Raw genomic sequence first — 117898 nt, 5'->3', positions numbered from 1 at the left:
TCATCAAAGATGACTACCTCTACTCATCAAAGACGACTACCTCTACTCCTCAAAGACAACTACCTCTACTCCTCAAAGACTACTACCTCGAGTCCTCAAAGATGACTACCTCTAATTCTCAAAGATGACTACCTCTAGTAATCAAAGACCACTATCTCTACTCATCAAAGCCTACTACCTCTAGTCAAGGAGTTCAAGTACCTCTGGGTCTTGTTCATGAGTGAGGGGACAATGCAGCGTGAGATTGGCTGGAGAATTGGCGCAGCAGGGGCGGTGCTGCATTTGCTCTACTGTATTGTTATGACAAAAAGGAATCAGAGCCAAAGGTGAAGCTCTCGATTAACTGGTCAGTCTCATTCCTACTCTCACCTATGGTCATGAGTGTTGGGTCATGACCGAAGAACTAGATCGCGGGTACAAGCGGCCGAAATGAGCTTCTCAGGAGGGTGGCTGGTGTCTCCCTTAGAGATAACGTGAGAAGCTCAGTCATCCGTGGGGAGCTCGGAGTAGAAGCCGTTGCTCCTTCATGTTGAAGGAGCCAGCTGAGGTGGTTCGGGCATCTGGTAATGATGTCCCCTGGGGGCCTCCCTAGGGAGGTGTTCCAGGCATGTCCATCTGGGAGGAGACCCCGGGGAAGACCCAGGACTAGGTGGAGAGATTATATCTCCACACTGGCCTGGGAACGCCTCAGGATCCACCAGTCAGAGGCGGTCAATGTGGCCCGGGAAAGGGAAGTCTGGGGTCCCCTGCCCCACAACCTGAACCCGGATAAGCGGTTGAAGATGAGTGAGTGAGTGAGTATAATATTTAATAAAATATAATAAGTAATAGCAAAATCTGGTGTGTGTGTGTGTGTGTGTGTGTGTGTGCGCTGATAATTTAAATCTGTCATTGCTGTTTGGTTGTTGCTTAAATGTTTTTGGTTTCTTGAACATTCATTAATCTTTCTGTGGATTTTACTCAGAGTTGAGTATTTTTAACATTTTAATTTAATTTTAAATGTTTAATCACAATTCTGATGAAAGCGTTGTTGATATTTAAGTCGTGTATGTTGATTCTGAAACAGTCCCTTCAGATTTCTTTACTGTTTCTGAAATAATGTGCAGTATTTGTTTTTTAGTCATTATTATCACTGTGATAAACGTATAATGAATCATTTGGAGATAATTTTCGCTTCGGGCTGAGTGAACCTGTGTTCACCTGAAATTTATCAGCGGTGTTTTAACAGCAAGTTCAGGTGCTCGTGGCCGTTCCTTCTCATTAACCTTTGTCCTGCTGATAGTGTTGCAGTTTCAACACTGCAGAATCCTGATTTGTTGCCAAGTTTATGTTTAGCAACAACTTGTTCCTCTTCTCATTCTGCCGCCTGCAGATTCACCTGCAGCACATTTAATCTGCGCAGACGTGAACACGCCGCTCGTGAGGTCACGGGCTCGACACGGGGGCCAGCTAATGACACATTCTGTGCGTTTTTCCCTCTCAGCTTATTTTTACACTGTTTTGTCAAACAAAAACTCTTTGACATTAGACTGAAGTCAAACATCTGAGTTGTTCATTCAGGAGCAGCTGTATCTCTGACAGGAAGCTGCTGGTCCCCTTTTAGTGTCAACTCACAATCAATAAAAAACAAACATTTTGTTTAAAAATGTCCATTCAAACTTGTCTCTCTGCTACTTGCAGTTGCTGGCCTGAAATGCTACCTCCTCTACCGCAACACCAACAGTTGCTCTCTGTCTGACGTCTGGTGTAGGCTCTGCCCTGCTTTCTTCTGATGACAGGTTTGGAGATCAGCATACCCCTTCACCATCATGATGGGCTCGCTACAGCACAGCCCCCACCACCCTGAAGAGAGGCATCAGGAAAGCCAAGGAGGACTTCAGGAGGAGGATCCACAACTACCTGGACAGCAACAACAGCAGGCAGGCATGGACGGAGGTCCAGCACCTCACCAACTACAAACCTGCCATCAGAGCTGCTGAAGGTGACGCCGCGTTGGCAGAAGAGTTAAATCTTTTCTTTGCTCGCTTTGAGGCTTGTGACACCAGGAGCAGCCACGTCGCCTCCAGCGGCCGGGAGCAACCTCACAGTGGGGGAGCAACGAGGTGAGGTGGACACTGAGGGGCGTCACCCTGCGCAAAGGAACGGGCCCCGACGGCGTCTCTGGACGGGTGCTGACAGACTCTGAAGACCAGCTTGCTGGGATTTTCACCAAAATCTTCACCCTCCCCCTGGCACAGTCTGCTGTCATGTCTGAAGACCTCCACTGCCACTGAAATATCCACAGTTTGTGCATACTTTTCTCTTTATATATATATATATGTGTGTGTGTGTGTGTGTGTGTGTGTGTGTGTGTGTGTGTGTGTGTGTGTGTGTGTGTGTGTGTGTGTGTGTGTGGTGTGTGTGTGTGTGTGTGTGTGTATAAAATCTCTTTTTTGCTAATATGTACTCATAATTCTTTTCTTTCTTTTTTTTTTAATTTGTGCTCTGGACATACCTTTTTCATTTTGTTAAATTTATGTTTCTTTTCTTTTCTTCTCCAGACCTTTAAGCCCCCATCCGACATAGCAAGAATGTGCAGGAATCAGACCGAAACAGCAAATATTGTCATAATCAGATGCATTCTGGAGGAAAAGAGGCATGGTCAGCCGTGTCAGAATGCATCCAGATTCCCTCGTCCACACCTGCACGATGGCATCCAAAGTGTATGTAGACAACAGTTTAGAAGACAGACTGCTGTCAGATGGCCATAAAAGGCGCTGCAGACTGTCCGATGTCCAAATGTCTGGATGGCAAACACGGGACCGGAGTGGGAGGCAGCATTGTGTCCTTCCTTTGCACAGTCCCTGATGGTACTGGACACTGGAGTACAACCAACATATGGACCGGACTCACGCCATATATGTCAAAGCTGTGTCTGACGCACGGTGTGACTGCTTGCCCCACTGCCAGCAAACTTTCAGCAAAGGTGTCCAGCGGCACGCGCGCACGTGCTCATGCAGCTGTTATGAACACACACACATGCGCACACAGCTGAGTGACAATTCCAGCCCCACGCATGTACGCAAGGTGCACGTGCATGCGAGTGTGCAGCACGCATGTGTGCAGGGTGCAGGTACATGTGCCGTTGGACAACTTTGCTGAAAGTTTGCAGCAGTGTCACACCATGCACCAGACACAGCCTTTCCAGTGAATTTTCATTTCTTTTTTCTTTTGTTTGCTCACTTCAGGAGCACAATGCAAGTCTGTACATCGTGATGTCGGTTGGATTCTCACATGGGATTTAATTTTTGTTTGGGTATTTGCAGCACACAGCAGCCTGGTGACAGGTTTTACATCACACGCTGTGGTTTGGTTCCTGTGCACTCTGCACTGTCCTGGTTCCATGCTGGAGGTGAGTTTCATGTTTACTCATCTTGTCACAGCCTGGGATACATGTCACACCTCCTACAGAGTTTAGATGGTGATCAGGTAATAATATGTATATTACAGCGGTGAGATCTGTTCTGCTCTGTGCCTGATGTGCACAATGATGCATTACTGCACATGAGACCACAGAGAGGCGCAGCAGCACACGGTACTTTCAGTTTGATTTTGCACTGTTCACATTCATTGTACATGATGAATGTGTGCCACATACATGTTATTGCATATCAACATTTGCCCTCGCTGGCCAGGGTCCAGTGGAGGTGGACATCCCACAACATGCCAACAGGCTTTGCTGTGACTGATCGATCTCAGAGCGCGATCAACTGCGATCAGATCATTTCAGATACTGTTTTGATGCCGTCAGAATATGTGGACTGCGATCAGATGATGGAAAAACTGCATATAGACCGCCGTCAGATGTGCGTCCCATCTCAGTGGCACCAAGAGTGCTTTGAACTGTGCAACCCAATCGGGACAGCCAAGCGAATGGGACCAAATATGTCGATGCTCACAGACTGCTGTCTGTTGGTCTTCAGACCAAACGTCAATATTTCCCGATTGTGGCTGAATTGTGTCATTCTGACACAATTCGGCCTCATTTGGTGTATGTGTGACAGGTGTATTAAAGTCTGCGTGTGGTTTACTCAAGTTTATATTTGCACTGAAAGGCTGCACCTTACGTTTCGTTGTACTTGTTACAATGAGAATAAAGAATCTGTATATGCTAATAAATATAGTAATCGGCATGTGAATGACATACGTTCAAACATTTTGAAGCTGTATTTAGATTTTACGGTCCGTTCATAATTAGGAGCGCCTAGGGCGTTTCTTTGTTTGTTTATTTTTCTTCTCCCCTTTCTGTGACAACCAATCACAGCTCTTAGAGGACTGCATCATACCTACACAGTAAAGTTACCAGTGTAAAACCAGTGGTGGCACAGCTAACCAAAAAGTTAGCTTCAATAACCATTAATCCGATAACTGAAATGTTATACTGTATTTTATGATGATAAACCAATAAACTGCTAAAAAATGTATCTTTATTACAGATAACCGATAACTATTAGTACTGATTTGGACACGGCCACATCAGATTACACTGTCGGCTTCTGATAAACCAGTTTCACGTTAAGTGGCGCATGGGCTGCTGGGTAAATTCAAGGGTCACAAAAACAAAAAGAACGCATGAAAAATGAATGAATAAAAAATAAAACCCCAAACACTGTCAACATCTTTCAAAAGCAGTAAAACACAGTATTAGAAGTCACAGTTTATCTTGGTCATTTACGAACTAAAAGCTACTGCTTTTTTCATACACTTTCAACCCTGCGGCTTAAACAACTGAAATACGTCCATTAACGCATTGATTGGCAGAGTAAAAGACACATGTAAATATAAATTCTTACCTGTTAATTTCAGTGGGATTCATTAAGTTCTGAAGAAAATATTCCACATAAAGTGTCCTGATTATACAAAATGGAGTGTAAACGTGAAGAAAAGTCCCTCACGGCTGCGCCGTGAGAGCTCCTCTCTCCCACTGAGTCTTAATTATCCAGTCAGCCAGAAAGAAATATAATAAAATAATGTTAAAATTTGTCCGTTTTGTTTGTGTCAAGCAGATGACTAACAGTGTAAAGTCCAAAGTGAACCTGAACTACACTACCCACAATGCTCCCTGCATCGATTCCGGCCAATCACTTCTTGCACTTAATAATGATGTCATCAGCAAGTGACAGCCATAAACCACTGATCTCCACAAGGCAGGGATTAAAATGTTTGATTTTGGGGTTTAGAAATGTTTTTGACTATTAAACTTTGCTCACTTTACCAGCAAAAAATAAATAAAAAATAGGAAAATAACGGACTGAAAAAAGTTATCTGAAAAGCTAATCTGCTAACAAAAACATTAGCTTCAATAATTAGCGGTTATCAGATTATCTGAACTGTGCCCACCACTGTGTAAAACTGACACTGGTAGTGTTAAATTGACACTGCATATGGTCCCACTCTGGTCAGAGTGGGACCATGTGTTCACTGTCAGTGTTAATTTAACACTGGTGATTTTACTGTGTACCAATGGGGGTCAAACCCCGCTTCCTCACAAAGATAGAAGTTTCTGTCCCCTCCTTGCTTAGAGTTGCTCTCAGACACCTCTTGGATCACTCTCAGGATGATCCTTCCCAGAAATTTTTCTGCTAAGTTAGGAGCTCTTTGAGAGGGCTTTGAGTTGCTTCGTGGATACAAGGTCAGTATCACAGGGCTTATAAGATGGTTGTTAGGAAGGAGGCTGAGATCAAGTGTGATAAGATGGCTCATGAAGTGGCCAATAAGTCTGTGTCAAATTTGTACAAGCATGCTAGGTCTTTTAAAAGCAGAAAATCTTCATCCTAGTAAGAGTGAAGATGCAATAGGTGAGGAAAATATTGTAGATCTTTTTGCAAGTAAATTTAATACACTTTACAATAGTGTTCCTGAAAATGATGAGATGCACAAGTTAAAATCTGAAATTAATCAATTAATATGTGTTGAGAGTAAAACCAGCAATACATGTGTTCATATGGGTTCACAGCATTACGGAGTCAGATGTTGTTGTTGGGTTAAAAAAACTTAAATGTACTAAGATGGATGGTACCTCAGATCTTGTAACAGATGATGTTATATATATGGTAGTCACAAATTGTATGTTCTGGTCTCCATTTTATATACTGCTATGATTAAGTTCATTTTTATACCTGATGGTATGTCAAATGGCACTATGGTGCCCATCCCAAGGGGTAAATGGTCCAATTTAACAGTGTCAGATAATTTTCGTGGCATCACCTTAGCCAGTGTTTGTAAATTGCTAGATATTGTCGTCCTCTTCAAAGAGAGCAGTAAATTATGTACAAGTAACTTGCAATTTGGGTACAAGGATGGTTTGTCAACTGGTATGTGTGCCGCTACGGTTGTTGATTGTCTCATACTGTTTTAATAACGGTTCACATGTGTACGGGCTCATGTTGGATGCCAGTAAAGCATTCGACCGGGTCGACTACTGTCGGTTATTTAGAATATTAATCGATAGAGGCGTATGTCCAACATATTGTAGATTTCTTTTAAATATGCACCTCAGTGAAAAACTAAGTGTTAGATGGGCGAATACATATTCTTTATACTTTTCAGTTACAAATGGTGTCAAGCAGGGTGGGGTCATATCCCCAGTTTTGTTTTGTGTTTACATTGATGGTTTAATGAACAATTTGCAAAGTCAGGGTTTCATATGGGTAATGTCTATGCTGGTGCATTTGGTTATGCGGATGATATCAAGTTTCTTGTGCCTAGTGTGAGTGCATTAGAACTTATGATTTCAGTTTGTGAAAATTATGCCATAGAGTTTGATATAATGTTTAATGATTAAAAAAAAGAAGTGAGCTTATTATTTACAAATGTACTAGGGTTAGACCATCAGATCCTTCTATAACTGTAAACAATGTCAAAGTACCAAGAAATGATGAAGTCACTTACTTAGGACATGAATTACATGAAGATATTTTTAGTGTAACTGCTGATTAATGTGTGGCAGAGTTCAATCGCCAATGTAATATGTTCTTTGCTGATTTTAAAAATGCTAATTCCAATATTAGGAATGAGTTGTTTCAAAAATATTGTACTTCTTTTTACAGTAGTCAGATCCTTCCTTTATACTCTAATGAAGCTGAAACTCTGTATTGTGCGTGGAGGAAGGCGTTACGTAAAGTCTGGCGTGACACTGCAATATTTTGCCATATCTTGCAAATTGTATTGATATTAAGCTTTTGTTAACAAAACATTGTATCAAGATTATTGATAAAATGCTTAAGAGTGATAACAATGTTGTTAGTACCATTAGTAATATGGGACTTTAAGGTTCTCTATAATTGGTGCTCATATGAGGCATCTCTCTTTTGAATTTGAATGTGATATTAATAATGTTTCTGCCTTTTAGCAAAAAATTTTGAAGAGGATGTTTTCAGACTCTGTCAACATATTAAAGAGCTAAGAGATGGCTGTTAGGACCATTTGCTCAGTGAGCAAGAATGTACTGCTATTATACTGCTGTTATTACCATCCATGTACAGGGTAAAGGCCTGGTGCTTTTATGTTATTTTATTATATTTTATTTTTGCTTTTTGTTTTAAAGGTTTGTGAATAAAGAAATACAGACAGACGGGGGGGGGGTTATACTGAATGAACCTGACAGACTGTTGCTGTGACAACCAATCCAGCATCTATTTTGAAAAGCAGAGAAATCTGGGATCATGAAGTTTGTCATCAGTTTAATCCAGGTAAGATGTTTATCCACATGCGGAGAACAAAACCCGTCATCTGGCAGCTGTCAGGGACGAAATTCAACAACACGCTCGTTAGCATCATCAAAGCAGCCCGCCCCTGTATGACCTCATATCTGATCGATGACACATCAAAGCTCCGCTGTGCTCGTCGGACTCCTGCGGGTCGGAATCTCTTCATCACTGTTTGCTTTGTAATATTCTCCTCATTTGACAGTTTGTATCTGAACGTCAGTGACAGTTTAACGGCGCACTGAACGATTTCTGACTCCGCGTTTGTACTGCCATGAAGCAAAAATGCCGAGGGGTCAAAGGTCATGACCTGTGCATGCACAGAGCAGCAGTCACACCTCTGCACTGCTGAATGCTAGAAATGTTAATTCAGGGGAAGCCAGCCGGCTCTTCCTGGATCCTGCTTTCCCGCCATTGTTTACCCAGACTGCACCTGTGAAGTGCGGCCGAGCAGCCGCCTCAGAGATGCGGCGTGATTTTTGACACCAGGCGAGGACGAGAGAGAGAGACAGAGAGCGGGGCGGAGAGAGAGAGAGACAGAGAGGGGCGAGAGAGAGGAGAGAGAGAGGAGAGAGAAAGAAATGACCATCCAACAGACCAGATTTTCACCCTCAGTACCCTGACTAACAACCAAATAAACAAAAACAAAGACAAACTATTCTCCTGTTTGTAGATTTCAAAAAGCATTCGATTGAATTTGTCTCAAAGGTCTGCTGTCCAAACTGATGGAAAGTGACATCGTCAAGTCAATGTACACAAACAAGCACACTGACGTCTTTCCCCAAAGCAGGGGGTCAGACGGGTACACAGTTTGAGTCCAACCCTCTCCAACATCTACATCAATGAACTGTCCAAATCATCGGAGCAGTCGGCAGCACCGGGCGTCACTCAAGTGGACACAGAAACCAAAGGCCTGTTTTTGGCAGATGACCTGGTGTTGCTGTCTCCAACCAAAGAAGGACAACAACAACAACTTGACCTTCAACACAGTTTCTCCCTCAACAGTGAATCAAACCAAGTCAAAATGATGATATTCCAAAAAGGATCCAGTCTCCAGTCACACAAATATCACTTCTTCCTCAGACGGTCCGAGAACACACAAAAAACTACACCTACCTAAAAACTACACCACAGACAGCTTCAACAAAGCTGCAAACGACCTGAGAGACGAGGCAAGAAGGCTTTTTATGGCATCAACAAGAACATCAAAGTAGACATCCAGTGGCACAGCAAATGTCTGATGGAGCCCCCACGCAAAGAAATCCGTGGGGGCCCTCTGACCATCATACAAACAGAATAAAAATAATACTGAGAAAAATGACAAATAGAAACTTTGTTTTATTCCAAAGTGCACATCAGCATTTTGTTTGTTTTACTGTTATTGCACGACTGGTTGACACTGACGGGTCACTGATTGTGGATGCACGTAGGGTCGCACTGTTTGAAGTACCAGGGATGAAAGGTAGTGCTGTTTGATTAGTATTTTTGGGGGGAGGGGGCAGTAACATCTTCAGTTGTTGGTGTCGGAAACCTTCTTAATGACCCAGAACAAAGACAATGAAGTTACAATGAATCTGACATATAAAGTATATAAAGAACAACACATTAATGATGCTGTTTGAAATTTGTTTCAACAGTTTCTAAACAGTGGAATATTATATGATGATAAACTGTTTTTTTAAGATTACATTTGCATATTGCATAATGCAAAATATGTTCTTTAAGTACTATAAAACTACAACACAGTAACTTAACAAATACAACAACATACCGTATATTATCACATATTACAACAAAAATCTGCCCTATAAACCAGAGATACAAGAAAAAACAGGGCTGATAAATCATAAACCAGCTGATTGTACAACTCCAATTCCAATGAAGTTGGGACGTTGTGTAAAATGCAAATAAAAACAGAATAGAATGATTTGCTCCCCCTCTAGCTGCCACCTTATCGTGGTGGGGGAGCTTGCGTACCCGGATGATCCTAGGAGCTATGTTGTCGGGGGCTTGGTGCCCCTTGTAGGGTCTCCTAAGGCAAACAGGTCCGAGGTGACGGGTCAGACTAAGGGCAGTTCAGAAGCTCCCATGACCAGTAAAAAATCAAGGACCGAGACGTCGCCCAGTATGGCGGAGCCGGGGACCCACCCTGGAGCCAGGCCTGGGATTGGGGCTCACGCGCGAGTGCCTGGTGGTCGGGCCTTAGCCCATGGGGCCCGGCCGGGCTCAGCCCGAAAGAGCAACGTGGGTCCGCCCTCCTGTGGGTTCGCCACCTGCAGAGGGGGCCGTGGGGGTCGGGTGCAGAGAGTCGAGGGCGAGTGGCCTGGCGGCCCGGTCCGCACTCACAGCCCCTGGCTGTTGGGATGTGGAATGTCACCTCACTGGGGGGGAAGGAGCCTGAGGGTGTGCGGGAGGTTGAGAGATACCAACTAGAGATAGTCGGGCTCACTTCCACGCAGAGCTTGGGCTCTGGTACCCAACTCCTGGAGAGGGGCTGGACGCTCCACTTTTCTGCCGTTGCCCACGGGGAGAGGCGGAGAGCTGGGGTCGCATTGCTTATTGCTCCCCAGCTCAGTCGCCATGTGTTGGAGTTCACTCCGGTGAACGAGAGAGTCGCGTCCCTACGCCTTCGGGTCGGGGACAGGTCTCTCACTGTTGTCTCGGCCTACGGGCCGAGCGGCAGTGCAGAGTAACCGACCTTCTTGGAGTCCCTGGGAGGGGTACTAGATAGTGCTCCGACTGGGGACTCCATTGTTCTCCTGGGGGATTTCAACACCCACGTAGGTGGCGACAGTGAGACCTGGAGGGGGTGATTGGGAAGAATGGCCTCCCTGATCTGAACCCGAGTGGTGTTCAGTTGTTGGACTTCTGTGCTAGTCACAGTTTGTCCATCACGAACACCATGTTCGAACACAAGTGTGTCCATAAGTGCACGTGGCACCAGGACACCCTGAGTCGGAGATCGATGATGAACTTTGTAGTCGTATCATCTGACCTTCGGCCACGTGTCTCGGACACTCGAGTGAAGAGAGGGGCTAGGCTGTTGACCGATCACCACCTGGTGGAGAGTTGGATCCGCTGGGAGGGGAGGAAGCCGGTAAGACCTGGCAGGCCCCAACGTATCGTGAGGGTCTGCTGGGAACGACTGATGGAACCCTCTGTCAGCGAGGTCTTCAACTCCCACCTCCGGGAGAGCTTCTCCCAGATCCCGGGGGAGGTTGGAGACATGGAGTCCGAGTGGACCATGTTCTTCACCTCCATTGTCGATGCGGCTGCTCGTAGCTGTGGTCACAAGGTCCCTGATGCCTGTCGAGGTGGCAATCCCCAAACGCCAGAAGTAAGGGATGCTGTCAAGCTGAAGAAGGAGTCCTACTTGTCTTTGTTGGTAGGTGGGACCCCGGAGGCAGCTGACAGGTACCGGCAGGCCAAGCGTGCCGCAGCCCGTGCGGTCGCAGAGGCAAAAACTTGGGTCTGGGATAGTCTGGGAGGACTATCGGTCGGCCTCGAAGAAATTCTGGCAAACCGCCCGACACCTCAGGAGGTGGAAGCAGCTCTCCACCAGCACTGTCTACAGTGTGGGTGTGGAGCTGTTGACCCTGACTGGGGATGTTGTCGGGTGGTGGAAGGAATACTTCGAGGATCTCCTCAATCCCATCGTCAAGTCTTCCGAAGAGGAAGCAGAGACTGGGGACTCAGAGGCAGACTCATCCACTACCCAGGCCGAAGTCACCAAGGTGGTTAGAAAGCTCCTTGGTGGCAAGGCTCCTGGGGTGAATGAAATCAGTCCTGAGTACCTTAAATCTCTGGATGTTGTGGGACTGTCTTGGCTGACACGCCTCTGCAATATTGCGTGGCAGTTGGGGACATTGCCTCTGGATTGGCAGACCGGGGTGGTGGTCCCTCTGTTTAAGAAGGGGGACCGGAGGGTGTGTTCCAACTACAGGGGGATCACACTCCTCAGCCTCCCTGGTAAGGTTCAGAGTACTGGAGAGGAGATTTCAACCGATAGTCGAACCTCGGATTCAGGAGGAGCAGTGTGGTTTTCATCCTGTTGCGGCAGACTGGACCAGCTCTACACTCTCCATCGGGTGCTCGGGGGTTCATGGGTGTTTGCCCAACCAGTCCACATGTGCTTTGTGGATCTGGAGAAGGCGTTTGACTGTGTCCCTCGGGGCACCCTGTGGGGGGTGCTCCGGGAGTACGGGGGTCCTTTGCTAAGGGCTATCCGGTCCCTGTACGACTGCAGCAGGAGCTTGGTTCACATTGCCAGTAGTAAGTCAAACCTGTTTCCAGTGCACATTGGCCTCCGCCAGGGCTGCCCTTTGTCACCGGTTCTGTTCATTATCTTTATGGACAGAATTTCTAGGTGCAGCCAGGGTGTAGAGGGGGTCTGGTTTGGGAACCACAGAATCTCGTCTCTGCTGTTTGTGGATGATGTGGTTCTGTTGGCTTCATCAAATCAGGACCTTCAACGTGCACTGGGGCGGTTTGCAGCCGAGTGTGAAGCATCTGGGATGAAAATCAGCATCCCCAAATCCGAGGCCATGGTTCTCGACCGGAAAAAGGTGCTTTGCCCTCTTCAGGTCGGTGGCGTGTCCTTGCCTCAAGTGGAGGAGTTTAAGTATCTCGGGGTCTTGTTCACGAGTGAGGGACGGATGGAGCGTGAGATCGACAGATGGATCGGTGCAGCATCTGCAGTGATGCTGTCACTGTATCGGACCGTCGTGGTGAAGAGAGAGATGAGTAGGGGTCAAAGCTCTCAATTTACCGATCGATCTACGTTCCGATCCTCACCTATGGTCATGAGATTTGGCTCATGACCGAAAGAACAAGATCACGAGTACACGCGGCCGAGATGAGTTTCCTCCGCAGGGTGGCTGGGCACTCCCTTAGAGATAGGATGAGGAGCTCAGTCACTTGGGAGGAGCTCGGAGTCGAGCCACTGCTCCTCCACATTCAAAGGAGCCAGTTGAGGTGGCTCGGGCATTTTTTCCGGATGCCCCCTGGGCACCTCGCTGGAGAGGTGTTCCAGGCATGTCCCATCGGGAGGAGGCCCTGGGGAAGACCCAGGACACGCTGGAGGGACTACGTCTCTCGGCTGGCTTGAGAATGCCTTGGGGTTCCCGCGGAGGAGCTGGGGGAGGTGTGTGTGGATCGGGAGGTCTGGGGGGCTTTGCCTGAGCTGCTGCCCCCGTGACCCGACTCCGGATAAAGCGGAAGAAAATGGATGGATGGATAGAATGATTTGCAAATCCTCTTCAACTTATATTCAGTTGAATACACCACAAAGACAAGATATTTAATGTTCAAACTGATAAACTTTATTGTTTTTGTGCAAATATTTGTTCATTTTGAAATGGATGCCTGCAAAAAGTTTCAAAAAAGCTGGGACAGTGGTATGTTTACCACTGTGTTACATCACCTTTCCTTCTAACAACACTCAATAAGCGTTTGGGAACTGAGGACACTAATTGTTGAAGCGCCACACATTTTCAATGGGTGACAGGTCTGGACTGCAGGCAGGCCAGTCTAGTACCTGCACTCTTTTACTACAAAGCCACGCTGTTGTAACACATGCAGAATGTGGCTTGGCATTGTCTTGCTTAAATAAGCAGGGACGTCCCTGAAAAAGGCGTTGTTTGGATGGCAGCATGTGTTGCTCCAAAACCTGTATGTACCTTTCAGCAATGATGGTGCCATCACAGGCCCGGATCCAGACCAGTTTGGACCGGTCAAATTTTTTTACGCATCGTTCATCGGTAAAAAAAAAAATCTTGAATAATCCCGAATCATTCTGAATGTGTCCCTGCAGTGAACATAGCTTTTCAGTGGTTTTCATGTCAGCCTATAGTCCGTAAATTATACAGATTTTTCTGAGTTTCAGAGTCATACGGACATACAAATAAAGTCGGATATTCAGGGTTTGGTCTGCAGCTCTGTAATCAACCATTTCTCCATTTTGAAGCCGTGAACCATTGATGCAATGCTTCGATCCACTAGCTCATTGGTTCTTTGATTCGCTGCTCTTCAGAAACGGCAAGTCCGCTTCTTAACCGCTCTCAAAGCCATTAAAATATCGTGAGTCACTTTTGTGTGGATTAAATAAAATGACACCTCTTACAAACATTGTAATACAGACAAGAAACTACAGTCGACTAAAATGTTTTTTTCCTCCCAAAATGAAACGTGCTGTATTTCTAAATTACATCCTGAAGTGCAGCACAGCAGCTGCAAAAGCTCAGCTCAGATATATGGAAAGACATTCATGCCAATAATGCCTGAAAGGAAATGCTTTTGACAAAAACTACAGATTTATTATGTCCAAAGTTTAAGGATCCAGTGACCAATTTCATATTTATTTACTTTAAGACTCAATAAAATGTTTAATTTCAATTCAATTCAATCGGCTTATAAAATTCCAAATCACTAAATATACTAAAACAGTCATATTTTTATTGATTTTATCAATTGAAAAAAAATCATATATAGATTCAGGTATAATTGAAAGATTTTGGCAATAAATTTGATCCTGTTTACAGTCAATTTTTGTTATAGTGTTTTTTTTAGGACATCATATTTATACAAATAAGAAGTGTTCACTATGGTCCATGAAGTATAATAAATATATTAAAAGACGTGTGACAGTGTATGTTGCACACGAATAAAAGAATAAAGATTATTGAATAACAAGATGTGTACAATTTTTATTTTATCATTGGGCAAAAATGAATCTGTCAGATTTTCACTCTGGATCCAGCCCTGCATCACAGATGTGTAAGTTGCCCATGTCATGGGAACTAACACACCCCCATGCTTTGCATGGTAGAGTTTTAACTTGCACTTGTAGATGTAGCGATGAACTGTGTTAACTGACAATGGTTTTCTGAAATGTTCCTGAGCCCACACGGTAAGATCCTTTACACAATGATGTCAGTTTTTAATGCAGTGCCGCCTGAGGGATCGAAGGTCAATGTTGGTTTTCGGCCTTGTCGCTTACGTGTAGAAAGTTCTCCAGATTCTCTAAATCTTCTGATTATATTATAGACTGTAGATGATGGAATCCCTAAATTCTTTGCACTTGAACATTGAGAAACATTGTTCTTAAACTGTTGGACTATTTTTTCATGCAGTTGTTCACAAAGTGGTGATCCTCACCCCATCTTTGCTTGTGAACGGCTGACACTTATTGGGGATACTCCTTTTATATCCAGTCATGACACTCACAATTAGTGTCCTCAGTTCCCAAACTCTTATTGAGTGTTGTCAGAAGGAAAGGTGATGTAACACAGTGGTAAACATACCACTGTACCAGCTTTTTTTCTTGTCTTTGTGGTGTATTCAATTGAATATAGGTTGAAGAGGATTTGAAAATCATTGTATTCTGTTTTTATTAACATTTCACACAACATCCCAACTTCATTGGAATTGTGGTTCTATATCTTCCTCTGTCACACCAACCACCTGCATGTCCTCCCTCAGCACATCCATAAACCTCCTCTTTGTCCTCCCTCTTCTCCTCCTGCCTGGTGGCTCCATCCTCAGCATCCTTCTTCCTATATACCCTGGGTCCCTCCTCTGCACATCCAAACCATCTCAGTCTCACCTCTCTGACTTTGTCTTCAAACCGCTCCACCTGAGCTGTCCCTCTGATATGTTCATTCCTAATCCTGTCCATTCTCGTCACTCCAAAAGAGAATCTCAACATCTTCAGCTCTGCCTCCTGTCTTTTTTTAGTGTCACCGTCTCTAAGCCGTACAACATAGCTGGTCTCACTACTGTCTTGTAAACTTTCCCCTTCACTTTTGCTGATATTCTTCGGTCACAAATCACTCCTGTCACCTTTCTCCACCCACTCCACCCTGCATGCACTCTCTTCCTCACCTCTCTACTACACTCTCCATTGCTTTGGACAGTTCACCCAAGTATTTAAACTCATCTACTTTCACCACTTCGACTCCTTGTATCTGCACTATTTCACTGGGCTCCCTCTCATTCACACACATGTACTCAGTTTTGCTTCTGCTGACTTTTATTCCCCTTCTCTCCAGAGCAGGGGTGAGCAACTTGTTCCAGAAAGGGCCAAGAGGGTGCAGGTTTTCTTTGCAGCCACTGACTCCACCAGGTGATTTCACTACTCCAGAGCATATCTCCACCTCTCCAGGCTAGAATCAACCTGCTCTCTACTCTCACTACAGATCACAATGTCATCTGCAAACATCATAGTCCATGGGGACTCCTGTCTGATCTCATCAGTCATCCTGTCCATCACTATTACAAACAAGAAAGGACTCAGAGCTGATCCTTGGTGTAATCCCACCTCCACCTTCAATGAGTCAGTCATTCCTACTGCACATCTCACCGCTGTCACACTATCCTTGTACATGCCCTGCACTACCCTCACATACGTCTCTCTTACTCCAGACTTCCTCATTCAATACCACAACTCTTCTCTGGGCACCCTGTCATAAGCTTTCTCTGTATCCATGAACACACAATATAACTCCTTCTGGCCTTCTGTATACTTCTCCATCAGTATTCTCTGTGAAAACATTGCATCTGTAGTGCTCTTTTTCGACATAAAACCACCTTGTTGCTCATAGATCTTCACCTGCTTTTTAAGCCTAGCTTCTACTACTCTTTCCCATAACTTCATGATGTGGCTCATCAGCTTTATGCCTCTGGAGTTACTGCAGCTCTGCACATCACCCTTGTTCTTAAAAATAGGAACCAGCACACTTTGCCTCCACTCCTCAGGCATCCTCTCACTTTACAAGATTTTATTAAACAATCAGGTTAGAAACTCCATTGCCATGTCTCCTAAGCATTTCCATACCTCCACTGAAATGTCATCTGGACCAACTGCCTTTCCACTCTCCTCTTCATACCTGCCCTCACTTCATCCTTACTAATCTCTTGGACTTCCTGATTTACTCTTACTACATCATCCAGCCTTTTCTCTTTCTCATTGTCTTCATTCATCAGCTCCTCAAAATATTCCATCCACCTTCTCAACACACTCCCCTCACTTGTCAGCACTATAACATCTGCATCTTTTACCACCCTAACCTGCTGCACATCCTTTCCAGCTCTGTCCCTTTGTCTGGCCAATCGGTACAAGTCCTTTTCTCCTTCCTTACTATTGAACTTCTTGTCCAGCTCGCTATATGCCTTTTCCTTTGCTTTTGCCACTTCTCTTTTCGCCTTACGCCACATCTCCTTGTACTCCTGTCTACTTTCTTCATCTCTCCGACTATCTCAATTCCTTTTTGCCAATTTCTTTCTCCTTATGCTTTCCTGGACATCTTCATTCTACTGCCAAGTCTCCCTTCCACTGTCCAGATGTCATACCAAGTACCTTCATGTCTGTCTCCCTCACCACATCTGCAGTACTTTTCCAGTTGTCCAAAAATGCTTCCCCTCCATCCAATGCCTCTCTCACCTGCTTACTGAATTTCACACAACAGTCTTCCTCCTTCCTTCTGTCTGATCCTTTGTTGAGCTCTCACTCTCTTCTTCTTCTTCACCTCTAAACTCGTCCTACAAACCACCATCCCATACCGTCTAGTTACACCGTCTCCTGCCGCCACCTTGCAGTCTCCAATTTCTTTTAGCTTGATATACTACAACAACAAAAATATCACAAAATAATTATGTCATATGATATTATTTTGAATGTGAGCCACTGGGCATAAATGTGGTGACTTTTTTACCCTTGCGCAGTCGGATTAGAGTGACGGGAAACAGTTTATTCCACACTTCAACATTAAATCTAAATATTACAAGAAATAGAAAGGATTGATGAAATGAGTGTGAGCTCCAAAGTCTTTGTTTCATTCAGCAGCTTCCTGCAGTGGAACTGAAAATCGCCACATATTCCGTCTGAACGCATTGTTTTCAGGAACAGCTGAAGAACATCTGTTTGAAGGATTTCATGTTTGAGTCACAAGTTTTATTCAGACTCACATGTTTAGTTTGATACTTTTTCTTCATCTGTGAATCAACAGCAAATCATTTATGACCGTGAGAGGTGAGCAAATATGGAGGAGGCCATAAAGGTTAATCATAAAGCGGCACACAGGCTGCACGCCTCTCACGGCTGTACATGTGAATACACCCGCTGCCATCAACATGCTCACCTATAAAGTGACATCGTCAGTTTGTTCGGCGGAAAACCAGCAGCGTTTAAATTTACAGTACGCCAACATCAGCAACAACAAGGGCAACCAGAGGTTAGAGGTCACAGGGCTGTAACCCCTGACAGCATGCATGGGAAAAATACAGAAAAATAAAGAAACTCTCATTTAAAAAAAAATTTGTAGAGAAACCAATGACAAAAAAGAGAGGAACACAGGAGGAGAACAAGAGAAGAACAGGAGAGCAAGAGGAGAACAGACTCCTGCTGCTTTCCTCTTGTTCTCCATCTCTTCTTCTCTTGTTCTCCTCATGCTTTCCTCCTGCTCCTCCTTCTTCTCGTTCTCTTCCTTCTTTTCTCTTAAACAAGCGGAGAACAGGAGGAGAACATAAGGAGAGCAAGAGGAGAACAGAAGGAGAACAAGAAAACAGAAGGAGAACAAGAGGAACAGAAGACGAACAAGAGAAGAACAGAAGTAGAACAAGGGAAAAGTAGGAAGAGAACAAGAGAAGAATGGGAGAAGAACAAGAGGACAGCAGTAGGTGAACAAGAGAAGAACAGAAGAAGAACAAGAGGAGAACAGAGGCAGAACAAGAAGGGACGAACAAGATGAAAGCAGCAGGAGAACAAGAGACCAGAAGAAGAACAAGAGGAGAATAGAAGGAGAAAAAGAGGAGAGCAGGAGGAGAACAAGAGAAGCACAGAAGGAGAAGAATGGAAAAGTATGAATACAACAAGAGAAGAACAGAAGAACAAGAGGAGAAGAACAAGATGAAAGCAGCAGGAGAACAAGAGACCAGAAGAAGAACAAGAGGAGAACAAGAGGAGAGCAGTAGGTGAACAAGAGAAAAACAGAAGAAGAACAAGAGGAGAACAGAAGCAGAACAAGAGGGGAAGAACAAGACAAAAGCAGCAGGAGAATATGAGACCAGAAGAAGAACAAGAGGAGAACAGAGGAGAAAAAGAGGAGAGCGGGAGGAGACCAAGAGAAGAACAGAAGGAGAACAAGGGAAAAGTATGACTACAACAAGAGAAGAACAGAAGAACAAGAGGAGAACAAGATGAAAGCAACAGGAGAACAAGAGACCAGAAGAACAAGAGGAGAACAAGAGGAGAGCAGTAGGTGAACAAGAGAAGAACAGAAGGAGAACAGGAGGATAACAAGAGGAAAGCAGGAGATGAACAAAAATGAAAAGTTGATCAGACTAATATTTTTGGAAAAATTAACAATTTCAAGTAACCAGTAAACAATGGATGTTGTGCTGTAATGCACCACAGGGGTTCAGGTTTTGGGGTTTTAAATGTTGTTGTGGTTCATGTTAAACAGTGTTGTTCGTGTTATCGATTTATTGTGTTTGTAGTTCAATTGTTCAATTGCAGTTCAATTTTTGTAGTCAGTTTAGTTAAGTGTCATGTTGCCATTACCATGAGTGAAAAGTGTATTGCGTTTGATGACTTCCGCCATCTCTGTTTCTGCCTGTCTAAAATTAGAAGCACCTGCTTGTAGCAGATGTGGAAAAGACAAAAAGCTCTCTGCGCTTGTGTGTGTGTGTGTGTGTGTGTGTGTGTGTGTGTGTGTGTGTGTGTGTGTGTGTGTGTGTGTGTGTGTGTGTGTGTAACTTCAATCACAAAGAAACTGAGGACAGCTGACATTTACCGTTTGTTATGCTTATGTATTTTGGGTCATGGATGAATGCCGCATGAGATTGGTTGGAGAGTCGGCGCAGCAGGGGCAGTGTTGCATTTGCTCTACCGCACTGTTGTGATGAAAAGGGAGCTGACCAAAAAGGCGAAGCTCTTGAGCTACTGGTCAATCTTCGTTCCTACTCTCACCTATGGTCATGAGTGTTGGGTCATGACCGAAAGAACTAGATCGTGGGTACAAGCAGCCAAAATGGGCTTCCTTAGAAGGGTGGCTGGTGTCTCCCTTAGAGATAGGGTGAGAAGTTCGGTCATCCGTGGGGAGCTCGGAGTAGAGTCGCTGCTCCTTCGCGTTGAAAAGAGCCAGCTGAGGTGGTTCGGGCATCTGGTAAGGATGCCTCCTGGGCACCTCCCAAGGGAGGTGTTCCAGGCACGTCCATCTGGGAGGAGACCCAGGGGAAGACCCAGGACTAGGTGGAGAGATTTTATCTCCACACTGGCCTGGGAACACCTTGGGATCCACCGGTCAGAGGTGGTCAATGTGGACCGGGAAAGAGACGTCTGGGGTCCCCTGCTGGAGCTGTTGCCCCTGCGACCCGAACCCGGATAAGCGGTTGAAGATGAGTGATGAGTGGAATGAATGCTGCCAAAACAGAACGTTGATAGAACTAATATTTTTGGAGAAGTTACGCATATTAGCTAACAACACTGAACAATGGATGTTCCAAACTACATTCTGGTATTCAAAGCGCCTTGAGGCAACTTTGTTGTGATTTGGCACTATATAAATTAAAATAAATTGAATCAAAATTGGAGTCACACACCATTCCAGCAGGGGGCAGTAAATTATCTTATGTTAAAAGCGTGAGGGAGCGGGTGCATCATTTTATTTCGTAGGTTCAATGTAAGTATTGTAAGTACATTAAAAATACATGGATGACACAAGAAAGTGAAAACACTTATTTCCATTGTGGTCCATTTAAAAATCAAATGACAGAATAGAAGTAATAATAAAATAAAATAATAATAATAATAACTGTGTCTTTTGTAAATGGTAAACTGGATCCTTGCAGTTTGCTTACCAGCCAAAGAAAGGTGTGGAGGATGCGAAAACTGTACAAGCACCTGGATAAACCACGATCTCATGCGAGACTTTTATTCGCTGATTTTTTGTCAGCTTTTAATAAGATGCAGCCTCACATTTTGATTGAGAGGCTGTCGTCTTATTTGAATCTTCCTGATCAGCTTCTCCTGCTGATTTTAAGCTTCGTCACTGAGAGGGTCCCCCGGGTGTTTGTAAATGGAAATGTGTCCTCTACAACTGTGTCAAACAGAGGTTCACCTCAGGGATGTGTGCTGTGCCCTCTGCTGTTTATCATGTACACTGATAGCGGCAGGACTTCTCAGGAGAACAGATTTCTGATGACACTGTCCTCCTGTCTCAACTATATGGCTCAGAGTCTGATCATGGTCCTGCACTACCTGAGTTTAAGTGGTGTGATGATAATTTCCTTGACCTGAATGTGTCCAAAACTCAAGAAATGTTCACTGATTTCAGGCAGACCAACACGGGACACAAAGCTAGTGTCATACATGGTGTAGAGGTCCAGTTGAGTCTCATAAAGACTGTGGAACAGTGTTTGGCTCTCAAGTTTGACATCAAACCTGGACAAAACTCAAGAAATGTTCACTTGATTTCAGGCAGACCAACACGGGACACAAAGCTAGTGTCATACATGGTGTAGAGGTCCAGTTGAGTCTCATAAAGACTGTGGAACAGTGTTTGGCTCTCAAGTTTGACATCAAACCTGGACAAAACTCAAGAAATGTTCACTGATTTCAGGCAGACCAACACGGGACACAAAGCTAGTGTCATACATGGTGTAGAGGTCCAGTTGAGTCTCATAAAGACTGTGGAACAGTGTTTGGCTCTCAAGTTTGACATCAAACTTGGACAAAACTCAAGAAATGTTCACTGATTTCAGGCAGACCAACACGGGACACAAAGCTAGTGTCATACATGGTGTAGAGGTCCAGTTGAGTCTCATAAAGACTGTGGAACAGTGTTTGGCTCTCAAGTTTGACATCAAACTTGGACAAAACTCAAGAAATGTTCACTGATTTCAGGCAGACCAACACGGGACACAAAGCTAGTGTCATACATGGTGTAGAGGTCCAGTTGAGTCTCATAAAGACTGTGGAACAGTGTTTGGCTCTCAAGTTTGACATCAAACTTGGACAAAACTCAAGAAATGTTCACTGATTTCAGGCAGACCAACACGGGACACAAAGCTAGTGTCATACATGGTGTAGAGGTCCAGTTGAGTCTCATAAAGACTGTGGAACAGTGTTTGGCTCTCAAGTTTGACATCAAACCTGGACAACAGATCCATCTGATGAGGACGCTGAACTCTTTCAAATGTTAGTATGAGGATTTTAAGTAACTTTTATTGCTCATTCATTGAAAGTCTTTTAACATTCTCTTGCATATGTTAGTTCAACGGATTGTCTATTAAGGACAAAAAACACCTGAATAGCTTTGTCAGTGTTTGCTCTAAAATAATTGGGGTCAAGCAAAGAGACTTGCGTTTGTTTTGAGAGAATATATAGACAACAAGAACCTAAAAAAATTATAAATACATTAAAACAGTAAATAACATTAAAAAGTACATAATTAACAGGAAATAAAAGGGTTGAGTTCCTTTTCTGAAAATTGTTGAGGTCTAAAAACATTCTGGACTCACACGCCGTTCCTACTCATTGCTTAATTTATTACCACCCTTGAAAAATGTCAGATACCTATTATATAAATACGACCCAATCTAGAGCCCGTGGATCCCCACGGGTAACACGCAGTTTACGTACATGGTTTTGTCAGAGTGTCGCCTCATTTTACTGCCACTAGGAGGCGGTAACGTACAACGACGACGACGAAGAAGAACCGCCGCTCGCCTGAAGAATAAAGATGTCGGTTCAGAAAACTCTCCCTAAAGATGCTCAGGTGAGGATGAAAACTTTCCTGCAGGTCACAGCTTTAATTCTTTCTGGTGTTCAGGAGCTCTCTTACTGGCTGCGGTTCGGTCGTGTCTCTGAATGTTATTTAGCTGTTAGCTAAAGCAGCGCGCTGTCTCAAATATAAACAGAACTGACGTCACCCGACTTTTAACTTTAAACATTCGACATTTGGGTCGCCGCAACTTCATAAATGCGGCTGAATTAAAGGAAAAGTGCAGTTTGATTGCTGTGTTCGGGGGCAGCAGCTTCCCGCAGTTTGCTATCAGCATCTCACCATGTCATTTAGATCCTTCAGACTTTTTTGAGTAAATGTTTCGGTGGAGCATGAGCATGGCTAAAACCTTTCAGCTTCCTTGTTGGAAAGATTAAAAAAAGAAAATAAGATTATAAAATCAAACCGTCACTGTGATAGTCACTACTGTGACCGGTCCAAGATGGCGGCCACATTTCTTTCGCCTCAGCAACCAATGTGGCATCTACTCCACTTTGTAATGTCTATGATCGTCTAAACGGACAGAGTTGTGACGTCATCACGCATGCGCGTAGATGCTGTCTTGCGGAAACTTGAAAATCCCCCATTCTTTAACAGCTTTCTTTTACAGAACTTGATAGAACTTGACCACGTTGATTAAAAATTCATCACTCAAAGAATCAACGTGATTGTTTTTTATTTTATTTATTTTTTGAGGACCACAGTGGACATAAGTGTCTTTGCTTTATTGTTGTCTTCAGCAGTTAATGATTTATGTGTTTTATTTACATTTGTTGTCGTTGCCAAATAAAACAAAATCAAGACTTGTGTTAAATGAGTAGCACCTGATTTCTTTGCTCTTTCAGAAAAGAAAAAAAATTCATACTCTCTGAGCTTTTTACGGTGTAAATAAATAACCTTATGCACTTGAATCCAGGTCACGTCTGACAGGAGTGCACGTGGCAGAGAGTCCACGTACTGTAGCCAGACACTTGTCAGGTTCTGGAGCAAATCCTTCACACCACAGAACCGCTTCAGCCTCCAAACTCGATTTTCACCTACATTTTTGATTTGATTTATTTGGCAATCAAATACATTTAAGTAAAAACAATACAGTGTAAAAAAAATTGCAGAGGATAGCACAGTGAAACATAAAATTAATGTGTTCTAGTCCTCAGAAAAAAACAAAGCAACAAATTAACAACTTGTTAAAAAAGCACAAAATACAAAAAGAGAAATACTGAACAAAATGACTAACAAATGAGAAATGAGCTGGGAACAAGTCACGGCAACAATTTGGTGGGTGATACTGTTTGAGAGACAACTTTAAATAATCGGGTCATTTTTGTGTAACTGATAATGTCAGTACACGTTTCAATGAGTCAAACATTAGGTTCTTCAGAATATTCTGACATTGGAACTAGAAGGTGGAAAAATATGAAAATATTGTAAATAAACAATAATTAAGATGAACTCTGGCCCTGTGAACAGACATTGTACAACCCCTGGCAAAAATTATGGAATCACCGGCCTTGGAGGATGTTCATTCAGTTGTTTAATTTTGTAGAAAAAAAGCAGGTCACAGACATGACACAAAACTAAAGTCATTTCAAATGGCAACTTTCTGGCTTTAACAAACACTATAAGAAATCAGGAAAAAAAATTGTGGCAGTCAGTAATGGTTACTTTTTTAGACCAAGCAGAGGGGAAAAAATATGGAATCACTCAATTCTGAGGAAAAAATTATGGAATCATGAAAAACAAAAGAACGCTCCAACACATCACTAGTATTTTGTTGCACCACCTCTGGCTTTTATAACAGCTTGCAGTCTCTGAGGCATGGACTTAATGAGTGACAAACAGTACTCTTCGTCAATCTGGCTCCAACTTTCTCTGATTGCTGTTGCCAGATCAGCTTTGCAGATTAGAGCCTTGTCATGGACCATTTTCTTCAACTTCCACTAAAGATTTTCAATTGGATTAAGATCCGGACTATTTGCAGGCCATGACATTGACCCTATGTGTCTTTTTGCAAGGAATGTTTTCAAAGTTTTTGCTCTATGGCAAGATGCATTATCATCTTGAAAAATGATTTCATCATCCCCAAACATCCTTTCAATTGATGGAATAAGAAAAGTGTCCAAAATATCAACGTAAACTTGTGCATTTATTGATGATGTAATGACAGCCATCTCCCCAGTGCCTTTACCTGACATGCAGCCCCATATCATCAATGACTGTGGAAATTTACATGTTCTCTTCAGGCAGTCATCTTTATAAATCTCATTGGAACGGCACCAAACAAAAGTTCCAGCATTATCACCTTGCCCAATGCAGATTCGATATTCATCACTGAATATGACTTTCATCCAGTCATCCACAGTCCACGATTGCTTTTCCTTAGCCCATTGTAACCTTGTTTTTTTCTAACTGAATGAACATCCTCCGAGGCCGGTGATTCCATAATTATTGCCAGGGGTTGTACTTGAATTTTAAAAAATGGGGGGGGGGGTGCATGAAACATTTGATATACCATCTTGTTAACGTTAGCGGGTTCGACTCATATCTTTGTGGTGATGGAGTTGTGGCAGCTTCTTTAAAATGAAGTTGATTTGGATGTATTCTTCTGAACTTTGTGGTTGAAATCATGCGGTTGTTTTTGAGTAACATGTTATGGTCACCTGCTTCACTGTCACTGTGTGTGTGTGTGTGTGTGTGTGTGTGTGTGTGTGTGTGTGTGTGTGTGTGTGTGTGTGTGTGTGTGTGTGTGTGTGTGTGTGTGTGTGTGTGTGTGTGTGTGTGTGTGTGTGTGTGTGGGGCTGCAGCGGTGTCTAAAAATAAACAAATAAGCCTGTCAAAATCCTTAGAGTGGTCGTGTCCGTATATTGTAGGACGTTACCATTGTAACTACGAGCCTACATATAAATCAGGCTAATTGTGATTTACAGGGTTTTTTTTCTGTCTCTTTCTGTGATTTACGATGGCGCCCACTCTTTTTATCAGAGTAAATATTTAATTGATTCCACTCAGCTGTGTGACTCCGGGTCGGCACTGAGCCCGTTTCACTCCTTTGGTGGCGTCATAACGTTGGATCGTGTCCGTGTTTGAAACACAAACCTGGAGGTCAAAAATGTGTCGGATCAGTTTTAGCTGCTGACGTTGGTGTCTGTGGTGACGCTTCATGATTATTTTCAGGTGATGATCCAGATCCTGAAGGACATGGGGATCACAGAGTACGAGCCCCGAGTCATCAACCAGATGCTGGAGTTCACCTACAGTAAGTGAACAACGCTGAACCTGACATGGATTCTGCTTCAGTTCTGTTCTTTACTGATCCACAGAACTGGTGGTTCTGGATTTTAGTATTTCAAACAGGGAGTCATCGGGGTGTGTTGTCGTCCCTGAACATACTGATGGCTTTCGTCTTCGGTTGTTCAGTGCAGACGGTGTCCAGGGTTGTGAGGGTTTAATTCCAAAAGTCAGCCTTGAGTGGTTTTGTGCACTCACCACCTAAATTACACCCAAAAGACAAATTAGTGTTTTATTTCATAGAAATTCATACTGACTAAAACTTCAGGAAAACAAGTTGGCATCAACTTCAGACATTCTCACGTTCAGCAGTGATTTTAAAAACACTAAAATATTTGACTGAACAAGAAAGACTGGTTGGGGCGGCGTCTGATGTTTTACAGATGTACCAGACCGTTGTGATGAACTGCTGGTAATCTCACACACATAAAGTCTTCAGAGGATCACTTTGTGTCAGTGAAAGCTGGATGTCAACTTCTTACTTTTAAACTCTGATAAGACTGAAATGATGGTTCTTGGTCCAGTGAGACATCGGCATCAATTTGACCAGTAAACACTTAGACTAGGCTCGTGTGTCATACATCACACTGACAAAGTGAGGAACCTTGGGGTAATTTTTGGTCCTACATTGTCCTTTGACCTACACATTAGAGATATTACGAGGACTGCTTTCTTCTGCCTGCAGAATACAGTGAAGATTCGTCCCATCCTGTCTATGGCTGATGCTGAGACCCTGATCCATGCGTTTATCTCTTCTAGATTGGACTACTGCAATATTCTATTTTCTGGTTTACCATAGTCCAGCATTAGGGCTCTCCAACTGGTTCAAAATGCTGCAGCCAGACTTTTGACACGAAGCAGAAAGTTTAACCACATTACACCCATTTTGGTGTCTCTTCACTGGCTTCCTGTCCCTGTGAGATCAGATTTTAAGGTTCTGATTAGGGCTGAAACAATTCTTTGAGTAATTCGAACAATTCGATTACTACGGAAGCGTACTGCATTCACTGGATAAAAAAAATTTGACCACTGATCTCGTAATTACGAGATAAGGATCTCATAATTATGAGAAAATATCTCATAATTACGAGAAAAAATCTCGTAATTATGACATCAGGATCTCATAATTATGAGATCAAGCTATTTTTTTAATTTATTTTCTCTGTGTGTGTGTGTGTGTGTGTGTGTGTGTGTGTGTGTGTGTGTGTGTGTGTGTGTGTGTGTGTGTGTGTGTGTGTGTGTGTGTGTGTGTGTGTGTGTGTGTGTGTGTGTGTGTGTGTGTGTGTGTGTGTGTGTAATCGCTTCCGAACTTCCAGTCCCTCGGTAAAGACTAGCGTGAGAATGCTTGAGTCATAATCGAAAATCGGCCAATTTTTAACCTCCGACTCTGCGCTGTGATCCACACCATGGCGCGCACAAAGTGTGGATTTCCCACTAAACTGTTGCTGGATGAATGAAACTCCTCCAGCGAGGCGGGGCACAGCTCGGGCACACAGACTGACATGTGCCCGGGTGGGAGTGAGCCGTGCTGTGTCCCTCAGCGGTCGTGGGTCTGTGTGAGTGAAAGCTGGAAGTCGCCCCGTGCTCCTCCCTGGACATTCATCCGGGAGCACTTCAGGGCAAAAATCCACACTTTGTGTTTGATTATAGTGTGTTATCATCGGCTGAGCTCAGGCTGCTTCTTTACTGAGGGACTGGAAGTATGGAGAGTATACATAAAACAATTTAGACATCTGATCTTTTCTCATAATTACGAGATCCTGATCTCGTAATTATGAGATCTTTTCTCGTAATTACGAGATCAGGGGTCAATTTTTTTTTATCCAGTGAATGCAATACGCTTCCGTAGATTACAAAAAATGTTCGAGGCAAATTCTTTGCATCAAGGCTTCGTTTAAAGCTGTAGTACATATGCCAGGCCTGTATGTGGCACTGTAACGCTCCCCAAAAAACACAGAAGAAAACCATAGTGCTAATCAATGTAGCAAGCGATGCTACAGGTTTACAAAGCCACACGTTGAGTAAAATAAAGCCTTTTAAGAGAAAAGGTCCGCGCGGATCGTCTGAAAGGGAGTTATTGCGCATTTAAAGTGAAGCGGTGTGTTTGTATATATTTTAAAAAATTAACACGGTTTGCTCCACTGGCCGTTCTCCACCTCCGCAGATGAAGCGAAAGGACGCGCACTTAAATGAGTCATGTTTAATGATTAAAAAAAAGCTTTCATTCGGATTTGGTAAGAGTTTTTATCAACGGGCAGCTTTTGTGGAAACGCAGCAATCCACAGCCATTTTTCAAAGGCTTTGTTATTCGCCAAGTATCCACAGAAAACAAAGAATTTGACTTTGGTTTGAGCTGCTCTGTACGGCATGTAGACATATACACTAAACACTGAATAAATCACAGTAACAAAATGTGCAAATGGAATATACAATAAGAAAGAAAAAAGAATGCACTGAAGATTTCACAGACTGCCTGGGCTTAGGGTTTGGCAAAGCTCTTAAAACTCTTAATATGAAAAAATTAAGCCGGCAAAACAGAGAGGAACACCCTAAATTTAAAAATCTGCATGATGGCACAGAAACATTTTGCCACTGCTTAGGGAGAGCTCTGCCACTACTGATATTGTTTAAAAACATAAAGGTACGTTTTATCCGATTGATTAATTGATGAAATAATCAGAATATTCTTTCCCAAAAATATTCGATAGTTGCAGCCCTAGTTCTGCTACTACTAGTCTATAAAATTGTTCACGGATTGGCACCTCCCTACCTGGTTGACCTACTTAAACCTTACGTACCGGCCCGGGCTTTGCATTCTCAGGGTGCAGGACGACTTAGTGTCCCTAGGGTGAATAAGAAGTCTGCAGGTCACAGAGCTTTCTCTTCTTGTGCCCCTGTTCTGTGGAATGATCTCCCTGCATCAATTAAACAGTAAGATTCTGTACAGACTTTAAAGTCCAGACTTAAGACTCACTTATTTTCCCTTTCATATGGCTAGCATACTGGTATAGTTTTGTTCTACGCTTTTTACTCTTTTAAATTCATTTTATTAGTAAACGGAGCGTGGTGTAGCCGTAACTTTATCTAAATTCTGGGTCTATTAGTGAAGCTTAGGGCTAGTGGCCGGCGATCACCTTAGTATTTCTTCTGTTTTTCTTGTTGCTTAATGCTGACAAATTATACTGTATTTGTTGTCTTTCTGATGCCTGATTCTGTTTTTTTCTCTCTGTTTAAGGTGCAGCTCCATCCAGAGATGGGTGTGGTATTTGTTTCTGAAACCCTCCTGTCCTGTGCGCCAACAGCATTTCCTGTGTATTTGTTTTGTGAATTGTTCTGTAATTTATGTCTGTATCATTGCCCAAGCAGAGGGTCACCCCTTTGAGTCTGGTCTGCTTGAGGGTTCTTCTTCAGGGGGAGTTTTTCCTTCCCACTGTCTCCTGTGTTCTTGCTCTGGGGGTTGGTAAGGTTAGGCCTTACTTGTGTGAAGTACCTTGAGGCAACTTTGTTGTGATTTGTGAAGACCCAGGACTACGTAGAGAGATTATATCTTCACACTGGCCCGGTAACGCCTCGGGTTCCCCCAGTCAGAGGTGGTCAGTGTGGCCCAGGAAAGGGAATTCCCGGGTCCCCTGCTGGAGCTGTTGCCCCTGTGACCCAATCCCAGATAAAAGGTTGAAGATGAGTGAGTGAAGAAGGAGCTGAGTCATAAGACAAGGCTCTCAATTTACCAGCCGATTTATCCTCCTATCCTCACTTATGGTCATGAACTTTGGGTAATGACTGAAAGAATAATATTGTGGATATAAGCGGTGGAAATGAGATGCGTCCGTCTGTTATGTGGGCTTACAGTCCTGGAAAGGGTGAGAAGCTCCACTTTCTGGGAGGGACTCAGAGTAGAACCGTTGCTTCTTCACATCAGAAGGAACCAGCTGATGTGTTTTAAGTATCTGGTGAGGATGCCCTTTGGTGACCTCCCTAGGGAGGTCTTCCAGGCATGTCCAACTGGGAGGAGAACCTGGGGAGGACTCAGGACATACCGGAGGGGTTGTATTGCCCAGCAGGTTTATGAACACCTCGGGATCCCCCAGGAAGGCTTAGAGGATGTGGACAAGGGTAGGGAAGTGTGGAATGAGCCGCTTGGTCTGTTGCCACAACAGAACAGAGGATTTTATTTCAGTGTTGAGTTTTCAGAATCCTGTCCAGGCTTTGATCATGAGGTTCAGCTTCTTCAGTTCAAAGATCGCTGCTGGAAGTTGAGATGTGCTGCCTGAGCTTCAGTCTGCAGACTTTTGATTGTTTCACCGGTAAAACCTTTACAAATGTCGCATGAATGTAAAATAGCGGTAATGTCCCAGTTTATCGGCCTCTCGCCTGTTAAATCCCATCGGTGACACGCTGCTCATTTCCTTCACAGGATACGTGACCACCATCATTGAAGACGCCAAAATTTATGCCACACACGCCAAGAAGTCCACCGTAGACGCAGACGACATCAAGCTGGCTATCCAGTGCCGGATGGACCAGTCGTTTACATCACCACCGCCGCGAGACGTAAGTGCTGACTTCTTTCTTCAGTTACACCCTGTATTGTGAATGTTTGGGATTTTTTTTTTTTTTTTTACCCTATGAATGAATTGTGTGTTTAGTTCCTGTTGGAGGTGGCGAGGCAAAAGAACCAGACGCCGCTGCCCCTCATTAAACCGTACAGCGGTCCTCGACTTCCTCCAGACCGCTACTGTCTGACCGCCCCCAACTACAGGCTCAAATCCATCCAGAAAAAGGTGAAAACGCCTCCCAACGTCTCACCCGCCACCAAATACGGAATGAAATGTGCAACGGAACAGGGAAGTAAATGGACTGCATTTATATGGCGCTTTTCCATCTGCATCAGAAGCTCAAAGCGCTTTACAATAATGCCTCACATTCACCCCGATGTCAGGGTACAGCCATTCAAGGTGCTCACTACACACCGGGAGCAACTCGGGGATTAAGGACCTTGCTCAAGGGCCCTTAGTGATTTTCTGGTCAGGCTGGGGTTTGAACTGAGGATCCTCTTGTCTCAAGCCCAACGCTTAACCACTAGACCATCACCTCCCCCAGTAAAACCAAAATTAAATAAAACTGGTCAATGTGATTTTTCTTGCATGGCTTTTCAAGGGATTTTGGGTAATTTGGTGGCACTGAATCTGAACCTGGTGTTAGTTTTTGCCTTTAACCCCGGGTCGCAGACCACAGCCCCCCCCCCCCATCGCCAAAATTGGTCCACTCTGCCTTCACTGTGCATGAGTCATTTGGGACCACAGCAGCACGTCTGAGTCTCTACACCCAAAGTGATCAAAGGGAATAATGTGATTATTAACCATCAGATGACAAAGTAAAACCTCTTAAATCATTCTAAAGTCAGTTTTAAGCAGAGACGAGGTGATAATCAATGAGTCGCTACTAGTGCTGTGAAATGACGGAGGCGCAGTGAACGCAGCAGCTCATGTAGCCGCGGCGCTCTGATCACTTCCTCCGTCTTTTATGATGAAATAATACTGAATTTATGTGGAAATGATTGTTGTACAAAAGCTTCAGATATCTGTCGCTGAGACAGATGATGACTGGAGGCAGTTTGAAGCAGAATCGAGGTGCTAATCAGTGAACCGCTGCTAATGATGCATGTGCAGTGAAGCCAGGGGGGCCGTTCGGGCGATGACATCAGCCTGAGTTCTCTTAGTACCATTTTAACATTCTAAAGCTTGAATGGTTTAAACCGATCTCTCTCTCCTACCCCCCCCCCCCCCCCCCCAAAAAAAAAACAAAACAAAACAGGTGTCATCATCTGGCGGCAGAGTGTCGGTGCCCCGCCTTAGTGTCGGCGCCAGCCGGCCGAACACACCAACCCTCGGTGAGTTCACATTGTATATCTTAGGGCTCCACGTTAACTTTTGGAGGTGCCTGTCGTGACCCCTGATGCCCCCCACCATCCAGTTTACTGCATAAAATATGACGTCTGGGGACAGAGGGGTCCGGCGGTTTGAGTCCCCCTGAGGTCTCAGTGTGTTCTAACTGTTCTGTATCCACAGGAACACCGTCTGTTACCTCCAAGGTCGGCGCTCCGGGGTGTCTGACGGGTCAGCGGTTCACTGTGCAGATTCCTCCTTCATCACAGACGGCCACCACCAAAACCAGTAAGAACCAGTTTGATCCTCGCGGCTGGAAATTGCCGCCATGTTTGAATCTGCAGTCAAACCTTTGATGCTTTTTAAATAATAATCTCCTCTTGGTCACACGACCTTCAGAGCAACAAGAAAAGTTTAATTCAAAAATAAGTGATGATGTGAATCTCGTGTCGTCCAAAAACTCCCAAAATTTAATCGTACCGAGTTTCAGCTCGGCATTAAAGGCTCGTGTTGTTCCTGCAGCCACACCCGCCATCTCCAACGTCCTGATCAACCCGTCGCTGATCAGCTCCAAGAACATCCTCATCACCACCAACATGGTGTCGCAGAACTCTGCCAGCGAGTCCCTCAAGAGGAAGCACGAGGACGACGACGACTACGACGCACTATGACCGCGTGCGAGCCCCGCCCCTACCAGCTGAGCCGGCCTGAGACAGCACCTCCTGCTGTGCCAAACTAAAATCACAAATACTGAAATTAGAAATCATCAGACTGACAGCTTCCAAAGCGCCGTCAGCAGTTTGTATTTATTTGTTATCGATCATTGAAGCGATCGGTAGATTTATCAGCTGTCCAATTAATTCCCCATTTCAGCAGCTTTTAATCTGAACTCAATAAAATGTTCATGTTCTGACCTTATGTGTCGATTGTCAGTGTTTCTTCTTTCCTGGAGTCGCCACAGATCAGAACATTGATTTGACACATTAACATCCAAGTATGGATCTGTGACCTGAGCTGAGGACTGGGTGTCTCTTTGGTCCCAGGTCTGTGGAGTTTCATTGAGTCCTGCTGAAATGACTTTGTGTCCAATGCACGGTTACTTAGTGAGACTCATATGAGGAGGGTGACTGACACTGTGAGGGAATATCAGACACCACATTTAGTCCATGTGGGGAGTTTCTGTGGATATGGTCAGGAACACAGGTGTCTCAGGACCCCAGAGAGTGAAGATGACCAAGGACACACCCTTTTGTGGACTGATGAGAGTAAAATTGTCTTTTTGGGTCCAAGGGCTGCAGACAGTTTGTGAGACGACCCCCAAACTCTGAATTCAAGCCACAGTTCACAGTGAAGACAGTGAAGCATGGTGGTGCAAGCATCATATGGGCATGTTTCTCCTACTATGGTGTTGGGCCGATATATCACATACCAGGTATCATGGATCAGTTTGGATATGTCAAAATACTTGAAGAGGTCATGTTGCCTTATGCTGAAGAGGACATGCCCTTGAAATGGGTGTTTCAACAAGACAATGACCCCAAGCACACTAGTAAACATGCAAAATCTCAGTTCCAAACCAACAAAATTAATGCCTCACAGATGTGAAGAAATCATGAAAATCTGTGGTTATACAACTAAATACTAGTTTAGTGATTCACAGGATTGCTAAAAAAGCAGTTTGAACATAATAGTTTTGAGTTTGTAGCGTCAACAGCAGATGCTATTATTGTGAACACCCCCTTTTCTACTTTTTTTTTTTTTTACTAATAGCCCAATTTCATAGCCTTAAGAGTGTGCATATCATGAATGCTTGGTCTTGTTGGATTTGTGAGAATCTATTGACTCTACTGGTACCTTGTTTCCCATGTAACAATAAGAAATATACTCAAAACCTGGATTAATCTTTTTACGATAGTCACATAGTACTATTATTGTGAACAGTACTGTAGGTAAGATGGTTACTTTGAAGATGTGGGGATGGAACATTTGAGAGGTTGCCACCCATCAAGTGCTGAGCCCCAAATGAAGAAACATTTTTATCTGCAGAATTAAATGGACTGTATTTATATAGAGCTTCTTTATCTGCAGCAGAAGCTCAAAGTGCTTTACAATGATACCTCACATTCACACAATGTGAGGCTGCTGCCATGCAAGGTGCGCACTACATTTTCCGGTCTGGCTGGAGTTTGAACAGAGGATCATCTGGTCTCAAGCCCAACACAGAACAAAATTGCACTGAAATGTTTCAAAACCAGACAAGACGAAGAAAAAGCTGAAATGCTGATTAACCTCATCAAATGATCTTATAAAAAGCTCAGCATTTCTCTCCCAAATCAGTTTTTGATAAAAGGACATTTCACTAAACTTTCCAAATGCAAAGTTCTCATGTTGTATTAATGTAATTATGCAGCATATGATGCCCTGAATCAGTCAGTGTTGAACTGTAAAGTCTAATCTTTGAAAAATCCTATACTTGCAGCTACAGATGTCACACTGATTTTCAGGCTCCTCAGCAGTTACTGGGCTGATTACTCAAAACCTGGCACATGGGCTCGGCTAGGGGGTGGAGCAGGGTGTACTTTATTATTGTAGTGATTTGTCTGCATCCCTAAGTTATTAGTGTGCCCCCCCCCAACGGGACCCAGCTGAGCCAAGTTTGTATGTGTGTTCACCTGGGTGTTGTCAGGTACATGCCTGAATTAGGTGCAGATCCGGACGGAACCCTGAAAGTTACTGAGGTCAGAAAATACACCTCCCAAGGTGAAAGTCGTCAACCGTGTTGATCTGTAAACCTGGAGTGATTATCCACAGTATCACAAGTGCCGGCCAACATTTCTATGTTTTTATTCATCATAAAATCTGAAATTTCACTCTAAACTGACACAAAAACTATTTCACAGTTTGTTTTCTTACTCCAAATAAAAATCCAGTACGAGGAACAAAGTGTGACTTAATTTTATCTTTAATAAAAAGAAAACTAAAATAAAAAATCTAAAAAAAAAAAAAATTCATGGAAAAACAATAGACTCTTAAATGATTATGAGCATAATCATGGTCTCAATGATGATACAGTCACAATAATAATAATAATAATAATAATCATCATCAGAAGCTGAATAATTCTTTTTGTCTGGTGTGCGCCAGCACAAATCACTGTATTATAGACATTATGGTAAAAGCATCGCACAGGCCGGGGCGTGGCACTTGTCAAAATATATTTTCACACAAAGTACCCCACATATGCACGACAAAATAAAGACAGAATCACGGCTCGTACGGTTCACAGCACTCCGTGTGGGAGGGGAACATGCTCCGAGAAACGATGTGTTGAGCTTTTATTTTGGCAGTTTTGCCTTTTCCCTTCAGTTTGCTGCTTTTTGAAACACACGTCTGTGGAAATGCAAAAATAAAAATAAATAAAAATGTCGACATTCTGTTTTCTGTGTGAAATGTGAAAACACCAAGTTTCAACCGTCACTCTGAAAAGCCATACATTCGCCGCTGCAGTTTCAGTTAGCGTCTTTTGAATTTTAAAGATTTCTGCCTCAAATACAACAAACTTGAATTTTGTTTTTTTAATTTCCTGGGAGGGTTAAGACAAATCATTGTTGTTCTTTTGCAACAAAAATTTTATCATGTAACATATTGGTTTGAGCAGCACTAATGCTAGCCTTTTCAGTAGTAATTCAACATTCATGTGCTAGCACCCCCCCCCCCCCCCAAAAAAAATACAAAGATTACAACCTGTTAGCATGTTAACGTGCCAGCTGTAAATGTACCAGCTAAACAACGCTGCCATGTGTAGCAGCATTCAATTCATGTTCTGATTATACTGGGTTTATCTTAAAAAGCACAACTTCACTGACGGTGCAACATGTTAGCATACTCATGCTAGCTTGTTATTCTCCTCACATTACTGTTCTAACTTTATGCATGCTGCTAACTGAGCTTTTATCTGATTTATGAATGTGCTGACAACTATTAATCAGCATGACAACAATCCCACAACCAAACATCAGACACTCAGCAGCTTCACAATTCTTTCTACTACACGCCACTATGCTAATGTTGGCCACAGTGTTAACTTTCCTAATGTACAAATGCTACTAAGCATATGAGCATAGATCAACTGTTAGTGTGGTCTTATTCAGCAGCAACTAAGGCAAAATCTTAAAATTTTGAATGTTTTTGTGAAGTGACATAACTGTGTGTCAATATGTAAACATTACAGCTGGTAAATAAACCACATGTTCATGCTAACAAAATGTACACAGCTGGCAAATTAACACAGTTTTGCTAGCAAACATGATTACAGTGTTGATGTTTACACGTTGCTCATACCAGCGCTTTGTTCACGGCTGTTATTAGCATTTCACGGCTACTATTAGCATTTCCATGTTAGCATATTTGCCAATATCTGGTTCCTCCAAAATTAATATTTAATGTTAGTTAATGTCTTTAGTTATTTGTTTGGCATCATGAAGTTTGTTCATATTTTGACCTGTTGGTGGCACTACATGGTGAAAACAAAACTGATGTGATAAAGGCAGAAATCTGACAGTGGCGGGTGTGGTTCTGAAACGCGGGTGAACTGGGCTTTTGAGACTGATGGCTACACAAAGAAACAACTGAGCGAACACAGGAAACTTTGACGGAGGAAGGCGCATCATTGGACTAAAATCCTTCACTTTAAATGAAAAATATGACGCATTGTCAAGTCTCAAACTGCGGCTCTCACGGGATATACCAATGCTGCTTGGACCGTTGTTTCTGGTTATCGCTAACGTGAACAGACATGAGAACGTCTGTAGCTTTTGTTCCTATTCATTAACAACTAACTGTCCGTGTTGTGATATCACTAAATCATGTGGAACCTTTACTGCCCCCTGCTGTCTGTACATAAAACATGACATTTACTTTGTCTCTCCTGTGGAACCAGCTCCCAATTCGGATCAGGGAGACAGACACCCTCTCTGCTTTTAAGATTAGGCGTAAAACTTTCCTTTTTGCTAAAGCTTATAGTTAGGGCTGGATCAGGTGACCCTGAACCATCCCTTAGTTATGCTGCTATAGACGTAGACTGCTGGGGGGTTCTCATGATGCACTGAGTGTTTCTTTCTCTTTTTGCTCTGTATGCACCACTCTGCATTTAATCATTAGTGACTGATCTCTGCTCCCCTCCACAGCATGTCTTTTTCCTGATTCTCTCCCCTCAGCCCCAACCAGTCCCAGCAGAAGACTGCCCCACCCTGAGCCTGGTTCTGCTGCAGGTTTCTTCCTGTTAAAAGGGAGATTTTTCCTTCCCACTATCGCCACATGCTTGCTCACAGGGGATTGTTTTGACCGTTGGGGTTTTTCTGTAGTTGTTGTATGGCTTTTGCCTTACAATATAAAGCGCCTTGGGGCAACTGTTTGTTGTGATTTGGCGCTATATAAATAAAATTGATTTGATTTGATTTTGATTTGACTGCAGTGTTTCCCAATCCTGGTCCCCGGGACCTGAAGTACCGCACATTCTCTGAGTCGCTGAACTAACGGGAGCAGATGAGCTCAGTCTGGTGTCGATGAGCTGAACACACCTGACTGAATGAAAACAGAGGACCCAGATTGGGAAACACGGCTCGCTGGGTATAAAAATATATTAGCGCATCGCGCTCAGAGACAGGAATTCAGTGATTAAGCTTAAGACTGTTGAATAAATGTGACCAATCCCTGCACACTTACAAAAAAACAAACTAAAAACCCGACCTGTGCCTGAGAAGATACTCAGAAATGAAGGTTTTTGGGCCAGTGGATGGACAAGTCAGGTTTTCTTGTTTTTTAAACGTGTGTTTGGCTGATCGGGATGTTGTTCTCGTTTGGGCGATAACCAAACAAACTAGTATTTCCTGTCACATGACTGCACCGCATTTTGGCGACTCGACGTCCATTACCATCGGAAGTGCCGACTGCAGTTTGAAGGGTGGTAAAAATGATTCCAGTGTGGGTGGAGCCTGAGTTAGTTTCTTTACGGCGACATTAACGCTACGCAAACATCACAAGGCGCCGTTTCAGATTAAATGTGAAGATTTCCTTCAAACAATTTCACTTTAAGGTTTGAAATCACGACAAAATGATTCTTTTGCTCCGTGAATGGCTGTTAGTATGAGGAGGCGGAGCTTCACCTCTGCACTTAAAATCAAAACCACTCCTCTGATAGTGGGACGGCATGTTTAGAGAATGACATTTAAATTCTGAGGAAAATGTATTTAGAGAAAAGATTTACAAAAAATATCAGAAATGATTGAACAAATAAAGACATTTAAAAATCAAAATTGAAATTCAACAAAATTCCAAGTCTTTTTCGTAAAACTTGTTTTTACATTTTCTTCAGATCTCATGTTTCACTCCAACCTCAAATTCCTCGTTAAACTTTATTCATCCTCACTACTTAACAAACCATTTAAAAGAAAACGAACTCCATCGATGCTGGAACAATTTTTTTTTAACTAACAAAAAATTGAGAAAAGTGAGGATGAGAAAAGCTCAGAAGTTTTTTAAAGACAGTTTTTAAAATGGGGTGCAAATGCTGGTGACATTACACTTCATTTAGATGGAGGTGTGTTCGTTTTGTTTTACAGCTGTTATGTTGAAAAGAAAAAGCGATCCAAAGGATTTATATTTAAATATATTCTGCTTGTAAAAGACACGTGTGACGGCCGGCAGAAAAAGAGCTTGAACGAGAAACGCCGCTTGATATATTTTTATTTTCATATATTAATATTCCTGTTTTGGTCAATTAGAGTGAATATTTTCTGTCACATTTATTTGCCTCCGTCAAACAGGATGAACGGATCCACAATCTGGATCTGACCCGGAACAAAGAAACTGTCACTCTGAATCTGAAAGAGTAACAGAATTTTTCTGATATTCCACTTCCACATTTTAATTTGGTAACATTCACAGGATATCACAGCCAACAGCTGCTTCCTCTGCTCTACTTTTCAAGACATCACTCAAAAACTACAAGGATTATTGTACAGATTCACTCAGAAACTGGATCAGACTGGATTAATGACAAATATTCATTAAATCAGACGTAGCTTCTTATTGTGCAAGTAAATTCTGAAATACATTGAGCTGAAAAGCTGCTAACATTAGCTTTCCAACTCTGAGGCAGCACATTTAACAAAAAACTTTGATTCTGGTAAGTCGTGAAAGTGTGATTGATTAAACGTTCAGAGGACGATGTCACATGAGCGGTCTGACTTTATTTTGGCGTGCTACACAGCGGTAACGTTAAGAGGAGGCACCGAGGTCAGAAGGTCGCTCAAGAAGTAGCTACATTTTTGTTGATCTCGGTTTCATGACTCAACCACTGAATTTTGTGACAGAATATCACTGCTTTATGACATCATAGGTGTTGACGCGCTTGCACGCACGCACACACACACTCCAAGTAACGTTTGAATCTAAATGTTAGCATTTGTAGAATTGTGATTTTTTTTGTCTGCAGCAGGTTTTTGTTTGACTTTGACAAACACTATATTTGCGTGTGTGTCTGTAAAATCAATTTTCAGTGACACCTCAAATTTTTGTTAAACAACAGGATTTCAGCCTGCGAGCGGCACAAAGTCTTTTATTGTGAAATCTGTTGGCAGCTCAGTTTTGTGTTCAAAACAGAAATGGAGCAGCTGCTGACTGTGACACGATGTAACGTAACAAATCAACATCATCCTAAAATTAATACTTCAGATCCATTGTCTTGCCTTTTTTTTTTTTTTAAAGTCAAGTTCAAAGTTTTGACAATTTACAGAATTTTTACTGAAATGACAAACTTCGGCATTTGAAAAGCTGCAGATTGTGTTTGCACTTCCTCTTTTGGAACCGTTTCAGCCGTCAGCAGAACTGAGACAGAAAACGCAAGGAGACGACGGCGTTGGGACGAAGCAGGAAGAACAGTGGTGAGGTCTCCGTCCAACGTGTCCTTACCGCCCCTCCCATCCTGGGAATGTCGAAAGTGTGTGTGTGTGTGTGTGTGTGTGTACGCGTGCGTGTGTCTAAGAGAGCGTCTGAAGGGTCGGTGAGTTCCTAGCAGTCCTCGTCCTTGTCGTCCACGACGCCTTTGAGCCGCAGGCGAGCGAAGTCCTCGAAGACGAAGTCGTCGTCCTGGGAGATGCTGCTGAGAGACGAGACGTTTCATTTATTCACCGTGAGGACGTGAGAAACACTTCAAACATTATTGATCAGACATTGATTATTGAGTCCAGATGTCCCCAAATCAAACTTTCAAAACCCGACAAGGCAAACCGTGGACCTCAGAGAGGCTTCTGCGTCTGTACTCACTTTGTGTCAAATTCTATCAAATTGGTGTCGATGGGCGGATCCATCTCCGGCACAGCTGCAATGAAAAAGTCCCGTCAGGACAGAAAAGATGGTCAACTGACGAGTATTATGTCCAAATATAAAGTCCTCATTATAGACGCTGTGCAGCCATGTGTTGAATACTGTTTGACGGTTATTTTTCTTGACTACATACATTCACTACTGAACCATGATGCTTGTTTTAGAAATGCAGATCTGGCAACGAAGCAGCGCTGACCTCAATGTCAGACTGAAGACATACAGGACATTATTTAAGTTAACATGTTTGACTCATTAAAGAGTCGAGACGATCAAACGTGGCTCTGAATTTTACGCGCTGTTTTGGAATTAGAAAATATATTCGCAGGTGTTAATGCTGATGTTTATTGAGAGCTATTTCTATTCTGCTAATTTCACCTAAATACACAAACCAAATAATAAAGCAAAAGCAAATAAACACAACCTGTCATCAATTCAACAAGTGTGGACAAAAAAAAAAAAAAAGAGAATATGAATGATAACACAGACACCTTTTTTCACTCATAGTTAGTGGTGAAACCATTTATTGTCAAACAACTGTGTTTACTCTTTTAAAATCATGATAACAAAAACTAACCAAATGACCCTGATCAAACGTTTACATACCCTGGCGATTTTGGCCTGATAACATGCACACAGGTTGACACAAATGGGTTTAAATGGCTACAAAAAGTAACCATCCTCACCTGTGATCTGTTTGCATGCAATCAAAGTGTGTGTGTGTATATATATATATATATATATATATATATATATATATATATATATATATATATATATATATATATATATATATATATATATATATATATATATATATATATATATATATATAAAAGATCAGTGAGTTTCTGGGCTCCTGACAGACCCTTGCATTTTTCATCCAGTGACATTTCTGGTTTCTGAGTCATAAGGAAAAGAAAAGAACTGTCAAATAAAAGGTAGTTAAAGTGTATGAAACACGAAAGGGATATAAAAAGATATCCAAGGGGCAGAGAATGTTCAAACTCTAATCAAGAAGTGGAAGATGAGGGATTCTGTTGGGACCAAACCACAGTCAGGAAGACCAACAAAAATTTCAGCAACAACTGCCAGGAAAATTGTTTGGGATGCAAAGAAAAACCCACAAATAATTTCAGCTGAAATACAGGACTCTCTGGAAAAAAGTGGTGTGGATGTTTCAAGATGCACATTAAGGAGTCACCTGAAAAAAAGGGGCTGCATAGTCAGTTCTCCAGAAGAAAGCCGTTACTACGCAAATGCCACAAAGTATCCCGCTTACAATACACCAAACAGCACAGAGAACAAAGTGATTTGAAGTGACGAGACCAAAAATGAACTTTATGGCCACAACTATAACCGTTACAATTGGAGAGGAGTCAAATGATGAAAGGTACACCTTTTCTACTGTGAAATAGAGGTGGATCGCTGATGATGTGGGGATGTGTGAACTACAAAGACACAGAAAAGTTGGTCAAAATTGGTAGCAGGATGAATGCAGCATGTTATCAGAAAATACTGGAGGAGCAATTGCACTCAGCCCGGAAGCTGCACATGGGATGTACAGTAGTGTTCGGAATAATAGTAGTGCTATGTGACTAAAATGATTAATCCAGGTTTTGAGTATATTTCTTATTGAACAAACAGGTGTGAATCAGGTGTCCCCTATTTAAGGATGAAGCCAGCACCTGTTGAACATGCTTTTCTCTTTGAAAGCCTGAGGAAAGAACAGCGTAGTTTGATTAAAAGGTTGATTGGAGAGGGGAGAACTTATACGCAGGTGCAAAAAATTATAGGTTGTTCATCTACTCGTACAATGATCTCCAATGCTTTAAAATGGACAAGACGTGTGGAAGAAAACAGAAAACCACCATCAAAATGGATAGAAGACTAACCAGAATGGCAAAGCCTCACCCATTGATCAGCTCCAGGATGATCAAAGACAGTCTGGAGTTACCTGTAAGTGCTGTGACAGTTAGAAGACGCCTGTGTGAAGCTAATTTATTTGCAAGAATCCCCCGCAAAGTCCCTCTGTTAAATAAAAGACGTGCAAAAGAGGTTACAATTTGCCAAAGAACACATCAACTGGCCTAAAGAGAAATGGAGGAATATTTTGTGGACTGATGAGAGTAAAATTGTTCTTTTTGGGTCCAAGGGCTGCAGACAGTTTGTGAGACGACCCCCAAACTCTGAATTCAAGCCACAGTGAAGACAGTGAAACATGGTGGTGCAAGCATCATGATATGGGCATGTTTCTCCTACTATGGTGTTGGGCCTATATATCGCATACCAGGTATCATGGATCAGTCTGGATATGTCAAAGTACTTGAAGAGGTCATGTTGCCTTATGCTGAAGAGAACATGCCCTTGAAACGGGTGTTTCAACAAGATAACGACCCCAAGCACACTAGTACAACCCCTGGCAAAAAATTATGGAATCACTGGTCTCGGAGGATGTTCATTCAGTTGTTTAATTTTGTAGAAAAAAAGCAGATCACAGACATGACACAAAACTAAAGTCATTTCAAATGGCAACTTTCTGGCTTTAAAAAACACTATAAGAAATCAGGGAAAAAAAATTGTGGCAGTCAGTAATGGTTACTTTTTTAAACAAAGCAGAGGGAAAAATATGGACTCCCTCAATTCTGAGGAAAAAATTATGTAATCATGAAAAACAAGAGAACGCTCCAACACATCACTAGTATTTTGTTGCACCACCTCTGGCTTTTATAACAGCTTGTAGTCTCTGAGGCATGGACTTAATGAGGGACAAACAGTACTCTTCATCAATCTGGCTCCAACTTTCTCTGATTGCTGTTGCCACATCAGCTTTGCAGGTTGGAGCCTTGTCATGGACCATTTTCTTCAACTTCCACCAAAGATTTTCAATTGGATTAAGATCCGGACTATTTGCAGGCTATGACATTGACCCTATGTGTCTGTTTGCAAGGAATGTTTTCACAGTTTTTGCTCTATGGCAAGATGCATTATCATCTTGAAAAATTATTTCATCATCCCCAAACATCCTTTCAATTGATGGGATAAGAAAAGTGTCCAAAATATCAACGTAAACTTGTGCATTTATTGATGATGTAATGACAGCCATCTCCCCAGTGCCTTTACTTGACATGCAGCCCCATATCATCAATGACTGTGGAAATTTACATGTTCTCTTCAGGCAGTCATCTTTATAAATCTCATTGGAACGGCACCAAACAAAAGTTCCAGCATCATTACCTTGCCCAATGCAGATTCGAGATTCATCACTGAATATGACTTTCATCCAGTCATCCGCAGTCCACGATTGCTTTTCCTTAGCCCATTGTAACCTTGTTTTTTTCTGTTTAGGTGTTAATGATAGCTTTCGTTTAGCTTTTCTGTATGTAAACCCCATTTCCTTTAGGCGGTTTCTTACACTTCGGTCACAGACGTTGACTCCAGTTTCCTCCCATTCGTTCCTCATTTGTTTTGTTGTACATTTTCAATTTTTGAGACATATTGCTTTAAGTTTTCTGTCTTGACGCTTTGATGTCTTCCTTGGTCTACCAGTATGTTTGTCTTTAACAACCTTCCCATGTTGTTTGTATTTGGTCCAGAGTTTAGACACAGCTGACTGTGAACCACCAACATCTTTTGCAACATTGCGTGATGATTTAACCTCTTTTAAGAGTTTGATAATCCTCTCCTCCTGCAACAGCTCTCCAAGGTGTGATCACTCCCTTTTAGATGCAGACTAACGAGCAGATCTCATTTGATGCAGGTGTTAGTTTTGGGGATGAAAATTTACAGGGTGATTCCATAATTTTTTCCTCAGAATTGAGTGAGTCCATATTTTTTTCCCTCTGCTTGGTCTAAAAAAGTAACCGTTACTGACTGCCACAATTTTTTTTCCTGATTTCTTATAGTGTTTCTTAAAGCCAGAAATTTGCCATTTGAAATTACTTTAGTTTTGTGTCATGTCTGTGATCTGCTTTTTTCTACAAAATTAAACAACTGAATGAACATCCGCCGAGGCTGGTGATTCCATAATTTTTGCCAGGGGTTGTAAACGAGCAAAATCTTGGTTCCAAACCAACAAAATTAATGCCTCGCAGATGTGAAGAAATCATGAAAAACTGTGGTTATACAACTAAATACTAGTTTAGTGATTCACAGGATTGCTAAAAAAGCAGTTTGAACATAATAGTTTTGAGTTTTTAGCGTCAATAGCAGATGCTACTATTATTGTGAACACCCCCTTTTCTACTTTTTTTACTAATAGCCCAATTTCATAGCCTTAAGAGTGTGCATATCATGAATGCTTGGTCTTGTTAGATTTGTGGGAATCTACTGGTACCTTGTTTCACATGTAACAATAAGAAATATACTCAAAACCTGGATTAATCTTTTTAGTCACATAGCACTACTATTATTCTGAACACTCCTGTACTTCGACGTTCCAACATGACAATGATCCAAAACACAAGGCCAAGTTGACCTGTCATTGGCTGCAGCAGAATAAAGTGAAGGTTCTGGAGTGGCCATCTCAATCTCTTGACCTAAATATCATTGAGCCACTCTGGGGAGATCTCAAACCTGCAGTTCATGCAAGACAGCCCAGGAATTTACAAGAACTGGAGGCTTTTTGCCAAGAAGAATGGGCAGCTTTATCATCAGAGAAAATAAAGAACCCTATCCATAACTACCACAAAAGACTCCAATAATCATTGATGTTAGATGGGCCAATAAAGGTATTAGGAACAGGGGTATATAAACTTTTGATCAGGGTCATTTGGGTAGTTTCTGTTGTCATTATGATTTAAAAAGAGTAAACACAGTTCTTTGACAATAAATGGCTTCAGACAACCACGAACCACAAGGAAAAAAAAAGCTGTTATTCATATTCTCTGAAAAATGGCCAAAAACAAAATCCAAAATTCTGTCAGGCCACACACTGCTCATATGCAAGGGTTACAACAACGGAAAATGGGAACCCACCAGCAACAATACAGCAATAAATCTGATTCTGATAGGATTGTCTTGAGGCACAAGTCTGGGGAAGGGAACAGAAACATTTCTGCTGCTTTGAAGGTCCCAATGAGCACAGTGGTCTCCATCATCTGTAAATGGAAGCAGTTCAGATCCACCAGGACTCTTCCTAGAGCTAGACGCCGTCTAAACTGAGCGATCAGGGGAGAAGGACTGTAGTCAGGGAGGTGACCAAGAACCCGATGGTCACTCTGTCAGAGCTCCAGTATTCCTCTGTGGAGAGAGAAGAAACTTCCAGAAGGACAACCATCTCTGCAGCAATCCACCAATCAGGCCTGTATGGTAGAGTGTCCAGACGGAAGCCACTCCTTAGTAAAAGGCACATGGCAGCCCATCTGGACTTTGAGAAAAGGCACCTGAAGGACTCTCAGACCAGGAGACACAAAATTCTCTGGTCTGATGAGACAAAGATTGAACTCTTCGGCATCATGTTTGGAGGAAACCAGGCACCATCCCTACAGTGAAGCATGGTGGTGGCAGCATCATGCTTTGGGGATGTTTTTTAGCAGCAGGAACTGGGAGACTAGTTAGGATTGAGGGAAAGATGAATGCAGCAATGTACAGAGACATCCTGGATGAAAACCTGCTCCAGAGCGCCCTTGACCTCAGAATGGGTCGACGGTTCATCTTTCAGCAGGACAATGACCCCAAACACACAGCCAAGATATCAAAGGAGTGGCTTCAGGACAACTCTGTGAATGTCCTTGAGTGGCCCAGCCAGAGCCCAGACCTGAATCCGATTGAACATCTCTGGAGAGATCTGAAAATGTCTGTGCACCGACACTCCCCATCCAACCTGATGGAGCTTGAGAGGTGCTGCAAAGAGGAATGGACCAAACTGTCCAAAGATAGGTGCAGCAAGCTTGTGGCATCATATTCAAGAAGACATGAGGCTGTAATTGCGTGAATGAGACAAGTGGTGGCACTGTAGCTTCAGAAATTGCTCAAATGAAATCTGACACAGTTGCTGATCTATTAATAGAAAAATGAGGAAAAACAGAGTTGGCCACATGGCCACATCCCCAGAGTTAAACCGTTTCCTCTGAATCTGACAGCTCCACTCAAACATCACGTTGCCATGTAACAGTCAACACACACACACACACACCCTCACCATGAAACCAACTTCCTGAACACTTCACATTGCCACTTCCTGTAGAATAAACAAACAAATGTTGTGCTGTTGCTTTGAGCACGTGCACATTTTGAACACTGTGCACACACAGTAACACTGGTGACCACAGCACTGCATGGGCTGGTGAGCGCAGCGTTATTTCTCGAATCAGAAAGCACGTCTGACGACGTCGGTCCCAATGATGTCACCTGATTGTGGACGGGACGCCGGCGGCTCTGCAGGTTTAGGATGCATCAGGATGAAAGGCAGCTCCACCGACACGTCTCTGGAAAAGAGTGAAAGACCAAAAGAGTGCACACGTCACCACTGCAGTCAGTTAGAAAAGAAATAATCTATAATCAATACTCCAAAAGACAAAATCAATTTACACAGACTACAGCATGCTGGACACAAGCTGCAGAGGATTTATATTAACTTTAAAAGACTTTTGGTTTTGGCAAAGGTTCGTTTTAAAAAAAAAAAAAAAAAAAAACCCTTCCCCCCAAATCTCACATTTTAACGTTTTCTGACGATTAAATTTATGTCTGATGTAATCTGTCACGAGGAGAAACATTAACTGTCAAATCTTATCAATAATATCAGAGACAAATGTGTAAAAAAAAAAAAGTTTTTGGTGGGTGTTGTGTGCATGCGAGATCATCAGTGAGTTTGTTTTTTTTGGGGGGGGTGGTCTTTCTGCACACTATGTTTTCAGCAGGTTATTTTCTCTCTGACTAGTTGTGGATTTTGGCGGTTTAGGGCTGTTGGTTGCTGCCACTTGTGTTCCTGCTTGTTGTCATGATGACTGAAACTGTAAGTGTTACTACACATAAACATAGCAGCGGTGCATATGGCGTACCCTCCGCGCGACACCACCAACTTGACCTTGACTCTGTAGGACACGAGGATGCCGAGAACCTCCTTGTTGGCCACGTCCTTCGCCCTGAAACCCAGAGAGCAACATTAGCACAGGAGCCGAAAGCGCGCGCGGACCTGCGCGTGTGTTAATTACATGGTGGAGGAAGCCAGGTTGGTGTCTTCGTGTTTCAGCTTGCCGTCCAGAGCCAGGCCTCTCTTCTCTCGGTTCTTGTCCAGCGTCGGGGTCAGGGTGTAGACCTTACAGAAGGTGGAGCTCGGCGAGACCTGGTCACTAACCACACAACACAAACCACCGTCCCGTAACACGCTCAGCGCTGCGAACAAATAACTCCAGGTTTGACCAAAAAATAGTGAAAAACAACTGAAGGTTCAAGTGTAAAATAAAAAGGTAAACTGATCAGAGTGGGACTCACTCTGCCTCCAGCTGGGCCACTGGACATTTATACTGAGCAGTACTGAAGAGACAGATGTCTGCATACTGACGCACTGTGGACAGACAGACAGATGGCGTGACAAAGACGCCAAGTTTACAACCAATAAAATGCTTCCCTGTCACTCCAAAGATATCTGAAGTTCTTATCACAGAGGAGGAAAGAAAGAGCAAAAAATATTCACATTTGTGAAGCTGATTTAATACGCAACAGTTAAATTGATTAACTTAGTTGCTGATTCATCATTGCAGCTGGATATCAGTGCTCTGGAGGCGGGAGCACTGGAACCCACTGGGAAAAAGGAAACGACGCATCTGATCTTGCTGGATTCATAATGTGTCTTATTTGACTATTTAGAAAAAAATACAAATACTCCAACTTGCTTCATCAATCCGTAGGGCGTCCAAATACTCCTATAAAAGTCATCAGTGGGCTAATGTACCCGGATTATTTATTATCTATACAGTGAGCTAACGATCTGCGCTACGCTATCCCGTGAGGTAGCTGGAAGTCTGGGAACCACAGAACAACAACTTTTAGGAAAAATTCAAAGAAGACAGTGATGTAGATGAAAAAAGGTAGCGGTGTCCGAGGGGCCTCAGCACTCCATCAATACACATCAGGAGCCATTTAGAAAAATAAAGAAATAAAACCCGTGACTGCAACATGCACATAATCACAGCATACGCATCATCTGTTAGCATCAGGGTCAAAGTGCATCTGAATGGTGTTCATACTGCTTACTCGCTTACTTCCTGTACATACTACAGTAACGCTTCCACAATCTCAAGATGGCGCTGTCGAGCTGCACAGGAAAAGAAGTCGACTGGTTCAATTTCCTGCTGCAGTCAGGTGACAGACTTCAGCAGAGGAGCCGCTCGGCTAAATGTTTCCGTTTGGGACAGTTATTGCTCTGGCAGAGATGAGATGCTAAGCTATGCTAACAAGCGTCTTCAACACAGATCTCACAACCGCCTGAGTACGGCGGTCAAGATTAGGGATGGGTATTGATAAGATTTCATCGATATCGATACCATTATCAATTCCGCTCATTGATCTGATTCCTTATCGATTCCCTTAGCGATACCTCTTGTGAATTTTGTACTAAAAGTAGGCTTTACAGATTTTCTATGTATTTCATTGAGTCTTAAAGTAAATAAATATGAAATTGGTCACTGTATCCTTGATCTCTGGACATAAATAAAAATAAACAAAACGGTGTTTCACTTTGAAATTATTAATTCCGACTGGACTCTATCGTTCTAAATTGACTCAGCAGAGAGCAGCGCAACGTTTGGAGTTGTATGAACAGAACAGAGGATGATTCTCGTTTCTTTCTCGCAACAAGACAGGAGTCCTAGTTAGTGACTTTAATCCGCACAAAAGTGACTCACGATTTCACATATTCAGGGATGAAAGTGGTGAAAAACAAAAAAAGCTGAAACCCAAAATTACCCCCCAACACCACCTACATGAAAATGTTTGAATTCTAGAAGCTCTGAAATGCAATCTGGGGCTATTCCAGACAATAAACTGGAGTGAGTGCAGCATCCATTCTGGTGAGGAAAAAAAAAAAAAAAAAAAAAAAAAAAAAAAAAAAAAAAAAAAAACACACACACACAACAACAACGTTTCTTATTCAAATTCATTCCAGTAGTATTCTGCTCTTATGAGGATGCAGCAGTTTTCTAGCTTGGCAGATAGTTCTGGAGGAAAATCACTGAAGAAATTAACAAACTGAAAATATGGTTTGACCGAAACAAACTGTCATTAAACTTAAATAAGGCAGGGATGAAATAGAGGTTTAAGAGTCACTAGGTGTTCACAGGAAACACTTATTTCTGTATGTATTTATTTATTTATGTATGTTCATTGTTACTTGGTTTTATATTTTCTGTTGTGTTTTTATTCAGGTTCTTTTTGTCTCTTTCTCTAAAATTCAGTGATGACATTGGCAAACTCGATTTTCAGAGGAAAATAAGCCAGGGTCCAGGGGCCACAGGCCCCTGGCGGGTCCAGGGCGGAGCCGTGGCTAGGGAGTCAGGGTAACGAAGTCCCCTTGAAGCCAAAGCATTTTTGCTGTTTTAAAACATGTAAACTGCACTAAAATGATATTAAAAACTGGGGTTGGGGCTAGGGCGCGAGCGCCTGGTGGTCAGGCCTTAGCCCATGGGGCCCGGCTGGGCTCAGCCAGAAAGAGCGATGTGGGCCCGCCCTCCTGTGGGTTCACCACCTGCAGAGGGGGCCATGGGGGTTGGGTGCAGAGAGGATTGGGTGGCGGTCGGGGGCGGGTGGCCCGGCGGCCCGGTCCATGCTCACAGCCCCTGGCTGTTGGGACGTGGAATGTCACCGCACTGGGGGGGAAGGAGCCTGAGCTTGTGCGGGAGGTTGAGAGATACCGACAAGAGATAGTCGGGCTCACCTCCACTCACAGCTTGGGCTCTGGTACCCAACTCCTGGAGAGGGGCTGGACGCTTCATTTTTCTGGCGTTGCCCACGGGGAGAGGCGGAGAGCTGGGGGTCGCATTGCTTATTGCTCCCCAGCTCAGTCGCCATGTGTTGGAGTTTACTCCAGTGAACGAGAGGGTCGCGTCCCTACGCCTTCGGGTCGGGGACAGGTCTCTCACCGTTGTCTCGGTGTACGGGCCAAGCAGCAGTGCAGAGTACCCGACCTTCTTGGAGTCCCTGGGAGGGGTATTAGATAGCGCTCCCACTGGGGACTCCATTGTTCTCCTGGGGGATTTCAATACCCACGTGGGTGGCGACAGTGAGACCTGGAGGGGGTGATCGGGAAGCACGGCCTCCCCGATCTGAACCCGAGTGGTGTTCAGTTGTTGGACTTCTGTGCTAGTCACAGTTTGTCCATCACGAACACCATGTTCAAGCACAAGGGTGTCCATAAGTGCACGTGGCACCAGGACACCCTGAGCCGGAGGTCGATGATCGACTTTGTAGTCGTATCATCTGACCTTCGGCCACGTGTCTCGGACACTCGAGTGAAGAGAGGGGCAGAGCTGTCGACCGATCACCACCTGGTGGTGAGTTGGATCCGCTGGGAGTGGAGGAAGCCGGTCAGACCTGGCAGGCCCAAATGTATCGTGAGGGTCTGCTGGGAATGACTGGCGGAACCTCTCTCTGGATGTTGTGGGACTGTCTTGGCTGACACGCCTCTGCAGCATCGCGTGGCAATCGGGGACAGTGTCTCTGGATTGGCAGACCGGGGTGGTGGTCCCTCTGTTTAAGAAGGGGGACCGGAGGGTGTGTTCCAACTATAGGGGATCACACTCCTCAGCCTCCCCGGTAAGGTCTATTCCAGAGTATTGGAGAGAAGAATTCGACCGATGGTCAAACCTCAGATTCAGGAGGAGCAGTGTGGTTTTCATCCTGGTCGCGGCACACTGGACCAGCTCTACACGCTCCATCGGGTGCTCGAGGGTTCATGGGAGTTCGCCCAACCAGTCCACATGTGTTTTGTGGATCTGGAGAAGGCATTCGACCGTGTCTCTCGGGGCACCCTGTGAGGGGTGCTCCAGGAGTACGGGGTCCTTTGCTAAGGGCTATCTGGTCCCTGTACGAACGCAGCAGGAGCTTGGTTCGCATTGCCGGTAGTAAGTCAAACCTGTTTCCAGTGCACGTTGGCCTCCGCCAGGGCTGCCCTTTGTCACCGGTTCTGTTCATTATTTTTATAGACAGAATTTCTAGGCGCAGCCAGGGTGTAGAGGGGGTCTGGTTTGGGAACCACAGAATCTCATCTCTGCTGTTTGCGGATGATGTGGTTCTGTTGGCTTCATCAAATCAGGACCTTCAGCATGCACTGCGGCGGTTTGCAGCCGAGTGTGAAGCGTCCGGGATGAAAATCAGCACCTCCAAATCCGAGGCCATGGTTCTCAATCGGAAAAAGGTGCTTTGCCCTCTTCAGGTCGGTGGAGTGTCCTTGCTTCAAGTGGAGGAGTTTAAGTATCTCGAGGTCTTGTTCACAAGTGAGGAACGGATGGAGCGTGAGATCGATAGATGGATTGGTGCAGCATCTGCAGTGATGCGGTCGCTGTATCGGACCGTCGTGGTGAAGAGAGAGCTGAGTAGGGGGGCAAAGCTCTCGATTTACCGATCGATCTACGTTCCGATCCTCACCTATGGTCATGAGATTTGGCTCATGACCGAAAGAACGAAATCGTGAGTAGGGTGGCTGAGCGCTCCCTTAGAGATAGGGTGAGGAGCTCGGTCACTCGGGAGGAGCTCGGACTCGAACCGCTGCTCCTCCACATCAAAAGGAGTCAGTTGAGGTGGCTCGGGCATCTTTTCCGGACGCCCCCTGGACGCCTCGCTGGAGAGGTGTTCCGGGCACGTCCCATTGGGAGGAGGCCCCGGGGAAAGACCCAGGACACGCTGGAGGGACTACATCTCTCGGCTGGCTTGGGAATGCCTTGGGGTTCCCCCGGAGGAGCTGGGGGAGGTGTGTGTGGATCGGGAGGTCCGGGCGGCTTTGCTTGAGCTGCTGCCCCCGCGACCCGACTCTGGATAAAGCGGAAGAAAATGGATGGATGGATGGATGATATTAAAAACTACTATAAATGCCAGGTGTTCATATCTATAATTCAAACTGTAAACCCTTACTAAGACCATCTACTGTACATGTGTATTTTTGTGACCAAAATATTTTTTCATAACTAGACTTACTTGATTTTCAGCATTCTCCACTTTCAGCATGGCACACTTGTCAACAAACATACATGTAAGGGTGGGAGAAACGTATATATAACCTTTGCGCTGATTGGTCATAAGCTTTGTAATAACCAATGAAAACGTGCGTAAGTAATAGCTTCGACTGCGCTTCGATACCGTCTCAGTTTTTATGATTTGTTGAAGGGAAAACTACCGAATATTGGAAGTTGAAAGACTACACAGTTACCTCCCTTACACTACATGCTCATTGTGCACCTACTTCATACTGGTCACTGATCAGCACAGCGTTACTTCCGCGTTCGGCTGACTGACGGACTGATCGAACTTGCTGTGTCGGCGATAAACAAAGACCATTCAGTGTTCTGAATAGACGACAATTTTATTAAACAAAAGGTACTCCTGGCATTAATTTTTTTGCATTCTTACCCCCCCTAAAATTTTCTCAACTGATTTGGACGTTTCACAAAATCGACCCCCGGGACTGTCAAATCCGCGGAAAAATCTCATCCCTGAAAATTGTACGTAATCATTAGATTTATTATTACTATTACTGTTGCGTTTGCTATTATTATTAATATATAAACAAAATAAATTTAAAAAATATTACAATTTGTAATACATTTGACTCTTTTACGACAACAAACGCTTGACAGCTGCAACTGCTTAATGCTAATTTTAACATTGAAAATGCCATAGACATGCTAACGTGTTAGCATCGGTCGCGTTTTGTTATACAATACATCTATCAACTGTTTCAGAAGACTATAACAGGTCGGTTTAACATAAAAAAGGTAAATAATACACACAGCCATATGTTCTTTAGGGTTTTAGCAGGGGAAAGCGAACAAAAAAAATTAATCCACGAAGCAATGATTGAAGCACTGCTTCGATCTGCGAATCACTGCTTCAATTGGTTCAAGGTTCAAAGCAAAGCCGCGCTGCAGAAAAGTTGATTACAGATCTGCTGCAGGGTTGTAATCAATGTAGAGAAATTACAATTTTCCTGACAAACACCCCCAAAAACAACGGCCACTCTGAAGGACCGATAAGGGAATCGTTAAGTAAAAGGTTATTGATGTCAGTGGATCGAATCATTTCTTAACGATACCCGAAAGGAACCAGTTCTCTATACCCATCCCTTGTCAAGATCACAGCAGTGCACGGCGCTGCTGGTGTTCACCCGGACCTTTAAATGAGATAGCCCCCCAAAATATAATAACTATGAAGATTGTACTCTTTAATGTGTGTTCGGATTACTTTGAAATTTAAATAGTTACTGAATACAAATTACAATTAGAATACTTTTGAAGTACTTCAAAGCCAGTTACTGAAAATGATGCATTCATATTCAAAATAAACATAAGTAATCCTTTTTTAAAAATATAATAAACTACGTTACAACAATGTATTTCAAAGTGTTTATCCTTCCATTTTCTAAATGCTTAGTTTTAATTCAGAATTAGTTCATAGTTTTAAACAAAAATAAGCTGAATATTTGCGGTTCTGAACATTTTAGTAGGAAGTGCATCATTTTCAGTAACTAATTTTGAAATAATTCAAAAGTAGTCTGATTGTATTTTGTCTTTATGCAGCTGATCAGATTTCAAGTGTAAACGTAATTTCATTGTTGCACTCGTGTAATGACAATGACAATAAATCTCATCTCATGATTCTAACCAAAGTGTCTACATGGTTCTCACCATGCCCAAAACGTCGTGGCCCCGCCCACACAATTCTTTGTGAACAACTTCTGTAAATAGATATAAAGATACAGACGGGGTACCTGAGATTTTGACTCTCTTGACGGTCTTGGTGGAGTTGTTGGTGACATGGACGTTGACGCTGATGGGCTCTGCGTGATAATACAGCTACACACAAAAAGCAAATAAAAAGGTCACAGCTTAATATATGTTTAATAAAGCATGTTCCACTGAGGAAAAAAAACAAAACAAAAAAAAACACATTTCTACATTCTAACTTTAATAAAGCTGCATTTCTAAGCGAAAATTTTAACATGAAAAATTTTATATTTCCTCTCTTATAATGTTCATTTCCATTTTAGTACATTGCTCTGTTATATTCTATTGTGTGACTATTCTATTGTTCTTACCAACATGCTTATTTTATGTTATTTCTTTCTTTTTTTCCTTCCACTTATATTTAGATATTTATACTTAGAGTTTTATTTATATATCAATCAATCAATTTTTTTTTTATATAGCGCCAAATCACAACAAACAGTTGCCCCAAGGCGCTTTATATTGTAAGGCAAGGCCATACAATAATGATGTAAAACCCCAACGGTCAAAACGACCCCCTGTGAGCAAGCACTTGGCTACAGTGGGAAGGAAAAACTCCCTTTTAACAGGAAGAAACCTCCAGCAGAACCAGGCTCAGGGAGGGGCAGTCTTCTGCTGGGACTGGTTGGGGCTGAGGGAGAGAACCAGGAAAAAGACATGCTGTGGAGGGGAGCAGATATCGATCACTAATGATTAAATGCAGAGTGGTGCATACAGAGCAAAAAGAGAAAGAAACAGTGCATCATGGGAACCCCCCAGCAGTCTACGTCTATAGCAGCATAACTAAGGGATGGTTCAGGGTCACCTGATCCAGCCCTAACTATAAGCTTTAGCAAAAAGGAAAGTTTTAAGCCTAATCTTAAAAGTAGAGAGGGTGTCTGTCTCCCTGATCTGAATTGGGAGCTGGTTCCACAGGAGAGGAGCCTGAAAGCTGAAGGCTCTGCCTCCCATTCTACTCTTCCAAACCCTAGGAACTACAAGTAAGCCTGCAGTCTGAGAGCGAAGCGCTCTATTGGGGTGATATGGTACTACGAGGTCCCTAAGATAAGATGGGACCTGATTATTCAAAACCTTATAAGTAAGAAGAAGAATTTTAAATTCTATTCTAGAATTAACAGGAAGCCAATGAAGAGAGGCCAATATGGGTGAGATATGCTCTCTCCTTCTAGTCCCCGTCAGCACTCTAGCTGCAGCATTTTGAATTAACTGAAGGCTTTTTAGGGAACTTTTAGGACAACCTGATAATAATGAATTACAATAGTCCAGCCTAGAGGAAATAAATGCATGAATTAGTTTTTCAGCATCACTCTGAGACAAGACCTTTCTGATTTTAGAGATATTGCGTAAATGCAAAAAAGCAGTCCTACATATTTGTTTAATATGCGCTTTGAATGACATATCCTGATCAAAAATGACTCCAAGATTTCTCACAGTATTACTAGAGGTCAGGGTAATGCCATCCAGAGTAAGGATCTGGTTAGACACCATGTTTCTAAGATTTGTGGGGCCAAGAACAATAACTTCAGTTTTATCTGAGTTTAAAAGCAGGAAATTAGAGGTCAACCATGTCTTTATGTCTGTAAGACAATCCTGCAGTTTAGCTAATTGGTGTGTGTCCTCTGGCTTCATGGATAGATAAAGCTGGGTATCATCTGCGTAACAATGAAAATTTAAGCAATACCGTCTAATAATACTGCCTAAGGGAAGCATATATAAAGTGAATAAAATTGGTCCTAGCACAGAACCTTGTGGAACTCCATAATTAACTTTAGTCTGTGAAGAAGATTCCCCATTTACATGAACAAATTGTAATCTATTAGACAAATATGATTCAAACCACCGCAGCGCAGTGCCTTTAATACCTATGGCATGCTCTAATCTCTGTAATAAAATTTTATGGTCAACAGTATCAAAAGCAGCACTGAGGTCTAACAGAACAAGCACAGAGATGAGTCCACTGTCCGAGGCCATAAGAAGATCATTTGTAACCTTCACTAATGCTGTTTCTGTACTATGATGAATTCTAAAACCTGACTGAAACTGTTCAAATAGACCATTCCTCTGCAGATGATCAGTTAGCTGTTTTACAACTACCCTTTCAAGAATTTTTGAGAGAAAAGGAAGGTTGGAGATTGGCCTATAATTAGCTAAGATAGCTGGGTCAAGTGATGGCTTTTTAAGTAATGGTTTAATTACTGCCACCTTAAAAGCCTGTGGTACATAGCCAACTAACAAAGATAGATTGATCATATTTAAGATCGAAGCATTAAATAATGGTAGGGCTTCCTTGAGCAGCCTGGTAGGAATGGGGTCTAATAAACACGTTGATGGTTTGGATGAAGTAACTAATGAAAATAACTCAGACAGAACAATCGGAGAGAAAGAGTCTAACCAAATACCGGCATCACTGAAAGCAGCCAAAGATAACGATACGTCTTTGGGATGGTTATGAGTAATTTTTTCTCTAATAGTTAAAATTTTGTTAGCAAAGAAAGTCATGAACTCATTACTAGTTAAAGATAATGGAATACTCAGCTCAATAGAGCTCTGACTCTTTGTCAGCCTGGCTACAGTGCTGAAAAGAAACCTGGGGTTGTTCTTATTTTCTTCAATTAGTGATGAGTAGAAAGATGTCCTAGCTTTACGGAGGGCTTTTTTATGGAGCAACAGACTCTTTTTCCAGGCTAAGTGAAGATCTTCTAAATTAGTGAGACGCCATTTCCTCTCCAACTTACGGGTTATCTGCTTTAAGCTACGAGTTTGAGAGTTATACCATGGAGTCAGACACTTCTGATTTAAAGCTCTCTTTTTCAGAGGAGCTACAGCATCCAAAGTTGTCTTCAATGAGGATGTAAAACTATTGACGAGATACTCTATCTCCCTTACAGAGTTTAGGTAGCTACTCTGCACTGTGTTGTTATATGGCATTAGAGAACATAAAGAAGGAATCATATCCTTAAACCTAGTTACAGCGCTTTCTGAAAGACTTCTAGTGTAATGAAACTTATTCCCTACTGCTGGGTAGTCCATCAGAGTAAATGTAAATGTTATTAAAAAATGATCAGACAGAAGGGAGTTTTCAGGGAATATTGTTAAGTCTTCTATTTCCATACCATAAGTCAGAACAAGATCTAAGATATGATTAAAGTGGTGGGTGGACTCATTTACTTTTTGAGCAAAGCCAATAGAGTCTAATAATAGATTAAATGCAGTGTTGAGGCTGTCATTCTCAGCATCTGTGTGGATGTTAAAATCGCCCACTATAATTATCTTATCTGAGCTAAGCACTAAGTCAGACAAAAGGTCTGAAAATTCACAGAGAAACTCACAGTAACGACCAGGTGGACGATAGATAATAACAAATAAAACTGGTTTTTGGGACTTCCAATTTGGATGGACAAGACTAAGAGACAAGCTTTCAAATGAATTAAAGCTCTGTCTGGGTTTTTGATTAATTAATAAGCTGGAATGGAAGATTGCTGCTAATCCACCGCCCCGGCCCGTGCTACGAGCATTCTGACAGTTAGTGTGACTCGGGGGTGTTGACTCATTTAAACTAACATATTCATCCTGCTGTAACCAGGTTTCTGTTAGGCAGAATAAATCAATATGTTGATCAATTATTATATCATTTACCAACAGGGACTTAGAAGAGAGAGACCTAATGTTTAATAGACCACATTTAACTGTTTTAGTCTGTGGTGCAGTAGAAGGTGCTATATTATTTTTTCTTTTTGAATTTTTATGCTTAAATAGATTTTTGCTGGTTATTGGTAGTCTGGGAGCAGGCACCGTCTCTACGGGGATGGGGTAATGAGGGGATGGCAGGGGGAGAGAAGCTGCAGAGAGGTGTGTAAGACTACAACTCTGCTTCCTGGTCCCAACCCTGGATAGTCACGGTTTGGAGGATTTAAGAAAATTAGCCAGATTTCTAGAAATGAGAGCTGCTCCATCCAAAGTGGGATGGATGCCGTCTCTCCTAACAAGACCAGGTTTTCCCCAGAAGCTTTGCCAATTATCAATGAAGCCCACCTCATTTTTTGGACACCACTCAGACAGCCAGCAATTCAAGGAGAACATGCGGCTAAACATGTCACTCCCGGTCTGATTGGGGAGGGGCCCAGAGAAAACTACAGAGTCCGACATTGTTTTTGCAAAGTTACACACCGATTTAATGTTAATTTTAGTGACCTCCGATTGGCGTAACCGGGTGTCATTACTGCCGACGTGAATTACAATCTTACCAAATTTACGCTTAGCCTTAACCAGCAGTTTCAAATTTCCTTCAATGTCGCCTGCTCTGGCCCCCGGAAGACAATTGACTATGGTTGCTGGTGTCGCTAACTTCACATTTCTCAAAACAGAGTCGCCAATAACCAGAGTTTGATCCTCGGCGGGTGTGTCGTCGAGTGGGGAAAAACGGTTAGAAATGTGAACGGGTTGGCGGTGTACACGGGGCTTCTGTTTAGGGCTACGCTTCCTCGTCACAGTCACCCAGTCAGCCTGCTTTCCCGGCTGCTCGGGATCTGCCAGAGGGGAACTAACGGCGGCTAAGCTACCTTGGTCCGCACCGACTACAGGGGCCTGGCTAGCTGTAGAATTTTCCACGGTGCGGAGCCGAGTCTCCAATTCGCCCAGCCTGGCCTCCAAAGCTACGAATAAGCTACACTAATTACAAGTACCATTACTGCTAAAGGAGGCCGAGGAATAACTAAACATTTCACACCCAGAGCAGAAAAGTGCGGGAGAGACAGGAGAAGCCGCCATGCTAAATCGGCTAAGAGCTAGTAGCTACGCTAAGCTAGCGGATTCCTAAAAACACGCAAAGTGAATAATGTGTAAATAATTTAGAGGTGATTCAGCAGAATGAGTGCTTTAGTTAAGGCACGTAAAGATTACACTGGGAAACAAATCGTAATCTAGATAACTAGATCAATCTAACTGCGCAGATTAAACAGCTAACAGATACAGAAAAACACCGCTGTGCTCCGGAACAGGAAGTGATACAATACCGCAGTGAGAGCCAACCACCAGTAGAGGCAAGCCTAGTAGTGTTCAGAATAATAGTAGTGCTATGTGACTGAAAAGAGTATATTTCTTATTGTTACATGGGAAACAAGGTACCAGTAGATTAGGTAGATTCTCACAAATCCAACAAGACCAAGCATTCATGATATGCACACTCTTAAGGCTATGAAATTGAGCTATTAGTAAAAAAAAAAAAGTAGAAAAGGGGGTGTTCACAATAATAGTAGTGTGGCATTCAGTCAGTGAGTTTGTCAATTTTGTGGAACAAACAGGTGTGAATCAGGTGTCCCCTATGTAAGGATGAAGCCAGCACCTGTTGAACAAACTTTTCTCTTTGAAAGCCTGAGGAAAATGGGACGTTCAAGACACTGTTCAGAAGAACAGCGTAGTTTGATTAAAAAGTTGATTAAAAAGTTGATTGGAGAGGGGAAAACCTATACACAGTTGCAAAACATTATAGGCTGTTTATCTACAATGATCTCCAATGCTTTAAAATGGACAAAAAACAAACAAACAAACAAAAAAAAAAAAAACAGAGACACGTGGAAGAAAACGGAAAACAACCATCAAAATGGATAGAAGAATAACCAGAATGCCAAAGGCTCAGCTCCAGGATGATCAAAGACAGTCTGGAGTTACCTGTAAGTGCTTTGACAGTTAGAAGACGCCTGTGTGAAGCTAATTTATTTGCAAGAATCCCCCGCAAAGTCCCTCTGTTAAATAAAAGACGTGCGCAGAAGAGGTTACAATTTGCCAAAGAACACATCAACTGGCCTAAAGAGAAATGAGGAATATTTTGTGGACTGATGAGAGTAAAATTGTTCTTTTTGGGTCCAAGGGCCGCAGACAGTTTGTGAGACGACCCCCAAACTCTGAATTCAAGCCACAGTTCACAGTGAAGACAGTGAAGCATGGTGGTGCAAGCATCATGATATGGGCATGTTTCTCCTACTATGGTGTTGGGCCTATATATCACATACCAGGTATCATGGATCAGTTTGGATATGTCAAAATACTTGAAGAGGTCATGTTGCCTTATGCTGAAGAGGACATGCCCTTGAAATGGGTGTTTCAACAAGACAATGACCCCAAGCACACTAGTAGACAAGCAAAATCTTGGTTCCAGAATCCAAACCAACAAAATTAATGCCTCGCAGATGTAAAGAAATCATGAAAAACTGTGGTTATACAACTAAATACTAGTTTAGTGATTCACAGGATTGCTAAAAAAGCAGTTTGAACATAATAGTTTTGAGTTTGTAGTGTCAACAGCAGATGCTACTATTCTTGTGAACACCCCCCTTTTCTACTTTTTTTTTTTTTTTTACTAATAGCCCAATTTCATAGCCTTAAGAGTGTGCATATCATAAATGCTTGATCTTGTTGGATTTGTGAGAATTTACTGAATCTACTGGTACCTTGTTTCCCATGTAACAATAAGAAATATACTCAAAACCTGGATTAATCTTGGGCATCCAGTGTGGGCAGCAAAGTAAGAATTTCATTGTACAGGGAAACGTGTTTCTTTACTGTGCATAAGACAATTAAAGCTTTGAATCTTGAATCTCTTGGTTTCAAACTGCTCGTTTTCAATTCAGATTCCTTCTTTAATTAATTGCTGTAATATTTTAACGTAACTTTTGATCTCTTCACTCCTGAAATAAACAAACAGCAAAAATAAAGAACTACAATAAACAAACCATGCTCTAAAGCTGAAAGCTTGATTATAGTAGTAGTCAATCAATCAATCAATTTTTTTATATAGCGCCAAATCACAACAAACAGTTGCCCCAAGGCGCTTTATATTGTAAGGCAAGGCCATACAATAATTATGTAAAACCCCAACGGTCAAAACGACCCCCTGTGAGCAAGCACTTGGCTACAGTGGGAAGGAAAAACTCCCTTTTAACAGGAAGAAACCTCCAGCAGAACCAGGCTCAGGGAGGGGCAGTCTTCTGCTGGGACTGGTTGGGGCTGAGGGAGAGAACCAGGAAAAAGACATGCTGTGGAGGGGAGCAGAGATCGATCACTAATGATTAAATGCAGAGTGGTGCATACAGAGCAAAAAGAGAAAGAAACAGTGCATCATGGGAACCCCCCAGCAGTCTACGTCTATAGCAGCATAACTAAGGGATGGTTCAGGGTCACCTGATCCAGCCCTAACTATAAGCTTTAGCAAAAAGGAAAGTTTTAAGCCTAATCTTAAAAGTAGAGAGGGTGTCTGTCTCCCTGATCTGAATTGGGAGCTGGTTCCACAGGAGAGGAGCCTGAAAGCTGAAGGCTCTGCCTCCCATTCTACTCTTACAAACCCTAGGAACTACAAGTAAGCCTGCAGTCTGAGAGCGAAGCGCTCTATTGGGGTGATATGGTACTACGAGGTCCCTAAGATAAGATGGGACCTGATTATTCAAAACCTTATAAGTAAGAAGAAGAATTTTAAATTCTATTCTAGAATTAACAGGAAGCCAATGAAGAGAGGCCAATATGGGTGAGATATGCTCTCTCCTTCTAGTCCCCGTCAGTACTCTAGCTGCAGCATTTTGAATTAACTGAAGGCTTTTTAGGGAACTTTTAGGACAACCTGATAATAATGAATTACAATAGTCCAGCCTAGAGGAAATAAATGCATGAATTAGTTTTTCAGCATCACTCTGAGACAAGACCTTTCTGATTTTAGAGATATTGCGTAAATGCAAAAAAGCAGTCCTACATATTTGTTTAATATGCGCTTTGAATGACATATCCTGATCAAAAATGACTCCAAGATTTCTCACAGTATTACTAGAGGTCAGGGTAATGCCATCCAGAGTAAGGATCTGGTTAGACACCATGTTTCTAAGATTTGTGGGGCCAAGTACAATAACTTCAGTTTTATCTGAGTTTAAAAGCAGGAAATTAGAGGTCATCCATGTCTTTATGTCTGTAAGACAATCCTGCAGTTTAGCTAATTGGTGTGTGTCCTCTGGCTTCATGGATAGATAAAGCTGGGTATCATCTGCGTAACAATGAAAATTTAAGCAATACCGTCTAATAATACTGCCTAAGGGAAGCATGTATAAAGTGAATAAAATTGGTCCTAGCACAGAACCTTGTGGAACTCCATAATTAACTTTAGTCTGTGAAGAAGATTCCCCATTTACATGAACAAATTGTAATCTATTAGACAAATATGATTCAAACCACCGCAGCGCAGTGCCTTTAATACCTATGGCATGCTCTAATCTCTGTAATAAAATTTTATGGTCAACAGTATCAAAAGCAGCACTGAGGTCTAACAGAACAAGCACAGAGATGAGTCCACTGTCCGAGGCCATAAGAAGATCATTTGTAACCTTCACTAATGCTGTTTCTGTACTATGATGAATTCTAAAACCTGACTGAAACTCTTCAAATAGACCATTCCTCTGCAGCTGATCAGTTAGCTGTTTTACAACTACCCTTTCAGTAGTCTCTCTAAATCACACACACGCTCCAACCAATGAGAACAAAACCACTCTGCATCAATTTACTCTTACAATAATCACCAGAAATCACAGAAACTCAGCCATCAAGAGTCTTATAACTGTCTATAAACCGTGTTACACATTTTCAATTTGTCCTCAAGTCATCCAAAAGTTCATTAGTTGTTGAAACACATTTACTTTTTCTATTAGTTCTTGCCAACTTTATGAATTAAAAAAAAATATATAAACAATAAAACAAGAGCCAATCCTTCAAATTCTTTATATTTATTTACACTCTCATTTAACAACCATGTTGAAGATATTATACCGTAAATGTTTGTTATGCATTATTTGGCCAATTTTATACTCTAAATTTGTTCAATTTCAGTGTTTGTTCTCTGTAATGCGATTTCGGGATGATCCTAATTACTCAAGTATTTCCAGGCACTAGGCGATATGCAGAACAATAATGATATAAGATATAAAGTATACAGTGCATGTTGATTTAACAGGTCTTTAGTCGTGTGTATCAACCCTATCAACTTTGATATTTTTGATTTCACATGATTAATGTGAGGTTTCCGTTAACATAGTAAGAACTTAAGACCCTTCGGCTGCTCCCTTGTTTTCACCCGGGGTCGCCACAGTAAATCCGAGGTGGATCTGCATGTTGATTTGGCACAAGTTTTACACTGGACGTCCTTCCTGACGCAACTCCACATTACATGGAGAAATGTGGCAGAGGTGGGGTTTGAACCAGGAACCTTCCACACTGAAACCAAGCTCACTAACCACTTGGTCACCACCCCTGCTTTCCCTTAACAGAGTAATAATAATTTGTGATCATGTAAAACACCAAGAAATTTTGTTTTATTTACTCTATTTGAACATCCTATCTGTGTAGCATTTCCAAAACTTATGACCTTTGTTTTGCTTGTATTTAAAAATAGCATACTTACAGCAAACCACTTTAACTTCTTGATGTGACACTGCCCCCCCGAGGGCCACAATTAGAATCAAAAAGTGCCGGACCTGCTCGACCTTATCTGAGGACATAGTGGGGCAGTTCTATGGTAACGGTTCTCTCAAAAATTCTTGAAAGGGTAGTTGTAAAACAGCTAACTGATTATCTGCAGAGGAATGGTCTATTTGAAGAGTTTCAGTCAGATTTCAGAATTCATCATAGTACAGAAACAGCATTAGTGAAGGTTACAAATGATCCTCTTATGGCCTCAGACAGTGGATGCATCTCTGTGCTCATCCTGTTAGACCTCAGTGCAGCTTTTGATACTGTTGACCATAAAATTTTATTACAGAGATTAGAGCATGCCATAGGTATTAAAGGCTCTGCGCTGCAGTGGTTTGAATCATATTTATCTAATAGATTACAATTTGTTCATGTAAATGGGGAGTCTTCTTCACGGACTAAGGTTAATTATGGAGTTCCACAAGGTTCTGTGCTAGGACAGATTTTATTCACTTTATACATGCTTCCCTTAGGCAGTATTAGAAAGCATTGCTTAAATTTTCATTGTTACGCAGATGATACCTAGCTTTATCGATCCATGAAGCCAGAGGACACACACCAATTAGTTAAACTGCAGGAATGTCTTTCAGACATAAAGACATGGATGACCTCTACTTTCCTGCTTTTAAATTCAGATAAAACTGAAGTTATTGTACTTGGCCCAACAAATCTTAGAAACATGGTGTCTAACCAGAGCCTTACTCTGGATGGCATTACCCTGACCTCCAATAATACTGTGAGAAATCTTGGAGTCATTTTTGATCAGGATATGTCCTTCAATGCGCATATTAAGCAAATATGTAGGACTGCTTTGTTGCATTTGCACAATATCTCTAAAATTAGAAAGGTCTTGTCTCAGAGTGATGCTGAAAAGCTAATTCATGCATTTATTTCTTCTAGGCTGGACTATTGTAATTCATTATCATCAGGTTGTCCTAAAAGTTCCCTGAAAAGCCTTCAGTTAATTCAAAATGCTGCAGCTAGAGTACTGACAGGGACTAGAAGGAGAGAGCATATTTCACCCATATTGGCCTCTCTTCATTGGCTCCCTGTTAATTCCAGAATAGAATTTAAAAATCTTCTTCTTAGTTATAAGGTTTTGAATAATCAGGTCCCATCTTATCTTAGGGACCTCATAGTACCATATCACCCCAATAGAGCGCTTCGCTCTCAGACTGCAGGCTTACTTGTAGTTCCTAGGGTTTGTAAGAGTAGAATGGGAGGCAGAGCCTTCAGCTTTCAGGCTCCTCTCCTGTGGAACCAGCTCCCAATTCGGATTAGGGAGACAGACACCCTCTCTACTTTTAAGATTAAACTTAAAACTTTCCTTTTTGAAAAAGCTTATAGTTAGGGTTGGATCAGGTGACCCTGAACCATCCCTTAGTTATGCTGCTATAGACTTAGACTGCTGGGGGGTTTCCCATGATGCACCCAGTGTTTCTTTTTATTCACCTCTTTTTCCTCTGTATGCACCACTCTGCTTTTAATCATTGGTGATTGATCTCTGCTCTCTTCCACAGCATGTCTTTTTCCTGGTTCTCTCCCTCAGCCCCAACCAGTCCCAGCAGAAGACTGCCCCTCCCTGAGCCTGGCTCTACTGGAGGTTTCTTCCTGTTAAAAGGGAGTTTTCCTTCCCACTGTCGCCAAGTGCTTGCTCACAGGGGGTCGTTTTGACCGTTGGGGTTTTTCTTTTGCCTTACAATATAAAGCACCTTGGGGCGACTGTTTGTTGTGATTTGGTGCTATACAACCCCTGGCAAAAATTATGGAATCACCGGCCTCGGAGGATGTTCATTCAGTTGTTTAATTTTGCAGAAAAAAGCAGATCACAGACATGACACAAAACTAAAGTCATCTCAAATGGCAACTTTCTGGCTTTAAGAAACACTATAAGAAATCAAGAAAAAAAAAATTGTGGCAGTCAGTAACGGTTACTTTTTTAGACGAAGCAGAGGGAAAAAAAAAAAATATGGACTCACTCAATTCTGAGGAATAAATTACGGAGTCACCCTGTAAATTTTCATCCCCAAAACTAACACCTGCATCAAATCGGTCTGCTCGTTAGTCTGCATCTAAAAAGGAGTGATCACACCTTGGAGAGCTGTTGCACCAAGTGGACTGACATGAATCACGGCTACAACACCAGAGATGTCAACTGAAACAAAGGAGAGGATTATCAAACTCTTAAAAGAGGGTAAATCATCACGCAATGTTGCAAAAGATGTTGGTTGTTCACAGTCAGCTGTGTCTAAACTCTGGACCAAATACAAACAACATGGGAAGGTTGTTAAAGGCAAACATACTGGTAGACCAAGGAATACAAAGCGTCAAGACAGAAAACTTAAAGCAATATGTCTCAAAAATCGAAAATGCACAACAAAACAAATGAGGAACGAATGGGAGGAAACTGGAGGAAACGTCTGTGACCGAACTGTAAGAAACCGCCTAAAGGAAATGGGATTTACATACAGAAAATCTAAACAAAAGCCATCATTAACACCTAAACAGAAAAAAAACAAGGTTACAATGGGCTAAGGAAAAGCAATCGTGGACTGTGGATGACTGAATGAAAGTCATATTCAGTGATGAACCTCGAATCTGCATTGGGCAAGGTGATGATGCTGGAACTTTTGTTTGGTGCCATTCCAATGAGATTTATAAAGATGACTGCCTGAAGAGAACATGTAAATTTCCACAGTCATTGATGATATGGGGCTGCATGTCAGGTAAAGGCACTGGGGAGATGGCCGTCATTACATCATCAATAAATGCACACGTTTACGTTGATATTTTGGACACTTTTCTTATCCCATCAATTGAAAGGATGTTTGGGGATGATGAAATCATTTTTCAAGATGATAATGCATCTTGCCATAGAGCAAAAACTGTGAAAACATTCTTTGCAAACAGACACATAGGGTCAATGTCATGGCCTGCAAATAGTCCGGATCTTAATCCAATTGAAAATCTTTGGTGGAAGTTGAAGAAAATGGTCCATGGCAAGGTTCCAATCTGCAAAGTTGATCTGGCAACAGCAATCAGAGAAAGTTGGAGCCAGATTGATGAAGAGTACTGTTTGTCACTCATTAAGTCCATGCCTCAGAGACTGCAAGCTGTTATAAAAGCCAGAGGTGGTGCAACAAAATACTAGTGATATGTTGGAGCGTTCTTTTGTTTTTCATGATTCCATAATTTTTTTCCTCAGAATTGAGTGATGGAGCCATGATTCATGTCAGTCCACTTGGTGCAGCAGCTCTCCAAGGTGTGATCACTCCTTTTTAGATGCAGACTAATGAGCAGATCTGATATGATGCAGGCGTTAGTTTTGGGAATGAAAATTTACAGGGTGATTCCATAATTTTTCCTCAGAATTGAGTGATTCCATATTTTTTCCTCTGCTTGGTCTAAAAAAGTAACCATTACTGACTGCCACAATTTTTTTTCCTGATTTCTTATAGTGTTTCTTAAAGCCAGAAAGTTGCCATTTGAAATCACTTTAGTTTTGTGTCATGTCTGTGATCTGCTTTTTTTCTACAAAATTAAACAACTAAATGAACATCCTCCGAGGCCGGTGATTCCATAATTTTTGCCAGGGGTTGTATAAATAAAATTGATTTAACTGAATTACAACAGCAGCAAAATCTGGACATATGGCATCTAACCATGACAGATTAGCTCAGATTGTAATTCCGTTACCGCAGAATTGCCCAGTGAGGTCATGGCCCCGCCCAAACAATTATTTCTAAGCAACATATATTTGGTCAAGTGGCTAAAGCAGTGGACTTGTGACCAGAAGATCATTGGTTCAAATCCCCCTCACACTGGGCTAAGAAAAGAAAAGAAAAAAAAAAAGTCACTCAGGGACCTTGGGCAAGGTCTTTAATCCTCAAGTTTGTCCTGGTGTGTCATGATGTCCTGCATGGCAGCACAGTGACATCGGTGTGTGAACAGGTGAATGTGAGGCATCACTGTAAAATGCTTTGACCATAAATGCACTATACATTCCTCAAAATTATTCCTACCCCATGGAAAACAACATTCTTTTTTGGATTCTTCATTTGTAAAAGCTATTATGTTGGTACTCCCGGTGCATCTTTTGTGTACTTGGTGCTATGCACAAATCCACATATGAGTTGGCTAAACGTCATTTGCATAATAGATATGGCCAAAAGTTCTTTTGTGCTCATGTTCATACACCTGACAATATCTCAACAAAAACATCTTTTTTGATAGTGCCCATTGGAAATACTTCCTGTGAATCTTTGTCCTATAGTTATTTCAAGATATTCCAATAAATGCCTTTTTGTTGACCACATGTTAAACAATAAATAAATGAATAAAAAGCATCTTTCAAGAAGAGTAAATAGAGGAAAAGTGTTTTGGTCATTCTCATCATGGCCAAGAAGGAGTTCAGTGAGGACCTACATCAGTCCCTCGTGGGTGCCCCTTGTGAAGGAAAGTTACAAGACCATTTCAAAGCAGTATGATGTCCCTGTGACAACCGTCCAGAGCACAATCAACAAGCACAAGAGGTTCAACACTCAAAACCTCAGTGGATGTGGCTGGAAGTATAAGGTGTCCCCCAAACCTGCCAGGAAAATCTGCCAAGAGGTCAACAACAACCCCCGGAGCACAACCAAGGCCCTAACTGAAACGCTTGAACAGGCAGGGATGAAGGTGCCACGGTCCACCATCGAGTAAGGCTTGCACAGAGGTCGTCTCCATGGACGTAGGCCTCGGAAGGCGCCCCTAATTAGGAAGTAACATCTGAAGGCTCACCAGGCCTTTGCTTGAGGTAATCTGAAGCAAGATCCCAGCTGTTGGTCAACCATCCTGGTCTGATGAAACAAAGTTGGAGTTATTTGGTCAAATGAATGCTGAATACATCTGGAGGAAGAAAGTAGAAGCATACAAGCCAAAGAACACTGTGCCCACCAGCAAGCATGGTGGTGTAAACATAATGAGAGGGGCACGCTTCTCTTCCAGTAACACAGGAAACCTTGTCAAGGTCCAAGGAATCACCAGAAAGGAGGATTACATCAGGATCTATGATGAAAACATGAAGGAACCCTAACCCTAACCACTGAGAAACCCTGGCATGGCCACACCTGGAAGTACCAGCAGGACAATGATCCAAAACATACCGACAAGGGAATGAAGAAATGGTTCAAGGACAATGTCCTAGAATGGCCAAGCCAGAGTGCTGGACTGAATCCAAATGAGAACTTGTGGTGAGAGTTCAAGACCAGAGTGATACTAGGAAACCAACCAACTTGACCCAGCTTGAGGCTTTTGCCAAGGAAGAATGGGCCAACATTCCACAGGAGACATGCAGGAAGGTTGTGGACATGTACAAGAACAGTCTTTTATAAGCAGCCATAAAAACCAAAGGCTATGCTACTGACTATCTAAGAAAGACATTGGACACAGTAAACCCGGGGTATGAATAATTTGGAACATGGCATTTTTTGAAAATCCCTAAAACAAAAGGTATGAATAATTGAGGATGTCTGCCAAGGCAGTCCGTTTAAGGAGACCTTCTACACACATCAACCACAGGGACACGCACAGTCGCGCAAGAAGACCTGTTCTGCTTCAACAACACAAAGTCACAGCAGCACAAAAAAAAAAAAATTAAAGAAAGAAAAGTAAATCCAGAATCTGTTCACAGCCATGAGAGAACCCACTCCGGGGTTAAATGTGGGCACCTCTTTGTCCAGCGAGGCCTCCAGGTGCAGGGATCTGTCTGACATCAGGAAGCTGCGAGTGGTCTCCACCATGGGCTGAGGACCCGGTTTCTCCGGGGCATACTGAACCTTCCGGATCACCAGACGCACAGAGTTCCTACACACAGAAATCGATCCAAGTCAAAGCTGATCGCAAATGAAGAAAAGCCAAAACACTTCTAAACTGTTGACATCGTTTACTGCATAAAAATAATTATAAAAATTACAGGTTCATTTTGATATCATTACTCAGATGTTCTCTTCATGGATGTTTGACTTTTGGGTTCTGCGCCTCTGTTGCTGTTTGTATGTTTTTATATAAATGTGTGACTTCAACTCACCTCTTGTGAATCTTCTCTTCTATGGACTTGGCACAGAACGCTCTGATCTCAAAGTCAACGCCACAAGCCTGCAAGAGACCAGAAATAAAGCAGCACATCTGGAACCAGCTAGAGTTTAGTTCTGATCCAAATCAACATTCCTGGTCAAAATTACCGGCACCCTGGGATTTCAACTAAATAACTGCAAAAGAACAGATTTAACATGACAGCAAATATTTAATAAAATGTCCAAAATGTTAGTGACAAAACTAATAAAACTCATCTGTACTTGATGGTTAGTGATCATGTGACCCAAAAGAATCAATGAATGACTGTCTTACCGCATTAAAATAGCGAAGTGTTTCCCGTTTTTTTCCCCACAATGGCCAAAACAAGAGATCATCAGAAATATTACTATTAAAACTTAATTCCAAAACCTATAAAAAACAATTGCCAAAATCCCGAATCCAACAGGTCCTGAAGTCATCATAAAACTGTTAAAGACACTTTGCCTCTACTGGTGGTTGGCTCTCACTGCGGTATTGTATCACTTCCTGTTCCGGAGCACAGCGGTGTTTTTCTGTATCTGTTAGCTGTTTAATCTGCGCAGTTAGATTGATCTAGTTATCTAGATTACGATTTGTTTCCCAGTGTAATCTTTACGTGCCTTAACTAAAGCACTCCTTCTGCTGAATCACCTTTAAATTATTTACACATTATTCACTTTGCGTGTTTTTAGGAATCCGCTAGCTTAGCGTAGCTACTAGCTCTTAGCCGATTTAGCATGGCGGCTTCTCCTGTCTCTCCCGCACTTTTCTGCTCTGGGTGTGAAATGTTTAGTTATTCCTCGGCCTCCTTTAGCAGTAACGGTACTTGTAATAAGTGTAGCTTATTCGTAGCTTTGGAGGCCAGGCTGGGCGAATTGGAGACTCGGCTCCGCACCGTGGAAAATTCTACAGCTAGCCAGGCCCCTGTAGTCGGTGCGGACCAAGGTAGCTTAGACGCCGTTAGCTACCCCCTGGCAGATCCCGAGCAGCTGGGAAAGCAGGCCGACTGGGTGACTGTGAGGAGGAAGCGTAGTTCTAAACAGAAGCCCCGTGTACACCGCCAACCCGTTCACATCTCTAACCGTTTTTCCCCACTCGGCGACACACCCGCCGAGGATCAAACTCTGGTTATTGGCGACTCTGTTTCGCGAAATGTGAAGTTAGCGACACCAGCAACCATAGTCAATTGTCTTCCGGGGGCCAGAGCAGGCGACATTGAAGGAAATTTGAAACTGCTGGCTAAGGCTAAGCGTAAATTTGGTAAGATTGTAATTCACGTCGGCAGTAATGACACCCGGTTACGCCAATCGGAGGTCACTAAAATTAACATTAAATCGGTGTGTAACTTTGCAAACCAATGTCGGACTCTGTAGTTTTCTCTGGGCCCCTCCCCAATCAGACCGGGAGTGACATGTTTAGCCGCATGTTCTCCTTGAATTGCTGGCTGTCTGAGTGGTGTCCAAAAAATGAGGTGGGCTTCATAGATAATTGGCAAAGCTTCTGCGGAAAACCTGGTCTTGTTAGGAGAGACGGCATCCATCCCACTTTGGATGGAGCAGCTCTCATTTCTAGAAATCTGGCCAATTTTCTTAAATCCTCCAAACCGTGACTATCCAGGGTTGGGACCAGGAAGCAGAGTTGTAGTCTTACACACCTCTCTGCAGCTTCTCTCCCCCTGCCATCCCCGTAGAGACGGTGCCTGCTCCCAGACTACCAATAACCAGCAAAAATCTATTTAAGCATAAAAATTCAAAAAGAAAAAATAATATAGCACCTTCAACTGCACCACAGACTAAAACAGTTAAATGTGGTCTATTAAACATTAGGTCTCTCTCTTCTAAGTCCCTGTTGGTAAATGATATAATAATTGATCAACATATTGATTTATTCTGCCTTACAGAAACCTGGTTACAGCAGGATGAATATGTTAGTTTAAATGAGTCAACACCCCCGAGTCACACTAACTGTCAGAATGCTCGTAGCACGGGCCGGGGCAGAGGATTAGCAGCAATCTTCCATTCCAGCTTATTAATTAATCAAAAACCCAGACAGAGCTTTAATTCATTTGAAAGCTTGACTCTTAGTCTTGTCCATCCAAATTGGAAGTCCCAAAAACCAGTTTTATTTGTTATTATCTATCGTCCACCTGGTCGTTACTGTGAGTTTCTCTGTGAATTTTCAGACCTTTTGTCTGACTTAGTGCTTAGCTCAGATAAGATAATTATAGTGGGCGATTTTAACATCCACACAGATGCTGAGAATGACAGCCTCAACACTGCATTTAATCTATTATTAGACTCTATTGGCTTTGCTCAAAAAGTAAATGAGTCCACCCACCACTTTAATCATATCTTACATCTTGTTCTGACTTATGGTATGGAAATAGAAGACTTAACAGTATTCCCTGAAAACTCCCTTCTGTCTGATCATTTCTTAATAACATTTACATTTACTCTGATGGACTACCCAGCAGTGGGGAATAAGTTTCATTACACTAGAAGTCTTTCAGAAAGCGCTGTAACTAGGTTTAAGGATATGATTCCTTCTTTATGTTCTCTAATGCCATATACCAACACAGTGCAGAGTAGCTACCTAAACTCTGTAAGTGAGATAGAGTATCTCATCAATAGTTTTACATCCTCATTGAAGACAACTTTGGATGCTGTAGCTCCTCTGAAAAAGAGAGCTTTAAATCAGAAGTGCCTGACTCCGTGGTATAACTCACAAACTCGTAGCTTAAAGCAGATAACCCGTAAGTTGGAGAGGAAATGGCGTCTCACTAATTTAGAAGATCTTCACTTAGCCTGGAAAAAGAGTCTGTTGCTCTATAAAAAAGCCCTCCGTAAAGCTAGGACATCTTTCTACTCATCACTAATTGAAGAAAATTAGAACAACCCCAGGTTTCTTTTCAGCACTGTAGCCAGGCTGACAAAGAGTCAGAGTCAGAGTTATTTTCATTAGTTACTTCATCCAAACCATCAACATGTTTATTAGACCCCATTCCTACCAGGCTGCTCAAGGAAGCCCTACCATTATTTAATGCTTCGATCTTAAATATGATCAATCTATCTTTGTTAGCTGGCTATGTACCACAGGCTTTTAAGGTGGCAGTAATTAAACCATTACTTAAAAAGCCATCACTTGACCCAGCTATCTTAGCTAATTATACGCCAATCTCCAACCTTCCTTTTCTCTCAAAAATTCTTGAAAGGGTAGTTGTAAAACAGCTAACTGATCATCTGCAGAGGAATGGTCTATTTGAAGAGTTTCAGTCAGGTTTTAGAATTCATCATAGTACAGAAACAGCATTAGTGAAGGTTACAAATGATCTTCTTATGGCCTCGGACAGTGGACTCATCTCTGTGCTTGTTCTGTTAGACCTCAGTGCTGCTTTTGATACTGTTGACCATAAAATTTTATTACAGAGATTAGAGCATGCCATAGGTATTAAAGGCACTGCGCTGCGGTGGTTTGAATCATATTTGTCTAATAGATTACAATTTGTTCATGTAAATGGGGAATCTTCTTCACAGACTAAAGTTAATTATGGAGTTCCACAAGGTTCTGTGCTAGGACCAATTTTATTCACTTTATACATGCTTCCCTTAGGCAGTATTATTAGACGGTATTGCTTAAATTTTCATTGTTACGCAGATGATACCCAGCTTTATCTATCCATGAAGCCAGAGGACACACACCAATTAGCTAAACTGCAGGATTGTCTTACAGACATAAAGACATGGATGACCTCTAATTTCCTGCTTTTAAACTCAGATAAAACTGAAGTTATTGTACTTGGCCCCACAAATCTTAGAAACATGGTGTCTAACCAGATCCTTACTCTGGATGGCATTACCCTGACCTCTAGTAATACTGTGAGAAATCTTGGAGTCATTTTTGATCAGGATATGTCATTCAAAGCGCATATTAAACAAATATGTAGGACTGCTTTTTTGCATTTACGCAATATCTCTAAAATCAGAAAGGTCTTGTCTCAGAGTGATGCTGAAAAACTAATTCATGCATTTATTTCCTCTAGGCTGGACTATTGTAATTCATTATTATCAGGTTGTCCTAAAAGTTCCCTAAAAAAGCCTTCAGTTAATTCAAAATGCTGCAGCTAGAGTACTGACGGGGACTAGAAGGAGAGAGCATATCTCACCCATATTGGCCTCTCTTCATTGGCTTCCTGTTAATTCTAGAATAGAATTTAAAATTCTTCTTCTTACTTATAAGGTTTTGAATAATCAGGTCCCATCTTATCTTAGGGACCTCGTAGTACCATATCACCCCAATAGAGCGCTTCGCTCTCAGACTGCAGGCTTACTTGTAGTTCCTAGGGTTTGTAAGAGTAGAATGGGAGGCAGAGCCTTCAGCTTTCAGGCTCCTCTCCTGTGGAACCAGCTCCCAATTCAGATCAGGGAGACAGACACCCTCTCTACTTTTAAGATTAGGCTTAAAACTTTCCTTTTTGCTAAAGCTTATAGTTAGGGCTGGATCAGGTGACCCTGAACCATCCCTTAGTTATGCTGCTATAGACGTAGACTGCTGGGGGGTTCCCATGATGCACTGTTTCTTTCTCTTTTTGCTCTGTATGCACCACTCTGCATTTAATCATTAGTGATCAATCTCTGCTCCCCTCCACAGCATGTCTTTTTCCTGGTTCTCTCCCTCAGCCCCAACCAGTCCCAGCAGAGGACTGCCCCTCCCTGAGCCTGGTTCTGCTGGAGGTTTCTTCCTGTTAAAAGGGAGTTTTTCCTTCCCACTGTAGCCAAGTGCTTGCTCACAGGGGGTCGTTTTGACCGTTGGGGTTTTACATAATTATTGTATGGCCTTGCCTTACAATATAAAGCGCCTTGGGGCAGCTGTTTGTTGTGATTTGGCGCTATATAAAAAAATTGATTGATTGACTTTCAGGAGGAATCTCTGAAGTCCAACAATCAGAACATCTAAAGAGCTCCAGGCTGACCTGGAACCATCTGGACAAGAGTCTGACCGATATGGATTTGTTGGGGCCAATACAGATATTAGGAAGTAAATAATTTATGACTCAGGTAAATCTGACAATACACACATTGTGATTCCTAACATTTTATTTTCAAACCCTTATGACAAAGAAATGTAACCGAGGTTTGATATTTTACAGTTTAAACATGGATTTTATTACAAATAACTATAAATCCAACCAAAAACCAACATATGTCATGCTGCTAATTAGCAGTTGCTGTGTTGCATCTCTCAGCGTTTGTGTTAAATAAACTTCTCTATTTTGGCTCCGCCTACCTGGAGGCATATTGATCTCTTATGGATGACTGTCCCTTGTTGCTAATGTGACCAAGGGGTGATGGGGTCCCAGTCACGCTTGACAGCATTGTAAACAATGCTGCCAACACCATTTCCCACAGCCAAAGTGTTTTGGCTGCTTTATTTATGCAGTAAAGTACGAGTTTTCATATAAGCAAAAATAAAAACATACGTTCGTAAAAGGCTCATACTAGCCAACCAGGCTCTAATCTGGACCACACTGAACGCCGGAGTCTCAAGTGGCAGAGGAGGCACTGAACATACCAAAGGCAACCTAGCCTAACCCAAGGACAGAACATCTTTGGTCTATCAGGAGGACAACAATCCAAAGTACATGTCAACACAAACAGTTTCAAAAGGAAATGGACTGTTTGAAACTAGCCAGCAATTAGTCAAATCCTAGAGCTCATTGCAAAAAGGACTAAGGCGATGGGAGATAAACACAAACCGAAGACGGCTACAAGAAACGTTAACAGGAAGTTGTTCCCAAAAGTTCTACACGTAAACATTAGTGAAAGCTGCCAATAAACCAGGTTAAAGAACACTGTTTGTTTATTTGTTTCTACTGATCTTTCTTTCCCTGTAATAAGCATATTGTTAAATATTAAGATTTTATGAAACTGTTTATTTTTCATTGATTTCTGGAGATATTCTGAATTATGCAAGTGAATTCAGGGGCACCAGTAATTTGACCTGGACTGTATATGGAAGTGAAATATCCAAACCTTTGTACAGTTAAACATTAAAACTGGTAAATAAATGAGCACTCAGAAGAATGTTTGGGTTTGTTACCTTCCCCGTGTCCTCGGGGCCGGGCTGTAAAGTGACTGAACAGGGAAGGTTCTGAGGAATCTGAAAACATACAAACTTCAACTCACACTGGTGACTCAAAACAAACCAAGTACTAAAACTGAAGGGGGCGACAAAAACAACTGAAGCCCATGGAGAGTGGACTCACAGTGAAATAGAATGGGTGTGCATGCTGACCAAGTTTCTTCAGGAGCCGCTCCTGCAGGCGGCTATTGGGTTTCCGTTCTTCAGGCACCGGAGGGAAGGCCTGGAAGCACAAAAACATTTAGAAACATAATCTTTGACTGAATGTTTGATTTCAGACATGAAAAACAAACAACAACAACAAAAAAGACAAAACAAAAGAAGAATGTCAACATAATGTGTCCGAAAGGAAGTAGGAAGAAGCATCTGCTTATTCAACCCTACCACTTGTCCTGTCCAAGTCCTTTTCTTAATAATCAGTTGATTTCAAAATACTGTTTTAAACAAATTTACATCTAGATGTATGTAAATATCTACTAGCATTTCATGATTATACACATTTACAGACAAAAAGAAAATAAGCAAGTAAATAAATGTAATAGATGGATATGTGAAACAACTGGTGACCATCAAAGTCCTTCATCCTCCCTGTACCCTGTGAAAACCATGTTTGTATACCGACAATCATTCATCTCGAAGCTTCACAAACACCATTTCCTGTCACTGCTCAGGACATTTTCAAAGTAAAGGCCAACCTGTGCCAAAGACATGAAATGATTTTATTTTGAAGTCAACTCAGAAAATGGTCATGAAGTATGGTAACAAACCGTTCATACACTGCCACATGTGCAGCTATATCCAGGTGTACTTCAAAGTATAACAGCTTACTTTGATTAACTTTTCAGGAATGTTGTTAAGTAGTTCATTAATTAATTAAGGAAGACTTAGCTTATTGTCCTGTGGGGATCCACGGGCTCCAGATTGGGTAGCGTTTATAAAATAGGGAGCTGACATTTTTCAAGGGTGGCAAAAAATTACACAAAATTTCTACAATGAGTGTGAGTCAAGAATATTTTTAGAACCTTAGGACTCAACAGTTTTTGGAAGAGGAACTCAACCCTTTATTTCCTGTTAATTGTGAATTTTTTTAAATGTTAGTTTACTGTCTTAATGCTTTTATAAATTGTTTACATTCTTGTTATCATATACACACTATTATTATTGTTATAATTTTATTTTTACTTCTCTTTTGTCATTTGATTTTTAAATGGGCCACAACGGAAACAAGTGTTTTCACTTTCTTGTGTCATCCATGTATTTTTAATGTATTTACAATTATATTCTGTACTTACAATGAACTTACTAAATAAAATCACTCACCACACTCGCGTATGACTTATTGCCTCCTGCTGGAACGGCATGTGAGTCCATAATGTAGTTAGCAACATCCATTGTTCAGTGTTGTTCGCTAATATCCATACTTTCTGCAAATATATTAGTCCTATCAATGCTCCATTTTTGCAGTGTTCATCCTAGACTCAAAATACATAAACATACCAAACGGCAAGTGTCAGCTCGCAGCGGTTTCTCTGTGATTGAAGTTACACGCACACACTCACCGTCTTTTGCACATTCTGACGCAAGTAGGTGTTTCTAATTTTAAACAGGCAGAAACAGAGGCGGTTGCGGTAGACATCAAACAGATTTCACTTATAATAACAGCAACATGAAACTTAACAAAACTGACTAAACCAATTAAAAAAAACACACAAAAAAAAAACAAATTAATAATGCTATCAACACTGTTAAACTAACATGAACCACAATAACACTTAAAACCTCAAACCACAAACTCCCATGGTGCACCGCAGCACGTCCACTGTTTACTGGGTAGCCATATTGCTAATTTCTCCAAAAATATTAGTCCTATCAACTTTCCATTTTCACAGTGGTCATCACTGACCCAAAATACATAAACATACCAAACAGCAAATATCAGCTCTCCCCAGTTTCAGCGTAATCTAAGCCACACACACACACACACACACACACACACACACACACACACACACACACACACACACACACACACACACACACACAACGTGGCTATTATAATATAGATTAAAAAGAAGTTTAACTCCATTTAATTGAATGGAAAAAAAAAAAAGCACTGCTATGATGTCACAGCATCTTTCTGAGAAGTTCAGGGATTTTTGGTTTAAAAGCACTCGGAGTTGCTGTACAAATAAACCAGCTAAGGTTACCTCACACAGACCTCAATCAAAGGCGAGGGCAATTCAAACCTAATTTGGGCCACCAGGGGGCAGATTCTCAGACACTGAGTGCACAGGAACTCCATGAGTTGTTCATGGATCACAATTAAACTTTCTGCTGTAGATTGTACACTGCTATGTACGTTGGGTTTGGTGATGAGCAGGTTGGTGACCCCTGACAAACTTCATAAAAGCTGAACAATAAAAATCAGCACCCTACAGGACTGAATGAAAGTGAAAATGAGACACTGGAAAGGGGGCAGAACATCACCTGGAAGGTAGAAATGTAGAGATCCTTCCGGAAAGACAGACCCAGGACATCAAGGTCCTCACGGCCGTATCGAAATGCACAGGTCAGCGTGACGAAGACTGCAGCCGAGCAAGAATCCAAACACAGAATGAGGATTATGACACATCAATGAACACAAAACAAGGACAAAATCCTGAACCTGATGGGACAGACTGCAATAATAACACTTTAAACCGTTCTCCAGCTTCTGCCCAACTTGTTTTCATAGTAAAGGAGGAAGTGGTCCTACCTTTCCGGTCTTTCAGATATTCAGGGTCAACAAGGATCACACCATCTGTCAGCAACAAGGAAGGAAGACAAAAAAAACAACTCATCACAAAACAGTTCAGAGTTTATTCATTAAATTATTTTAAAGTCCAAACCACAGAGTTAGTGAGTCCTGAAGTCCAAACTACAGAGTCAGTGAGTCCTGATCAACTTATTTATTGGAAGTTGTTCTTATATTATTGAGTTTATTTGTTTAGTGCTTTGATTACTGTCCAATACAAATATTCTGTATAATATTAGTTATTTTAACCATCAATGAATGTGTGATTTTTGGTATACAAGTCACAGGACCTCCCAAATTAGTACAAAAATAAATAAATCCCACCCCCGGATTAAATTTTGACAAAAATGGTGCAATTTGGTGCATTCTGACAGCACTTTGATCAGTTTTTTTGGTTTAAAACAAAGTGGTATTTGACTCTTATACTGGAACAAAATAGCCACCATTTTTGGTGCGTGTGGTCAGACAAGTGTCTAGTAAACACTTTGTTCCCACTGCTTGCATAAGCAGTAGCTTCACTGCACAGCAGACAGCACGCGGTGCCAGGCCTGTCCACTGTCCTCAGTCATACTTAAACGGAGTCCCCTGGCTGTCCATCTCCTCTGTCCACTCCCACCTCCATCTCTATCTTGGGCAGTCACAATTATTACAATATTCGCCAATCGCGATTATTTTTCATATTCGCGAATATTTTTCATAATCGCGATTACCGTGAATTATTTATTTTATCAACAAAGTTGCATAAACGACTCGGAATCTGACGTCATCGTGCAGACGTCAACGACTGAAATCATTAACAACTAATTTAGTAGTCGACGAGTCGTTTATTTTATTTAAGTCTTTGATTTTTCTCTCAATTCACAGTTTTAGGCAGCGAGCCATCCTGCCGTCATCTGGACGTTCAAATTTTGGATAAGACGGCCGATTAAAACACCGGCCCTCTTGTTCAAAGCCTTTTAAAATGCGCAGTTTACCGAAGGAGCTGTGTGTGTGTGTGTGTGTGTGTGTGTGTGTGTGTGTGTGTGTGTGTGTGTGTGTGTGTGTGTGTTGCAGACTGAGGGAGCGAACCACAAATCAGAAAAAGTTGGGACTATATGTAAAATGAAGATAAAAATAAAAATGTTGCACTATTCCCAGTTTCTCCACTCAGAGAAACCAAACGTTCTTCCAGAGTTGTGTAATCATACTACGATAGTAGAATATAAAGAAGGGAAAAAAAGAAAAAAATAGACAATATAATCGTCAATCGCAATTATTTGCCTGACAATTAATCTTCTCCAGAAATTCCTAATTGTGACAGCCCTATCTCTATCTCATCTGTGCCATCACCAGGCTGTACGTACTGCATAGCTGGAAGCAAAAGTGTGAAGCATGCTCTACATCTGACTACAGGGTGTTCCTTAAAAGTGCCACAAAGATCATCTGACTCTAATTTTGCAGCAGCTAATTTGAACTGTTTTTTTTTTCCCCCTGACATCAAAATATATGTGAGAAATTTCTTCTGCTGTAGTTTGAGACTGATCCAACGAGGATGCTGCTTACAGCAAAAGGGAAACTGGTGGAATTCTAATTTGGGACCAAGTCGGTGGTGCAAACCCAACGACAATATCAGTGTCACTTTGCAGTTAGAAAAGCTCCAGACAGAGACAGTATGAAGGATTGTAAAGAGGTTTCAAACTGATAGAACTGTTCACAGTGTTACCAAAGGGAGATCTGGCCAAACCAGAGGAGCAGTGCACATACCGAGCACATCTTGTGAATACCAAAACTCTTACAACCTGAGGTCAAATTACAACACCAGAGATAAAATTCCCTGAGATATGCTTCAAGATAACCAAAAGTCTATAGTTTTTCTATGGCTTTATCTTTGTGGCACTTTTTTGGGGACACCCTATGTATAAATACTATTTTTCCTAGTAAGTCCCTTGGGCTGCTCCCTTCTTTTCACTCAGGGGTGCCACAGCAGATTTAAAGTGGATCTGCATGTTTTTCCTCTAACAGTTAAAGCATGACTGAATGCTAATCACCCTACCACTCCAATATGAAAGAAAAAGAAAAAAAAAAACAATAAAAAAAAGACTATCACCAGATCAATACCACATATTGATGCCAAATACACCCACAAAGACCAACTGAATTCTAAAGTGTGACATGCCATCACCAGAATACAGCACTTTCAAATGCCACCACTTGTAATATAAATAATAAAAATCATAACCAGTAAATATACCTGTACAGCAGACCTGGGCAAACTGCGGCCCGGGGGCCACATGCGGCCCTTTGCATGTCTCTGTCCGGCCCTCATGAGGTCTGTGATTATTATTACATATATTAAAAATGTCAAGCTTGTGTGTTGCAAATCATTAGAGAGGTTTATTTTGGTATATTTAAATATTTACATATTATTACAATAATAAAAATGACCTATAACAGCTATTAAATAGGTAATTTTTTGTAAAATTTGTCATGGGAGACAGCTGAGTTATCGATGGTGTGGCCCTGGGACATAATTCAGGTTCCCTATGTGGCCCCTTGTAAAAATTAATTGCCCACCCCTGCTGTACAGTATTTAGCAGTGTTTTAATTTTACCTCAAAATATTTAATTTTACAAAATATATCTTGTCATTTTTGAACTGTGTATCTATTAAAGAGTAATAACTCAAGGAATTCAATTTTAATAAAGTACTGAAATTAATTATATGAATGGAAGCCCCTGATTATACATGAAGTCCTTTAAATTTTAAATGATCCTGAATGTTAGTCTATGTTTAAAAAGTCTAAAAATTAATAAATGTCCTTGAATTTCACTTCATATTATGTTTATCCATATATTTGTGTATGTTCATTCTAAAGGGGTTTTACTGTATTTAGATATGAAAAATAAATTCAACTGGGATATACAGATATACAGACGCAGCGGAGTAACCACAGCAACCTGAGAGTCCTGCTTTACTGCATGTCCATATATGGCAGTTATTAAACTAAATGAAAACAACGAAACAGGAGCACTATTCCTAACCAGTGCATCAAAAGACAGAGGCCAGGAAAATGAAGCAAACAACCCCATGAATCTCTTTAATAATGGCCTAATTGATGTGTTTTCTCCTGCAGGACGGGACGTAATTCTCTGAAATTCTGTGGAGCAGGCTACAGAAGCAAGGAGAAGAATATACAACCCCTGGCAAAAATTATGGAATCACCGGCCTCAGAGGATGTTCATTCAGTTGTTTAATTTTGTAGAAAAAAAGCAGATCACAGACATGACACAAAACTAAAGTCATTTCAAATGGCAACTTTCTGGCTTTAAGAAACACTATAAGAAATCAAGAAAAAAAAGATTGTGACAGTCAGTAACGGTTACTTTTTTAGACCAAGCAGAGGAAAAAAAAAAAAATGGAATCACTCAATTCTGAGGAATAAATTATGGAATCACCCTGTAAATTTCCATCCCCCAAACTAAAACCTGCATCAAATCAGATCTGCTCGTTGACACTGACCCTATGCCATTACATTGATCCTATGTGTCTTTTTGCAAGGAACGTTTTCACAGTTTTTGCTCTATGGCAAGATGCATTATCATCTTGAAAAATGATTTCATCATCCCCAAACATCCTTTCAATTGTTCAAAATATCAACATAAACTTGTGCATTTATTGATTATGTAATGACAGCCATCTTCCCAGTGCCTTTACCTGACATGCAGCCCCATATCATCAATGACTGTGGATATTTACATGTTCTCTTCAGGCAGTCATCTTTATAAATCTCATTGGAACGGCACCAAACAAAAGTTCCAGCATCATCACCTTGCCCAATGCAGATCTGAGATTCATCACTGAATATGACTTTCATCCAGTCATCCACAGTCCACGATTGCTTTTCCTTAGCCCATTGTAACCTTGTTTATTCTGTTTAGGCGTTAATGATGGCTTTCGTTTAGCTTTTCTGTATGTAAATCCCATTTCCTTTAGGCGGTTTCTTACAGTTCAGTCATAGACATTGACTCCAGTTTCCTCCCATTCGTTCCTCATTTGTTTTGTTGTACATTTTTGGATTTTTGAGACATATTGCTTTAAGTTTTCTGTCTTGACGCTTTGATGTCTTCCTTGGTCTACCAGTATGTTTGCCTTTAACAACCTTCCCATGTTTTTTGTATTTGGTCCAGAGTTTAGACACAGGTGACTGTGAACAACCAACATCTTTTGTAACATTGCGTGATGATTTACTCTCTTTTAAGAGTTTGATAATCCTCTCCTTTGTTTCAACTGACATCTCTCGTGTTGGAGCCATGATTCATGTCAGTCCACTTGGTGCAGCAGCTCTCCAAGGTGTGATCACTCCTTTTTAGATGCAGACTAATGAGCAGATCTGATATGATGCAGGCGTTAGTTTTGGGAATGAAAATTTACAGGGTGATTCCATAATTTTTCCTCAGAATTGAGTGATTCCATATTTTTTCCTCTGCTTGGTCTAAAAAAGTAACCGTTACTGACTGCCACAATCTTTTTTTCTTGATTTCTTATAGTGTTTCTTAAAGCCAGAAAGTTGCCATTTGAAATGACTTTAGTTTTGTGTCATATGTGTGATCTGCTTTTTTTCTACAAAATTAAACAACTGAATGAACATCCTCCGAGGCCGGTGATTCCATAATTTTTGCCAGGGGTTGTAGTCCCACCCAGGGCTCCAGTATGGATCATTTCAATTTAATTAATTATGATTCCAATTTAAAATTAATGTTACACAATGTGACTGGTTTGGTGAATTTTGTCACTTTTAGCAATTAAGAATACACTGGGCCCAAATCTACTGTCACAATTAACTGAAATCCTTCTCATTATATTAATTTTAATATCCTTACCTTTGATAGAAATAACGGAAATAATTGTAGAAACAGATAACTGTAGCTGAGTACAATGAAGAATTGAGCACAACAAAGACAGAGGTGCCTCGAGCGTCGCAAATCCAAATGAGCGCGGTGCCAGAGTCCTGACCAGAAATCTTTGTGCATAACTCGATTTCCGGCCTTTCTGGAACGTCTCGTGTCAAAATAAAGCCATAACTTTTCTTTTTTTAAGTTTGCGGTTTTATGACAAAATAAACAGAACATGAAGACACATTTTAACAAATCAATTTACAGACAGCGGTTTTTAAGCCCTGCAAGTTGTTTTTGTTTTTTTCCTGGCTTCCACATCTTATGTGTGAGGACGTCATCAGCGTACATTGGTCTTTCCGGAATTCTGCAAATGTCCCAAGTGACCCATAAGAACCTTTGCTTTCCTTGGGGATATATATAATTTTACACATGCACACATTTTTTTAAAATTCAGTAGTAGTCACATAATGTCAATTTGAGAGTTGCGCACAAGATTGAACAGTAATTTGTTTTTAAATCAGACATTTTACTGAAATATATGAAGGGGTGGGTGTTCCGAGAACGTAATATTGGTCACGCTTGTGCATCCGCCCACTCCACTTTCAGGCAGAATGTCACGCGGCGCACAGAGGGCGCTCCAACCCACACATACTGTAATATTTTTTGAGATTCAGAGAAGAGTATTAAACTTTAAGTCATGTTCATGTGTGAAGATGGTCTTCAAAGGGCTTGATGAACAGGTGAGTTGGGACTAACCTACAGGGTCAACATGGTCCAGATGATCCACAAAGTCTCTCTTTCCCAAGTAAACAGTGACCTGCAAACATCAAGGACACATATGGACAAGTTTATGTTTACAGCTCACACACGTTTTAAAACGTAATAATACTGTGTTTGTGGCTGCGATTGGTCAAAGTGATCACGTGACTGGTGGTTGTGTTACTTAAACCCTGAACATCCTGTGGTGAAAGACATTTGTTGACTCACCTTACAGTTGGGGCTCGACTTCTTGAAAACTCTGAAATGACAGAGACAGACAGAGAGGAAGAAGAGTCGTGTTTGAAGTTTATTGGATCACAATCGATGGTTCCAACAGGTCAAACTTTATTAATGTTCATCTTTCTGTGCAGTGACGAACAGAGCACCTGATGTCGTGACATCACGCTGATGTCAGCGAATAATTGACTGTAACAAATGTCACTTGATGTCCGTCATGGGACATGCCTGACTGACGAACTCCATCAACAACAGCACATTAATCATAAAAATGTATCATTTTACAGCCTGGTTTAAATGTGGAAAAACACCTTTAAACACACACACACACAAAAAAAACCAAGGTCCAAATTTTGATGGAAACAGAAACCAAAATGCTTCGTCCTCTCTGTAACATTGATTATTGTGCCAAATGTCACAGACATGAACTAAAAACAGCAGCATGACCTCCAGTGACCTCTGACTTAAAATATGCTGCACACGAACGCAGCAGGGAAACAGTTTTTTCCCTCTCCATCGTGCGTCGGACAAGAGAGCCTCAGCGCGTACGTGTGTGCGTTTGTGTCAGTCACTTCCTCCAAAGACGAGGCGCAACAACACACCAAACAGGAAGCAGCACCCACAGCGTTTTGGTTTGAGCCAGTTTAACGGCAGCTGAACTCGCATTTTGCACAAATCCAGCAAAATCTTCCTGAACCGTTTACAATCTCAGACAAACCTTAGAAAAAAAAAAAAAAACTCCTTCTGATGAACAGTTCTCATCTCATTGTCACTGTATTTTAAAATCCCCTGAACCTGCAGCGAGCATGCTAAACGTACGGCTGATGAACATCGAGCTCGTTTTCACACTTCCACTTTTTAAGAAGATTAATCAGTGAGTCTGTGTTTTTGAGCACATGTGAACCAAGATAACAGTCTCCATGACATCGCATTTCTAGTCAGGAACTCTAGACACAGCGTCTCACCACCAGTCAACAAGTTCTCCTCTGTCTGGTTATGTTCTGCATCTTTAAAGTGAATTAGTGGCCAAATGCCCCCCCCCCCCCCCCCCCCCCAAATCTGATCAATTATGTCTAAAATAAGCAAGATGAAGTAGGGTGTACCTCAGGGACATGTTTTGGGTCCAATTTTATTCTTGCAATAAATCAATAGTAGACAAACACAAGACCAAGACTGGAGTTGGGTATCATTTGGGTTTTTTGCAATACTGATACTTTTAAAACAGAATTCTCTGACACCCAAATGTGTTTTATCTGTCTGTGTCACTCTCATGAAAAACTCAAAAACCACACAGATTTCACCATGCCCCCGGCAACACGGAATTACCCAAAGATGTGCAGAAAGAATTTTATCAGGAAAATTCTAACTCCAAGTATGCTTTCTAAGAACATTAGAAATCCCACAGCTCACAATGGAGACAGTCAGCTCATGGTAACGTTGACTCATCACGCTAGCAAGTTTTCATGCAAACATTAGCCTGTTGCATTAGCAAAGCTTGTACATATACATGTATTTTTTTTTCAGCACATTATAAATCCTGTTGCTAACAATGGAGGTCAGCTTATGCTACTATTAGCACCAAGCCAGTTATACAACATATTCTATAAAGACTAATTTACTAAAATAAAGAACCAGTGCTGCAACATGAACAGCATTTACCAATTATGAACTGTAAGTGGATTAAATATATACATGTATAAAGACCTTGGAACATGTTTCTCAGCATTTTTTTTAACCAATAACTGCTCTGAGGAAAGACTAATAATTAAATAGATGTGATGAAAATAAAAGTTTATTTTATATATCAATTCATATTTCATAAATACCACATCTAAAGAAACCTGCTAAAATAGTTATAATTAATTAATTTCAATAATTTAATCAATTTAGTAACATAAGTATTTTTATTTGGGAGAATGTGGGCTAAATTAGAGTGGATTTATTAAATAGTGCCCTATTTATTACTGAGGCAAATTTTAATGTCAAATTAAAAACAATTAACTTGAATCTATATGAATATCCATAAAATTTGCAAAACTTGACATAAATACAACCGAATACATGTTGCTCTTGCTGAGATGAAAAAGAAAGAAATCAAATCTGCTACAAAGAGCCAGTTTTATATCTACGCGAGGTTGACCTTGTCACGGCGGGAATTCATTGCTGATTTGGGCGCACTTTGGCGTTCGGCTGGCTGCTACCTGAACTTCACAGCTGAGTGAACATGTTACGGCGGCGGCAGTGACTGTTCCACACAGAACAGAAATGTCCTCAGGGACAGAGACAAACACGCCTGTCCCCATGTGACACAGACACGCTTCATGTCTGGACATGAGCGTTGCTTTTCAGTCAGTCAGTCAGCCGTAATGTCTACGCCGTGATTAACAACAACGCAGGACTCTTCATACAACAGGAACAAAATCTATTTGTTTCCTCAAACACTGACAATGCTTCTGACTACTTTGAGTAACTTGGAGCTTTGGACAGAATTCACTGTCTGCTGACCTGCTCCATCATGTCAAAGGTCCGCACCATCAGAAAGACGTGACTGGACAGCTGTGTAACGCTACGGTCACATTAGCGACAGCGGCAAAGCAACGACTTGCTGTTCATTTTCAATCAGAGTGGGTGCGTTTTGGAGCGTTGTGCTCTGCCACCAGTTAGGCGTGGCCAAAACAGACCAGAAGTCTATTTTACGCAAATGGTGAACATGACAGGATGTTGATGATGTGACATCAGTGGGATGCTCACTCAAACAAAATAAACCAAAATGACGGAATGTGCTCTAAAACAGCTTATTTCTGTATAAATCTAATATGTCTATTGAAAAAGTTAGTGAGAAATACACACTTCTAAAACTGAAAATGCTGTTTTCTAACCAGATTACACCTCTGACGTGATTTACAAGACATCTTACAGAAGCTAGCATGCACGCCACAGGAAGACTCATCAACCGACATTAACTGCCTGTCACCGTCATTTGTAGCTAATGTGAGCGTAGAGTGATCTGGGTGCCAGGATTCATGTGCAGTTCTTGATGTTTGCTGTCTGATTGTGCCTGGGCGGCTGCCTCCTGCAGCCTGAGACTGTTCCACCGTGTGGTGGATGCGGCGACACACAGCACCAGCGTTATGCATTCCAGACCTGACCTTTGGCACAGTTCAAGCGTGTCACACAGTAGAAGTGACAAGTTGAAGGTGATGCGCATCAACGCTTCAAAAATCCGCCACACATTAACACGCTGAGCGCCAAAGAAGCCACGTGCACCAGAAAAAGGGACATCGCTAAGCTTCTTCACTCACGTAAAGTTCAGCTGTAAAAACCCCTCTGAATTTTCACAGCTGCACTTTTTGTTTGAGCCAAACTCAGGTCTGCGAGCAAAAAACGCTGCCAGCTTAAGTTCTCCTTCCTTTTTTTGTCACAACAAGTGTTACTTAGCTGGGTCGGGTGGTCAAATGCGGATCCTTGTGTTCACCTGAGTTTTCTGGTGTTGCCTGTTTTAAACAGTGGTTGGTTTATACTTTTTGGCTTTTGGTGTTTGGCTTTTATCTTGTTCTGATTTCAGTGTACTGTTATTCATGGAAATATTCTTTTAATTTGTAAAATCACTTTGAAATGTATAATTTGACATGCTGAGATGATACAGTTCTCTCCTGCACATCACAGTTTTCAGTCTGATGTGCACCGTTTCCCCAAGGTCTTTGCATTTCCTTATTAAATAATTATAATTAAAACACATTTTAAAGTAAACTGCGTGCCACACAATGTATCTTTAACCCCAGACTGTACTGAAAGTAGTAAAATAGTTTATTATGTTTATGCAGTGTCAGTTTAATTGGTGTATCAGAATGTCTGCTACAGTGCATCATCAAAACACTTTTAGCTTTGCTGGATTCATTTTTTCCACACACTTGACGTGAAAATTTGATGCCATGTTGCAATGCCGCTGCAGCGGGCCACTCAAGCCGAGAGACGCGCCAAGGCCCCTCAGCTCCCCACCTCAGCCCAAAACCCGCCGGGCTCTCAAATACAAGCACGTCTTAACATTTACATATGCAAATAAAGACTCGCTCCTATCCTTTGTTTTTGCATACTTTGGCTGCAACTCTTTCATCGCTTAATTTCAGCGCGGAAGGTTCTCGGTTCAAACCCCACTCCTGCCACACTTCTCCATGTAATATGGAGTTGCATCAGGAACAGCATAAAGTTTAAAATTTGTGCCAAATCAACATGCAGATCCACCTGTGGCGAGCCCAAGTGAAAAAAAAAAGGGGAGCAGCCAAAGGGACTTACTTTAAACTCAGTCACATGTGGTGTGCAGCCAGGACATTCTGAGTGTGCATCTCTCTTAAGCAAATCATCAATACTGAGATATCTCGGGAAATTTCTTGCACTGGCAGGCGGCCTATCCAGGATGTATCTTGACCCTCTGTCCAATGACCACCTGGACAGGCCCCATCACAAGCAAGCCTTTAATTTGCATGCAATTTATGAAGCCTTGCTGCCTAGCATGGGTCCTGATGGCCACTGTTGCCTGCTGTTAATACAGGGATGAGATTGGCAAATTCGATTTTCAGAGGAAAATAAGCCAGGGCCAAAGCATTTTTGCTGTTTTAAAACATGTAAATTGCACTAAAATGATATTAAAAACTACTATAAATGCCAGGTGTTCATATCTATAATTCAAACTGTAAACCCTTACTAAGACCATCTACTGTACATGTGTATTTTTGTGACCAAAATATTTTTTCATAACTAGACTTACTTGATTTTCAGCATTCTCCACTTTCAGCATGGCACACTTGTCAACAAACACACATGTAAGGGCGGGAGAAACGCATATATAACCTTTGCGCTGATTGATCATAAGCTTTGTAATAACCAATGAAAACGTGCGTAAGTAATAGCTTCGACTGCGCTTCGATACCGTCTCGGTTTTTATGATTTGTTGGAGGAAAAATTACCGAATATTGGAAGTTGAAAGACTATACAGTTACCTCCCTTACACTAGATGCTCATTGTGCACCTACTTCATACTGGTCACTGATCAGCACAGCGTTACTTCCGCGTTCGGCTGACTGACGGACTGATCGAACTTGCTGCGTCGACGATAACAAACAAAGACCACTCAGTGTTCTGAATAGACGACAATTTTATTAAACAAAGGTACTCCTGGCATTAATTTTTTTTGCATTCTTCCCCCCCCCCCCCCCCCCCGGGCCCAAATTTTCTCAACGGATTTGGACGTTTCACAAAATCACCCCCGGGACTGTCAAATCCGCGGAAATCCATGGATCCGCGGAAAAATCTTATCCCTGTTAATGGTAACTTGCCACATTGCCAAAGTTTCACAGTAATTAAAGTTTATTTGTATAGCACCTTTCAAAACAAAATCACAAACTGCTTTACAGGAATTTAAGGAGACAGAAATAAAAATACAGAAACTAAAAGCAGCAAGAACATAAAGCTAGTTAAAAGCGAGTCTGTACAAATAGGTCTTGTGCTTCTCCTTAAAAGTTCCAACAGAGTCCATGAAACGTAGGTGTCGTAGCAGTGCATTCCACAGTTTGGGTGCCACAACCTCAAATGTACTGTCTCCTTTGGTCTTCAGCCTTGACCTACGTACAACCAACAGGTTCTGGTCTGAGGACCTCAGAGACCTGCTTGTCACATAAGAGTGCAAGAGGTCACTGATGTAAAGTGGCATTTGACCGTGCAGAGCTCGAAAAGTCAGCACCAATATTTTAAATTGCAGTCTGAACTGAACTGGGAGCCAGTGCAAAGAGGACAGAATGGGTGTTACGTGAGACTACTTAGAAGACCTTGTAAGGAGACTTGCAGCCGCATTCTGGGCCATTTGTAGGCGGTCCAGAGAAGACTTACTGAGGCTAGGGAACAGCAAATTACAGTAATCAAGACATGAAGAAATAAAGGCATGAATGATCTGTTCCAGCTCAGCTTGAGACACAATGCACAATGTTTCTAAGGCGGGCAATGTTCCGGAAATGAAAGAAGCAAGATTGCACAAGACGGGTACGGTCACGTGTGGGTCAAATTTGAGAGCCTGATCAAATGAAGCACCCAAATTTCTGACTACTGAGTGAACAAAAGAAGACAGAGAGCCAAGGCTCTTAATCACTGAGGGAGCAAACTCCTTAAGGCACAAACAAGGACTTCAGTTTTTGTTGTATTAAGTGACAAATAGTTAGCAGCCATTCAGTTTTTTTTTTTTTTATAACAATACAGTTTTTAAGACAGATACCCTAGAAACATTTTGTGGAGAAAATGAGATGTACAGCTGTATGTCATCTGCATAACAATATGAGACATCATTGAGAGAGAGAGACTTTTTTGTCATTGTCATAAACAAGGAAACTTTATTGGCGACAACCAGTCAGTAGCAGCAATGATTAAATATAAAAATAAAATAAATAAAAATAAAATATAAGAGCAATAAGGTGCAAGATGAAAATAGACATTATTTACAATGTAAACAGATGCAAAAATTGCACTGCCCATGGCTGTTTAAAATCCAGTTGGAACAATAGTCTGTGGCTCAGACTGTAGCTAAGAGCCCTGTCCCACTGGGGAGAGGATCAATCGCGCATGAACTGAGTACACAAATTGCGGGCGTTCGTTGTCGACTGCAACAAAAATGGTCAAAAATGACAAATGTCCCATTATGAATTTCGGATATATTAATAATATATAGCGACTATATGATGAACAATCACGGTTATATAACGCATGTAGTGAAGAAACTGATCCGCCACATTAAGATTGTCACAGCAGTATTACAGCTGTATTATGAATGCATCACCCACGTGTTGCACGTGCACGGCATCTGCATTGCGGTCATAAAATAAGCTCACTCGGGCCGTCGGCATCACTATTCACACCAACAATACAGCCTCTGGAGCATTTGCTGGACCTTACAAGTTAATCACAGAGGGTTGTCAAACGAGGCTTAACTGTTCATGAGTTTGGGGAGCGGGAGGGGGAAGCCGCTCGGGGTGTGAGATGTTTTTTTGTTGTTTTTTTTTGTTTTGTTTTTTGAGAGTGTCACAGAAAACAGACTTCAGCGTGAGTTGTGGCTAAACAGCAATTCTTCCTTTTGTTGATGTTAAATAAAAGTCCTGGAGGAGACCAGATTGCAGCAGCTACGTCTTTGTGGATCTACACAGCCGGACCGGCACTGACTGGCAGGTATGTCACTTTCTGCCACATATAGTACTTTGGGTTTACGTGACGCGTTTGTTATGCATTCACAGATTAGCTGCAAAGCAGATGTAATAAAAATGCTTTATTCGTGGCCAATTTGTATGCATTCGCTACAACATATTTTAGTCTGTGATGTGGACATGATGGGCATGCAATATATCTGCTTTACACACTGTACCAGTCCTCTGCCAAGCCGCAAATCCCCGTCAGTTGCGGATATCAGCGGTTAATGGCAGATAACTCAGTGCATAGACTGAGTATGTATTGTGTATGAATTGAGTATATATGGAGCATGTAAGGCAGATGTCACTGGCCTCTACTGGTGGTTGGCTCTCACTGCAGTATTGTATCACTTCCTGTTTCGGAGCACAGCGATGTTTTGCTGTATCTGTTAGCTGTTTAATCTGCGTAGTTAGATTGATCTAGATAATTAGATAACGATTTGTTTCACAGTGTAATCTTCACGTGCCTTAATTAAAGCACTCTCTCTGCTGAATCACCTCTAAATTATTTACACATTATTCACTTTGTGTGTTTTTAGGAATCCGCTGGCTTAGCGCAGCTATTAGCTCTTAGCCAGTTTAGCATGGCGGCTTCTCCTGTCTCTCCCCCACTTTTCTACGCTGGGTGTGAAATGTTTAGTTATTCCTCGGCCTCCTTTAGCAGTAATGGTACTTGTAATAAGTGTAGCTTGTTCATAGCTTTGGAGACCAGGCTGGGCGAATTGGAGACTCGGCTCCACACCTTGGAAAATCCTACAGCTAGCCAGGCCCCTGTAGTTAGTACGGACCAAGGTAGCTTAGCCACCATTAGCTGTCCCCCAGCAGATCCCGAGCAGCCGGGAAAGCAGGCCGGCTGGGTGACTGTGAGGAGGAAGCATAGTTCTAAACAGAAGCCCCCTGTACACCACCAACCCGTTCACATTTCTAACCATTTTTCCCCACTCGGCGACACACCCGCCGAGGAACAAACTCTGGTTATTGGCGACTTTATTTTGAGAAATGTAAAGTTAGCGACACCAGCAACCATAGTCAAATGTCTTCCGGAGGCCAGAGCAGGCAACACTGAAGGAAATTTGAAACTGCTGGCTAAGGCTAAGCGTAAATTTGGTAAGATTGTAATTCACGTCGGCAGTAATGACACCAGGTTACGCCAATCTGAGGTCACTAAAATTAATATTGAATCGGTGTGTAACTTTGCAAAAACAATGTCAGACTCTGTAGTTTTCTCTGGGCCCCTCCCCAATCGGACCGGGAGTGACATGTTTAGCCACATGTTCTCCTTGAATTGCTGGATGTCTGAGTGGTGTCCAAAAAATGAGGTGGGCTTCATAGATAATTGGCAAAGTTTCTGGGGAAAACCTGGTCTTGTTAGGAGAGACGGAATCCATCCCACTTTGGATGGAGCAGATCTCATCTCTAGAAATCTGGCCAATTTTATTAAACCCTCCAAATCGTGACTATCCAGGGTTGGGACCAGGAAGCAGAGTTGTAGTCTTACACACCTCTCTGCAGCTTCTCTCCCCCTGCCATCCCCCCAATACCCCATCCCCGTAGAGACGGTGCCTGCTCCCAGAACACCAACAACCAGTAAAAATCTATTTAAGCATAAAAATTCAAAAAGAAAAAATAATATAGCAACTTCAATTTATTAACAATTTATTCTGCATTACAGAAACCTGGTTACAGCAGGATGATTATGTTAGTTTAAATGAGTCAACACCCCTGAGTCACACTAACTGTCAGAATGCTCGAAGCACGGGCCGAGGCGGAGGATTAGCAGCAATCTTCCACTCCAGCTTATTAATTAATCAAAGACCCAGACAGAGCTTTAATTCATTTGAAAGCTTGACTCTTAGTCTTGTCCATCCAAATGGAAAGTCTCAAAAACCAGTTTTATTTGTTATTATCTATCGTCCACCTGGTCGTTACTGTGAGTTTCTCTGTGAATTTTCAGACCATTTGTCTGACTTAGTGCTTAGCTCAGATAAGATAATTATAGTGGGTGATTTTAACATCCACATAGATGCTGAGAATGACAGCCTCAACACTGCATTTAATCTATTAGATTCAGTTGGCTTCGCTCAAAATGTAAATGAGCCCACTCACCATTTTAACCGCACTTTAGATCTTGTTCTGACATATGGCATAGAAATTGAAGACTTAACAGTATTCCCTGAAAACCCCCTTCTGTCTGATCATTTCTTAATAACATTTACATTTACTTTAATGGACTACCCAGCAGTGGGGAATACGTTTCATTACAGTAGAAGTCTTTCTGAAAGCGCTGTAACTAGGTTTAAGGATATGATTCCTTCTTTGTTATGTTCTTCAATGCCATATACCAACAGTGCAGAGTAGCTACCTAAACTCTGTGAGTGAGATAGATTATCTCGTCAATAGCTTTACATCCTCACTGAGCACAACTTTGGATGCTGTAGCTCCTCTGAAAAAGAGAGCCTTAAATCAGAAATGCTTGACTCCGTGGTATAACCCACAAACTCACATCTTAAAGCAGATAACCCATAAGCTGGAGAGGAAATGGCGTCTCACTAATTTAGAAGATCTTCATTTAGCCTGGAAAAAGAGTCTGTTGCTCTATAAAAAAAGCCCTCCGTAAAGCTAGGACATCTTACTATTTATCACTAATTGAAGAAAATAAGAACAATCCCTGGTTTCTTTTCAGCACTGTAGCCAGGCTGACAAAGAGTCAGAGCTCTATTGAGCTGAGTATTCCTTTAACTTTAACTAGTAATGACTTCATGACTTTCTTTGCAAATAAAATTTTAACTATTAGAGAAAAAGTTATTCATAACCATCCCAAAGACATATCTTTATGTTCGGCTGCCTTCAGTAATGCTGGTATTTGGCTAGACTCTTTCTCTCAGATTGTTCTGTCTGAGTTATTTTCATTAGTTACTTCCTTCAAACCATAACATGTCTATTAGACCCCATTCCTACCAGGCTGCTCAAGGATGCCCTACCATTAGTTAATGCTTCGATCTTAAATACGATCAATCTATCTTTATTAGTTGGCTATGTACCACAGGCTTTTAAGGTGGCAGTAATTAAACCATTACTTAAAAAGCCATCATTTGACCCAGCTATCTTAGCCAATTATAGGCCAATCTCCAACCTTCCTTTTCTCTCATAAATTCTTGAAAGGGTAGTTGTAAAACAGCTAACTGATCATCTGCAGAGGAATGGTCTATTTGAAGAGTTTCAGACAGGTTTCAGAATTCATCATAGTACAGAAACAGCATTAGTGAAGGTTACAAATGATCTTCTTATGGCCTCAGACAATGGACTCATCTCTGTGCTTGTCCTGTTAGACCTCAGTGCAGCTTTTGATACTGTTGACCATAAAATTTTATTACAGAGATTACAGCATGCCATAGGTATTAAAGGCACTGCAGTGGTTTGAATCATATTTATCTAATAGATTACAATTTGTTCATGTAAATGGGGAGTCTTTTTCACAGACTAAGGTTAATTATGGAGTTCCACAAGGTTCTGTGCTAGGACCAATTTTATTCACCTTATACATGCTTCCCTTAGGCAGTGTTATTAGAAAGCATTGCTTAAATTTTCATTGTTACGCAGATGATACCCAGCTTTATCTATCCATGAAGCCAGAGGACACACACCAATTAGTTAAACTGCCGGAATGCCTTTCAGACATAAAGACATGGATGACCTCTAATTTCCTGCTTTTAAATTCAGATAAAACTGAAGTTATTGTTCTTGGCCCCACAGTAGAGTTGGAAACCACCTGGACAACTGAGAGCCTACAAAGAAATACTTGGCCCCACAAATCTTAGAAACATGGTGTCTAACCAGATCCTTACTCTGGATGGCATTACCCTGACCTCCAGTAATACTGTGAGAAATCTTGGAGTCATTTTTGATCAGGATATGTCCTTCAATGCGCATATTAAGCAAATATGTAGGACTGCTTTTTTGCATTTGCGCAATATCTCTAAAATTAGAAAGGTCTTGTCTCAGAGTGATGCTGAAAAGCTAATTCATGCATTTATTTCTTCTAAGCTGGACTATTGTAATTCATTATTATCAGGTTGTCCTAAACGTTCCCTGAAAAGCCTTCAGTTAATTCAAAATGCTGCAGCTAGAGTGCTGACAGGGACTAGAAGGAGAGAGCATATTTCACCCATATTGGCCTCTCTTCATTGGCTCCCTGTTAATTCCAGAATAGAATTTAAAATTCTTCTTCTTACTTATAAGGTTTTGAATAATCAGGTCCCATCTTATCTTAGGGACCTCTTAGTACCATATCACCCCAATTGAGTGCTTCGCTCTCAGACTGCAGGCTTACTTGTAGTTCCTAGGGTTTGTAAGAGTAGAATGGGAGGCAGAGCCTTCAGCTTTCAGGCTCCTCTCCTGTGGAACCAGCTCCCAATTCGGATTAGGGATACAGACACCCTCTCTACGTTTAAGATTAAGCTTAAAATTTTCCTTTTTGAAAAAGCTTATAGTTAGGGTTGGATCAGGTGACCCTGAACCATCCCTTAGTTATGCTGCTATAGACTTAGACTGCTGGGGGGTTTCCCATGATGCACCCAGTGTTTCTTTTTATTCACCTTTTTGCTCTGTATGCATGCTTTTAATCATTGGTGATTGATCTCTGCTCTCTTCCACAGCATGTCTTTTTCCTGATACTCTCCCCTCAGCCCCAACCAGTCCCAGCAGAAGACTGCCCTGAGCCTGGTTCTGCTGGAGGTTTCTTCCTGTTAAAAGGGAGTTTTTCCTTCCCACTGTCACCAAGTGCTTGCTCATAGGGGGTCGTTTTGACCGTTGGGGTTTTCTGTAATTACTGTATGGCTTTTGCCTTACAATATAAAGCACCTTGGGGCAACTGTTTGTTGTGATTTGGCGCTACATAAATAAAATTGATTTGATTTGATCTGCATCCAGATTTTTGAACAGCTCAAAAATCCTGGCTGCTGTTTGGCGAATATGGGCCAATTTTGTGCGCAATCCATACGCAAATCCTCCTAAATGCCAGTGGGACAGGGCCCTAAAGCTGGTGAGTGTGAGAGTGGGGAGCAGGGAAGAGGAGGGGTGATGGAGGCAACAGTTCTGGAGGAAACGCTGTTCCTCAATCTACTAGTCCGGGTTTTTATGTTGCAGAATCGCTTCCCTGATAGGAATGGGGCAAACAGATGGTGTCTGGGGTGAGGTTGGTCAGTGGAGAGCCTGGTGGCTCTCCTCTGCAGATGTCCAGCATACAAAGAATCCACAACATGAAGCTCAGCTCCAATGATCCTCTGGGCTGTCCTCACAACCCGAGCCAAGTCTTTTCTGTTTTCTGCTGTGCAGCTGGCAAAGGAAATCAAAATATGTGCAAATGGGAGCAAGTACAATGCAAATGGAATAGGTCCCAGAATGGATCCTTGGGGCACACCACAGGACAGAATGGCAGAAGAGGACATATATTTAGCTGCAGCAACTGAGAAACTTCTGTTAGAGAGATAGGATAAAAACCAATCTAGGGTCGACCCAGAATGCCCACCCATGTCCTTAATCTCTCAATTAAAACACCACGATCAACAGCGTCAAAAGCCTCAGACAGATCCAACAGTACAAGCACCAAATGTTTACCTGAATCTCTCTGCATTAAAATATCATTTGAAATGCTGAGCTGTTTCAGTAGAATGCAAGTGACAGAACCCTGACTGAAATTTGTCAAGAATACTGTGTTCAGCTAAAACGTTGTTAAGCTGTTTGGCCACCACTTTTTCTAAAATTTTGGAGATAAAAGGCAACTTTGAAATTGGTCTAAAATTCTGGGTAAGAGAAGGGTCAGCATTAGGCTTTTTTAAAAGAGGGTGAATAACAGCCTGTTTAAAATACTGAGGGACACAGCCAGAAATCAGTGATATGTTAATTATTGATAAAACAATAAAAGTCTTTAAAGCGCAGCAAGAGCAGAATTCAAAGATCCAGAAAGGGACGTTGCTTCGCATTCTCAGAGCTATTTCAAAATTTTCCAATTTCCTCCTACATGTCACACTACAAGGAAATTAATAATCACCAATAACACCTCTTTGTGCTTTAAGTAAAGCCTGAGAAAAGAAGAAGCTCTAAATCATCCTCAGCTTTTCTGGGCACATTAACGAGTGCTGCTGTTGTAATTCAAGTTGATATGAAAGACTCTGAACTCGGGATTCCAGCTGTTCTGATGGTGTTCAGGACTGTGTGGATAAGACTAAAACACAGACAGGAGCAGACAAACAGCACTCACCTCAGTAATGTTAACGTAAACACACGGTATCACCCCCAGGCCACAATAAACTCTAAATGTCAACAAGGAAACCCTCAGGCCATTTCATTTTATCTGCTCAGTCTGACTGTAAAACAATATTCAATAAAAACTCCGTTCACTGGCCTGACTGGATGAAAAAAACAACAACAAAAAAATGTTTTCCAGACATTAACGTTGAATCTGCAGTAGACGAGCACAGACCAAACTCAATTCCTCAGTAATCACATTTCAGATTTTTCCTTCATAATCCACATACTAAAATGTATTTAAAAGTGTTTGTTAATCTATAGAATCTTCTGGTTAGCTCGGCAAAGATGACATTCACCATGTAGCCCTTTAAGTGGATTAAAAATAAAACATACTTTATTGCAGGTTGGAGTCGATTCCGACTACTGCAAAAAAAAAACCAACAAAAAAAAAAACAATCCGCTTCACTAAAATACTGATTAATCTCCACCGAGGGACGCTGCGTCTTTAATTAAAGCCCTCACGGCAGAAAAGATTTATTTGTATGGTTTTTGTTTTATTTATTATTTATGACAGGTTTGTGAGCGGAGGCTGGTGCGGTTTGCTAACCCCACCCTGCTGCGCTAACTCTGCCTGCAAAGTCACCGGAATCACGGGGAGGAAAAACTCAAACAAAACACGCATCACTGCTTCTGTTCTTGCCTCGTCTTCTCAATTAACCAGCTTGAGTTAATCTGTTAAAAACGGCCGGAAGAGAAGACGTCCGGCCCGGAGAGCCAGCGGCTCGGCTAACGCTGGCAAAGTGCGTGAGATTAGGCTACTAGCCGTTAGCCGGTCAGCCGTCCTACCTGGTGCCCGCCTTGTCCCCCATCTCCTCGGCAGGCGACAAAACACACCCTGGAAATCTGCGGTCCGCTTGAGAAAAAAAAAAAATGTGTTTCTACTGTCGGCTTAGCTCAGCCGTCCATCCACATCAGCGCGGAGCTCCTCTCTTAGCTCAGTATGCTAATCTCATTTAGCGCCGCCTCGGCTGCTTCGCTTCCGCAAAGGCAGGATCCGTTCCTGTGCGCGCGCGTGTGTGTGGGCAACAACTCACGTTGCGCAACGCACGTGGGGAAAAACGAAAAAAAAAAAAAAAAAAAGAAAAATAAATTATTCACGTCACGTGACACACCGTGAGCGCGCTCCAGTCAGGCTCAACGTCATAATCACCCTGCTGACGTCACTGACTGACGTTGCCTTGTGGTGACATTTATTCAAAGCGTTTTTTACACATTGTACTTCTGTTTTCGCAAATTATTTCCAGATTACAAAACAACTTCTCAAAAAGTATTTGATTCCATCATCATGTTTAAAATTAAAACAATAGCTTTTTAAATTATTACATTTTCATCATTATCTGGACCATGTTTATTGCAGAAAGTATAAAAATATGCAGAATCTGTTTCTGGGCACCTAAGACAAGTCTGAGAGCATGCACTATTGCTGCATCCACAACACCATGGAACCACCTTGGGTCCTGGATGGCAACCAGCCCACCCAGGCAGGCACATATAACAGCTGGTAAAATTACAGAATCATCATGAAAACAGCCACAAACCAGCATCAAAATACAGAACATCCAGAAAGTATTCACATGTTACAGTCTTATAACAAAATGGAGTAAATTAATTTTTCCCTAAAATTCTACCCACAACACCTCATAACGACAACATCAAAAAAGTTGTTTTGAAATTTTTGCAAATTAATTAACAATAAAAATCAAAGAAATCAAATGTATATACACAGTAAATTTTGTTGTGGTTAAAGGTCCAGAAGGGATGGGACCGGTTCAGGTTATGGACCCAAATGCTGGGAGCAAGGAAACAGAGCTGGTTGTGAATGAAAAGATATTTATTTATAATGAAGAAACAATATGATGCTGCACTGGGGGGTGCAGAGTGGAGAGTCAGCCCGGCTCGTGGTGGTGAAGATAGGGAGCTGCAGGTTCCCGACCCAGTCTTGAAAATGAACTGATCTTGGAGTGTTCAGAGCCGAGACCAGGTGGGACACAGAGAGCCAAGACCAGGAACAAGGAGAATGGAGGAGAGAGATGATGAGTGACTGCACCCGTAACACTAGAAGCCTTTAACAGTTCACAGAAGGGTTAAAGCAGAAATGTTCACAGTTGTGGAAATAATGTTCTCCACTTAGGAAATAAGGTTTACTGTTCAGGAATCATTCACTGTTCATGAATTATCTTCAGAGGTCAGAGGACAAGTGCTATGCGTCTGTGACACAGTTCCAATTAAACAAGACTTGATGGAAAGATCTCAGTATGTAATTATCAGAGTTCATTCAGTTCTAGAAAACAGTTCTTAGTCATGCACCATCACAGGCAGGATTATGTGAGAATCCCACAGAAACATGAAGGAACTTACCTGGAGTGGGGCAGAGCTGCGCGCTCTGAGCTGAGAGCCGGAGAGTTTCAAAGTGACATTGTTGTGCAGGTAGCTGTGGAGCCAAGAGTCGGTGCAGCGTGGGAGCCGCGCAGGATAGTGTCTGGAAACACCAGGAAAGACAACACACTCTAATACGGGAATTAGAGAGCTGGCCAGGTTACCTTGAATATAGCTGTGGGAAGCTCCGTCGTCAAAGCGCGTGGAAGAAGCAATAACACAAGGCCGCTGCTCATCAGCCATTCATGCACGGCAGGTGTGCGGCCGTGATGAGCGGTGAAGCGCAGCAGGTGAGATTTGGCTCTGAGTGCAACATCTGGGGGAAAAACTCACAAATTACAAACAGGGTTAAAAACAGGAGCGGTAAAATAGAATTAAATATACGAGGTTTGTTAGAAAAGTTTCCGACCTTTTTATTTTTTCAAAAACTACGAGGTTTATTAGAAAACTAACCGGCAGTTTTATAAAAAAAAAAAACTATATGGATTTGAATCACGTGCGATTACACCAGACATGCTTGAACTCTCATGCGCATGCGTGAGTTTTTTCACGTGTGTCGGTGACATCATTCGCCTGTGGGCAGGCTTTGAGTGAGCACTGGTCCAGCCCTCTCGGCTGAAATCCTTTGTCTGAGATGCTGCTGGAGATGGCGCGCGTTGCTTTATCAAAATGTTTTCTGCTGGACATTATGGATGATGCCAGTCAGCCTCTGCACACTGTCATCAGCAACCAGAGGAGCCTCTTCAGCCACAGACTGCTCCTTCCCAAGTGCAGGACCAACAGACTGAAAAACTCTTTTGTCCCTCAGACCATCAGACTGTACAACTCCTCACTCAGGGGGAGAAGGAGTAACAGGAAGACAGAGGACGGGAAGGAGAGGAACCGTAGTAGCCAGTAAACCACTATTAATCAGCATGTCTGGTATTTATATTGTATATTTGTATTTATATTTATATTTGCAAACTGTTTTTGCACTGGTGTTTGGCTCTCACTGCGGTATTGTATCACTTCCTGTTCCGGAGCACAGCGGTGTTTTTCTGTATCTGTTAGCTGTTTAATCTGCGCAGTTAGATTGATCTAGTTATCTAGATTTCGATTTGTTTCCCAGTGTAATCTTTACGTGCCTTAACTAAAGCACTCCTTCTGCTGAATCACCTCTAAATTATTTACACATTATTCACTTTGCGTGTTTTTAGGAATCCGCTAGCTTAGCGTAGCTACTAGCTCTTAGCCGATTTAGCATGGCGGCTTCTCCTGTCTCTCCCGCACTTTTCTGCTCTGGGTGTGAAATGTTTAGTTATTCCTCGGCCTCCTTTAGCAGTAATGGTACTTGTAATAAGTGTAGCTTATTCGTAGCTTTGGAGGCCAGGCTGGGCGAATTGGAGACTCGGCTCCGCACCGTGGAAAATTCTACAGCTAGCCAGGCCCCTGTAGTCGGTGCGGACCAAGGTAGCTTAGCCGCCGTTAGTTCCCCCCTGGCAGATCCCGAGCAGCCGGGAAAGCAGGCTGACTGGGTGACTGTGAGGAGGAAGCATAGCCCTAAACAGAAGCCCCCGTGTACACCGCCAACCCGTTCACATTTCTAACCGTTTTTTCCCCACTCGACGACACACCCGCCGAGGATCAAACTCTGGTTATTGGCGACTCTGTTTTGAGAATGTGAAGTTAGCGACACCAGCAACCATAGTCAATTGTCTTCCGGGGGCCAGAGCAGGCGACATTGAAGGAAATTTGAAACTGCTGGTTAAGGCTAAGCGTAAATTTGGTAAGATTGTAATTCACGTCGGCAGTAATGACACCCGGTTACGCCAATCGGAGGTCACTAAAATTAACATTAAATCGGTGTGTAACTTTGCAAACCAATGTCGGACTCTGTAGTTTTCTCTGGGGCCCCTCCCCAATCAGACCGGGAGTGACATGTTTAGCCGCATGTTCTCCTTGAATTGCTGGCTGTCTGAGTGGTGTCCAAAAAATGAGGTGGGCTTCATAGATAATTGGCAAAGCTTCTGGGGAAAACCTGGTCTTGTTAGGAGAGACGGCATCCATCCCACTTTGGATGGAGCAGCTCTCATTTCTAGAAATCTGGCTAATTTTCCTTAAATCCTCCAAACCGTGACTATCCAGGGTTGGGACCAGGAAGCAGAGTTGTAGTCTTACACACCTCTCTGCAGCTTCACTCCCCCTGCCATCCCCTCATTACCCATCCCCGTAGAGACGGTGCCTGCTCCCAGACTACCAATAACCAGCAAAAATCTATTTAAGCATAAAAATTCAAAAAGAAAAATATATAGCACCTTCAACTGCACCACAGACTAAAACAGTTAAATGTGGTCTATTAAACATTAGGTCTCTCTCTTCTAAGTCCCTGTTGGTAAATGATATAATAATTGATCAACATATTGATTTATTCTGCCTAACAGAAACCTGGTTACAGCAGGATGAATATGTTAGTTTAAATGAGTCAACACCCCCGAGTCACACTAACTGTCAGAATGCTCATAGCACGGGCCGGGGCGGTGGATTAGCAGCAATCTTCCACTCCAGCTTATTAATTAATCAAAAACCCAGACAGAGCTTTAATTCATTTGAAAGCTTGTCTCTTAGTCTTGTCCATCCAAATTGGTAAGTCCCAAAAACCAGTTTTATTTGTTATTATCTATCGTCCACCTGGTCGTTACTGTGAGTTTCTCTGTGAATTTCAGACCTTTTGTCTGACTTAGTGCTTAGCTCAGATAAGATAATTATAGTGGGCGATTTTAACATCCACACAGATGCTGAGAATGACAGCCTCAACACTGCATTTATTCTATTATTAGACTCTATTGGCTTTGCTCAAAAAGTAATGAGTCCACCCACCACTTTAATCATATCTTAGATCTGTTCTGACTTATGGTATGGAAATAGAAGACTAACAGTATTCCCTGAAAACTCCCTTCTGTCTGATCATTTTTTAATAACATTTACATTTACTCTGATGGACTACCCACAGTAGGGAATAAGTTTCATTACACTAGAAGTCTTTCAGAAAGCGCTGTAACTAGGTTTAAGGATATGATTCCTTCTTTATGTTCTCTAATGCCATATAACAACACAGTGCAGAATAGCTACCTAAACTCTGTAAGGGAGATAGAGTATCTCGTCAATAGTTTTACATCCTCATTGAAGACAGCTTTGGATGCTGTAGCTCCTCTGAAAAAGAGAGCTTTAATCAGAAGTGTCTGACTCCATGGTATAACTCTCAAACTCGTAGCTTAAAGCAGATAACCCGTAAGTTGGAGAGGAAATGGCGTCTCACTAATTTAGAAGATCTTCACTTAGCCTGGAAAAAGAGTCTGTTGCTCTATAAAAAAGCCCTCCGTAAAGCTAGGACATCTTTCTACTCATCACTAATTGAAGAAAATAAGAACAACCCCAGGTTTCTTTTCAGCACTGTAGCCAGGCTGACAAAGAGTCAGAGCTCTATTGAGCTGAGTATTCCATTAACTTTAACTAGTAATGAGTTCATGACTTTCTTTGCTAACAAAATTTTAACTATTAGAGAAAAAATTACTCATAACCATCCCAAAGACGTATCGTTATCTTTGGCTGCTTTCAGTGATGCCGGTATTTGGTTAGACTCTTTCTCTCCGATTGTTCTGTCTGAGTTATTTTCATTAGTTACTTCATCCAAACCATCAACATGTTTATTAGACCCATTCCTACCAGGCTGCTCAAGGAAGCCCTACCATTATTTAATGCTTCGATCTTAAATATGATCAATCTATCTTTGTTAGTTGGCTATGTACCACAGGCTTTTAAGGTGGCAGTAATTAAACCATTACTTAAAAAGCCATCACTTGACCCAGCTATCTTAGCTAATTATAGGCCAATCTCCAACCTTCCTTTTCTCCTCAAAAATTCTTGAAAGGGTAGTTGTAAAACAGCTAACTGATCATCTGCAGAGGAATGGTCTATTTGAAGAGTTTCAGTCAGGTTTTAGAATTCATCATAGTACAGAAACAGCATTAGTGAAGGTTACAAATGATCTTCTTATGGCCTCGGACAGTGGACTCATCTCTGTGCTTGTTCTGTTAGACCTCAGTGCTGCTTTGATACTGTTGACCATAAAATTTTATTACAGAGATTAGAGCATGCCATAGGTATTAAAGGCACTGCGCTGCGGTGGTTTGAATCATATTTGTCTAATAGATTACAATTTGTTCATGTAAATGGGGAATCTTCTTCACAGACTAAAGTTAATTATGGAGTTCCACAAGGTTCTGTGCTAGGACCAATTTTATTCACTTATATATGCTTCCCTTAGGCAGTATTATTAGACGGTATTGCTTAAATTTTCATTGTTACGCAGATGATACCCAGCTTTATCTATCCATGAAGCCAGACGACACACACCAATTAGCTAAACTGCAGGATTGTCTTACAGACATAAGACATGGATGACCTCTAATTCCTGCTTTTAAACTCAGATAAAACTGAAGTTATTGTACTTGGCCCCACAAATCTTAGAAACATGGTGTCTAACCAGATCCTTACTCTGGATGGCATTACCCTGACCTCTAGTAATACTGTGAGAAATCTTGGAGTCATTTTTGATCAGGATATGTCATTCAAAGCGCATATTAAACAAATATGTAGGACTGCTTTTTTGCATTTACGCAATATCTCTAAAATCAGAAAGGTCTTGTCTCAGAGTGATGCTGAAAAACTAATTCATGCATTTATTTCCTCTAGGCTGGACTATTGTAATTCATTATTATCAGGTTGTCCTAAAAGTTCCCTAAAAAGCCTTCAGTTAATTCAAAATGCTGCAGCTAGAGTGCTGACGGGACTAGAAGGAGAGAGCATATCTCACCCATATTGGCCTCTCTTCATTGGCTTCCTGTTAATTCTAGAATAGAATTTAAAATTCTTCTTCTTACTTATAGGTTTTGAATAATCAGGTCCCATCTTATCTTAGGGACCTCGTAGTACCATATCACCCCAATAGAGCGCTTCGCTCTCAGACTGCAGGCTTACTTGTAGTTCCTAGGGTTTGTAAGAGTAGAATGGGAGGCAGAGCCTTCAGCTTTCAGGCTCCTCTCCTGTGGAACCAGCTCCCAATTCAGATCAGGGAGACAGACCCCTCTCTACTTTTAAGATTAGGCTTAAAACTTTCCTTTTTGCTAAAGCTTATAGTTAGGGCTGGATCAGGTGACCCTGAACCATCCATTAGTTATGCTGCTATAGACGTAGACTGCTGGGGGGTTCCCATGATGCACTGTTTCTTTCTCTTTTTGCTCTGTATGCACCACTCTGCATTTAATCATTAGTGATCGATCTCTGCTCCCCTCCACAGCATGTCTTTTTCCTGGTTCTCTCCCTCAGCCCCAACCAGTCCCAGCAGAGGACTGCCCCTCCCTGAGCCTGGTTCTGCTGGAGGTTTCTTCCTGTTAAAAGGGAGTTTTTCCTTCCCACTGTAGCCAAGTGCTTGCTCACAGGGGGTCGTTTTGACCGTTGGGGTTTTACATCATTATTGTATGGCCTTGCCTTACAATATAAAGCGCCTTGGGGCAACTGTTTGTTGTGATTTGGCGCTATATAAAAAAAATTGATTGATTGATTGATTGTTTTTCTTTTTACTTCCACGTTTGATACTCTGTGTGCTTCTTACCCTGTGTGCTGCAATACAATCCTGCTGGAACCTCAGTTTCCCTGGGAGAGTCTTCCCAAGGGATCAGTAAAGTTCTATCTAATCTAATCTAATCTAATCTAATCTAATTTAATCTAATCTAATCTAATCTAATCTAATCTAATCTAATATAATATAATATAATATAATATAATATAATATACAGTTCTACTCAAAAGTTTACATACCCTGGCAGATTTTTGGTTTCTTGGCCATTTTTCAGAGAATATGAATGATAACACAAAAACATGTTTTCCACTCATGGTTAGTGGTTGGGTGAAGCCATTTATTGTCAAACAACTTTGTTTCCTCTTTTTAAATCAAAATGACAAGAGAACTACCCAAATGAACCTGATCCAAAGTTTACATCCCCCTGTTCTTAATACTGTGTATTGCCCCCTTTAATATCAATGACAGCTTGGAGTCTTTTGTGGTAGTTGTGGACGAGGCTCTCCGGTGGTAAAGCTGCCACTGAATATGTCTTGGACTTCATTTACATCAATTACAATGAAATACAAACAATATGGCACTTTATGGTAAATCTGTGTGGAGTAGACAGTTCTCAAAAACTGAGTGACTGTGCAAGAAGGAGAACAGTGAGGAAAGCCACCAAGACACCCAGACAACCCAGAGGTTATAGGCTTATGTGGCTGTGATTGGAGAAATTGTGCACAGTGCAAGCTTTGCATTTTGTATCACTACTCTTAGCTTCATAGTGGAGTCGAGCAGAGAAGGATTTTCTTTCACCAAAACAGATCAAATCCAGGCTTGCATCTCAGATGTACCTTCTGGCAATTTGTAGCTAAACTTTCAGGTCTTCTTTTTAAGAAAATCCTCCTCTATACCACTCCATCATGAAGATGGATAACTGGTGATACAAAATGCAAAGCTTGCACTGTGCATAATTTCTCCAGTCACAGCCACGTAAGCCTATAACTTCGTCTGGGTTGTCTGGGTTGTCTTCTTCTGGGTGGCTTCCCTCAATCTTGTGCTTCTTGCACAGTCACTCAGTTTTTGAGAACTGTCTACTCCATGCAGATTTACCATAAAGTGCCATATTGTTTGTATTTCTTTGAAATTGACGTAAATAAAGTCTGAAACATATTCAGTGGCAACTTTACCATCAGAGAGCCTCGTCCAAAACTACCAGAAAAGACTCCAAGCTGTCACTGATGTTAAAGGGGGCAACACACAGTATTAAGAACAGGGGGATGTAAACTTTTGATCGGGTTCATTTGGGCAGTTCTCTTGTCATTTTGATTTAAAAAGAGGAAACACAGTTGTTTGCCAATAAATGGCGTCACCCAACCACTAACCATGAGGGAAAAATTTTTTGTGTTATTGTTCATATTCTCTGAAAAATGGCCAAAAAAAAAAGTCTGCCAGGGGATGTAAACTTTTGAGCACAACTGTAATACGATGTCACAAGCTTGGTGCACCTATCTTTAGGCAGTTTGGTCCATTCATCTTTGCAGCACCTCTCAAGCTCCATCAGGTTGGATGGGGAGTGTCGGTGCACAGCCATTTTCAGATCTCTCCAGAGATGTTCAATCGGATTCAGGTCTGGGCTCTGGCTGGGCCACTCAAGGACATTCACAGAGTTGTCCTGAAGCCAGTCCTTTGATATCTTGGCTGTGTGTATGGGTCATTGTGTTGTGTGGGCCGCTGAAGAGGAGGTACTGCTGGCCCACCACCACCAGAGGGCGCCCTGTCTGGAGTGCGGGCTCCAGGCACCAGAGGGCGCTGCCGCCTCACAGGAGCAGCCGTGGTGACAGCTGTCACTTATCGCCTACAACAGCTGTCACCAATCATCTGATCAGCAGTGGTATATCAGCAGGACGACATCTCCACCTCTTTGCCGAGATATCGCTCTACCGAGGAGGTAACGTACTCAGCCGACTTTATTGTCTTCCTGACAGGAATACCTGTTACTTTGTGTGTTGGATAGCAGATATTTTGTTTCCTTTTTTCCGACGAGAGGTGGAGGTGTTTCACCACTTACAGCCAAAATCTTTACCAAGCTGGATCTTAGAAATGCGTATCACCTGGTTCGGATCCGGAAGGGAGACGAATGGAAGACGGCATTTAACACCCCATTAGGTCACTTTGAGTACCTGGTCATGCCGTTCGGCCTCACCAACGCCCCCGCGACGTTCCAAGCCTTGGTTAACGACGTCTTGCGGGACTTCCTGCACTGATTCGTCTTCGTATATCTGGACGATATTCTCATCTTTTCTCCGGATCCTGAGACCCATGTCCAGCATGTACGTCAGGTCCTGCAGCGGTTGTTAGAGAACCGACTGTTTGTGAAGGGCGAGAAGTGCGAGTTTCACCGCACGTCTTTGTCCTTCCTGGGGTTTATCATCTCCTCTAACTCCGTCGCCCCTGATCCGGCCAAGGTTGCGGCAGTGAGAGATTGGCCCCAACCAACAAGCCGTAGGAAGCTGCAACAGTTCCTTGGCTTCGCTAATTTCTATAGGAGGTTCATTAAGGGCTACAGTCAGGTAGTTAGCCCCCTGACAGCCCTGACCTCTCCAAAAGTCCCCTTCACCTGGTCGGATCGGTGCGAAGCCGCGTTCAAGGAGTTGAAACGACGGTTCTCTACTGCGCCAGTTTTGGTGCAGCCCGACCCTAGCCGCCAGTTCGTGGTTGAGGTGGACGCCTCTGACTCAGGGATAGGAGCCGTGCTGTCCCAGAGCGGAGAGACCGATAAGGTACTTCACCCGTGTGCCTACTTTTCACGCAGGTTGACCCCGGCTGAACGGAACTATGACGTCGGCAATCGAGAACTCCTTGCGGTGAAAGAGGCTCTTGAAGAGTGGAGACATCTGTTGGAGGGAACGTCCGTGCCATTCACGGTTTTCACTGACCACCGGAACCTGGAGTATATCAGGACCGCCAAGTGGCTGAACCCCAGGCAAGCCCGCTGGTCACTGTTCTTCGGCCGTTTTGACTTCCGGATCACCTACCGCCCCGGGACCAAAAACCAGAGATCGGATGCCTTGTCCTGGGTGCATGAAGACGAAGTCAAAACGGGGTTGTCGGATCCACCGGAACCTATCATCCCGGAGTCCGCTATCGTGGCCATCCTCACCTGGGACGTAGAGAAAACCGTCCGAGAGGCCCTGGCACAGAGCCCGGATCCCGGAACTGGGCCGAAGAACAAACTTTACGTCCCACCAGAGGCCAGGGCTGCAGTCCTGGACTTCTGTCACGGCTCCAAGTTCTCCTGTCATCCAGGGGTGCGTAGGACCGTGGCAGTTGTTCGGCAGCGCTTCTGGTGGGCATCCCTGGAGGCCGACGTCCGGGATTATATCCAGGCCTGCACCACCTGCGCCAGGGGCAAGGCTGACCACCGCAGGGCATTGGGACTGCTCCAGCCGCTGCCTGTGCCTCATCGCCCCTGGTCCCACATCAGCCTGGATTTTGTCACGGGCCTCCCGCCGTCCCAGGGCAACACCACCATCCTCACGATAGTGGACCGATTCTCCAAGGCGGCCCACTTCGTGGCCCTCCCGAAGCTCCCGACTGCCCAGGAGACAGCGGACCTCCTGGTCCACCACGTCGTCCGGCTGCATGGGATTCCAACAGACATCATCTCCGATCGCAGTCCCCAGTTCTCCTCGCAAGTCTGGAGGAGCTTCTGCCGGGAACTGGGGGCCACGGTGAGTCTCTCGTCCGGGTATCTTCCTCAGACCAACGGGCAAGCAGAACGGGTGAATCAGGAGGTGGAACAGGCCCTGCGCTGCGTGACGGCCGCGCACCCGGCGGCCTGGAGTACCCATTTGGCCTGGATCGAGTATGCCCATAACAGCCAGGTGTCTTCAGCCACCGGCCTCTCCCCTTTTGAGGTGTGTCTGGGGTATCAGCCCTCGTTGTTTCCGGTGGTTGAGGGAGAGGTCGGTGTGCCCTCGGTCCAGGCCCACCTGCGGAAGTGCCGTCGGGTGTGGCGCGCCACCCGTTCTGCTTTGCTAAAGGCCCGGACGAGGGCAAAAGCCCATGCAGACCGTCGGCGGACCCCGGCCCCTGCGTATCGGCCAGGGCAGGAGGTGTGGTTGTCCACAAAGGACATTCCCCTAAGAGTGGACTCCCCCAAACTACAGGACCGTTACATCGGCACCTTCAAAATCCTTAAGGTCATCAGTCCAGCCGCAGTGAGGCTTCAGCTTCCGGCCTGACTGCGGATCCATCCTGTTTTCCATGTGTCCCGGATAAAGCCGCATCACACCTCACCCCTCTGTGCTCCGTGTCCGGCGCCGCCTCCTGCCCGGATCATTGATGGCGAGCCGGCTTGGACTGTGCGCCGGCTCTTGGATGTCCGTAGGATGGGCCGGGGCTTCCAGTATTTGGTGGACTGGGAGGGGTATGGCCCCGAAGAACGTTCCTGGGTGAAGAGGAGCTTCATCCTGGACCCGGCCCTCCTGGCTGATTTCTACCGCCGCCACCCGGACAAGCCTGGTTGGGCGCCAGGAGGCGCCCGTTGAGGGGGGGGGTCCTGATGTGTGGGCCGCTGAAGAGGAGGTACTGCTGGCCCACCACCACCAGAGGGCGCCCTGTCTGGAGTGCGGGCTCCAGGCACCAGAGGGCGCTGCCCGCCTCACAGGAGCAGCCGGGGTGACAGCTGTCACTTATCGCCTACAACAGCTGTCACCAATCATCTGATCAGCAGTGGTATATCAGCAGGACGACATCTCCACCTCTTTAGCGAGATATCGCTCTACCGAGGAGGTAACGTACTCAGCCGACTTTACTGTCTTCCTGACAGGAATACCTGTTACTTTGTGTGTTGGATAGCAGATATTTTGTTTCCTTTTTCCGACGAGAGGTGGAGGTGGTTTTCCACCATACGTGTTGCTGGGTGCAGACGCACCCACATCTAACTGTTTTTGTTCCTCGCCAGCACTACCAGATCCGACAAGTGGAGGCAGTGGCCACCTGGGAGTTCGGGACTTGGCGGCTCCAGTATTCCCGGGGTTCGGTGGCGGAGGAAATCGTGTGGTTCCGGTTCTGCTTTGGACAGACGTCTCTTATCTTCGAGCCTGCCCACGCGACACATTTTTGTGAATTGACTACATTGACTATTATTGTAATCTGCTGTGTTTGTTGTGCTTATTCACAACAGTAAAGTGTTGTTATTTGACTTCCTCCATTGTTCGTTCAATTGCGCCCCCTGTTGTGGGTCCGTGTCACTACACTTTCCCAACACATTGTCCTGCTGAAAGATGAACAGTCGCCCCAGTCTGAGGTCCAGAGCGCTCTGGAGCAGGTTTTCATCCAGGATGTCTCTGTACATTGCTGCATTCATCGTTCCCTCAATCCTGACTAGTCTCCCAGTTCCTTCTGCTGAAAAACATCCCCAGAGCATGATGCTGCCACCACCATTCTTCATTGTAGGGATGGTGCCTGGTTTCCTCCAAATATGATGCCAAAGAGTTTAATCTTTATCTCATCAGACCAGAGAATTTTGTTTCTCCTGGTCTGAGAGTCCTTCAGGTGCCTTTTGTCAAACTCCAGGTGGGCTGCCATGTGCCTTTTGCTAAGGAGTGGCTTCCGTCTGGCTACTCTACCATACATGCCTGATTGGTGGATTCCCGCAGAGATGGTTATCCTTCTGGAAGGTTTTCCTATCTCCACAGAGGAATGCTGGAGCTCCAACAGAGTAACCATCGGGTTCTTGGTCACCTCCCTGACTAAGGTCTTTCTCCCCCGATCGCTCAGTTTAGATGTGCGTCCAGCTCTAGGAAGAGTCCTGGTGGATTTGAACTTATTCCATTTACAGATGATGGAGGTCACTGTGCTCATTGGGACCTTCAAAGCAGCAGAAATGTTTCTGTACCCTTCCCAGATTTGTGCCTCCAAACAATCCCGGAGGTCTACAGACAATTCCCTTTGACTTCATGCTTGGTTTGTGCTCTGACTGTCAACTGTGGGACCTTATATGTAGACAGGTGTGTGTATTTCCAAATTATGTCCAATCAACTGAATTTACCCCAGGTGGACTCCAATTAAGCTGTAGAAACATCTCAAGGATGATCAGTGGAAACAGGAGGCACCTGAGCTCAATTTAGAGCCTCATGGTAAACGCTGTGAATACTTATGTACAAGAGATTTCCTTGTTTTGTATTTTTAATAAATTTGCAAAAAACTAAAAAAAACTTTTTTCACATTGTCATTATGGGGTATTTTGTGTAGAATTTTGAGGATAAAAATGAATTTCATCCATTTTTGCAACAAAGCTGTAACACAACAAAATGTGGAAAAAGTGAAGCGCTGTGAATACTGGATGGACTGTACTTTTGTGTTCAGCACTACACAAATAAAAAAACAAACTACTACTTTCTCAAAGAGCACATGACAGATTTGCAGGATACCTCATTATGGAATAATTCCTCAAATTTTCACCACAAATGAGAGGTTGGATTGAGATCAAGGCTGTTCATCAGTGTGTCATTGAATTATTTTTCCATTTCCTTCAACATTCTTTTAGTGTCAGGGTGATGCAGGCAAAAATTGCTCAGATGATGATGATGATGATGATCATCATCATCATCTGATTTGAGCACCCCACCCATCACGACCCTGTGTGAGATACAGGAGGTCAACAGTGAGACGTCTAGCGTCTCAGCATCACTGGTCGACATGTTGTCACGGCAACATTGATGATGATGAAAGTGTGAAATTTGGCTGAAACACTCAGCATGTCATTCTAAAAAATTACACAGGTGCAGGCAACATCATCTGTTAATTACATAGGGATGGTCGCTAGGCAACATATTTTCCTCAGGATGCATGGCGCTGTATCGCCAACTGCCATCCACCTGATGGACTTGCCCAGAATGGTGGCGACTCCTTCGTGCGTCCTGCCTGAGCTGCAGGCGATAATACACGTGGACATTCTGTCACGTGTATTATCTGTCTCCTAGCAACAAAGCAAACATTGTTTTGTATACTTTTGACACAAGTCTGCCTCTGAAACATGTCTAGATAAAGTTTTTGTGTTTTTCTTCTGTTAACATGTGATTTGTTGTTGGCTGTACATAAACATATGGTCAGTGCACAGAGGTGTGAAGGGTCAAAGGTCAGCCACATGAGGTCATAGTAGGGTGTGTTTGTTTTGTAGGACTGTTGTAAAAAGGTCACTGCAGAAGATGAGGTGCTCCTGTTGATTTGTGTAAAATATGTTCTTTATTCTAAACATTCCACCTTCATGACAATCTTGTGACTTCTTGTTTGCGATGCACTTTCTGCTTTCCGGCGTGTGTGTGTGTGTGTGTGTGTGTGTGTGTGTGTGTGTGTGTGTGTGTGTGTGTGTGTGTGTGTGTGTGTGTGTGTGTGTGTGTCTGTCTCCCTCAGTTTTACTCTGGATCTTTTCATATACTGAATTATCAGAACAGGATGTGCAGTGCTGCAGTGTTTATACGACCTTTGGATCTGGATTCATTTCCAGGATATTTTCCTCCAGCTGTATCCTGTCAGGCAACGCGGTGGTTCAGCAGTTCACACTGCAGCCACACAGCCAGCGTGTCATGGGTTTGCTTCTCACCTATGAGTGTGTGTGTATTATGTATAAATATAACATAATCACCTAGCATGAGGCCTGATTCACATCATGCACTATGTGCCTCAAACAACCAGCAGGGTTCCCTGAATATACACATCAAGAGATGAGAGATGATATGAGATTCATTGTCATTACACGAGTGCAACAATAACGAAATTACGTTTACACTCCAGTTACCTCAGACAAGATACAGCAATTTATCCACAATTATTACTTGTGGATAAATTGCACTAGGTGAGCCTCTGCAGCATGTCTTCAACCTCAGCTTACATCTTGAGAGAGTACCAACTTTGTGGAAGACATCATGCCTCATCCCTGTTCCAAAGAAGTTACATCCCAGTGAACTGAATGACTTTAGGCCTGTTGCTTTAACTTCTCACATCATGAAAACATTGGAGCGGCTACTGCACCTTCTCAGACCTCAAGTCAGCCATGCACTCGATCCGCTACAGTTCGCATACCGGAAGAAAGTAGGAGTGGAAGATGCCATCATCTACCTACTGCACAGAGCTCATTCATACCTTGACAGTGGAAATGGTGCTGTGAGAATCATGTTTTTTGATTTCTCCAGTGCCTTTAACACCATTCAGCCCCCACTGTTGAGAGATAAGCTACTGCGGATGAGGGTAGACCCACACCTAGTGTCCTGGATAACAGACTATCTCACCATGAGACCACAGTTTGTGAGGCTGAAGGACTGTGTCTCTGGGACTGTGATCAGTAGTATAGGTGCCCCATAAGGAACTGTCCTCTCTCCTGTTCTGTTCACCCTCTATACATCAGATTTCAGTTACAACACTGAACTATGCCACATGCAGAAGTTTTCTGATGACACAACTATTGTGGCATGTATTAGGGATGGACAGGAAGGGGAGTATAGGATTCTGGTGAAAGACTTTGTCAAGTGGTGCAGGGCAAACCACCTGCAATTGAACACTTTTAAGACCAAGGAGATGGTGGTGGATTATAGGAGGTCTAGATCCCCTTCACTCCCAGTCTCCATTGAGGGGGTCAGTGTACAAGTTGTTCAGACCTATAAGTACTTGGGGCTGTAATTAGACAATAAACTGGACTGGACAACACAGATGCACTCTACAAAAAAGAGCAGAGTCATCTTTATTTTCTGAGAAGGCTGGGGTCCTTTAACATCTGTTGTGTGTTGGGGGGGTGTGGCTGGACATTTTGGTGTTCTTTTCTTTTCTTTGCTCTCCAGGTGGTATGAAAACTGATTTGTCTGTGAAGAAGGTGCTGGCTGAAGAGTCCTTTACCCTCATCAACGTTATGTGCAGCACCTGTGGATGTTGCTCATGTGCAACCTTAAAGACTTTCAGCTGAAGCAGATAATGAGATGGCGTTCTGCATTTAAGCCATGTGTGATTCAAGCAGAATTGCCGGGAACTCGACCTTGTGATGTTCGTTTGTGAGACGCTGAGGACCGCGCCTGGGTTTGACATATCGTGCCGGTGAAGGAAGAAGGGTGAGGGACACATGCTGTCAGCACACATCAGAGGTGATTAATTGTTTGACTAATTGTTGATAGTAACTTGGTATTTTGTTACGCAGTAGATTCGAATTGTGATGAGAATTGTGCAGCTCGCTTCTCACTGCCGTGGCGTGCGGAGTGGTAATCCTCCACCTGTTGTGAGAAGCTGCTCATTTACATAAAGCTTAAATACAGACCTGAATGTGTTGCTGATAGTGTGTGCCTTTTGAAGGATATTGGTTGTAGCTGCTGACTTACCTCACCTTTTCTATCCTTCGCAGAGAGTCGGTTTGTCGTGTCCACCTGGGGGGTGTTTGGCGGTAAAGTGAGTCCAGAAGCGCCGGGCTTCGATCCTTTTAGGCGCTGGAGAGCGTGCCAGCCTTCACTCCACCAGACTGACGCATCTTTTGTTCATACACTTTGTAATGCACCAGAGGGTGGAAAAAATAAATTGTTTTGTTATTGGAACCGCTTTCTGGCTATTTTAGCGCTGGGTTCCGTCAGACGCAGGTCCGCTCCTCAACCCGCGTCGACACATAACATCTGCAGTAAACTCCTATTGATGTTTTATCAGTCTGTTATCACCAGCGTTCTCTTCTATGATGTGGTATGCTGGGGTGGCAGTGCCAAGAGGAGGGACTGTGGAACATATTAACAGACTGGTGAGAAAAGCTGGCTCTGGTTGGCACTGAGCTGGAGTCCTTAGCATTGGTAGCTGAGAAAAGGACCCTCAGCAAACTCCTGTCAATCATGGATAATAAGCGCCACCCCTTACACAGCACACTAAACAGGCAGAAAAGCCTGTTCAGTGGTAGACTGCTCTCTTTGTCTTGTTCAACAGACAGGCTGAGGAAATCCTTTGTTCCCCGGGCCATTCAGCTTTTTAACTTTTGAAGCGCCGGGGAAATATGGATTAATATGGATTATTGGGTTTGAGTTCCTGACTTTTAAATATTTATTTATTTATTTATTAGAATTTTTAATGCATTGGATAATGTTTTTAAGATTCATAGGACATAAGATTCATAGTATGGTCACATTGACCCACTCTTTGCACTGCTCCCCTATTGATGCACTTGCACTTACAGTGACTGAACGTGGGATGTACCCTCACCATGAATGTCCACTCTGGTTGTTTTTTTGTTGTTGTTGTTCTTTGTCCTTGTGTGTGTTGAATGTACTGTATAAGTATAAGGATGTGTTTTAAGCTACGGGGTGTTTAAATTTCCTTTTGGATCATTAAAGTATCTATCTATCTATCTTGTTTACTGTAATAATGGCACACATCAGAATTTAAGACAACACATATACATTTGACATTGTTTATGTGCACTAAACTTGAAGCAGTCCATCATCTGAAGGTAAAGTGGCTGAAGACCGTAGCAGGAGGGGCCTGCGCCGCCCTGGGGAGTTGAAGGCTGCAGCAGTAAAAACTGCACTGCCTTCGAGGTTGCAGGGAGGAAGCCAGGGTGAGGGGAGTGGAGAGACACAAGGGGGGGAGTTAATAAGGATGGAGGGAGAGAGAAATGCTTCATGTGCAGATGAGTTAAGTTTCTGTCAGTTTCTGTCCGTGTGTGTAAAGTCTGATGTTGCTCGGCAACAGCAGGCTGGAGGAGGGGAGTAGATAGATAAGAAGGGGGAGCCAAATTCCTTCACCAAGGCCATAGATCCTTCTGGGGGAAGAGCAGGGTATTTGGGCTTCAGGAGCTGATAAGGCTGCCATGTTGATGTTAGGTGGAGAGATACAGAATTTAATTTACTGCACCTCTGACCATCCAGAGTCCAAATTTATGAAGAATATTCTCCGGTCCTCAGCAGCACATTCCTTTGCAATGCAGCCATATGCTCCGAGATGGTCTCCATTTTGCGTTTGAGTTAAAGAGTTCACGCAGTCTGAGATTGCACAGCACTGCCCAACTCATTAATCATGATGCACTGATGAGGGGACGAGATTCTGGAAGCAGCTGTCTTGCTAATATTCCTGTGGGCCAGGGCAGCGCACAAACCAATCAGCGCCAAACCTTCCACCATAAAAGCGAATAGAAATAAATTTTCAATGTCTTCCACAGAGAGTGGAGCCACGTCACACTCCATTCTCTCAGGTGTCGAGAGCATAGCCCACTGGGTAGGTTCCATCAGGGAACGTAGGGTCCCCCAGCCCTGATTTCCTTGTTGAGAAAAAAAAAATGGTGTCAATAGCGTTGAGAGACCAGCTGATCAATTCCATGGTTAATCCAAATCTTAATTTGAAGAATTCACAGTCTGGTGAAGCTTTGAAGGTCAGAGCAGAGATAGAGAACAGAAAAAGGAGCAGAGGAGGAATACGACCATCCTTGCCGGAGTCCCAAGCTGAATCAAACCCTATTCACCTCAAAGTATGAACTTCATCAGCATAAATTTGCGGTGATCACTTTCAAAATGGTTTTTGTTGTTTTGCACATGACTGTAGGGATCAATGCTAACATCACACCATATATGAGGAATTCAAGTTATTGATAAAGCGGTGCATGATAACAGTTGTTTAAACGCTAAACTTATGATGAAATCAGTTCAAGTGAGCTGTTCCCCCCCCCCCCCAAAAAAACCAACCAGTTGTGTTTCTGGAGATTCAGCGCTCAAGGATTTACTGCTTTTGGACTGAACATAATTTATACCTTTTTATTCACAACTGTAAGTTGTGCTTTTCAGGAGAAAATAGAGCCTTAAAGCAAATTTCATAACTTAAAACTCAAGAACTGTAAAACTCTTAAAATCCAGATTACACATTATTAATGAGAGATCAAAGCTCTGCGTGCCCAAATAATAATAATAATCAGCATCATGCATTTCTGACATTCAAAGCTCTGCGTGCCCAAATAATAATAATAATCA

At 42.5% G+C, this 117898-nt stretch overlaps 2 protein-coding genes and 1 long non-coding RNA gene across 4 annotated transcripts; 2 read left to right on the top strand and 1 right to left on the bottom strand.

Moving 5' to 3' along the window:
* The first annotated feature begins 22426 nt into the window (after positions 1–22426).
* taf9 (TAF9 RNA polymerase II, TATA box binding protein (TBP)-associated factor) lies at positions 22427–32480 on the top strand. The gene is made up of 7 exons (XM_034177626.1): positions 22427–22519; positions 25700–25781; positions 30228–30364; positions 30460–30594; positions 31628–31703; positions 31882–31986; positions 32221–32480. The coding sequence occupies exons 1-7, from the start codon at positions 22484–22486 to the stop codon at positions 32367–32369; spliced, it is 720 nt and encodes a 239-aa protein (XP_034033517.1). The 5' UTR covers positions 22427–22483; the 3' UTR covers positions 32370–32480.
* Positions 32481–35284: 2804 nt separating this feature from the next.
* LOC117516773 lies at positions 35285–48478 on the top strand. The gene is made up of 3 exons (XR_004562543.1): positions 35285–35904; positions 47955–47960; positions 48468–48478. It is a non-coding gene; the product is annotated as an uncharacterized LOC117516773 (long non-coding RNA).
* LOC117516771 (arrestin red cell) lies at positions 38253–98980 on the bottom strand. 2 transcript variants are annotated; one of them, XM_034177625.1, is made up of 16 exons: positions 98726–98980; positions 84399–84429; positions 84168–84228; positions 78499–78543; positions 78231–78328; positions 75868–75966; positions 75702–75761; positions 69580–69647; positions 69221–69356; positions 53999–54083; positions 47515–47587; positions 47235–47372; positions 47082–47165; positions 46432–46508; positions 40024–40078; positions 38253–39856 (listed from the first exon to the last, which is right to left on the bottom strand). In XM_034177625.1, exons 1-16 carry the CDS (start codon positions 98746–98748, stop codon positions 39769–39771), a joined length of 1221 nt encoding a protein of 406 aa, XP_034033516.1. In that variant the 5' UTR covers positions 98749–98980; the 3' UTR covers positions 38253–39768. The 2 variants fall into 2 exon arrangements, with proteins under 2 accessions (XP_034033516.1, XP_034033515.1); XM_034177624.1 differs by having other exon boundaries at positions 38253–39859; positions 98726–98977.
* Positions 98981–117898: the final 18918 nt, after the last annotated feature.

The sequence above is a fragment of the Thalassophryne amazonica genome, chromosome 9 (assembly GCF_902500255.1).
Source record: "Thalassophryne amazonica chromosome 9, fThaAma1.1, whole genome shotgun sequence".
Taxonomy (NCBI): domain Eukaryota; kingdom Metazoa; phylum Chordata; class Actinopteri; order Batrachoidiformes; family Batrachoididae; genus Thalassophryne; species Thalassophryne amazonica.
The sequence above is the reverse complement of the archived record's forward strand: the minus strand, read 5'-3'. Positions and strand labels throughout refer to the sequence as shown.

What these genes read in the sequence shown, in the direction of transcription:
- taf9 (XM_034177626.1), top strand. Translation starts at nt 22,484, where the DNA reads ATGTCGGTTCAGAAAACTCTCCCTAAAGATGCTCAG. An exon ending in CTCTCCCTAAAGATGCTCAG is followed by an intron (nt 22,520 to 25,699) that starts GTGAGGATGAAA and finishes GATTATTTTCAG; the next exon opens with GTGATGATCCAGATCCTGAA. An exon ending in GATGCTGGAGTTCACCTACA is followed by an intron (nt 25,782 to 30,227) that starts GTAAGTGAACAA and finishes TTTCCTTCACAG; the next exon opens with GATACGTGACCACCATCATT.
- LOC117516771 (XM_034177624.1), bottom strand. Translation starts at nt 98,748, where the DNA reads ATGGGGGACAAGGCGGGCACCAG. An exon ending in AACCTGGCTTCCTCCACCAT is followed by an intron (nt 47,166 to 47,234) that starts GTAATTAACACA and finishes TCTGGGTTTCAG; the next exon opens with GGCGAAGGACGTGGCCAACA. An exon ending in GGCGTCCCGTCCACAATCAG is followed by an intron (nt 40,079 to 46,431) that starts GTGACATCATTG and finishes TTTTCATTGCAG; the next exon opens with CTGTGCCGGAGATGGATCCG.